At 45.6% G+C, this 129,471-nt stretch overlaps 2 protein-coding genes across 8 annotated transcripts; both read left to right on the top strand.

The window, feature by feature from the left end:
* Positions 1 to 20,708: 20,708 nt before the first annotated feature.
* RAD54B (RAD54 homolog B) lies at positions 20,709 to 94,738 on the top strand. Of its 4 annotated transcripts, none has more exons than XM_007670684.3 (15): positions 20,709 to 20,816; positions 26,123 to 26,273; positions 28,032 to 28,215; positions 63,509 to 63,694; positions 66,510 to 66,794; positions 67,920 to 68,082; positions 68,796 to 69,021; positions 73,958 to 74,165; positions 77,371 to 77,510; positions 79,685 to 79,975; positions 85,543 to 85,718; positions 86,699 to 86,960; positions 87,193 to 87,259; positions 89,679 to 89,879; positions 94,336 to 94,738. In XM_007670684.3, the coding sequence occupies exons 2-15, from the start codon at positions 26,136 to 26,138 to the stop codon at positions 94,551 to 94,553; spliced, it is 2,745 nt and encodes a 914-aa protein (XP_007668874.2). In that variant the 5' UTR covers positions 20,709 to 20,816; positions 26,123 to 26,135; the 3' UTR covers positions 94,554 to 94,738. The 4 variants fall into 4 exon arrangements, with proteins under 4 accessions (XP_007668874.2, XP_007668875.2, XP_028918137.1 ...); XM_007670685.2 differs by lacking the exon at positions 20,709 to 20,816 and adding an exon at positions 20,985 to 21,069; XM_029062304.1 differs by lacking the exons at positions 20,709 to 20,816; positions 26,123 to 26,273; positions 28,032 to 28,215 and adding an exon at positions 38,950 to 39,005.
* On the top strand, positions 38,873 to 55,654 carry LOC103170926 (fibrinogen silencer binding protein). 4 transcript variants are annotated; one of them, XM_039911807.1, is made up of 4 exons: positions 38,873 to 39,005; positions 40,133 to 40,199; positions 40,609 to 41,824; positions 54,321 to 55,654. In XM_039911807.1, exons 3-4 carry the CDS (start codon positions 41,457 to 41,459, stop codon positions 54,850 to 54,852), a joined length of 900 nt encoding a protein of 299 aa, XP_039767741.1. In that variant the 5' UTR covers positions 38,873 to 39,005; positions 40,133 to 40,199; positions 40,609 to 41,456; the 3' UTR covers positions 54,853 to 55,654. The 4 variants fall into 4 exon arrangements, with proteins under 4 accessions (XP_039767741.1, XP_039767742.1, XP_007668872.1 ...); XM_039911808.1 differs by lacking the exon at positions 40,133 to 40,199 and having other exon boundaries at positions 38,952 to 39,005; XM_007670682.3 differs by lacking the exon at positions 38,873 to 39,005 and having other exon boundaries at positions 40,027 to 40,199.
* Positions 94,739 to 129,471: the final 34,733 nt, after the last annotated feature.

Here is a 129,471-nt window from a genome sequence, read left to right as displayed (position 1 = left end):
ACTTTGGTGGGACTAGATTTTATCTTTGGTGCTCTGCGATGTCTAAAACTTGACCCAACAACACGATTCCTTTTCTCTTTTAATTCTTAAACTCACCACAGTCATAAAGAAAATTCTGTTGTCCTTGTTGTCCAGAGAACAGGAAAGAGAAAATGTTTTGGTGTCAGGCAGCAGAAGCCCCAAAGACCGAAATACTTAAGTCGACAAATGTCTAAAACCCCGGGGGTGCCAGCGCCAAAGCGGGATACATTTCTTTTGAAATCGCCTGAAGACTGGAAATTTGGATTGAGGCTGGGGAACTTTTCTCTCTTAGACCTAACCCATATTTCCCTTTGGATGCTAACAGGAGGTGCAAGTGAGATGACGTCCAGAATTATTTGATGTTTCATTGGGCCGGTGGCTGAATAGGATCGCTGAAGAGTACTAGAGAAGCAGTATTAGAGAAGCAGTGTGGCTCACTGGAAAGAGCCCGGGCTTGGGAGTCAGAGGTCGTGGGTTCTAATCCCGGCTCTGCCACTTACCAGCTGTGTGACTTTGGGCAAGTCACTTCACTTCTCTGTGCCTCAGTTACCTCATCTGAAAAATGGGGATTAAGATTGGGAGCCCCACAGGGACAACCTCATTACCTTGTACCTACCCAGCGCTTAGAACAGTGCTTGGCACATAGTAAGTGCTTAACAAATACCAAATTATTATTACTAGGCAGTAGATGAATCCATGTTTTACCCACCTATTCAACTAAAAATGCTTCTCTTCTATTACGATACATTTGAATTGTTAATGTAGAAGTTGTACAGTGGCTAGTCGGTCGTATTCGAGTGCTTACGGGGTGCAGAGCACTTTACTAAGCGCTCGGAAAGTACAGTCAAGCTCATCCTCCAGACTGAGTTCATCGTAGGCAGGGAATGTGTCCGTTGTACTCTCCCAAGTGTTTTTTCAGTGCTTTGCATGTAGTAAGTGCTCAGTAAATGTCACTGAATGAATGGATACAAGCTAACAGAGTTGGTAGACAGGTTCCCTTGCCACAATGGCAACCAAGAAAATTGAAAGGCATTTATCTTCTCATTGACTAATTGTTTGGGCTGGGCTTGTGAGGGCTTGATGAAAGTAAGGAGATGTTAGAGGAGCACAGAGTTTCCTGGGGTGGTAATAATAATAATTGTGGTATTTGTTAAGCACTTACTGTGTGCCAGGCACTGTTCTAAGTGTCGGGGTCAGTTCAAGTTAAGCAGGTTGGACACGATCCCTGTCCCACCTGGGGCTCACAGTCTCAATACCCATTTTTAATAGGCGAGGTAACCGAGGCCCAGAGAAGTGAAGTGACTGGCCCAAGATAATAATATTGATATTTGTTCAGCGCTTACTATGTGCAGAGCGCTGTTCTAAGCGCTGGGGTAGATACAGGGTAATCAGGTTGTCCCACGTGAGGCTCACAGTTAATCCCCATTTTACAGATGAGGTAACTGAGGCACCGAGAAGTGAAGTGACTTGCCCACAGTCACACAGCTGACAAGCGGCAGAGCCGGGATTCGAACCCATGACCTCTGACTCCAAAGCCCGGGCTCTTTCCACTAAGCCACGCTGCTTCTCGCAGCAGACAAGTAGCAGAGGCGGGGGAAGAACCCATGACCTTCCGACTCCCAGGCCCGGGTTCTATTCACTGTACCGTACTTCTTTTCCAATGAATGGTGATTAATCTGATTGATTTAAAAGCAGCGCTTCCACCTTCCTTCTCGGGGCAATGACACAGATGCAACCGCACACCCACACAGGTACCGAGCACGTCTTCCTTCAGTTCCCCATTTCATTTGGCCCCTGCTTCACTCCAATGATCCATCGATCGTTCTCATGAATTGTCTAAAAGTCATGTTTAAAAGTGAAATGCTGGATTGACTTCATGAATCTGCTTCCTTTCAAGGCCGCATGGTGCACCTTCTTCCATATGCTGCCCTGCAGAAATCCAGAATTGGGAAAATGAAACCAATTGCGTTTCTGTGAGAAGTAGGGAGGGAGACCAGTCGTAATGGAAACCGGAACAAAAAGATGGAGAAAACCAATAGAAGGAATGTAGAGACTTTTATTTCTTTGATTAGAAATTTTTTTTTTAATCAGAGGAAAATTTTGTTCTTAGAAAACAACTTTAAATGCCATGGTGAAAGAGTTATTAGCCAAGTCCAAGTGACCAGAACAAAGGTAAGAATTTAAAAAAATGATTTCTTATGAAGATTTTTACTATTAATAATAGCGGTATTTGTTAAGGGCTTACTATGTGTCAAGCACTCTTCGGAGCGCAAGTTAATCAGGTTGTCCCACGAAGCGCTCACAGTCTCAATCCCCATTTGACAGATTAGGTAGCTGAAGCACAGAGAAGTGAAGTGGCTTGCCCAGGTAACACAGCAGACAAGTGGTGGAGTCAGGATTAGAACCCACAGCCTTTGACTCCCAAGCCTGGGCTCTTGCCACTAGGCCGTGTTGCTTTTGGCACTGAAATATTTGCTCATTTTCGGAAGGACTCAAATTCATCATTTGATGTCGAATCTTTAGCCTATCACAGATATATTTCACTAGTTTATCAATTCAGTCAATGGTATTTAGTAACCAATTGCTTACTGTTTGTAAAGCACTGTGCCAAGTTATGGGGAGGTATATGGTAAAAATGAATAAATTAGATCTTGACCCTGACCCTCAAGGTCATTTGAAAGAGGGTCTGGGGGGTGGATGACTAACACCTGAGGAAAGATTGAAGACATAAAGTAGAAACAACATAGGAACGCACGGAATATAATAAACGAGGTACTGGCTCCCGAACGCTGTGACTGGAGAAGCCATTTTCAGCTTGTCAGCTGTGTGACTGTGGGCAAGTCACTTAACTTCTCTGTGCCTCAGTTCCCTCATCTGTAAAATGGGGATGAAAACCGTGAGCCCCACGTGGGACAACCTGATTCCCGTGTCTACCCCAGCGCTTAGAACAGTGCTCTGCACATAGTAAGCGCTTAACAAATACCAACATTATTATTATTTTCAGGCTACTTACCAGGGACTCTCACTCCACCTCACGTTCCTGCTTCACGTCTCCCAACCCCGTGGCATCCGCTCCCGGTCTTCTCTGCCGGAAAGGGAAAGGAGGGAATTAAACGGTGGTAGATCGTGCAGTCTACGACGGCCGGACCCGAAGCCTTCTCGACGATCTGTAGTCGCACCACTGCTGGACTTCCTCCTTTCCCTTTTCGGCAAGGCAGGCCAGAAGCGGAGTCCTGTAATGCCATGGGGCTGGGGAGGTGGAGCGAGTGTGGGTCCCTCATGGCATATGGCCATAGTTCGTTCAATCATTCAATAGTATTTACTGAGCTCTGACTATGTGCAGAGCACTGTACTAAGCGCTTGGAATGGACAATTGGGCAACAGATAGAGACAATCCCTGCCCAATGACGGGCTCACAGTCTAAACTGGGGAGACGGACGGCGAAGCAAAACAGACAAAACAAAAACAAGACAACATCATCAAGATAAATAGAATCAACGGGATGTACACCTCAATAACAAAATAGAAAGGGTAATGATATATACAAATGATATGTACAAATGAGTGCAGCGATGAGGGGAGGGCAAGGGGGAAAAAGCTGAGGGAGGGGAGGGAAGGGAAAGGTGGGGGGGCTCAGTCTGGGAAGGCCTTCCGGAGGAGGGGAGCTCTCAGTAGGGCTTCGAAGAGGGGAAGAGAGTTAGTTTGGCGGAGGTGAGGAGGGAGGGGATTCCAGGACGGCGGGAGGAACAGCCACGGTTGACAGCGGGATAGGTGTGAGCAGGGCACGGTGAGGAGGTGAGCGGCAGAGGAGCGGAGCGTGCAGGGTGGGCAGGACAAAGAGAGAAGGGAGGTGAGGAAGGAGGGGGCAAGGGGATGGAGAGCCTTGAAGCCAAGAGTGAGGAGTTTTTGTTTGATGCAAAGGTTAATAGGCAGCCACTGAAAGTTTTTAAGGAGGGGAGTGACATGCCCAGAGCGTTTCTGAAGGAAGATGATCCGGGCAGCGGAATGAAGAATAGACTGGAGTGGGGAGAGACAGGAGGAGGGGAGATCAGAGGGGCGGCTGACACAATAGCGTTAGTATAGTTCAGTAGCGTAGGAGGGCCGAGGTCATCTGCAGCAGCCGACCCTTCTATCCTCCAGTGAACAGGAACTCTTAGAAGACAGCCCTCCCTTTCCCTCTGCTCCTCCTCCCCTCCCCATCGCCCCTACTCTCTCCCTCTGCTCTACCCCCTTCCCTTCCCCACGGCACTTGTGCATATTTGTATATATTTTTCGTTACTCTACTTTGTTAATGATGTGTCTATATCTATGATTCTATTTATCTATTTTGATGGTTTTGATGCCTGTCTACTTGTTTTGTTTTGCTGTCTGTCTCCCCCTTTTAGACGGTGAGCCCGTTGTCGGGCAGGGCTTGTCTCTATCTGTTGCTGAATTGTACATTCCAAGCACTCAGTACAGTGCTCTGCACACAGTAAGCGCTCAGTAAATACGATTGAATGAATGAATGAATGGCGGCCTAGAGCTTTGAGAACTCTGGGCTTTATGGTTCTAAATAAGAATAAGAATAATCTTGGTATCTGTTAAGCGCTCACTATGTGCCAAGCACCGTTCTAAGCACTGGGGTGGATACAAGGTGATCAGGTTGTCCCGTGTGGGGCTCACAGTCTTCATCCCCATTTTACAGATGAGGTAACTGAGGCCCAGTGAAGTGAGTTGCCTAAGGTGACCCAGCTGACAAGTGGCGGATCCGGGATTCGAACCCATGACCTCTGACTCCCAAGCCCGGGCTCTTTCCACTGAGCCACGCCGCCCCTCCGCCGAGTGAGGTACCGGGGAAGTGATCAATCGGTCAGTGGTATTCTTTCTTGACCACTGTGTTGCAGAGCCTCTCAGGGTGGCACCTGGAGAGTTTCCAGTTCTCTACCTTGGCTACGGGAGAGAGAGTCGAGCAGGGGCCCGGCCATTCCATTCCTAGCTTGGCCAGTGGCTAGCTAGCGGAAGGCAATCTGCTACGAGTCAAAACTCCCCTGTGCTGGGCAGCAGCGGCACGGGAGAGAGTCGAGGGCGGAGACTCAAGCTTTCTGCACGGAAGGAGGCAACGGGAAACCACTTCCCAATTTTGACCAAGGAAACTCTGTGGATCCACTACCAGAACGATTGCAGATGGAGAGCGGGGCGTTCTGGGAGACATGCGTCCATGGTGTCGCTATGGGTAGGAAACGACTCGATGGCAAAAGACAAGACTGTGTGCAGAGCACTGTACTAAGCGCTAACAACCTCTCTGTGATTTTCATTTGGCAACAGTGGGGGAGAAGCAGCGTGGCTTAGTGGAAAGAGCAAAGGCTTGGGAGTCAGAGCTCGTGGGTTCTAATCCCGGCTCCGCCGCTTATCATCTTTGTGATTTGGGGCAAGTAACTTAACTTCTCTGTGCCTCAGTGACCTCATCTGTAAATGGGGATGAAGACTGTGAGCCCTACGTGGGACAACCTGATCACCTCGTATCTACCCCAGTGCTTAGAACAGTGCTTGGCACGTAGTAAGCACGTAACACTCGTTTTTCTGCACCTTCCCTCTTAAGCAGGTTGAAAGTGGAAGGTTCCCTTAAATATCGCCCGCTCTTTCAAAAGTGACCACAGACCTCTATACTCTTGTGTTAGTGACTTAACGAATCCAGTTCTCTTCAGTGCTAAAATCGCCCCTGGGTGCTTTGAGGAGTTTAGTTCTTAGGGAAGTGCATTAAGTTTTTCCGGCCCCTGGAGTGTCATGCAGTAGTCAGGTTGGGTGACAGACCGAGGTCTCCTCAGCCCTTCTCTGGGCCAAAAGAGCTGCCCCAGCTGCTTTAGGTTAAAGTTCAAAGAGTCCTAAGACCCATCGGTTTTTCCCTTTTCAGGAATGGGCAAGAATTGGTGGGTGGGGGGCCCCCTTAGACTGTTCTCCCCGATGAGACCGTAAGCCCGTCAAAGGGCAGGGACCGTCTCTATCTGTTACCGATTTGTACATTCCAAGCGCTTAGTACAGTGCTCTGCACATAGTAAGCGCTCAATAAATACTAGTGAATGAATGAATAAATTTCCTCCAACCCTCGGGCCGCTAGCCCCATCCCTTGGCTCTCGGACGAGCCCCTTCAAAGAGCGAGGTGATCATTTGGGATCCGGCCGGTCTTCCCCCTTCTCGAGACTGTCTGTGGAAAGCTCCAGGGAGTCTTAGCTCCCTCTTCCTCCCTCAGCTTCAGCACATAGTAAGCGCTCAATAAATACTATTGAATGAATGAATGAATAACAAATACCATCATTATTATTCAGGAACACCCTGCTGCACTAGATGGACTGTTTCTGAGACCACCATGGGGTGTAAGTGAGACCTAGGATGGAGTCACTCTGTTTCCTCCTCCCTGTACAGAGTCAGTAACAATAGTCAATATTGAGCGCTTACTGCGTGCAGAGCACTGTACTAAGTGCTTGGGAGAGTACTATATAACAATAAACAGACACATTCCCTGCTTCTACCTTATTGTCTTCAGTAATGCTTCGACTGTCCGTCTTCCAGAAGCAGTGTGGCTCAGTGGAAAGAGCCCGGGCTTGGGAGCCAGAAGACGTGGCTTCTAATCCCGGCTCTGCCACTTGTCTGCTGTGTGACTTCGAGCAAGCTACTTAACTTCTCTGTGCCTCAGTTACCTCATCTCTAAAATGGGGATGAAGAGTGTGAGCCCCACGTGGGGCAGCCTGATTACCTTGTAAATATCCCAGTGATTAGAACTGTGCTTGGCACATAGTAAGCGCTTAGCAAATACCATCATTATTATTCCAGGTGCCTTTGTGGGCATTTGAAAATGAGATATTTTGCAGAGCTCTGTATACGGTTTGAAGTTCCCACTGTTACAAGTTAATGCTTCTGTTCAGTATAAATGTCGAGAAAATACCGGCCTACCTCAGAGTAGGAAGTTTTATAAGCTCATAATTAAAACGCTGAAATGTTTTACTTCTAGCTTCTCACTCTCTTAATCTGACTTTTGTACATATCGTTTACTCCAAGATATCTAATTTGTCCTTTACTTTTATGGACACTTAACCCCATTTCTGCTTAGAAGCCATGGAGATGGTAAAAATTCCAGCCATATCTATCTTGGCACATAGTATTCGCTTAACAAATGCCATCATCATCATCATTATAGTGAAGAATATAACCAGTGTCATTGCTAGGTCAGATCAGTGTGGAGAGAGCACAGGCTTGGGAGCCAGAGGTCATGGGTTCGAATCCCGGCTCTGCCACCTGTCAGCTGTGTGGCCGTGGGCAAGTCACTTCACTTCTCTGGGCCTCAGTTCCCTCATCTGTCAAATGGGGATGAAGACTGTGAGCCTCATGTGGGACAACCTGATGACCCTGGATCTACCCCAGCGCTTAGAACAGTGCTCTGCACATAGTAAGCACTTAACAAATACCAACATTATTAGTATTATCAGTGGTTCTTTCTACCCAGAATCATTTTTCTGGTACCGATATCAAAAGATGATTGGAGGAATGGTATGATTCGCTGTGATGGCATTTATCGTCAACGATTATGAGCGTGTAGTCTGTGGGACCCTCACATTTCCCCCGATTTGTGGAGGTGTCCTTTGATTGAAGACAATGAATCCCTGATAGGTAGCTCTGTATCTAGTTAATGCTTCTCAAACCTCTTCCTCTGTCTCTCCCTTACCTGTCCCCGAACATGTGAAAATCCTGCCTGTACCTATTGGTACTTTTAGCTTGCACGTTTTTCTTCCATGTATTTTATCTTCTTCAGCCAATTACGCTGTGTTTTCACTTTGTGTTTTGGATAGACTAGTACTAGAGAAGCAGCATGGCTCAGTGGAAAGAGCACGGGCTTGGCAGAGGTCATGGGTTCGAATCCCAGCTCTGCCACTTGTCAGCTGTGTGACTATGGGCAAGTCACTTCGCTTCTCTGGGCCTCAGTTACCTCATCTGTAAAATGGGGATTAACTGTGAGCCTCACGTGGGACAACCTGATTACCCTTGTATCTACCCCAGTGCTTAGAACAGTGCTCTACACATAGTAAGCACTTAACAAATACCAACATTATTATTATTACTGAATTAGGGAATATGCTTCCTATAAAGCAGCGTGGCTCCGTGGAAAGAGCCTGGGCTTCGGAGTCAGAGGTCATGGGTTCGCCTCCCGGCTCTGCCACTTGTCAGCTGTGTGACTGTGGGCAAGTCACTTCACTTCTCTGTGCCTCAGTTACCTCATCTGTCAAATGGGGATTAACTGTGAGCCTCACGTGGGACAACCTGATTACCCTGTATCTACCCCAGCGCTCAGAACAGTTCTCGGCACATAGTAAGCGCTTAACAAATACCAACATGATTATTATTAAAGCATACCTGTCTGGATAGAAGGTGGCATGGCATTGGTCATGTGGACGTATGATCCAAGTGTTCTTCAGGAATGGAATCTCTGCTCTCCAGGAAAATTGACTCTCCTCCCAAATTCTACACTGCATTTATTGCAGGCTTTCAGAGGCATGTGCAATCTAAATATTTGTAGTCAGTTCAATGGTCAGCTGACATATTTTCGTTACCCTATTTATTTTGTTAATGAATTGTACATCGCCTTGATTCTATTTAGTTGCCATTGTTTTTACGAGATGTTCTTCCCCTTGACGCTGTTTAGTGCCATTGTTCTTGTCTGTCCGTCTCCCCCAATTAGACTGTAAGCCCGTCAAACGGCAGGGACTGTCTCTATCTGTTGCCGACCTGTTCATCCCAAGCGCTTAGTACAGTGCTCTGCACATAGTAAGCGCTCAATAAATACTATTGAATGAATGAATGAATGAATCCTTTTAATTTTAAATCCACATAGTCTTGGGACTTTGATTCCAATTTGATTGTGAAAGTGCTGCAGAAGGTGCCCAGCTGTAATTTTGGTGAGAAATCTCGTGTGTTGTTCAACCTCCTTTCAATTTAACGTAGTCAATTAACATAACACTTAACAAATGCCACCATTATTAAGTTACTTATCTGTGCCTCGGTTACCTCATCTGTAATAAGGAGATTAAGACTGTGAGACCGATGTGGAACATGGACTGTGCCCAACCTGGTTAGCTAAGTCAAGGCTTGTGTGTTGTTCAACCTCCTTTCCAATTTTTTTTAAATGGGGTTAATTGTTTGATTTAGAAAACTGCACGTTTTAATCAAACTGGATACTTGAAAAACAATACCGACCCAAATTAGCTTCGGATTAGATGACTTGATCCTTAAAGTGTTTGAGGTGACTGTTCCTAAAATAACCCAGATCTGTTCGTGAGCAATTCTGTTGTAATGATGGAGTTTCCTGGCAGGGATGAAGGATGAGCTTTGATCCTGAGCCTTCAGGGTCAGGAACCTAAGGGAGGAACTGAAAATAATGTAATGGCCTGTGTGTAACGTTATCACATTTCCTCAACCCTGGTAATCATATTCCCGCTGGGGCAGAAAGCATCACAACAGAATCGGCTGGTAGGGGAGAAGTGCATTGCAAAATGTACTTCTAATCTCTGTTTTTTATGGTATCCATTAAGTGTTTATTATGCGTCGCACTCTGTGTTAAGTGTTAAGGTAGGTAAGAACTAACCAGGTTGGATACAGTCCCTGTTTCACATCGGTCTCACAGTCTTAATCCACATATTACAGATGAGGTAACCGAGGCACAGATAAGTAACTTAATAATGGTGGTATTTGTTAAGTACTTACTATGTGCTAAGCACTGTTCTAAGCGCTGAGGTAGATACAAGGTCATCAGGTTGTCCCACATGGGGCTCACAGTCTTAATCCCCATTTTACAGATGAGGGAATTGAGGCACAGAGAAGTTGTGACTTGCCCAAGGTCACACAGCAGACAAGTGGCGGAGTGGGATTAGAACCCAAGACCTCTGACTCCCAAGGCTTGCCCTCATTAGCTACCAGGTCTACTGATTCCCCAAGCAGTGCACTATATATTGGGCCAACAGCAGTACCTTTGGAAAGTAAATGACATATTCATTATTTTTAGGGAATTTACAGCATCCATTTGTCTGCCTGAAGGGTTAAATGGATCTTGGACAATTCTAGATTGAGGAAGTATGGTTTACTGCTCAGAAAAGGTAAAAATTGCCCATGCATCGCATAGATATAAACAGATTTTATCTTAGCTCAGAGATGTTGAAGTTTTTTTAAAAAGACCTGTGGTAAAGCTATTTTAATCATATCTACATTTTTACATTCAGTTGCAGAGGTCCAAAACAGTTAAATTGGATTTCTTTTAAATGGACATCCTTCACCAGCTGAATTTGAAATGGAAAATGTCATGTAAAAACATTTTACTTTTACTAATAGTACAAAAAGAAACAAATTACAAGGTCTTAGACTGAATAATAATGATGGTATTTGTTAAGTGCTTACTGGGTGCCAAGCACTGTTCTAAGTGCTGGGGTAAATACAGGGTCATCAGGTTATCCCATATGGGGCTCACGGTCTCAATCCCCATTTTACAGATGAGGTAACTGAGGCACAGAGAAGCTAAGTGACTTGCCCAAAGTCACACAGCTGACAAGTAGCGGAGCTGGGATTAGAACCTACGACCGCTGACTCCCAAACCCGGGCTCTTTCCACTAAGCCATGCCAAGCTAGTATCTAAACAATGTGTATCGACTGGCTTTGAAAATGTGAATTTCAAAATAAGTGGAATTTATTGAGCACTTTCCGGGTGCAGAGCCATGTACTAAGTGCTTGGGAGAATGCAGCAGAGTTGGTAGATGTATTCCCTGCCTTCAGTGAACTTGCAATTTAGACGGAGAGGCAGGTGTTAAATTATGGAGTTTGATTCCAATTTGATTGTGAAAGTGCTGTGGAAGGTGATCACAATTTATTTATTGATCATGTATTCAAGTGCTGTGAGCTGAGGGTGTGGTGAATATCAAGTGATTGAACGGCTCAAATCCAACTGCAAGGGTGACAGAATTTTTCAGTTGGGTAATGACGTATTTAAGATCATTTTTTTAAATCATAAAGCGAAAGAATTGATTTCTAAATTCAGTTCATTTTAATGAGGAAGCAGATTAGTTTTCTCCCAAAAACTTTTCCAGTTGCCAAGGGACTAGCATCTTGCATCACACTCGGCGTCGCACTTGGACTCAGATCCTGGTGTAGAGAAAATCCCAAGAACGGTGACCTGGCTTTATTCTGCCAAAATGGCTGAATCCAAACAATTCGGGGCAAAATCCCACTATTCCCTGAAATATCAATCATTTGCACTAAAGCATAATTTCACCCGTGGACCCGTTATAGCATACACAGACCACTGAGGAAAAAAATCTTTTGTCTAGTGTGGAATACGTGAAAATTTTTTACTATGTAAGTACAAATGTTTTTTGCAAAAAATAAGTGTTCATGCTCCAGTTTGTCATTATAGCCATTTTCTTTTTGATTGTTGAAGCAATTTTTGTCTTTTATTTCTTGTCAAGTTATTTCAGTTTTTCATATCAAGTGATTGGGGTTTGATTATCTTCTCTGTGCTTGGTTACTAGGTTGCAAATGAGTCCTTTCTACATCATCAGTTCTGAAATACATGTTTGTAATTTTTTTGCATATTTGAGTTAATGATGATGATAATAATGATGGCATTTGTTAAGCGCTTACTATGTGCCAAGCACTGTTCTAAACACTAGGATGGATACAAGGTCACCAGGTTGTACCACGTGGGGCTCACAGTCTTAATCCCCATTTTCCAGATGTGGCAACTGAAGCCCAGAGAAGTGAAATGACTTGTCCAAAGTCACCCAGCTGACAAGTGGCAGAGCAGGGATTAGAACCCATAACCTCTAACTCCCAAGCCCGGGCTCTTTCCACTAAGCCGTGCTGCTTCTCAGTTTAGTTATCGATTAGTTCTTTTATTAGTCCCCCCAAATTATTGTAACACCCCCAGTATATTTTTTAAAATGTCTTGGTTATGAATACTTGTAATAATTGTGGTATTTGCTAAATGCTAACTATGTAACAAGCACTGTACTAGCGATGGGATAAAGAAGCAGCGTGGCTCAGTGGAAAGAGCCCGGGCTTGGGAGTCAGAGGTCATGGGTTCAAATCCCGGCTCCTCACCTTGTCAGCCTTCGTGGCTCGGTGGAAAGAGCATGGGCTTTGGAGTCAGAGGTCATGAGTTTGAATCCCAGCTCTGCCGCTTGTCAGCTGTGTGACTGTGGGCAAGTCACTTCACTTCTCTGTGTCTCAGTTACCTCATCTGTAAAATGGGGATTAAGACTGTGAGCCCCCCGTGGGACATCCTGATTCCCCTGGGTCTACCCCAGCGCTTAGAACAGTGCTCGGTACATAGTAAGCGCTTAACAAATACCAACATTATTATTATTATTGTCAGCCAGGCCGTTTCTCTAAGTGGTGCTCTAGTGGATAGAGCACGATCCTGGGAATGGGAGGACCTGGGTTCTGATTCCAGCTCCGCCATTTGTCTGCTGTGTGACCTTAGGCAAGTCACTTAACTTCTCTGTGCCTCAGTTACCTCACCTGTAAAATGAGGATGAAAACTGTGAGCCTCACGTGGGGCATCCTGATCACCCTGTATCCCACCCAGTGCTTAGAACAGTGCTCTGCATATAGTAAGTGCTTAACAAATAGCAACATTATTATTATTATAAAGAGAAGATAATTAGGTCCCTCATGGGATCCATAGTCTAAATAGGAGAGAGAATAGGTAACGAATCCCATTTTCGTAGATGAGGGAACAGAGGCACAGAGAAGGGAAGCAGCGTGGCTCAGTGGAAAGAGCCTGGGCTTTGGAGTCAGAGGTCATGGGTTCGACTCCCGGCTCTGCCACTTGTCAGCTGTGTGCCTGTGGGCAAGTCACTTAACTTCTCTGTGCCTCAGTTGCCTCATCTGTAAAATGGGGATTAACTGTGAGCCTCATGTGGGACGACCTGATTACCCTGTATCTCCTCCAGCGCTTAGAACAGTGCTCTGTGCGTAGTAAGCGCTTAACAAATGCCAACATTATTATTATTTATTAACTTGCCCAAGGTCACCCAGCAGGTAAGTGGAAGAGCTGGAATTCGAACCCGGGTCCTCTGACTCCCAGGCTATTGGCAGTATTATTTTGCTCACCTGTAAAATGGGGATAAATTCTGCTTTCCCTATCTTTTACACTTAGGAACATCACATGTGACAGAAACCGTCTGAGCTGATTATCTTGTATCTTGGGGAAGCAGCGTGGCTCAGTGGAAAGAGCACGGGCTTTGGAGTCAGGGCTCATGAGTTCGAATCCCAGCTCTGCCACTTGTCGGCTGTGTGACTGTGGGCAAGTCACTTAACGTCTCTGTGCCTCAGTTCCCTCATCTGCAAAATGGGGATTAAGACTGTGAGCCCCACGTGGGACAACCTGATTCCCCTATGTCTACCCCAGCGCTTAGAACAGTGCTCGGCACATAGTAAGCGCTTAACAAATACCAAAATTATTATTAATTATTATTGTATCTACCCCAGTGTTTATCGAGCCTTGGGCTCGGAATAAAAGTTTAGTGCCCCTACAGTTTTGGTGACAAGCTCTATTGCTTAAGCGCCGAGCCAGTTCAAATCCAGAAATTCGGGTTTGAAAGAAGCAAAACACGAAGTGAGTTGGGCCAGTACATTTTCCGGGATTGTCCTCGGCCCCGAGGAAGGAGGCAGCTTTGTGCCTCTCCCAGTCCTTCCCGTCTGATTCCGTCTGAGCAGGAGGAGCGAGCGAGTCTGAGGCGTCGCCTGAGGTAGTCACCCCCAACCTAGTCTGTCCCCCAAGGTGAAACATTTTCTTGTTTACAGGAGTCTACGCCGACCCTATGGCTCTGGACATTTTTTGAAATAGCATCTCGGCCCACTTTAGCAGATGTCAAAGTTACTACTTTTCTACTTTTTTAAAAATCGTATTTGTTGAGTGCTATGTGCCAGGCACTGTACTAAGCTGGGGTGGGCACAAGCTAATCGGCTCGATCACAGTCCCCGTCTCGCACAGGGCTCACAGTCTTCATCCCCATTTTACAGACGAGGTCACTGAGGCCCAGAGAAGTGAAGCGACTTGCCCGAGGTCACACAACAGACAAGTGGCGGAGCTGGAATCGGAACCCAGGTCCTCCCATTCCCAGGATCGTGCTCAATCCACTACAGCACCACTTAGAGAAACGGCCTGGCCCGGTGAAATGAACAAGGGCCTGGGAGCCAGAGGACCCGGGATCTAATTTCGGCTCTGCCACTTGCCTGCTGGGTGACTTTGGACAAGTCACTTAACTTCTCCGTGCCTCGGTTTCCTCATCAGCGAAATGGGAATTCGATACCCGGTCCCCCACCTATTTAGACTGTGAGCCCCATGGAAGAGCTGATTATCTTGTACCTACCCCAGCACTTAGTGCCTGGCTCTGTGCCTCAGTTACCTCATCTGTAAAATGGAGATTAAGACTGTGAGCCTCATGTGGGACAACCTGATGACCCTGTATCTACCCCAGCTCTTAGAACAGTGCTCTGCACATAGTAAGCGCTTAACAAATACCAACATTATTATTATTATTATTATGTAGTATGAGCTTAACAAATATTATGATTACTACGATTGTTGTTATACAGAGCCTTGCGCTTCCAGACTGAAGGGCTACGGCTTTAGCACTGAGCGGGCGGTCAGGGCTGCAAGGGCCAAATTCTGGCAGCCCTGAGGGAAGTGTGGCTTAGTAGGCAGAGCACAGACCTGGGATGCAGGTCATAAATTCTAATCCCTTCTCTGCCACTTGTCTGCTGAGTGACCTCGGGCAAGTCACTTCACTTCTCTGGGCCTCAGAGCACAGACCTGGGAATCAGGTCACGGGTTCTAATCCCTGCCCTGCCACTTATCTGCTGAGTGACCTCGGGCAAGTCACTTCACTTCGCTAGGCCTCAGAGCACAGACCTGGGAGTCCGGTCACGGGTTCTAATCCCCACCCTGCCACTTGTCTGCTGAGTGACCTCGGGCAAGTCGCTTCACTTCTCTGGGCCTCAGATAGAGCACAGACCTGGGAGTCCAGTCACGGGTTCTAATCCCTGCCCTAACACTTGTCTCCTGAGTGACCTCGGGCAAGTCGCTTCACTTCTCTGGGTCTCAGATAGAGCACAGACCTGGGAGTCAGGTCACGGGTTCTAATCCCTGCCCTAACACTTGTCTCCTGAGTGACCTCGGGCAAGTCGCTTCACTTCTCTGGGCCTCAGATAGAGCACAAGACCGGGGAGTCAGGTCATGGGTTCTAATCCCTGCCCTGCCACTTGTCTGCTGAGTGACCTTGGGCAAGTCACTACACTTCTCTGGGCCTCAATGACCTCATCTGTAAAATGTGGGGATTGGGACTGTGAGCCCCATGAAGGGACAGGGACTGTGTCCAACCTGAGTAGCTTGTAACCACCCCAGTGCTTAGTACAGTGCCTGACACTTAATACATGTTTACTAAAGACCTCAATTATGTATTGTTTTTATTTATTATTAGTATCATTACGACAGGCCAGGCTCGGCCTTGCTAATGGCGCCCAGGCCCCGCCCAGGGGTGGCAACCAAACCTCGCCCCTAGCAACCAGCCCGGCGGGGCCGGCAAGCAACTGTCGTTACGCACGCAACTGTCGCACGAGCCTCGAGCTTCTGCTTTACGGCAGCCTTGCCCCTCTCCTCCCTCCCCTGCTTTCCACTTTTGCACGTATTTTTTGAGCCCTTAATCTGTGCAAAACATTGTGTTAAACCCTTGGGAGAGTACACTCTTCATTCAGTCGTATTTATGGAGCTATTAGTGTGTGCAGAGCCCTGTACAAAGCCCTTGGAAAGGTCAACAGAGACAATCCCTACCCAACAATGGGCTCCCAGTCTAATTAATGTTGGTATTTGTTAAGTCTAGAAAGGGGAGACAACAGAACAAGTAGACGGGCATCAATAGCATCAAAATAAATAGAATTGTAGCTATAGACACGTCATTAATAAAATAAATCGAATAATAAATATGTACAAAGAGAAGCAGCGTGACTCCAGTGGAAAGAGCCCGGGCTTGGGAGTCAGAGGTCATGGGTTCAAATGCTGGCTCAGGTGCTTGTCAGCTGTGTGACTTTGGGCAAGTCACTTGACTAATGTGTGCCTCAGTTACCTCATCTGTAAAATGGGGATTAATAAGATTGTGAGCCCCACGTGGGACAACTTGATCACCTTGTATCCTCCCCAGCGCTTAGAACAGTGCTTTGAACATAACGCTTAATTGCCATCATTATTATTATTCTTATTATTGTTAAAGGGCACGGGCTTGGGAGTCAGAGGTCACGGGTCCTAATCCCACCACTTGTTAGCTGTGTGACTTTGGGCGAGTCACTTCACTTCTCTGTGCCTCAGCTACCTCATCTGTAAAATGGGGATGAAGACTGGGAGCACCACGTGGGACAACCTGATCACCGTGTATCCCTCTCCAGCACTTAGAACAGTGCTTTGCACATAGTAAGTGTTTAAATATCATTATCATTACACACAAGTGTTGTGGGGTGGGGAAGAGGGTAGAGCAGAGGAGGGAGTAGGGGATTCGATGCCTGTTCTCCCTCCTACTTAGACTGTGGATCCCATGAGGAGCCTAATTATCTTCTCTCTATCCCAGCACTAGTACAGTGTTTGTTCCATAGTGAGTGCTTAACAAATACCACAATTATTATGAGTATTAATAGCCAAGACATTTCAAAAAGAATACTGATGGGTTACAGTAATTTTGGGGGAGTAGTAAAATAACTGAGAAGCAGCATGGCTTAGTGGAAAGAGCTTAACAAAAGTGGAAGACACGTTCCCTGTCTACAGAGGGGAAGATAGACATTAATATAAATAAATTACAGCTATATACATAATAATAATGATGATGGTATTTGTTAAGCGCTTACTATGTGCCAAGCACTGTTCTAAGCGCTGGGGTAGATACAAGGTCATCAGGTTGTCCCACGTGGGGTTTAATCCCCATTTTTACAGATGAGAGAACTGAGGCAGAGGGAAGTTAAATGACGTGACCAGGGTCACACAGTGGACAGGTGGCGGAGGGGGGATTAGAACCCATGATCTGTGACTCTCAAGCCTGTGGTTTCCTCTAAGCCATGCTTCTCATAGGTGCTAGGGGGCTGAAGGAGGGGTGACTCAAGGGTGCATTTCCAAGTGCAAGGGAGACATGTATCCTTTTCCCTTCTCATTTCCTCTCCCTTCGGATCATCCCCCTTTTCCTCAGCTCCTCCTCCCCTCCCCATTGCCCCGACTCGTTCCCTTTGCTCTACCCCCCTCCTCACCCCTCAGCCCTTGTGTATATATATATATATATGTACATCTGTATAATTCTATTTATATTCATGCCATTGATTTGTATTGTTTCCTTGAATTGATGTGTGTCTCCCCTCCCTTTGCGGGCAGGGATTGTCTCTCTTTAATGCTGAACTGTACTTTCCGAGCGCTTAGTCCAGTGCTCTGCACACAGTAAGCGCTCAGTAAATGCGACTGAATGAAAGAATAAATAAATGAAGGCGTTGTCTCAGGTATGTTGGAGTCAGCATCAGCCTTAAAGCAGGGTAAAAGGCAGGAATAAACCAGAGGTAGTGGGAGTACGGAGAGAAACAGCGTGATTTAGTGGAAAGAGCCCGGGCTTGGGGGTCAGAGGTCATGGGTTCTAATTCATTCAATCGTATTTACTGAGTGCTTACTATGTGCAGAGCACTGTACTAAGCGCTTGGAATGGACAATTCGGCAACAGAGAGAGACAATCCCTGCCCAACAGGCTCAGTTTAAACGATCCCGGCTCTGCCCCTTGTCAGCTGTGTGACTTTGGGCAAATCACTTCACTTCTCTGTGCCTCAGTTGTTAAATGGGGAGTAGGACTGTGAGCCCTACGTAGTACAACCCGATGACCTTGTATCTACCCTAGTGCTTAGAACAGTCCTTGGCACATAGTAAGCGCTTAACAAATACCATCATCATCATCATCATAATGGTGGTATTTTGTTAAGCGCTTACTATGTGCCAAGCACTGTTCTAAGCCCTGGGGTAGATACAGGGTGTCCCACGTGGGGCTCACGGTCATAATCCCCACTTTACAGATGAGGTAACTGAGGCACAGAGAAGCTGAGTTGCCCAAAGTCAAACAGCTGATAAGTGGCCGGGTCGGGATTAGAACTCACCACCTCTGACTCCCAAGCCCGGGCTCTTGCCATTAAGCCTTGCTGCAAATGGAGATTAAGACTGTGAGCCCCACGTAGGACAACCGGACTACTTTGTATCTAGCCCAGCGCTTAGGAGAGTGCTTGGCACTTAGTAAGCACTTAACAATTACCATTATTATTACTATGACCATGTGCAGCAGCGTGGCTCAGCGGAAAGAGCCCGGGCTTGGGAGTCAGAGGTCATGGGTTCGAATCCCAGCTCAGCCGCTTGTCAGCTGGGTGACTGTGGGCAAGTCACTTCACTGTTCTTGGCCTCAGTGACCTCATCTGGAAAAGGGGGATGAAGACTGTGAGCCCCACGTGGGCCAACCTGATCACCTTGTATCCTCCCCAGCGCTTAGAACAGTGCTTTGCACATAGTAAGCACTTAACGAATGACATCATCATTATTATTATGTCACCTCCTCCAGTCACCTCCTCCAGGAGGCCTTTCCAAACTGAGCCCCTCCCTTTCCCTCTGCTCCCCCTTCCCCCTCCCTCTGCTCTTTCCCCTTCCCCTCCCCACAGCACTGTGAATATTCGTATATATTATTTATTACTCTATTTATTTTGTTAATAAGGTGTCTATATCAGCGTGGCTCAGTGGAAAGAGCCCAGGCTTTGGAGTCAGAGGTCATGGGTTTGAATCCCGACTCTGCCTTTTGTCAGCTGGGTGACTGTGGGCAAGTCACTTCACTTCTCTGTGCCTCAGTTACTTCATCTGGAAAATGGGGATTAAGACTGCGAGCCTCACATGGGACAACCTGATTACCCTGTATCTCCCCCGGCCCTTAGAACAGTGCTTTGCACATAGTAAGCACTTAATGAATACCAACATCATTATTGATCTATTTTGATGGTAGAGAAGCAGTAAGCGCTTAACAAATACCAACATTATTATTATTGAACTATTTTGATGGCATTGACACCTGTCTCCTTGTTTTGTTTTGCTGTCTGTCCCCCCCGTTTGGACTTTGAGCCCGTCATTGGGCAGGGATGGTCTCTCTTTGTGGCCGAACTGTACATCCCCAGCGCTTAGTACAGTGCCCTGCACACAGTTAGTGCTCAATAAATACCCTTGAATGAATGAATGAGTGAGTGAATGAATAAATGAGTGAGTGAATGAATGAATAATGTTGGTATTTGTTAAGCGCTTACTATGTGCAGAGCACTGTTCTAAGCCCAGGGGTAGATACAGGGGAATCAGGTTGTCCCATGTGGGGCTCACAGTCTTCATCCCCATTTGACAGATGAGGGAACTGAGGCCCAGAGAAGTGAAGTGACTTGCCCACAGTCACACAACTGACAAGTGGCAGAGCTGGGATTTGAACTCATGACCTCTGACTCCCAAGCCCGGGCTCTTGCCACAGAGCCATGCTGAGTGAATGAATGAGTGAATGAATGAATGAGTGAATAATGAGTGAATGAATGAATGAGTGAATAAATGACTGATAGAGGGACTGAATGAGTGTGTGAATGAATGAGTGCATGAATGAGTGTGTGAATGAATGAGTGTGTGAATGAATGAAGAGTGTGTGAATGAATGAAGAGCATGTGAATGATTGAATGAGTGCATGAATGAATGAATGAGTGAATGAATGAGTGAGTGAATGAGTGCGTTGCCACCTTGTCCATTCCAAGCGCTTAGTCCAGTGCGCTGCACATAGTTAGCGCTCAATAAATACTATTGAATGAATGAATGAGTGCGTGAATGAATGAATGCGTGAATGAATGATTGAGTGAATGAATGAATGAGTGCGTGAATGAATGAATGCGTGAATGAATGAGCGAATGAGTGCGTGAATGAATGAAATGAGTGCGCGAATGAATGAATGAGTGCGTGAATGAATGAATGCGCGAATGAATGAGCGAATGAGTGCGTGAATGAATGAAATGAGTGCGCGAATGAATGAATGAGTGAATGAGTGCGCGAATGAATGAATGAGTGCGTGAATGAATGAATGCGTGAATGAATGAGCGAATGAGTGCGTGAATGAATGAGTGCGTGATGAACGAATGAGTGAATGAATGAGTGCCCGAATGAATGAATGAGTGCGCAAATGAATGAATGAGTGCGTATATGAATGAATGAGTGAATGAGTGCGTGATGAACGAATGAGTGAATGAATGAGTGCGTGAATGAATGATTGAGTGAATGAATGAATGAGCGAATGAGTGCGTGAATGAATGAATGAGCGAATGAGTGCGTGATGAACGAATGAGTGAATGAATGAGTGCGTGAATGAATGAATGAGTGAATGAACGAGCGAGCGAATGACTGACTGACTGACTGACTGTTGGGCGGGGGCGGGGAGCAGGGCCGCGGGCGGGGCCGGGTCGCGCATGCGCCTCCGTGGCCGTAGCGGTTAGACGCGGGGGGGGGGGGGGGGAAGGAAGGAGGGAATGTCAGGGAGGCTAGTGCGCAGGCGCCCGTGGGAGCGGCCGCTGATTGGTGGTGGGGCGCGTGCCGGCGGCCGAGGCGGGAGGGTTGATTGACGTGAGGGGGGGCGGGCCGCGGCCCTGTCGGGGTGTGTGTGTGTATGTGTGTGTGTGTGTGGCCGCCCTCCTGCCCCTCCTCGCCTCCGCTCCGGGTAGGTTTCTGCCCGCAGACCCCCGAGGAGCCCGGATAGGAAGAGCCTGCCCCCTTTCCTGCCCCCTTTCCTGCCCCCTTTCCTGCCCCCTTTCCTGCCCCCTTTCCTGCCCCCTTTCCTGCCCCATGGCTGCCCGTTGGCAGCCCCACTTCCGGTGCCGCCCAGGACCAGCCCTGGGCTCCCAGCCTGCCCCTCTCCCAGGAGGCCAGACTTGGGGATCCTCCCTTGGGACACATCTATGGGATGCCATTTGGTGAAGCGCTTATACTCTGGGCAGAGCACTGTTCTAAGCGCTGGGGGAGATCCCAGGGTCATCGGGTGGACCCACGTGGGGCTCCCAGGCTTCATCCCCATTTTCCAGAGGAGGCCACTGAGGCCCAGTGAAGTGACTTGCCCACAGCCACGCCGCCGACGAGGGGCCCAGCTGGGATTCGAACCCATGACCTCCGACTCCCAGGCCCGGGCTCTTGCTGTTTCCTCTTCGACCGAGAGCCTGATTGGGGCCCGGGCTTGGATGCTGATGTGGGACCCCGGCTGGGGATTTTGACTTGGGGGCCCAGACTGGGATAGTAATGTTGGTATTTGTTAAGCGCTTACTATGTGCAGAGCACTGTTCTAAGCGCTGGGGGAGGTCCGGGGTCATCAGGTTGGCCCACCTGGGGCTCACAGTCTTCATCCCCATTTTACAGAGGAGGGAACTGAGGCCCAGAGAAGTGAAGTGACTTGCCCACAGCCACGCGGCTGACAAGTGGCAGAGCTGGGGTTCGAACCCCTGACCTCGGACTCCCAAGCCCGGGCTCCCTCCACTGAGCCACGCTGCTTCTCTTCGACCGAGAGCCTGATGGGGGCCCAGGCTTGGATCCTGACGTGGGGACCCGGCTGGAGATTTTTGACTTAAGGCCAGACTGGGATAATAATAATGATGTTGATATTTGTTAAGCGCTTACTATGTGCAGAGCACTGTTTTAAGCGCTGGGGGAGATCCAGGGTCATCAGGTTGGCCCACCTGCGGCTCACAGTCTTCATCCCCATTTTACAGAGGAGGGAACTGAGGCCCAGTGAAGTGACTTGCCCACAGTCACACAGCTGACGAGTGGCAGAGCCGGGAGTCGAACCCGTGACCACTAACTCCAAAGGCCGGGCTCTTTCCACTGAGCCAGGCTGGGGGTCTGACTGGGATCCTGATTTGGGGCGTCGACCGAGAGCCTGACTTGGGGACCGGGCTGAGGGTCTGACCGGGATCCTGACTTGGGGCCGAGGCCGGGAGTCTGATCGGGATCCTGACTTGGAGTTGAGGCCGGGGGTCTGACCGGGATCCTGATTTGGGGCGTCGACCGACAGCCTGACTTGGGGCCCAGGCTGGGGGTCTGACCGGATTCCTGATTTAAGGCCCAGATTGGGATGCTGACGGGGTCCAGGCTGTGGGTCTGACCGGGATCCTGATTTGGGGCGTCGACCGAGAGCCTGACTTGTAGTCGAGGCCGGGGGTCTGACCGGGATCCTGATTTGGGGCATCGACCAAGACCCTGACTTGGATTTGAGGCCGGGGGTCTGACCGGGATCCTGACTTGGGGCGTCGACCGACAGCCTGACTTGGAGTCGAGGTCGGGGGTCTGACCGGGATCCTGATTTGGGGCGTCGACTGAGAGCCTGATTTGGGGCCCAGGCTGGGGGTCTTACCGGGTTCCTGATTTAAGGCCCAGATTGGGATGCTGACTTGGGGTCAAGGCTGGGGGTCTGACCGGGATCCTGATTTGGGGTGTCGATCGAGAGCCTGACTTGGGGACCAGGCTGGGGGTCTGACTGGGATCCTGACTGAGATCCTGACTTGGAGCATCAGCCGAGAGCCTGACTTGGGGACCAGGCTGGGGGTCTGACCGGGATCCTGACCTGGGGCCCAGGCTTGGGGCCTGACTGGGATCCTGACTTGAGGTGTCGACCGAGAGCCTGGCTTGGAGCCCAGGCTGGGATTCTGAATTGGGGCCCAGACTGAGTATCTGATCGGTGATCCTGATTTGGGGCGTCGACCGAGAGCCTGACTTGGGGCCCTGGCTGGGGGTCTGACCGAGATCCTGACTTGAGGCCGGGGCTGGGGGTCTGACCAGGATCTTGACTGGGATTCTGACTTGGGACCCAGACTGGGATCCTGACTTGGGACCCAGACTGGGATCCTGATTTGGGGTGTCGACTGGGAGCCCGACTCGGACCCCGGCCTGGGATCCGACTAGGAGCCCTAACTGGAGCCCCTGGACGCCCTAGCTCGCCGGGGAGCATTTCCAACCGAGGCACGCAGTTCCCTCTCGGGTTTGTTGCAGGAGTGATGGAGAAGGTGTTAGAACCGAACTGTGTTCTGGGACCGCGGAGCCCCGTGTGGCTCGGGACGATCTAGTATTCATTATCCCGTCGGCTGAACCGGGCCAGAGGGCAAGCTGGATCGAGTCTGGTTGGGCTCACATAATAATAATAATAATAGTAATGATGGTACATGTTAAGCGCTTACTATGTGCCCAGCACCGTTCTAAGTGCTGCGGTAGATGCAAGATAATCAGGTTGTCCCACATGGAGCTTATGGTCTTAATCCTCATTTTACAGGTGAGGTAACTGAGGCACAGAGAAGCTAAGTGACTTGCCCAAAGTCAAACAGCTGGCAAGTGATGGAGCTGAGATTAGAACCCACAACTGCCAAGGCTGGGCTCTTTCCATTACACCATGCTGCTTCTCATGTGGTTGTGATTCCGAGGGACCACATTGGGCCCACATCATGAATCCTGCATGTGTGCAGATGTGCAGCCCTGCTATCACGGCAACCCCACTGTGATGCTTGGAGAGGGCAGGGATGTGGGCAAGGCTTAGCCAGGTTAGGTCAGTGGAAGAGGTTCATTCCTTCAATCATATTTATTGAGCGCTTAATCATTAATTATGGAATTTGTTAAGCACTTACTATGTGCCAGGCACTGTACCGGGTGCTGGGGTGGATATGAGCAAATCGGTCCCTGTCCCACATAATAATAATAATGTTGGTATTTGTTAAGCGCTTACTATGTGCCGAGCACTGTTCTAAGCGCTGGGGTAGACACAGGGGAATCAGGTTGTCCCACGTGGGGCTAACAGTCTTAATCCCCATTTTAGAGATGAGGGAACTGAGGCACCGAGAAGTTAAGTGACTTGCCCAAAGTCACACAGCTGACAAGTGGCCGAGCTGGGATTTGAACCCATGACCTCTGACTCCAAAGCCCGTGCTCTTTCCACTGAGCCACGCTGCTTTTCATGGGGCTCACAGTCCCAATCCCCATTTTGCAGATGAGGTAATTGAGGCACAGGGAGGTGCGGTGATTTGCCCAAGGTCACACAGCAGACAAGTGGCAGAGACAGGATTGGTGCTTGGATCTAAGTGCTTGAGAGAGTTCAGCTTAACAATAAACAGACTCATTCCCTGCCCACAACGAGCTTGCGGTCTAATATGAACTTTTAAAGCTCCACAACCCAGATTAGTCTCAAACATAGTTCTAAGTGCCCTCATCACATCTCACTCTCTAGATTATTAGCTTGTTATGGGCAGGGAATTTACCTGCTAATTCTGTTGTATTGTACTCTCCTAAGTGCTCAGTACAGTGCTCTGCACATCGTGAGCACTCAATAAATACCATTGATTGATTAAATAACCAAGGAAACAAGGTTACCAGTTGAACAGACAGCCGCCTATGCATATGTTTAAAACTGATTTTTCAGGATCAGCTCTGAAGATAACTTTGGATTTTTTGATGTGAAAACAATGTTTTCTCAAGTGAAAATATTTACATATCTCATTTTAAACTTCTCAAACTTCTCCCTGAGAAGTACAGACCGGTCTCCCATAATGCCCGCTTACATCCCGCATTTCGGATTGAGTGCCGTCGGGGAATTAGGTAACAGGCTTTGAGAAGGCGTGTTTAGATAGAATGCAATGTTATGTTGGACGAAATGACGCTCATTTCGGGTGCTTGCGCGTGTGACACCAGTCACCGCCTATGTGCTACAAAGCAACTTCTGTTACTGTGAATTCTTCAAGGAATCAATCCCCGTATTGTTCAACTCACTGCACTGTAAAATCTGTTCTCTGAAAACTGAAATTCACTCGTTCAGTCGTATTTACTGAGCGCTTACTGTGTGCAGAGCACTGTACTAAGCGCTTGGAAAGTACCGTTCAGCAATAAAGAGAGACAATCCCTGCCAAAAGCGGGCTCACAGTCTAGAGATGGTGGAGACAGACATCAATCTAGGTGGAATTAAAGGTATATATATATACATATATATATATGTATATGCATCCAAACAAGTAAACAGGCATTAATATAAATAAAATTATAGATATGTGCGTATACATATATGTATACAAGTGCTGTGGGGCGGTGGGTAGAGCAAAGGGAGCGATTCGGGGCAAAGGGGAGGGTAGAGGGAGCTGAGGAAAAGGGGGGCTTAGTCTGGGAAGGCTTCCTGGAGGAGATGAGCCTTCAGGAGGGCTTTGAAGGGGGGAAAGTGTGATTGGCGGATTTGAAGAGGGAGGACATTCCAGGCCAGAGGTAGGACGTGGGCCAGGGATCGACGGTGGAACGGCTGAGAAGGAGGCACAGTGAGAAGGTCAGCACCGGAGGAGAGGAGCGTGTGGGCTGGGATGCAGAAGGAGAGAAGGGAGGTGAGGTAGGAGGGGGCAAGGGGATGGAGAACTTGGAAGCCAAGAGTGAGGAGGTTTTGCTTGATATGGAGGTTGACAGGTGACTATTGGAGATGTTTTGGGGGAGAGGGGTGACGTGACTTTTCTGTAGAAAGGTAATCTGGGCAGCAGAGTGAAGTATGGACTGAATTGGGGAGAGACAGGAGGCTGGGAGGTCGGAAAGGAGGCTGATGCGGCAATCCAGTCGGACAGGATGAGTGATTGTACTTAATGGGACAGCGGTTTGGATGGAGAGGAAAGGGTGGATCTTGGCGATGTTGTGAAGGAGAAGCCGGCAGCCTTTGGTGACGAAATCCATTAGCTGAAGAAGTTGCATGTCAATAATTCACAAGGCTACAACTGAGTAGCTAATAATATATATGTCTGGATATATATCTGGCTAGCTGTAATTTCAAGTACAACTCTTTTGCATTGTACTCTCCCCAGCGCTTAAGCTTAGTCAGTGCTTTGCACACAGTAAGTGCTCAATAAATAGCACTGATTAAGTAGCAGTAGTTTTATGAGGTACTGTTATGCTTGGTTAAAAATGGGGTTCGCTCCTTGAAATTCACATGCATAATTGTCAGAAATGTCTGTATTTTTTTTTCTTTTTTAGACTTACACCGAACATGAGACGGTCTGCCGCACCAAGTCGGCTACTTGGGAACATCACCAAAAAACCAAGGTTTATAGCCCCGGGAAGTGCTAACAGAAAGAATCTGGATGAACAGACCAAAACGCCAGGAACGGAAGTTAAATTAATTGAGGTAAAAGGGAAGGGCGGGAAGCCTTCTTATTCAGAATGTTATCAAAATAAAAAATGTGATTTGAAGGGCTTGAGGGTGATTGCGGACAGTTTCGAAATCTGTCTAAAGTATTTTTCCAGCAGCTGGATTTCCCATTTGTTTAACGGATTAGATCGAATCTTTAAACCCGGTTGTCCTATAACTCCGGTTGCATTCTTGGAAAATTTGAGCTGCAGTATTTACGCACTCCAGTGCCGTGTGCGTGAGCACGGGCGTTTTTTTCCGACACCTCGGCTTGCCTTGTTCAAGCAGCCTACGAACTCGGAGTGTTTTGAGCTCAGGAGAAGAAGCCTGGAGAGGCGTCCCGCCAAAGAGCTGCTTTCTTCCCACCCCGGCCTTTCTTCCACCTTCCTTTCCTTTTTAATCTCTAACCTTTGCTCTCTGGCTGGGTGTTAATGGTGACATGAAACACTTCAGTGCTGTCTAAAACAGGGCTATACAAGGCTTGTGGATGCTCAGTGACTGTTCTGCTTTGTTACAATACAACTGGGGTACTAAACTACAGTGGATGTTTGAGGTTTACAGTTTGTCTCTATATTTCTCCTTTGCATGCTCTCAGATTCCGCTGAGAAGCATCGCGGCCTAGAGGATGGAGCACGGGCCCAGGAGTCAGAAAGATCTGGGTTCTAATCCCGAATCCGCCACTTTGCTGCGTGACCTCGGGCAAGTCCCTTCACTTCTCTGTACCTCGGTGGCCTCATTTGAAAAAATGGGGATCGAGACGGTGAGCCCCATGTGGGACACGGACTGTGTCCTACCTGATTAGCTGATATCCGCCCAAGCACTTGGTAGAATGCCCTGGCTCATAGTAAGCGCTTAACAAGTACTATCTAAAGAAAAAGAGTCAAGAGAACTTAGTAATAATAATAAATGTTGGCATTTGTTAAGCGCTTACTATGTGTGAAGCACTGTTCTAAGCGCTGGGGTGGATACAGGGTAATCAGGTTGTCCCACATGAGGCTCACAGTCTTCATCCCCATTTTACAGATGAGGTAGCTGAGGCACAGAGAAGTCAAGTGATTTGCCCAAAGTCACACAGCTGAGAGGTGGCAGAGCCAGGAACCATCAGGGCATCCTCCCCTCAGACTGCTTCATCCAGTGTAGTGTTAGTTCATCACGTTCAGTTGAGGAAGAGGATTAGGAGCTGGGCCGATTTGGAAAGGAGGATAATAATAATAATAATGATAATAATGATAGTTGTTTATTTGTTATGCGCTTTCTATGTGCCAAGCATTGTTCTAAGAGCTGGGGTAGATACAAGGTAATCAGGTTGGACTCAGTCCCGTCTGACATGAGGCTTATGCTCTTATTTCCCATTTTATAGATGAGGCAGAGAGAAGTTAAATGACTTGCCCAGGGTCACACAGCAGACAAGTGGTGGAGCTGGGAATAGAACCTACGACCTCTGATTCCCAAGCCCGTGCTGTTACCACTGGGTTGTGTGGATAGGAAATAGGGGAGGCTATCTCATCCTATTCTCTTCACTTGGAAAGAAGTCTTTTTTTCCTGATACCAGATGCAAATACTGTTTTGAAGGGGGAAAAAGATACTTGTACTTTAGGGGATGTTATTGGATGGAGCGGTGGGATGTGCTGTAACCAAACTGATATCCTAAGTAAAGTTGTTAAAGACTGGTCGTATAGTATATGATCAGTTTTCATTTATTTGTAACAGGAAATTAAAGTTCGCCTCTTTACAGAAATTTATTTTGTTCTCCAGCGTGATGCAAGTGACAGGAATGATTCTCCACATTCAGAAACCGGCTCTGCCATATGTAGTTCCAATGAAAATAGTTCGAATGAAAATTCTATACATGCCAAGGGAGCAACGAAAATGGAAAACTGCAGCGCAAAACAACAGTTTAAAACAGCTGAATTGGAAATATCGGTGACTTCTGATCCAGGTAAGACTGCCTATTTAATTTTGAGAAATTATTAAATACCAAATCTGTACTAAGCCACAAATCACTACTGTGATAGTAAAGTCATTCGACTTTCTAGGCTTTTTAAATGAATTTTTCGGTAGCAACTCTTCAAATCACCTGAATAGCATTAAAAGTTTACTGGAGTTTTAACTTTCTCTTGAGTGGTTAGGGTTTATGATTGCGCACTTTTACCAGTTTCAATTGTGTTTAAATGTTCGGTTTAGGGAAAATTGTGTTCTGACTACCTGAATGAATTACCTTGCTGTCACGATGAGTTTGACGTTTAAAGGGCCATCCCCCCTTTCCTATGACCTGGTACGCGTTTCCTTAGTTTTCGCTCCCGGTACCATCGTCTACCAAAGCCTGGAGCTGAAAAAATTACATCCTGAGCCTCTTAAAAGGCTCCTGGATGAGGTAAGCACGGTTGGCGAGGAGCGGCTTCTTGCTGCTCAAAAAACACCTTCGTTCCTTTCACGCTCCTATCCCCCCGCCAACCGCTTCGGAGTTAAATTTTGATGGAGTCCTCTTTCTCTGAAAAGTTCATTTCTGTGGATTGATGTTGCCCCTGACCTGCCTCATTAGAATGGGAATTATTTGTAATAGTTTCCTGAGGACAGCAAACAACCTGCTTTATTATCGAAAATGGAAAAAAAACACCTAAGGAAGAAGCCCAGCAACTTAAAAATCCAATGAATCGTGGTATGAAAACAATATCGATCACTTAAAAAAGTTGCAGTTCTCATCGTTGTAATTTTTCGAAGATTTGCATGTGGTCTAAAATATTTAGCTAAATTCTCAGATGGACAGACTGGCCCAAATCTCTCTGAAGTAATGCATAGCGTTCAGTTCTGTCAAAATGCAGGTTTTCAATGTACATTTTGGCTAGGATGTTTAAAAATATCGGGGAACATTCTTCCCTAACTTGAGCTCTGCGTGCTGCGTTACTGAAGAAAGTTTTTGTGCTTGTGCCCACGACGCTGGCACATTCGAGTATTCCAGTGGGCGTTTTCGGAAGAATGCGACCCCTTTATTGGAGAACTGAGGGCATTCACTTCAGGGTTTTGTAATAATATGAGGACAATTCAGTAGCGAGAAGCAGCGTGGCTTAGCGGATGGAGCACGGACCTGGGCGGCAGAAGGTCGTGGGTTCTAATTTCGGCTCCGCTGCATGTCTGCTGTGTGACTTTGGTCAAGTCACCTCACTTTTTTGGGCCTCAGTTACCTCATCTGTAAAATGGGGATTAAGACTGGGAGCCCTGTGTGGGAAAGGGACCGTGTCCAACCTGACTACCGTGTATCTACCCCAACGCTTAGCACAGTACTTGGTCCGCAGTAAGGGTTTAAGAAGAACCATAATTATTATTATTAGTGCAAATACCAGAGGTACATAGTGTTATGGGGGAAAAACCCCTGTTTTTGGTAGCCTGCAACGTCTCCTCCGCAGGCCAAGAAGTCTCTAGACTGTAAGCTCGTTGTGGGTAGGGAATGGGTCCGTTTGTTATACTGTGTTCTCCCAAACGCTTAATATACAGTAAGCACTCAATAGATAGGATTGAGTGAATGAATGAATGAAAGGGTCAGAGCCACACAATTTAAGCAAGCGCAGGCTTTATAGCTGCTCTTCCCCCAACTTCTTCAGAAGCACCAAAGAGAAGCAATGTAGCTTAATGGAAGGAGCCCGGGCTTGGTAGTCGGAGGATGTGGGTTCTATTCCCGGCTCTGCCACTTGTCAGCAGTGTGACTTTGGGCAAGTCACTTGGCACATAGGAAGCGCGTAACAAATAAACAACTATAATTATTATTATTATTATTATCATCATCCTCCTTTCCGAATCGGCCCAGATCCTAATCCTCTTCCTCAACTGAAAGTGATGAGCTAATAATACACTGGATGAAGCAGTCAGAATGGAGGACGCCCTGATCGTTCCTGGCTCTGCCATTTCTCAGCTGTGTGACTTTGGGCAAGTCACTTCATTCATTCATTCATTCATTCAATAGTATTTATTGAGCGCTTACTATGTGCAGAGCACTGTACTAAGCGCTTGGGATGAACAAGTCGGCAACAGATAGAGACAGTCCCTGCCGTTTGACGGGCTTACAGTCTAATCGGGGGAGACGGACAGACAAGAACAATGGCACTAAACAGCGTCAAGGGGAAGAACATCTCGTAAAAACAATGGCAACTAAATAGAATCAAGGCGATGTACAATTCATTAACAAAATAAATAGGGTAACGAAAATATATACTTCACTTCTCGGTGCCTCAGTTCCCTCATCTGGAAACTGGGAGTTAAGACTGCGAGCCTCACGTGGGACAACCTCATTACCCTGTGTCTACCCCAGCGCTTAGAACAGTGCTCAGCACATAGTAAGCGCTTAACAAATACCAACATTATTATTATTATTGTATCTACCCCAGGGCTTAAAACAGTGCCTGGCATATAATAAGCATTTAAAAAATAGCATAAAAAATACCAATTCATTCATTCAATCGTATTTATTGAGCGCTTACTGTGTGCAGAGCACTGTCCTAAGCGCTTGGAATGTACAATTCGGCAACAGATAGAGACGATCCCTGCCCAACAATGGGCTCAGAGTCTAAAAGGGGGAGGCAGACAACAAAACAAAGCAAGTAGTCATAATAAAAGCGTAGAAAATATGAAAATTCCTGATTAGCAGGGAATTAAATTACTGATTCTTTGAATGGTACTTACCTCCTGCTTCCCCCGTAAATTGCCAAAGGAAGGCAGGAGGAAAGATTTGGAGTAAACTATAACAAAATAGCTTAAATATTAAAATCCTCAGGGCTGTATGAGAATATGGAAATTAATTTGGGTGAATCAACAGGAGGGGGTGGGGGAAAGAGGGGCGTGGAGCCTTTCTTGCAACCCGGATACCCTTAAGACAGATTGAGCCAAGTAGAGATACCAGAAATTGGGAGAAGCAGAAGACCCTTATACGCACACATAGCAGCTAAAATAAAATGGTACTGCGAAAATTTTATTTAAAAATACTTCAACGGTTTGAACTTCACAGTAACACTCCTCCCACCTCCCCCCCTGCCTTGGCCAATAAAATATGAGAAATTCAGACTCTGCTAGATTTGCGGAATTATACAGCGTGATGGAGCAACTGAGGTGGACCGAGATCAGGAGTCTTAGTATGAGAAACTCTGGGTGGGAAATGGTTTTTTTAGTAGGATATTGAAGAGCGGAAGGGTACGGGTTAGGGAAGTGGAGAGAGTACTTTCCAAGTTGACGGAATAGTGTTAACCTTGATTTGGAGATCAGTCATAAATGGAGGATAAATCAGGCTTTTTGAAGGGAGATGAAATTGAGGTGTAATGGAGGAGGAGGACAGTTACTAGGCGGGAAGCCTTAAAACCCGTGGTCGTGAGTTTAATTGGATACGGACGGCAACAGGGAGCCGTTGAAAGCTCAAAGAAGGTGGTGTCATTCGTTCAGTCGTATTTATTGAGCACTTACTGTGTGCAGGGCACTTTACTAAGCGCTTGTGGTACGGTTGGCTCTTTGTAGAAGGTTCGATTTAAAGTATCCAAACTAAATCTTCAAAGCCCTACTGAGAGCTCACCTCCTCCAGGAGGCCTTCCCAGATTGAGCCCCCCCCTTTCCCTCTGCTCCCCCTTTCCCCTTCCCCTCAGCACTGTGCTCATTTGTATATATTATTGATTACCCTATTTATTTTGTTAATGAGGCGTACATCCCCTTGATTCTCTTTATCGTGATGATGTGGTGTTGTTTTTGTTTTGTTCCGTTTTGCTCTGCCGTCTCTCTCCCCCGATTAGACCGTGAGCCCGTCAATGGGCAGGGATGGTCTCTCTCTGTTACCGAATTGTCCATTCCAAGCGCTTAGACCAGTGCTCTGCACATAGTCAGCGCTCAATAAATACTGTTGAATGAATGAGTGAACGAAAAAACTGTAAAAGGCGTGGCTCAGTTTATTTGGATAGATAACCCTGGAAAATCAGGTCTTTACCTGTGCTTTGAAGTTCAGAGAATAACATTAGGATGGATGCCAAGAAGGGTGACTATTTTTACACCGTTCCTTCATTAATCCCGTTTCCACTTTGAAGAGAGAGTAGTGGGGTGGGTGGTCTCTAATGACACATGTCTATGCTCTCTTAAAAACTTTGGCTCTTCGGAACCAGAGAAATAGACCTTCTTTGGGCAGTTCTCTGAAACTTGTGTATTTTTAGTGGAAGTAACCTAGGAGATGTTAACTGCTGTGGTGAATATTGAAACGTACGGTCACCTCTAAGATGACAAGTACCAAAATCTTTGAGGATAAAATTTCAAAAAATCAGAGGTGGCTGAAAGAGTTTTTGAAGCTTTCCGTAAATTAGAATTAATCTCATCAGGAATTGATTTGCTTCTCTTTAATGGCTGTTTGGTTTCCTATACCATACATGGGAAGCAGCACGGCCTATTGGCAAGAGCACGGGTTCGGGAGTCAGAGGTCGTGGGTTCTAATTCCGGCTCCGCCACTTGTTGGCTGGGTGACCTGGGGCAAGACACTTTGCTTCTCTGGGCCTCAGTTACCTCATCTGCAAAATGGGGATTGGGACTGGGAGCCCCATGTAGGACAGGGACTGTATCCAACCTCATGGCCTCGTATCTACCCCAGTACTTAGAACAGTGCTTGGCACGTAGTAAGCGCTTAACAAATACTATTATTATTATTGTAACACTGTGACTTTTAAATCAGTTAATCAGCGGTATTTATTAAGAGCTTGTTACGTACAGAGTACCTTACGAAGTGTATGGAAGAGTACGATACAACAGAATTATCAGATGCTGCCTGTGATGAACTGAGAATCTAGAGAGGGTGACCGACATTAATGTGAATAAATAAATGATAACATGTCTTTTCAGGATATGTACCTATCTTATCTGCTTTTTAAATTCCGTTATGAAGTTGGAAGGGTGTTGGAATGGATTTGAATTTTTTTTCCCTTGGCAAATCTTCAGTCTGAGTGGAGTATGCAGAAGAGGAGCTCGTGGCGTGGTTCTTGGATGTCCGGGGGGCGTTGTGGAATAGGTCTGTTCTAGGGGTCAGTCAGTCGGTGGTATTTTTTGAGCGCGCTTACTGTGTGCAGAGCACTGTACTGAGCTCTTGGGAGAGTTCAGTATAGCAATAAACAGACACCTTCTCTGCCCACAGTGAGCTTGGAGTCTCCAGGGGTATCTGCACTGCTTTCATAATAATAATAATGTTGGTATTTGTTAAGCGCTTACTATGTGCAGAGCGCTGTTCTAAGCGCTGGGGTAGACACAAGGGAATCAAGTTGTCCCACGTGGGGCTCACAGTCTTAATCCCCATTTTACAAATGAGGTAACTGAGGTACGGAGAAGTTAAGTGACTTGCCCACAGTCACACAACTGACAAGAGGTGGAGCCGGGATTCGAACCCATGACCTCTGACTCCCAAGCCCGGGCTCTTTCCACCGAGCCACACTGCTTCTCTAATCTCTGCAGTCGTCTTCTCCTGAGAGAGCAGAAGGGGTGGATTTGGATCTGCTCTCTCTTTGCAGCCCTCCCTCAGCCCCACAGCACTGACGTACGTATCCGTAGCGGATTTCTTTGTATTAACGCTTGTCTCCCCCTCTACACTGTCAGCAGGGAACGTGTCTCCCCACTCTGTTAGATTTTACTCTCCCAAGCGCTCGGTTCAGGGCTCGGCACATAATAAGCGCTCAAGAAATACGATTGATTGGATATTCAAGAGAAGAGCGTGGCGTAAAGGACAGAGCCTGGGCCTGGGAGTCAGAAGGTCATGGGTTCTAATCCCGGCTCCGCCACTTGTCTGCTGTGTGACCTTGAGCCAGTTACTTCACTTCTCTGCGCCTCAGTTACCTCATCTGTAAAACGGGGATGGAGACTGTGAGCCCCACGTGGGACGGGGACTTTGTCCAACCCGATCTGCTTGTATCCACCTCAGCGCTTAGTACAGCGCCTGGCACGTAGTTAAGCACTTAACCAATACCATAATTATTATATTCAGGGATCCGATGGTTCATCCTTCTCCTGATCCCTTGGTGACAAACGCATACAGTACCACTCATCAACTCCCTATAGCCAGATCTCCAGTTTCACATTTCAAGAGGCTGGGGGAGTCTAAGTGGAGCATCGGGAAGCAGTGTGGCCTAGTGGGCGGGGAACGGGCCTGGGAGTCAGAAGGACCTGGCTGCGAATCCCAGCTCTCCCACTTACCTGCTCTGGGACCTTGGCTAAGTCACGTAACTTCTCTGTGCCTCGATCACCTCCTCTGTAAAATGGGGATGGAGACTGTGAGCTCCGTGTGGATCAGGGACTGTGTCCAACCTGATTAGTGTGTATCTGCCCCCGGCATTTAGTACAGTGCCTCGCCCATAGTAAATGCTTAACAGATACCTTGTACAAAATACTAATTTTTGAAAAGGCACTTACTTTGTTCTGTGTGAGCCCATCCCTGGGCAGAGAATGTCTCTCCCTGTTGCTGAAATGTCCATTCCAAGCGCTTAAAGGTACAGTGCTTTGCACATAGTGAGCGCTCAATAAATGCTATTGGATGAATGGAGACAAACAGTAGTTTCGGGGGCAGGTTGCTAAGCAGGGAGGGAAGCCGCAACTCTCCGTTAGTCCTCTGACAGCCACTTCTTCCTTTCCATCCGCCATTCCCGATTTCTTTCGTGGTTCAAGATTTGGGAAATGAATCCTCTCTGCGCTTTCCCACTGCCCCTTGTTGCTTTCTTCCTAGCCACGTGGCTCAGTGGCAGGAACCTAGGCTTGGGAGTCAGAGGCCGTGGGTTTTAATCCCGCCTCCACCCCTTGTCAGCTGTGTGACGTTGGGCAAGTCGCTTCACTTCTCTGGGCCTCAGTTCCCTCATCTGTAAAATGGGAATTAAGACTGTGAGCCCCACATGGGACAACCTGATTACCTCCTATCTGCCCCAGTCTTAAGTACGGTGCTTGGCACATAGTAAGCGCTTAAGAAATGCCACCACTTACTTCCCTTCAGTGGTCTAGCCATCCCAAGAACAGGATGAGCCACCATATTGTCTTCAGTGCTTTTGTAGCCTAGTAACAGAAAATAGTCTCTATTATATACTATACCGTGACATAAAAGTTACCTTCCTAACCTGCAAGAGTAAAGTTGGAAATCAGTTCTTATTAATTGTGCATTCTAAGCGCTTAGTACAGTGCTCTGCAGATAGTAAGTGCTCAATAAATACTCTTGAATGAATTAATGATTTGGAGGGCAGAACAGATTTGGGTTTTTTGCACCAGTAGGCCCACAAAATGGAATTCTTCTGCTTTCAGGTTGCTGATACAGTGAGGCCAGCAGGAGATAATCAGGTCAGATAAATCAGGATTCTTTTCCCCAGTTCCCTGGTCATCCACTCTGTTTTCATAATTGGCCTTGAAGGAAACAAACATTCTTTAAGATGCCCGGTGCCCAAATGTATTGCATTTCTCAGAGACTTTTTAAGAGATCCTTCTGCCTTGAAACATAGCTAAATTTGGAGAATTTCCTCTTTTCCAGCTTGTGAAGCATCTTCCACACCCTCCCACTATGTCCCATTTCCAGTATTTACTAAATTTTGAGAATTTCCCTTTTTTCAGCTTTTGAAGCGTCTTCCACACCCTCCCACTATGTCCCATATCCAGTATTTGCATTCACAGTGTTCTCCAGGCTTCCATTTTTTTCCATCAATTTCCATAACAATTAATGGTCTCTTGCCCACTTTTCTTTTTAGAAAATGCCCCGTAGTTTTTCAACTTGCCTTTAGCATCTCAGTGTTCGATCCCTCCCCTCCCGGAATCTTCACGTGAGGTCTCGAGTATCAAAATCCAAGAGGCCGTCCCTGATTGAGCCCTCATTTCCTCTCTTCCCACTCCCTTTTGCGTCTCCCAGCCCAACAGCACATAATTACATGTCCGTAATTTATTTATTTAGATTAATGTCACCACGTCGGGCAGTGGTGGCACGGGAGAGAGTCGAGGGCGGAGACTCAAATTTACTGCACGGAAGGAGGCGGTGGTAAACCACTGCCGTATTTTTACCAGGAAAACTCTGTGGATCCACTACCAGAACGATCGCAGATGGAGAGCGGGCCGTTCTGGGAGAGATGTGTCCGTGGCGTCGCTAAGGGTCAGAGACTCCTCGATGGCATAAGACATGACAAGATTAATGTCTGTCTCCCTCTCTAGGCTGTGAGCTCGTTCTGGGCAGGGAATATCTGCTATATTGTTGTGGTCTACTCTCCCGAGCGCTTAGTACAGTGTCCTACACACAGTAAGCTCAGTAAATATGCTCGATATCAGCTGAGAAGGACCCACAGACCATATTTTGGAAAGCCGTTGTGTAATATATGCATTACAGGCTAAGGTAAGACCGACACTCCATTTGAATTGGTTTAAGTAAGAGCTCTTTTATATATCGCCCATTTATATATTTATTCATGATTTGTTTTTTCCAGGAGTGCTTGGAATGATCAATCTAGCACTCTGCCATTTAGAAGGAAAAAGCTATCAACCTCACTAGAACTCCTTATCTAGCTAATATTTTTGAAAGATATACATTCCACTATGAAATGGCGCTCTGATACTTATCCTATGTTCATCTGAAAAAAACAGGCTCTGAGTGGGTGAGACGTCCTAGTTTATTAGATTCTCATTCCAATTTATGGTTTTTGCCACTGTGAGAATCTACTGCAAATAAATACTAAGCCTCCCTTTTCATAGAGAGAAGTAGAAATTTTACTAATGATTGAGCAAAATCATGAAACCAGATTCTTACTTTGGACCTTATCGTGTGATGTGCCTGAATGTTTCTTGACCTTCAGAGATGCCGTTTTTCAGGTTAGCAGATGCTGGGAATGGGTAGAGATAGGCTGAGAATGAATTCACTTAAATCACTCTACCTTGTTGCAGCATGGCCTAGAGGTAAGAGCACGGGCTTGGAAATCAGAGGAGGTGGGTTCTAATCCAGGCTCCGCCACTTGTCTGCTGTGTGACCTTGGCTACTTAACTTCTCTGTGTTACTTAATTTCTCTGTGCCTCAGTTACCTCACTGTAAAATGGGGATGAAGATTATGAGGGACTGTGTCCAACCCCATTACCTTGTATTTACCCCAGCTCTTAGAACACTGCTTGGCACATAGTAAGTGCTTAACAAATACCATTCTTCTTCTTCTTCTTATTATTTAAATGAATTTCATTTAGCTTCAGTCTTATAAAAGGAGTAATTTCACGATAAAGCCTTTAAAAATGATTACCAGTATGGGGTCCCTTAAGCTGTCTAGCATCATTTCTTTCCAAAGAAGGGCAAACCACACAGTGTTTTTTCTGTGTGTAAATTGTAGACTTGAGAAATGAAAGCAGTAAGAATTAATAAAATGGAATAGAGTGATTTGAAACTGCTTGGAGATCTGTAAAATTTTAATCGGTAACTATTTACATTCATAGTTTCAACTGCTTGAGTGGCCGGTCCTTCATTTTAATAGCTACTTAGCAGAAAATACCTCACTTGAAGAATTGTAAAACAGTCTGCGCATCCTTTTGTTTTCCCCCAAAGTGAAAATGTCTTTGTCTAAATTTTTACACATTTGAACATTTTTAAGCCATTATTAGATCTCTTCTTGGTTGTCTTTTAAGGGATTACAAGAAATTTAAAGCTTACAAAATCAACTTTTATAACCAGTAACTTTCAACTTGTCCTCTCTTAGAACTCCCACCCCAGTTAATTTTTGCTTATCACGGTCTGGGTTTCCAACATTCTTGAAGTTTTCCTGATGGTTGAGGCAAAACTATCAAACCGTTCGAAGAAGTTAGGAGAATCAGCTTGGCCCAGGGAACAGAGCACAGGCCTGGGAGTCAGAGGACTTGGGTTCTAATCCCAGCTCTTCTACTTCTCTGTTGTGTGACTTTGGGCAAGTCATTTTTTCAGTGGAAAGAGCCCGGGCTTTGGAATCAGAGGTCATGGGTTTGAATCCTGGCTCTGTCCCTTGTCAGCTGGGTGACTGTGGGCAAGTTACACTTCACTTCTCTGTGCCTCAGTTGCCTCATCTGTAAAATGAGGATTAAGACTGTGAGCCTCACGTGGGACAACTTGATGACCCTGTATCTACCCCAGCGCTTAGAACAGTGCCCTGCACATAGTAAGCGCTTAACAAATACCAACATTATTATTATTATTATTATTATTTAACTTCTCTGTGCCTCAGTCGCCTCACCTGTAAATGGGGATTAGGACTGTGAGCCCTGTGTGGAATGGGGACTGTGTCCAACATGATTATATTGTATTCATTCATTCGTTGAATCGTATTTGTTGAGTGTAATAAGCGCTTAGGAGAGTACAACAATGAATGGACATATTCCCTGCCCAAAGAGAGTTTAGTACAATGCCTGGCACATAGTAAGTGCTTCATTTAATCATATTTACTGAGCGCTTACTGTCTGCAAAGGAAATACCATTAAAAAAACCAACCAAAAAGAGACATTAGATGTTTTTTCTTTTGTTTGGTTTGGGTTCCCACATTTTGCCGTGTGTAGTAATTGAGATCTATCATTACTGTTTATCGGCATCCTCGAATGCTGTGTTTATATTTCAGATTCTTAAGTTTGGTATATTTACTGTTTGAAATTGTACTGTATGTTGGAAAACAAATCTCAGTTATGAAATGCAGTAACAGAGGCAACGAAACAAAAACTTCGCAGCTCCCTCGGTGGCCGCTAATTCCCGCCTCTAATAAGGATCAAGCTGGACTGGTAAATATTCCGAAACTTCACCCACATATCGGTAGCCTCTCTCTTCTCATTCATTCATTCATTCATTCATTCATTCATTCATTCATTCATTCATTCAGTCGTATTTATTGAGCGCTTACTATGTGCAGAGCACTGTACTAAACGCTTGGAATGGACAATTCGGCAACAGATCGAGACAATCCCTGCCCAATGACGGGCTCACAGTCTAAGCGAGGGAGACAGACAAAAACAAGACAACATAATCACGATAAATAGAATCAAGGGGATGCTCACCTCATTAACAAAATAAATAGGGTAATGAAAATATATACAAATGAACACAGTGCCACATCTGTCACATTGTTACCCCCAGTCCTCCTGCTTAGCTGTGCGTCACTCCCGCTTAACTAAGGGCCATGCCTTTTCCTCCGGGATTGGAAGAGAACGGGAGCTCGGCCTCCACCTACGCAGTTCCGCTTTTGGCTCGAAGGGTCGACGCGTAAGTAATTTAAGTGGAACCGGAAATGCGTTGTTGGGATATCCTCCTTTCCCAAGTCGGCGTTCTACTGAAGCTGTGAGCCCATCTTCTAGACCGAGCCCGTTGGCTAGGGATTGTCTCTAGTTGTTGCCGAATTGTACTTTCCAAGCATTGAGCACGGTACCCCGCGCAAAGTAAGCGCTCAAGAAATACGGTTGAATGAATGAGTGAACAATCCCAAATAGAAATTTGATGACGCTCTGTGTTGCGTGACAGTTTCAGTCCGTGTTTGGAATGTCCTCAACCCCCGCCACACCTTAGTTTGCCCGAAAACGGAACTGAGTGTCGCACTAATTGATCACGGCCCTGTGGTCATTAAGCTTTGCGTCTACTGTCTGTGGAACGGTTTTAACCTTGGGCAAGTCACTTCACTTCTCTGGGCCTTAGTTCCCTCAACTGTAAAATGGGGATGAAGACTGGGAGCACCACGGGGGACAACCTGATCACCTTGTTTCCCCACCCCTCCCCGTGCTTAAAACAGTGTTTGGCACATAGTAAGCGTTTAACAAAGGCCATCATCATCAATGGTGATTTGAATAGTGTGTATGTGTGTTTAGTTCCTTGAAAAGGTGAAGGCCTAGTATAATCTGGACTCACACTGGGGTCATAGGTGCCGGTCAGCGGGGGCAACGGAGCCGATGACCCCAACAACTTCTTGAGCAAGTCTCCGGCCAAATGTGAGTTTCTAGTCGGGCCTGAAAAGAGCCCTAAGCGGCGGCTTTCGGACCCGCTCTTGGAAGACTTCACCCCTCCCGGTCTCCACTCCCCTTTCGATAAAACTCCCTCACTTTTTGGCCTCCGACCCAGCGCGAAAAATTGGCCCCGATGTCTGGCTGATATTTTTAGACCCCAAGCACCGTGGTACAGCAGGACCCAAAGGGAGCGAACCCAGATTCTTAAAGGCATTAGCAACCGTAGCCATCTCCAAGTCCAAGCGCTTAGTCCAGGGCTCTTAGCAACCGTAGCCATCCTCAAGTCCAAGCTCTTAGTCCAGTGCTCTACACATAGTAAGCGCTCAGTAAATACTGTTGAATGAAAGTTGGTCTTGGCTGCTTTGCAGCCTGCCAACAATAAACCCATCCTAAGGTTAGCAGGACGGGCTTTCGGAGGCCCGAGCGGAGGGCAGAAGTCACGATTTGAGCAAGATGCCGGCATTCATCGCCCGGCGAGTGTCGTCGACCGAAAGCCTGGCTGCAGACCGTCCCCTCCGACGACACCGTAGGGAAGAAATGAGTTAGAGGAACTCGGAGCAGTGGAAAATGTAGGAGAAGCTTAGCTTTACTGCGAAGTCTTTGAGTCCGGGTGTAACCTAACTAGCTAGAGGATATGCAGTTCCTGATTGACAGCGGGACTAACATTATGCAAATATTGTGAGAGTTAAGCAGCAGCAGCAGCAGCAGCAGCTCCGGAACGGTGATCGGGGGCTCCGTGAGGGGCTACCTCTCCCCCGGCCGCGGAGATCTTGCCAGTTTTTCCTGTATCTGCCTCTCGTCATCTTTGCAAATAAATTATACATCCCCGTCGTGGCTTTCATGTCGTTATTCCAGCAAAGCTGCAGTGCAGTTTTCACGCGTGAGAGCGTCTCCTCTCCTCCCCAAACTAGGTGATTTTTAGCAGCCGGTCCCGCTGCCTTTGAGACTCGGGTGTATTAAATCCTCCCTAGAACGTTGTCTTGACAAATAGTGGGGTCTGCCCGTTCCTTCCCGTTGTCTTCGGCGTGGAGCCTTATGTAGGTCAGGCTCGGCTTAAGCAGATTTCCTGAACCTGCGTCAGCCTAAGCCGGAGGAATTTTAATAAACCCTCCCCTGTAGGCGTGGGCCTAAATGAGACCAGCCTAGTTAAACCCGAGCTTTTTCCGTCGGTGAAAAAGAGCCGAGCCGAGCCAGAGACCGCATGGTGGTTGCAGAAACCACCTACTTCGTTCGGAGCTAACAATGGTCGGAAAGGCTAGGTCTTCGAATTTTACCTTATCCGAAAAGCTGGATCTGCTAAAGCTCGTGAAGCCGTACGTGAAGATTCTCGAAGAACATACCAATAAACACTCGGTGATAGTGGAGAAGAACAAATGTTGGGACCTCATAGCGGATAACTACAACGCCGTCGGAGTCGATCGCCCTCCTCGCACGGCTCAGGGCCTGCGCACCTTGTATAAAAGGCTCAAAGAATATGCCAAGCAGGAGCTGCTGCAGCAGAGGGAGACTCAGGCAGATTATAAAAGCAGTGTTTCCGAACCGACCAGGAAAGTTGTGGAGATGATCCCCCAGCTTTCCAGTGCCTGTCTTGGAAAAAACAGTGGACCGAGGTAAGGTTCCTTTTACTTTATTCCGGAGAAATGATGGCACCTCCTACCTCTCGGGCTTGGCTCGGCCGAGCCTACGGCTGGGTGCAGCTAACGTCGCTCCAGATGAGAGGAGCGACTTGGATCTCTCTGCGGTTTGTTTTTTTTTTCAACTGCGCGGACTGGTAGCTCACCTTCGCCTTTCTTCGATTTATTGTCTTTTTTCCGGGCTCTTTTTTTTTTTTTTTTGCAGTCCTCCTTCGGCCTTCGGGAGACGAGGGTTGGGGGAATGACTGGGAAATTGTAACTTTAACCCACCCCTTTTACTACCGGTGCTATTAGGCTCCTTAAACAGCGGTGGAAAGAAATGCCTCTTTTCTTCCATTTAAGGTAATGAATATCATGCTCAATTTACCGCTTTGGGGTTTGCCGTTTTACGTCTTATGTGAAGTTCGCAGATCGGTGCAGGGGAAGAGGCTCTCTCGCCGGCAGGCATCCTTTTTTAACGTTCCCGATTCGTAAGATGTGGAAGTGGATTTTCCACCGGTGCTAAAACTTCCGAAAATTCAAAAATAAATATGTCTCAGGGGACTAGTGTGATGTCATCAATGAACTCAGCCTACTGAGCCAACAGGGAGAGATCCTTCTCCTTCTTCACCTGCGATATTCTCCCCAAACGTACCCCAGCTCCTTCCAGGTATTGCTAACGATGGGGAGATGGCAGGGGACAGGGCAGCAGGAAAAGGAAGGTTGCCGCCGAGACTGCGTAGCCCGCGAGGTAGAAGTTATTTTCCTTTTTGCAGCCCTTGCAGCATTCGTCAAGCGAGTGATTGCCTAGTTTTCGTCTAAGCTTAGATCAGGCAGCGTGCGAGCTCTCTTAATGTGGTTTCGCTTCGGTGGGGAGCGTCTGACTTGCAACATCCCTGCAAGCAAGAACGCAAACACGGTTTGCTTCTTTAGCGTCAGAGAGGGCCCCGGTCATGTTTAGTTAAACCGGGTTTTGGAGGCCCAGGTAGTTAAATCGGGATCAGAGGGATGTTAACCTACCGAGAAATCGAAATTTGAACCTAGGCCCTGGAGGGAGAAGTCGACTTAATATTTGGCACTGCTGGGTTAATTTTCCTCTGAATTCCCTCTACCCTCCTATTAAAGGCATATCCTCCCAATAAAGCTTCACAGCACTCCTCCCCCACTGAGTCAGGTAGTAATTCTAAACCCCAAATGCGTCGCCTGCCAGGTAAATGCCATTAAAGGTAGCTCTTTTTAAGGAGGCAGAAGAAAACCAAACTGACTTACCCCCAAATTAATAGACCTTTTCTAGGGAGCAGAGGGAAAATAAGAAGCCCGGCTTTATATTCATTAAATATTGTTGATGGTGGCCGATAGGGCAGCCAAGTTTTCCGGGAAAAGCTGGGTCGTGGGGCACCCTTTGGTCCAGTTCATTAAAATGAACAGCCCGAGAACAAACATCTAAATCCTAACCAGCCAGATATTCTAAAAATAGCACCCTCGGTGAAGAGAAATGTGTAGAAGCCTTAAAACTTGTTTGTTACCGGAGAATGTTTTCTGCTTAAAGCCACGAAGAAATGGTGCTTTTGAAATTCAGGTCCCGAATTAACGGGTATACTTTGATTATTACCCTTTTCACAGTGGAAACAAATGGTAATTAGCGATCTGGATTTCAAATGTTTCATTCAGGCAGAACGCTGTTTATTTTGGACAAGAGATGACAGTGACTGTGTGATGGTCGGATCTTTACTATTAACCCATTCACCGCTGGGCAGTGAAATCTGCTTTCTGTCAAATAGCATTTTGGGGAGCCATTACTGTTTGAAGGAAAAGGAGTGAATTTATTTACATTTCTAAACTGAATGTTTCAAATGGAAACATTTCCTCCTTTCTATCGTCATTATGTGTGAAATGTGCTATTTAAAATGCATGCTTGGACAGAATTTATTTTGTTATTGTAGGATGTACAATTCAGATTTTTGAAAACTAATCCAAGCGGTGCTGTTCCCATCTAATTTCTTTCTCTTCTGTCATTCTCTGTCTACTTTTTCCTCTTGTTTTAATTTTTTTTAATTTAAGTCTTTTGGATAGTCTTGATTTGGCCATGTAAATTTTATCCTATTTTCTGAATTTGGATGTTGATTTTATATAATTTACATGTTAACTATAATCATTGATTTCCCTTAATACCCCACAGAAAAGAACTCCAATTAAAATTTTTGCAACTTCCAAAAAATGTTCCCTTATCAAGTGCCATCTTGCTTTTCATTGTAACGCAAGTAGCATGTTTGCAGATATTTCTAAGCCTGATCTTGTCACTCCATGAAATTTACCCTATTTTTTATACGTCTGTCATCTTATTTCTAGTCCCCAAACCAAGTGGCATTTATCAATCAGTCGTATTTATTGAGCGCTAGCTGTGTGCAGAACTCTAAGCTCTTGGGAGAGTTCAGTATGACAGTATGACACATTCCCTGGCCCCAATGAGTATTTGGTTTTTTATCTCCTCAAGTAGAGGTAGAATTTATAACTTTGCAGCACCAAAATCCGAGTGCCTTTAATTATGTAAATCTACCCTGTTCTTGCCCCTTAGATACCGCTCTTTAGAACATTTCTGTTTTCATCCATTTTTAAAAGTGTGATGACTAAAGTGGAGCATTTTATATAATTCAAGATTGAAATGCATTATTAATTTATTTGGGATTTGGATGCTTTTATTTAATGTGCCCAGAGACCCACGAAACACAAGGAGATCAGCAAGTAGAAACTATCCGGGTTAAGTGAAAGGGGAAAAAATTACTGGCAACTTCTTGGTGGGAGTCAATGGTGGATATCCAAATCAGGAGGAGGAGAAAGGTCTCTACTTAATCTAGCAAGCAATTAATGATATTTACTGAGTGCTTACTTTGTGCAGCACTAAGCGCTTGGTAGAGTCCAACACAACAGGGTCTCTAACTTTGCAGTGGGACTTTTGGTTGGTCTGAAGGGTAAAGTGGCTAGAATCCGGGGATTTCCAAATGTATCTCTCCCTTCTTTTCTCCTTTTTCTTCTACCCTCTTCATGTGTCAGTGGGTTTGTCTGGATGTTCCACTTTGGGTTTTTCCTCCGTTTGCTCAGACCCTCATAATGGTAACCGCTCAGGGCCACCCAAGGCAGTTTCACCTCTTCCCCGGACCAGCAGCTGAAGTGTAATGGCACATTTCAGCTCTCCTCAACTTCCTTTACTGTTCTTATCACCCCTTCTCCAGGAGTTTAGACTTCCTAACTCACCTCTCCCCCCGACCTGCCTTTCAGAATCTACCCTAATCCATCCTTTTTTCCCCTCCTTTTTTAAAAGTAGGGCAGGGGGGACCTTCGGATTGGGGGTCCCCAGGCTCTCGAGACCATCAAGACTCTGGCCGGTGGTGGGGTATATGGTTTAGTTAGAGGCAGCTTCCCCGGACTTCTCTATTAGGTAGTGGGACCCACCCATTCACCAAAATGTCTTTTTTGGGCCCTCTGAGGGATATAGGAAACGAAAGTCGTACAGCTTTCTCAAAAGCAACCAGTTAGTAGTTTTCATTGAGCCCATTCTGGTGCTTATATTGCATTAAGTGCTTGAGTAAAAGTAAAAGTAAAGGTAGAAGTAAAACCTCATTACTCCGCAGTTTCTGTGTGACTAATATAAGGGCTCTCCATCATTCTCCGTATATTGAGTTGGAAGTTTCCCAGAGGATTCCTTCAGACTGGTTACTGATGTCGATCACATTTTTAGAGCTGCTCTGAATGGTGTTATTTAAACATTCGATAAAGCGCCAAGGTCTATTAATAGTAGCTTGACCTGCGAAAGTGGGGAAGTAAACTTTCTGCTCTATTCTACATTGGTCTGGCAGTTATTACTGTTTTAGTTTTAGTTTTAGTCTCTCCCCCGCCACCCCCCACCCTTTTATGGTGTTTGTTAATCGCTTACTATGTGTCAGGCACTGTACTAAGCACTGGGGTAGATAGAAGCTGATCAGGTTGCTCACAGTTCATGACTCACATGGAGTTCACAGTTTTAATCCCCATTTTTCAGATGTGGTAACTGAGGCGGAGAGAAGCTAAGTGACTCACCCAAGGTCACACAGAGCAGACAAGCGGTGGAGCAGGGAGTAATAATAATAACAATGTTGGTATTTGTTAAGCGCTTACTATGTGCAGAGCACTGTTCTAAGCACTGGGATAGACACAGGGGAATCAGGTTGTCCCCCGTGGGGCTCACAGTCTTAATCCCCATTTTACAGATGAGGTAACTGAGGACCAGAGAAGTTAAGTGACTTGCTCACAGTCACACAGCTAACAAGTGGCAGAGCCGGGATGCGAACCTATGACCTCTGACTCCAAAGCCTGTGCTCTTTCCACTGAGCCATGCTGAAAACCCAGCTCTCAGGACTCTCGGGCCAGTGCTCTGGCCACTAGGCCACACTGCTTCACTGCTTGAAATAGAGGTGGAGAAACAAGAGCGACCAAGAAGAGCCTCAAAAATGATCCTACAGAAATGGAAAATAGGTCCTGTAAAAATGATGAAAGGATTGGGGCTAACGTGGAGAAAAGGACGGCTTATGTAACTTAATAATTGTCGTCAAGATATGTGGGTGTGTATGGCACACCTACATATCAAAATGCATATGTATATATATGTATACATGCATGTATGTGTATGTATATATAAAAATGTGTATATATATATGTATACATATATGTATATAAATGTGTGTATATATCTATATTCATATCTATATATATTTTTCACGATGTCTTGTGGGTTAACTTGGTCTTCTTGGGATCATATCCTAAGTATCTATGGGCAGCTTTTCCTAGAATATGTTAATTGAAAACTAGAATGATACCTTCATGGTGCCCTGAAAACCTCTGGAACCAGCCTCTCGGAAAGACAATAGGCAGTCTAATGGGAGAAAGAAAAAAAATGCTCACGGGTCTCCAAGTAGGTGCCTGATTGAAATGGGCAACTTAGAACAGGCCAATGGCTAAGGTGTCCAAACTAAAGCCAAAGCCCTTGAGAGACAGTGACATCACTGGGAATTGAATCGAGGCCAGCTAAGGTTTGGGTCAGGGCGTTGGAGGCAGGGGAGGGTACAAAAAGTTATTTGAGTAGGCAGTTAAGCGCTTTTAGTAGGAGGTCCCGGTGTAGAGGGAAATCCTAGGCTGAAGAGAGAGCCACCTTACGGTGTTTCACGGATGGATACTTCCCTCTGAATCTAAACTCTAGCTCAGGGAAAAATATGTACTAGGGAGAGTTTTGCATCTGGAGACGTGATCTGATGCTCTTTTGATCCTGGATTATCTCAATTTAGAGTTGTTTTTCTGATTTTACTTGAATAAATATGGCCCGTCACCTTTCTGCTATAAAATGGAAAGGCCGGCCGCTTGGCGTTTTAGCCACTCTATTCAAAGTGGGCCAGTACCGAGTGGGGGATTAGGATTCAGAAAAACTCTTTCTGAGCACAGCCATCTGCCCAGTTAGGCAGGGCCAGAAAGCAGGAACCTGACTGCTTCTGAACTAGTCTGTTCACTGTAAATCATGGGATCTAAATCTAAATCGCTCAGTGCTCTCGTTGGGAAATGTTCTTCAAGGGCTGTGGAAACGGAGAAGCCGGGGAACAGTTTGAATTGAAGGAAATTCCTGATGGTGGCAGACAGTAAAGCTCCATAGTCCAGTGGAAAGCGGGGTGGCCTCATGGATAGAGCAGGGGCCTGGGAGTCATAGGACCTGAGTTGGGATCCCGGCTCTGCCTCGTACCTGCTGAGTGACTTTGGGCAAGTCACTTTTCCGTGCCTCCTTCCCCTCATCTGCAAAATGGGGATTCAATAACTGTTTGCCTTCCTACTTAGACTGTGAGTTCTGTGTGGGACCTGTTTATCTTGTATCTACCCCGGTTTTAGTACAGTGCTGGGCACGTGGTAAGTGCTTACCAAATACCACGAGAACCGTTGTTGTTATTAGTGCGGACGAACCCTTTGGAGCATCTGAATGAAAGGACCCCTGGAATTCAGCCACAAGTGGTAGTTTTTCACAGAGGAATACAAGGAAGAGAATTCCTTATTTGGTTGGATATAAGGAAGAGTATCTTGTCTGTGAAAATGCCACGGGAGCAGGTGGTGGGGCTTTTTTGAATCTTTTTTTGAATGTTTTTCATCTTTGGAAAGTATTAATAAAAGAATAGACAGCCCTCTCTCCAGGTTAGCTTGATTGATCATTCCTCTGCTTGGATGGTGAAGGGTAGGATTCAGGGTCCCTTCTAGCTCTCTGAATATTACCAACTTTCCATACTAGCCATGTTAATTATCCAGTAGTTTCAATGCCTCACTTTAACTCTTAGCAGAGCTGTTAATATGGAATACAGCTGATTGATTTGAGCTTCACCCGCTTTTCTTTCCTCTGCTGTGGTGCCATTTGACAGTCACATAATAATAATGGTATTTGTTAAGCGCTTTTACTATGTGCCAAGCACGGTTCTAAGCGCTGGGGTAGATGCAAAGGCATCAGGTTGTCCCATGGGGAGCTCAGAGTCTTAATCCCCATTTTACAGATGAGGTAACTGAGGCACAGAGAAGTTAAGTGGCTTGCCCAAAGTCACACAGCAGACAAGTGGCGGAGCCGGGATTGGAACCCACGTCCTCTGACTCCCAAGCCCGTGCTTTTTGCACTGTGCCACGCTGCTACTCTAAAATGGTATTTGTTAAGTAAGTACTTACTATGTGCCAGACACTGTATTAAGCACTGGGGTGGATACAAGCGAATCACGTTGGACACGGTCCTTGTCCCTTGTGACTGACAGAAAGGATTGGTAGATAGGAGCCCGGTAATTCAAATGGAATAATTATCCTCTGAATTCCAAAGTGTTGGTTATGATTTCACTGTGATTCCTTATTCATTCATTCATATTTGAGCACTTACTGTGTGCAGAGCACTCTACTAAGCACTTGAGAGAGTGCAATACAACAATAAACAGATGTATTCCCTGCTCACAACAAGCTTAAAGTCTAGAGGCGAAGACAGACATTAATATAAATAAGTAAATTGCAGATATGTACGTAAGTGCTGTGGGGCTGGGGAGGGGATGAATAAAGGGAGTAAGTCAGGGTGACACCGAGGGCAGTGGGAAAAGAGGAAATGAGGGCTTAGTCAGGGAAGGCCTCTCGGAGGAGACGTGCCTTCCGTAAGGCTTTAAAGGAGGGGAAAGTAATTGTCGGATTTGAGGAGGGAGGGCGTTCCAGGCCAGAGGCAGGACGTGGGCGAGAGGTCGGCAGTGAGTTAGATGAGATCGAGGCACAGTGAGAAGGTTAACATTAGAGGAGCGAAGTGTGTGGGCTGGATTGGAATAGGAGAGTAGCAAGGTGAGGTAGCCAATGGTGAGTAGTTTTTGTTTGATGCGGAGGTGGATGGGCAAACACCGGAGTTCTTGAGGAGTGGGGAAACATGGCCTGAATGTTTTTCTAGAAAAAAGTGATCCAGGCAGCAGAGTGAAGTGTGGACTGTGGAGAGACAAGAGGCTGGGAGGTCAGCAAGGAGGCTGATACGGTAATCAAGGTGGGAAAGGATAAGCGACTGTCTTGACGTGGAAACAGTTTGAATGGAGAGAAAAGGGCACGTTTTAGCGATGTTGTGAAGGTGGAACCTACAGCACGTAATGATGGGTTGAATATGTGGGTTGAATGAGAGAGGTGATGGAGGAAAATGCCAGAGTAACGGGCCTGTGAGACAGGAAGGGTGGTGGTGCCGTCTACAGTGATGGCAAAGTCAGGGGGAGGAAAGGATTTGGGAGGGAAGAGAAGGAGCTCTGTTTTGAACATGTTAAGCTTGAGGAGACGGGAGAACGTCCAAGTAGAGATGGCTTGAAGACAGGAGGAAATGCGAGACTGCAGAGAGGGAGAGAGATCAGGGCTGGAGATGGAGATTTGGGTGTCGTCTGCATTGAGGTGGTAGTTGAAGCCAGGAGATGAGGTAGTTTCACTTTGAGTGAATGTGTTACATGGAATATTTTTAAAATTTGCTAAAGCATCTCATGCATTCTTTCTCCTTTGCGTCTCTTATAAATGCTTAACGTCTGTTATAGTTCCGACACTACTGATCAATCCAGTCCTTCAGTCGGTGGTATTTATCGAGCACTTACTGTGTGCAGAGCACTGTACCAGTAAACCCAACTAGTAACTTGAATAGTTAATGAAGATTGTATTAGGGAGCATTTGTGGCCTAGCGGAAAGAGCATGGGCTTGGGAGCTGGAGTACCTCTGTTCTAATCCCAGCTCCGCCACTTACCTGCTGTGTGACCTCAGGCAAATCACTTCTGTGCCTCGTTTTTCTCATCTGTAAAATGGGGATTCATTTTCTGGCCTCTCTCCTACTTGGACTGTGGGCTCCGTATGGGACAGGGACTGTGTCTGATCCGATTGGCTTAGTACCCCAGCACTTGGGATAGTGCTTGTAACATAGTAGTGCATAACAAATATTATTAGTAGCAGTAGTAGTAATAAAATCCATATAGAATTCAATGAAAGAGCAGTACGTTATTTGTGTTCCAATCTGTGAAATATTCCCATCTTTAAACTACTCTCATCCATTAAGTGAAGATTAGTTGAAAAGACCTTTTTCTTTACCTGTGTTGGATGAAAGCGAGGTCAAAAAATCGCTTGCCACGAGGAAAAATTTCAAACACTTGCATTTTCAGAAGCTGAAAAAAGCCAATTCTTAGGATCTCACAGTTTGATAAACCTGACCCAGCTAAATCTGAGTGAAATATCCCAAAACAAATGGTCATTTCCCTTTAATCATATTAATTGATTATAATAATTATGGTATTTAAGCGCTTACTATGTGCCAGGCACTGTATTAAGCGCCGGATGGATACAAGCAAGTCATGTTGGACACAATCCCTGTTCCATGTAGGGCTCACAGGCTCCATCCCCATTTTATAAATGAGGTAACTGAGGCCCAGAGAAGAGGAGTGACTTACCTAAGGTCACACAGCGGACGAGTGGCAGAGCCGCCATTAGAACTCTGAGACCCGGGCCCGTGCTCTACCCACCTCGCCATTGGTCTTTGTGCCAAAGCACTGTGCTAAGCCTTGGGGGTAGATATATCAAGTTGATAAAGATTGCCAGCATCCTCGGCACTCTGCAGCATGTATGAGCCCCGTGTTGGGGTGTGACTTGCTCCTGCTCGGCACCCCGAGTTGTGGGTTGGTTTTGAGACGAATTTTACTTATCTGTGACAGAGAGGATTTAAGAAGATGTGGGGAGACTTGGAGTTTGGGTTTATTTGCGGGTAGGAGGTAACTCTGTGGATGGAGGGTTATGGACATTCGAAGGTCATCTCTACCAACTGACCAGTAAACCATGTTGAATAACCCCTCTAGGTCCCAAGATTATCATGAGTGTATCTAAAAATATACACCAAGACAGCATATGCAGGGGCCTGTCAATGTCTCCCAAGTGGTTCCAAGCAAGCTACTTAGGGCAGGGACCGTCTTCAATATATTTTTTGCAGGTTCCCAAGTGTGTAGGATAGTGCTGTGCACAAAGTGGGTGCTGAACTGCAGGTATAAATAGCAATGAACTGCCTTAAAAGTTTGCCGCTAGGGAAGAGAGGGAGTATGCGACAGATCTAGGGGAAGCAGCATGGCGTAGCGGATGAGCAGGGGCCTAGGAGTCAGAAGGTCCTGGGTTCTATTCCTGGCTCTGCCACTTGTCTGCTCTGTGATCTTGGGCAAGTCACGTCACTTCTCTGTGCCTCAGTTACCTCATCTGTAAAATGGGGATGGAGACTGTGAGCCCCACGTGGGACAGGGACTGTGTCCAACCCGATTTGCTTGTACCCACCCTAGGGCTTAGTACAGTGCCTGGCACATAGTAAGCGCTTAACAAATACCATTATTATTATTATTATTATTAGTCTCCTTGGAAACCATAGCTTATTAACAAATATTGCACACTCTCTAATAGCTTCCTTATGATGTGCATTATAAGTACAAAGTCATGACTTCTGTAGTTTTCTCATTATTTGATTTATTTTCATGATATTTGTTAAGCACTATATGTCAAGCACCTTTCTAAGCATTGAGGGAGATACGAGTTAATCAGGTTGGACACAATCCCCGACTCACATGAATCTAAGTCTAAGTAGTATGAATCCCCATTTTAAAGTTGAGAAAACGGAGGCACAGAGAAGTTAAGTGACTCGTCCAAGGTCACACAACTGGCAGCAGGGATTAGAACCCGGGTCCTCTGACACCCAGGCCTGTGCCCTTTCCACTAGCTCCACGGTTTCCCATGCCAAAACGTGCTAAGATAAGAAGAGTGAGAAATGATGACTCTGTTAGGTACATTTTTTTTTAGCACTTCAATCGAATCATAGATCTGAACCAAATCAAAGAGTCCTTTAGGGAGGCGAATCGCGAAACCGTTCCCGGGATCAGGGCTCTTTAAAGAATCTAAGGATGGAAGTTTCACATCCTCACTTGGCAGACCATTCTAGTGTTTTCACAACCCTAGAAGTCAGGAAGTTTTTCCTTCATTGCAACCCAAATTGTCCTTGCTTGATTTAAGGCAAATTGCTCTTGATTGGATATGAGGAATGACTCCTTAGCATTTCCCCTGATGAAAATCACTTACATACAGGAAAATCATTCTTACCTTCTCACGGCTAAACAGTCCCCTTGCCTCCTTCATGAAATCCATTTTCCATACCCCTGAAGACTATCAGCTCCATGTGGGCAGGGATCATGTCTACCAACTCTTTTATGGTGCCTTTCCCCCTTTTCACACAATAAGTGTTCAGTGAATCCTAAGGATTGATTGATTGACACCTTTAAATTTATTTTGGAATAACTCTTCAGTACACCTTTACCATTTTTCTATGTGTTTTTTGAAGGGTAGCAATTAAAATATGATTTTGGGTTAGGTGACTTCAAATTTCTAGGGGGAAGCATTACTTCTTTAATAAGTAATCTCACTTAAAGATTACTGAACGATTCCAAATCTTATTCTGGATGATTAATTCAGTGCTATGCTGCTGTGTCTAGTAATGGTACGCCACTGCTGATTTATGTACAGCATCCAGCCAACTATGACTTCCAAATCCTCCTGCTATATTGGCGTCTAGCCTGTCTTTCTCATCTCCCGTTTCTTTCCTGAAGTGCTCTCTACCCTGTGCTTGTTACTGCTGAATTTTGTCTAGTTAGTATAGGGCCGTTTTTCCCGGTGGAGATCGCCTGTCCGCTGACAGTAATAATAATAATAATGTTGGTATTTGTTAAGCGCTTACTATGTGCAGAGCACTGTTCTAAGCGCTGGGGTAGATCCAGGGTAATCAGGTTGTCCCAAGTGAGGCTCACAGTCTTAATCCCCATTTTATAGATGAGGTAACTGAGGCGCAGTGAAGTGACTTGCCCACAGTCACACAGCTGACCAGTGGCAGAGCCGGAATTCGAACTCATGACCTCTGACTCCCAAGCTCGGGCTCTTTCCACTGAGCCACACTGCTTCTCTCCCATACCCACTTGGTTTCATCCATAATTTTGATTAACATCTCCTCGATTCTGATGGCCGGGATGTACGTGAGCTCGCTGTGGGCAGGGAACGTATCTGCTCGCTGTTGTACTATACTCTCCCCATTGCTTAGTACAGTGTTCTGCCTAGCATGCAGGAAGTGCTCAATAAGTACTACAGATCGACTGATTAACGGCTCCCAGGACTAATTCCTCTGGGGCCTGATTCATCATAACATCTCAAAATTGACCTAAAGCCTTGATGACTTCCCTCTGGTTGTCTCCCTTAAGCCAGCAATACCTTCATCCATCAGTAGCGCGGACGAGGACAGTGTCCTACCGGATCACATTCGTCTGCTGCATGACCTTGGGCAAGTCACTTCACTTCTCCGCGCCTCGGTTTCCTCAACTGTAAAATGGGGATCGAGACTGTGAGCCCCACGCGGGACGTGGACTGTGTCCAACCCGATTAGCTTGTGTCCACCCCAGCGCTTAATACGGTTCATAGTAAGCGCTTAACAAATACCATAGTAATAATCACTTGTATCCACCCAATTCTTGCCACATAGCAAGTGCTTAACAAATACCATCACTATCATCATCATTATTATTACTGTCATTATTATTCCCTAACATGGACGTCACGTGGCACAGAATTAAAAGCCTTCTTGGAGTCACACTTTCTCACAGAGGGAGATGAAATTAATCTGGAATGATTCGCTCTTCCCCAAGCCACTTCTATTACTTCTCAGTATTTTATACTAACGTGGGTGGTTGCACTTTGTTTTCAATCTATTCCCAGCTAGTGTTATTCTTCTAAATGTTTTTTTTTTAAAATCCGTGATTTTCTCAGGTGCGGTATCTTGTCAGTGAATTAACAGGCGCCTATAACGAGCATTTGCAAAGCAACGTGCCAAACTAAATGTGTGTATGTCTGATTTTTTTCAATCGATCTACATTTTAAAACATATTTCCGTGTGCTTTAGTGCCAACCTGGATAAGGATGGATATGCTGGGCCCAGTCCACCGCAGGTAATGTTGGATCACCCTCCTGTCGCTGTGGCAGTTACGATGGAATTGGAGCAAGAGGAAGATATTAAACCACCTCCTCCAATGATCATAGATTTGCAGCAGAGCGAAGTGTTAGAACAAAGAGAAGAGCATGAATCGGTCCAGGTCATGGAGCGATCTCCTTCCCCTTCCCTTTCCTCTGTTGACATGAGAATGACACTGTCGCCATCCTCTCTCCCGAGAAGAGATGATTTTTTAAGGCATGAGAGTGGCGAACGCTTTAGGCCTGCGTTAGGGTACGATCCGCAGACCCTGCAGATGTTAAAGGAGGAGCATCAGGTCATTTTAGAAAATCAAAGAAAATTTGGACTCTACGTCCAGGAAAAGAGGGATGGTTTGAAAAGAAGGCAGCGGCTCGAAGAAGAGTTACTAAAAGCAAAAATCAAAGTGGAGAAGCTGAAGGCCGTCCGTCTACGACGTGATCTTCCTGACTACAACATCCTCTAGACAGCTGGACCTAGCCGAAAATTGGGGGATCTTAGATCTTAAGAATGTTTTCGTCCTAGTAAGTTTGTATACGAGTGTTTGGCTGGATCCAAAATAGGCCTAATGTTCGGGAAATCCTATAGATCACCTTACGTTTCTCCTCTATTTGTGTTTTTCGGGAATAGCACCAGTCCATGACTTTTCGATTTCCTCCTAAGAATTTGAAAATTCTTAGTAGCTGGCCCCTTGAAGAGCACCGTAAGGGTGTTTTGTTGGTTTTTTTTAACATCTAATTCAAGTGAAAGAAAATATCAGAAACAACTTCCTCAGGCTTTGAACCTTCCCAACAGATATATTTAAGAAGGACTTTGAAAAAGGGGAAGTACTAGCTTGAAACTTTCAGCTGTTGTTAGGGGTTGTGATCATGACAATTTCAGCAAGAGTTTTAAATTGATAATATTATTTAATCTGGTGCTAAATGCCTGGAAAGAGAGGTTGATTCTGTGTTAGTCTCTTTCCGAGGAAGAGCTCTGGCGATTCTTTTGAATTCTCTTTATGAAGTGATTTGTTGACAGATTAAACCATAAGGATCTCCTTCCTTGTAAGATTATACAAAGTTGTGACTGCGGGGAATTCTATCAGATTTTTTATTCAGCAAAAGACGATAAGAAATCTTCACGTAGCTATTTCAGCATAGTCTTAGGCTCAGTGTTATGACACAAAAAATACATGCTTTATTGTAATTTAAGTATTTTTTACCAGAAGAATATCCACCCAAAATAAAATGTAAAAATAAATCATATCTGGTACTCTATATCAAAAATGTGTTTCCTGGAATTTTATTCTTTTCAAGGTTTCTTTGGTAAATTTTGCCAATTGGATGTTGGCAAAATGCAGGCGAAGGAAAAAAATCTGTAATGTACTTTGTAATTTCCTCGAAGTCCTACTGAATTTAAGGTCCCCGGGGGCCGGGAATGTGTCTACCAGCTCTGTTTTATTGTACTCTCCTAAGCGCTTAGAATAGTGCTCTGCACATGGTAAGCACTCCCCAAATGCTATTGATTTAATAAAGGAAACAAAGACGGTTACCAGTCGAACAGACTCTGGACAAAGATTTAATTCTAAAATTGTACAGTAATTTGAGGATTTAAATGGTTTTGGGGGTTCATATCAGCCTTTTAATTCACAATTATTAGCTTCCACGTTATTATTGATTTGACTGAATGGTCCTTGTTTGCAAGGATCGTGTTTACCGACTGTGTTTCCCAAGCACTTTGTACGGTGATCTACACCCGGTAGGTGTTCAATAAATACCATCGATTGATTGATCCACAAGATTTCTAGTTATTGTGTTTCAATGAAAACTCTGATTTGGGAGAATGTAAATACTTGCTGCCTTCAGTGTGTTGATTGCCTAGGTTGCTGGTGTCTAAGCCATAGAAGGCTTCAGAAAATGAAAAATCAGGGAAGCAGTGTGGCCTTGTGGATAGAGCAATGGCCTGGGAGCCAGAGGATCTGGGTTCTAATCCCAGCTCCACCGCTTGCAATCACTTAACTTCCCTGTGCCTCGGTTTCTTCAACTGAAAAATAGAGGTTCAATACCCCTTCTCTCTCCTACTTAGACTATGAGCCCCATGTGGGACAGGGACTGTATTTGGCATGGTAAACTTGAATCTGTTGGAACAGCACTTAGAACAATCCTTGACACATAGTAAGCGCTTAATCAGTACCATAAAAAGCACCCTATTAACTATTATTGTTAAGTAGGTGTTGGAGGATTTAAATGGGTCCCAAATGACAGTTTTTTCTTTTTACATTACTGTTCGTTAATATCGAAAGTCAAACTCACAAAGTACGGCTAAATACAAATTTGATTAGGTGACCGTTCATTTGAGCTATCAAATAACGAGGTTTGGGAATTTAATGCTCTCTGTCCCAAATTATTCTCCTCTACCTAGGGCCAGTCTTCCAGCCTGGTGATGAGAGAATTGGGAATTGGGTAGCCACGAATTCTTGGACCTGAATCGTACATGATTTTAAAAAGTTAGCTCCATCTGGCCCACTGTCAAAGTGCTGCAACTGGCTTAGGAATTGGCATTGAGGGATATGGGACCGTGGAAGTGTGGAAGCTACAGCGGGGACAGGGAGAGAGAAGCTGGGAGGGCCAGAACCTGATCCCCAGCACTTAGTACAGTGCCTGGCACATAGTAAGCGCTTAACAAATACCATAATTATTATCGGAGTCGTCAGGTTAACCAGGGGAAACAGGATTACAGATTCAGTCCCTAGAGGACGTTAGTGAGAGAGAGGGACAGTGGCAAGAACGTTTCAATCAGTGGTATTTATTGAGAGCTTGCACTGTACTGAACGTTTGGGAAAGGGCAATACAACAGAGCTGGTAGTATTACATATTCAGTCGTATTTATTGAGCGCTTACTATATGCCAGGTACTGTACTAAGCGCGGAAGCATCGTACTGACCACTGGAAGTATATGAAGCCTCTTTTTCAACGGGAGTATTTTGACACTGATTAACCTGACATACAGGGAATGCATTTAGAAAATTTAAGGATACCCTATATGCTCCTGGTGTCGATCAATCCATCAGTGGTATTTACCGAGCACTAACTATGTCGGGTGCGCTCTATTAAGCACTTGGGAGAGTACAATACAATAATTAGCAGGCAATTTCCTGGCCCATATTGAGCTTCCAGTTCTGGATGAAAATTCTGGGAAGGGCTTGTTGAGCCTTGCCGTCGGTAGAGGTTTTCAAAATCTGGCACATAGCAAGAGCTTAACAAATACCATTAAACCCCCCCCCCCACCCGCTCCCCAGCAACAACAACAGAATATAACGGAGACACTGGGTATATGTGTTGGCGAAATACGAAAACCCACCAAACATGAATTACATTCTCCTTCATCTGTGACAAACTTAAGTTAGGATCGGGCAATCCCGCCCGCCATTTTCCTTCTGTTTGCCCTTCTCCTCCCTCCCTAACCTCTTTCAGGATTGTACGAGGGGCTGCTTCCCGTCATTATCTCTGGAGGAATTTGGCAGTCACGCAGAGGGTAGGGAGAAGTAAACCGGATGCCCTAAGGGTTAAGCTTTCAAATCACATCTCCGCGGAAGCAATAAGAGATTCTATACCTTTTGCACGAATGGTAACCTTTTCTCGGAATTTGTGGGCATTATCCTCTGGAGCAAACCCACTGGTTTTCTGGATGTTGCAGGTGTTTTAGATGGAGTTTGAATCTAAACAGGGAATTTTTCATCTGTGTAGAAAAATCACAATCAATGGCCTTTATTGAGCATTTACTGTTCTCAGAGCACTGTACTAAACACTTGGGAGCGTACAATGCAATAGAGTTGATAGACTGTGCCCGCAGGGAGCTTACAGTCTAGCTTCCCCTTGTCCTCTGTTTATTTGAATGGGTGCCAGTTTTTCAGTTTTAATGGGGGCGGTGGGAAGGGGATCAGGATTCTGGAAGGGGCAGGGATAGGATTCAAAGAACTAACGGGACACAAAGCCCCCAGTTTGGTCTTTTAAGCCCCACCCAGACCTGGGATGCCGGAGGCGAGGATCGATTCCATGCCTCTCGTGTCAGTGGCATCTCTGGTACCCTAGTCTGGGGTGAAGGAACATTTGTGACCGGCCCTCCTGTTTTAAAGTGAAACCGTTTCTTGTAACGGTGAGGGAAAGATTAATTTCTACCACCTGCAGATTACGAACGGCGCTCCTGTTTAAAGTGAAACGGTTTTTTACAGTGGTGAGAGAAAAATTAACTTCTCCAACCCACAGATTGCGAACGGCCCTCCTGTCGAATGTGAAACGGTTTCTTATAACGGTGAGAGAAAAATTAATTTCTCCAACCCACAAATTGTGACTTTGAAAGTGGATTTTAGCGGCAAGGCCAGGGGATAGCATTTATATTTTTAGCAAGGAACTCCAGTGGAAATGGAAGCGATGCCACTGACTTGAATGTAGTAAAGTATGTATGATTTTATTTAATTGGTGAATTAAACCCAAGACCAGAGCTGAGAGGACTGATAATTGGAGTCTTTTCAGTTCTAACAATGATTGCTAGATTTCTTCAACTATGTGAATCCCTTAGATTGCATTTTTTGTTGGGCGAAAAATCAACTTAGTGTAATTTTGCTTTTTGAATGATTTACTACTCGACTGTTTCCTTAATGACTCTCGTGTCACTTGTGTGAAAATGCTGAAAATACGAATCATCTTCCGTGTGCCTTCTTCCGGAGTAGTCTCATGAATTTTAAACGGCTGTGTTTTAAATAATTTAGGCAGAGTGGATCGGAATAAATTGTGGCGAATACTTACTGTGACGGATGCATGGAGCTGCTCGAAAATGTCTTGCTAATACATTTTTTCTACCCTAAAATATAAAGGAAATATAGTGACTGACCTGTTTACTTTGTGTGTTATCAAAGTTATGAAAATACATTGGTAAATATTGGTGAAGAATGAAAGACAAATTCACTAAGATGATTGTGTTAAAATAAATGTTTATATAGAAGATTTACATTTATGTATTTGTTTTATTTAAACCACCGAGTCTGTTTATTTCTCAAATAAACCCATCAAGCACTCTGTTTTCGGAAAAAACGATTGCAGATTCTTGGGAGAAACCGTGGAAATTTAGAACGCCTCACCCTAACCGGAGTACGTTATGAATGTCTATGGGCAATTATGGAAAACTATGCTTTAGTAAATATGACCGATTAAGCACAGACTGTTAAATTTCAAAATTCACTTGTCCTGTACACACATCAAGAGCCTTGTCAGTTCTTTTGAGATCAGAGACTGCTGGGAGATAGCAGCAGTAGAGATGAGCCTGGCTGGTGACGGTCAAGAAAGGGGTGATTCTCTTATAGCAGGGACTTCCAATAGACCGGCTCACCAAGAGCAAAATAAAAACCTGCCAGGCGCTGCGAACGGTAACTTCATTACCGTAGCAAACGTGGCCCCATCGGCCTTTGGAGCCAACCTGCACACTTGGCTGGAATCTCAGAACTTCACACGTGAAGAACGGCATCTATTATAGTCAAGCGCCTTAAGGTACAAATCCATCCAACTGCAATATAGATTCTATAGTAAACCCACAAAATAACGGAAAGACACTGCCGTCCAGTACCGGGAATGCAAACCAACTGCTTGGTATCTCAAACCAAGATCGTAGATCTGAGGAATTGTCTGTCAGGTTCCTGCAACGATGTTAGGAAATAGTTAATAAATGAATATTTTCGCCGTTTGAATAGATTCGACATTTCATATTTGAAATTTGATTTACTAGATCACCTCATACCTGCAGATTTCCAGAATTACCGATATGATATTGTTTTTCCCTTTGATGGGACCTAATACGTTTCATGTTTCTCGTGGTAATGTGCGTGAGGTGCTAAAGAGAATAAGTAGTAATAAAATATGATTTCTATTATGCCGCTCGGTCTTCATCCTGAAGAAATGTTCATCTGTTTTTTGTATATATATATAAAAAAAAGTGGTAAGCTCGAAGTGATTTCGTGTATTTGCAAATGAGATCAAAATCAGAAGTGTGGTCATTTAAATACGTATTCAAATAATATTGATGTGTAGCGTGGCCTGGTATTTATCTCTGAAATATTCTATAATATTTTGAAAGCATTTCAAACACCCTGCCCAGCTGCGAAAAGTCAGACTGAGAAATTTCCGTGATTAGGTCCTGTGTGTATCACTACAGTTGATGCTTCATAGAGGAAGGGCATTAAGAGCTAAAAATTTCCGAAAAGTTAAATGATTATTTAGATTATGCTAAAACATGGATTTAATGTTTTGGGGCACTCAAAGAAAATGCACTAAACCAGAAAGGAATTCTAATTAGGACATTAATCTACTAAAATGAGCTAATTAACTGTAAATAATAAGCTGGCCCTTTTAGTCTTTTCAGTTGGCTGGAATTTTATTTAGACGGAGTGATTTACAAATACCATTTATTGCGTAGAAGTACCTCTGTGTGTTAAGAGGAAGGAACTTCTCGAAGTCTGCCACTGATATATCGTGTGCTTCCCCTTTTCTTTGGAAAATGCAGAAACAATAGCTTAATTCAAAATTAGGTAAATTCAAGACTTTGTATGTGTGTTCCTGACTTGTGGGTTCATTAAAGATTTTAATTCGTTTGTCCAGCTCTAAGTCTGTTATTCAGGAATTAGGTACATTGTAGGATAACAAATTCTTCCTTTGACATTTCACATCTTTTTCTGTAAATCATCAGGAGAAAGGATTTAGCCATATTTCAGTGGTTCTTCAGCAAATTGCTCTCCTCCCGTCTTTCTTTAATGCCTCAATTCAGATATCCAGATTTCTTGGGACTATGGCTTCTGTGACGTTGTTTGTTCTCAGCAAGAGGACCACTCCTTCCTTTCATTTCTTACTCAAAATGAATTCATGTTGACCTTCCTACTTTGAAAGCTTGCCAATCTGTTGCTTCCAGAACTCTCTAATCCTCTGACCGCACCACTGTTTACAGTTTCGGTCCTTTTGTGGTGGTGTAAGACAGTGGAAAGAGAAGGGAAATAAAGGCACCATCAAGAAGTTGAGTTTTGGTGGGTTTCCCCAGTTCTACCTATCATTACCTCCGTCGAATGAAGTTAGTGTGTTTTGGGAAGCAGTTGCGTGAAGAATTTGCCAAATGCAGGTGAATTATTGTAGATTTTAAAACCTTCACCCAGCTTCAATCCTGCCTTCTCTCTGACCATCTTCTTGCAGCCGCATCCACAGTGTATGAGAATGGCGCAGCCCGAGCGTCGTCGTCTTGGGTCCCCTCTCCCCGGTAGAGGGTACAGATGCCTCACCCGTAGTATTCATTGTTCGATGCTCTCTATCTGTGCTTCCTTCCGTTAGCCTGGAGAATCACATTTCATCTCGAACTATGTGGTCTCCTTATCGGACTGCGTTAGACACCGTTCACTAACAGTAAAAAAAAATCACATTAGAAAATATCAGTTATCTTAAATTGTATTTTTTCTATTCATGTAAGCTCAGTGGTTATAGTGAAAACTTGTAGGAGTGATGTAGGATAATAGTAATATAGGTAGGGTACTTGTTAAGCACCTATATGTCAAACGCTGTTCTAATCACTGGGGCAAATACAAGTTCATCACATTGGATACAGTCCTTGTCCCTCATGGGGCTCCACAGTCTAAGTAGGAGGGAGAAAAGGTATTGAATACCCATTTTGCAGATGAGGAAACCGAGGCCCAAGAAGCTAAAGGACTCGCCCAAGGTCACACAGCAGGCAATTGGCGGAGCCGGAATTAGAACCCAGGTCCTCTAACTCGCAGCCCCGTGTTTTTTCCGCTAGGCCATGCTGCTTCTCATTGAATCATTCCAGGTTGCACACCTTTCCTGCTAATTTTGGGGATAGGCTAATGAATGGCAAATCGTAGAAGAGTAATATGAAAAGCAGGCTTCTTGGTATGAATGGATTGAAAAGGGCAGCATGGTAGGGCAAGATCAGTATTCAGTCATTCATATTTGAGGTTTACTGTGTGGAGAACACTGTACCAAACACTTGGAGAGAGCACATACATCTCAGGGAGCATACGTTCTAACGGGGTAGATGGGCAGCGAAGCAATTTACAGATAGAAGGAAAGAGAAGGAGGATATGTACGTGAGTTAGCGCTGAAGTAATGGGATACGTAAGATAAGTACAGAAGTACTGTGGGAGGGTTGTGAGGTCACATGTTAGAAGGGGCCGCAGAAGCAGGATATAACGGGGAGAATAGAAATTTATTAGGGATGGCGTCTTGGAGGAGATAGAACTTGAGGAGGGTTCTGAAGATGTTTTTGGTATTTTAAAGGTGGAGAGAGTTCCAGGTGAAGGGAGCGGTGTGGCCGTGGGGGCGGTGAGGGAGAGAAGAGAATGAGACTCAGTGAGATGTTTAGGTTGGGAGGAGCAGAGTGCAAGCCGGATTTTAGTGGGAAAAGTGTCAGTAAGGAGGAAAGAGAATTGGTTATTTTAAGGCCAGTGGTTCATTCATTCATCCACTCAATTGTATTCCTTTTGTATTCCTTGAGAGCTTACTGTGTGCCAAGCACTGTACTAAATGCTTGGGAAAGTACAGTATAACAACAGACAGACATATTCCTGACCACAATGAGCTCATAGTCTAGAGGGGGAGACGGACATGAATATAAGTAAATTAAATAAATAAATTACAGGTATATACAGATATACACGTATGTGCTGTGGCGATGGCAGGGAAGGTGAATGAAGGAGCAAGTCAGGGCGGCACAGAAGGGAGTGGGAGAAGGGGAGAGGGGGGTTTAGTCAGGGAAAGCTTCTTGGAGGAGATATGCCATCAATATGGCTTTGAAGTAAGGGAGAGCAATTATCTGTCAATGATTAGATGTGTGATGCAGAGAGTGGGGTAAGTTGATGATTTGTGAGGAGTGGAGAGATGTGGGCAGGATGTTTTAGAAGAATCATCTGGGCAGCAGAGTGACGTATAGTGATACAAAGTATTTTGCTGTATAAATATTACCCAGACTTCTTTCACATCAATTACACCATTCTGATTTTATTTAGTGTTTACCTCTGGTGTACAATTACTCTTTAGATGCTCAGCGCTGCATCATATTACTCATTTGGCCTCTTGTCATTCCTGTACAACTAGGTGCAACGGAAACAAGTAAAACTAAAGAAGAAGACAAGGATCCGGGCAGTCTAACAAAGTATTTCAGTGTCATCTGGTGTAAGGCTTCGAAGAAAAAGCACAAAAAGTGGGAAGGTGATGCTGTTCTAATTGTGAAGGGAAGGTCAGTGACCTTGAAGGATATGGAAGGCAAAGACATTGGAAAAGGTATTATTGCACTGCACTAGGAAGATATTGGTATCTGTAGTTTAGCCTCAAATTAGTGATCCTCATATGAGTATAAAAAAGCAGTACAGTTTTCCACAGGCCCAAATTTTTAAATGATTTAAGATGGTTCTTACTTCCAAACTGAGACTTGGTTGGCAAAATTAAGGCTTTCACATGCAGATTGAGAGTGATGGCCTGGTAACCTATGGTAGGTAGAATGCAGTCTGTTTCCATGTGATATCAAGGGTGCAAATCCTTGGTTGGTGGTTCTCCTCAAGAACCTCTGGGGTTGCCCAGAAACTCCTTTCCGTCGGCTTTAAAGCACTCAATCGGCTCGCCCCTTCCTATTTTACCTTCCAGATTTCCTTCTAAAACCCAGCACGTAGACTTGGTTCCTCTAATGCCAAACTAGTCACTTGTACCTAGATCTCGCCTGTCTCGCTGCCGACCCCTACTTGCCCATGCCCTCCCTCTGGCCTGGAGCGCCCTTCCCCTCCACATCTGGCAGGTCATCACTCTCCCCACCTTCAAAGGCTTATTAAAATCATGTCTCCTCCATGAGGCCTTCCATTCATCCAGTCGCTTTTGTTGAGCGCTTACTGTGTGCACAGCACTGTACTAAGCAGTTGGGAGAGTACAATATAAACAGACACATTCCCAGCCCACAGTGAGGGGAGAAGGACATTAACGTAAATAAATAAATTAGAGATATGTACCTAAGTGCTTTAATGGAGGGGGAATGAATAAAGGGAGCAAGTCAGGGGTCTAAAGAAGGGAGTGGGAGAAGAGGAAAGGAGGGCTTAATCAGGGAAGGCCTCTTGGAGGAGATGGGCCTTCAATAAGGCATCGAAGGCAGAGAGAGTAATTGTCCCCCCCCCCCCCACCTAAGCTCTCATCTCCCCTACTTCCTCTTCCTTCCGCATCACCTATACTCTTGGTTCTGGATCCCTGATAGTCACCCCATCCTCTCCCCCACAGCACTTATGTACCTATCCCTAATTTCTAATAATGTCTGCCTCCCCCGAACACGTCTACTTACTGTTGTATCATGCTCTCCCGCGTGCTCGGTACGGTGCTCTGCGTTGATTGATGGATGGACAGGATTTGAGCTATTTGTGGGAAGTTCAGAATTTTATTTGAATGGCATTTCTCTTATATATAAAATATTACCTGTTAGTAGAAGCATTATAGTGAAATCACATTTTTGAGTGGAAAATCCTTCCACTTGAAGTTAAATAAAATTATATTGTGCTGTAAAAGGATCAAGAAATCGTGATGAAGTCCAACCTACATTGAAATTATTCTTTTGTCGTTTAACACTGCTTTTCCAACATATGCATTGCCTATAAATTGATGGAATATTATTCATCATCAATAGTATTTATTGAGTGCTTTCTGTCCGCTAAGTTTGGGAGCAAAGTAGGGAGTGAAAGATGTGGTCATATCACCACATATTCTGTAGTGGATGTGGTTGATCACCTTTTATTAGAAACCAGCTTTGTCTTTTTAGATTTAAGGCTCTCCTGCTTTTCATCCAGCTTCTCCTGTCTTGCTTAAGGTGGTGGGAAAAGAGGTTGAAATTTTTGCCCCATATGGTTTTTGGTTTATTCGCTTATATTTATCTGTGGAATCCAAGAACTATTCATTCATTCGATCAGATTTATTGAGTGCTTACTGCGTGCAGAGCACTGTACTAAGCACTTGGGAGAGTACAGTATAACAGCAGACACATTCCCTCCCCTCAACGAGTGTACGATCTAGAGGAGACAGACATTAATACGAATAAATAAATCATGGATATGTACATAAGTGCTGTGGGGCTGGGAGGTGAGGCTGAATAAAGGGAACAAATCAGGACAGTTCAGGAGGGAAAAGAGGAAAGGAGGGCTTAGTCAGGAAAACCTTTTCGAGGAGATGTGCTTTCAGTAAAGCTTCGAAGGGGGAGAGTGTAATTGTCTGTCGGATATGGGGAGTGAGGGCGTTCCAGGCCAGTGGTAGGGAGAGGGCCAGAGGTTGGCGACAAGATAGACGAGATTGAAGCATAGAGAGAAGTCTAGAATTAGTGGAATCATCCAACTTCTCCTGTCTCTCTTGATGGTGGGAAAAGTTGTTGAAATGATTGCCCCTTAAGATTTTTGATTTATCTGGATTACATTTACCTGTGGAATTCAAAAATCCTATTTCTAACAGTGATTGGCAACTGAGAAACTGCACAGCTTAGTGGCTAAAGCATGGGCCTGGGAGTCAGAAGACCTGGGTTCAAATCCTTGTTTTGCCACTCGCCCGCTGTGTGACCTTTGCCTAGTCCCAACTTCTTCGTTCCTCAGTTACCTCACCTGTTAAATGGGGATTAACATTGTGAGCCTCAAGTAGAACGTGGACTGTGTCCAACCTGAATAGCTTGTATCTACCCCAGCGCTTAATACGGTGCCTGGAACAGAGTAAGTGCTTAACAGATAAAATAAATAAATAAAACAACAACAACAATGAAACAATAAATTAAACAATAAAACAACAACAGCTGAAGTTTTCTGGTCAGGGGGAAGAATTGTGACTGGTAGAGATGGCAGCGTCTTTGAGGTATGGAAAAGAAGTTTCCCAATTATTAGCTTTAAAGACTTGTTTATTTTGGTATGCTTTGACCTTTAGAGATCGATCAGCTTGAAAAGTATTTATTGATGAATTTCTTAACGTGTGTTTTCATTCTGTACGATTCAAAACTGATATTGGCAAGGTAGATGCCTGTTGAATTTGTCACGGATTAACTCTTCCCACTACAGAACATGGGTAAATTGAACATTTTTTTTTTTTTAAGGTGCTGGATATAAATTCAAAGACCTGGAAAACCTTGATGAGGGTCAAACGCTGATGATTGGTGCTAAAGAAATAGAAGTTCTGGGTGTAATTACCTCAGACGACTTTAGCAGCGGCAAATGTTTTCAGTCAGCTCTAGCGGGTCCCTCTGTTGTGACTGCGTCTTCACAGTGTGTTCTGAAACCATTCTGTAGCCCAACCAGAAATATCTCCGAAACCAACACCAAGCAAAATATACTGAAAGATTCCCAAATGGTCAAACCTCGCCATGATCCTAATGCTCCAAGTAAGAATTGGAAAGAACTCACTGCATACCTAAATTTCTTTCAATGTTAATTTTTTCTATGGTATTTGTTAAACGCTTACTATGTGTCAGGCACTGTTATAAATGCTGAGGTAGGTACCAGTTTGTCAAGTTGGACACAGTCCCTCTGCCACATGGGGCACACAGTCGAAGTTGCAAGGAGGATTTAATCCCCATTTTAATCCCTGAGACACAGGAAAGTTAAGTGACTTGCCCGAGGTCATTCACAGCAAGCAGTTGGCCGAGCTGGAATTAGAACCCAAGTCTTCTGACTCCCAGGCCTGTGCTTTTTCCATTAAAACATCAAGGTTCTTTCTGAGCCTACTAAGACTTTAAAGGCTTTCCCAATTAACCCATCTAAAACTTACAACTTTAATTTTTCTGAAAAACCGTAAGACGCAGGAGACAGTGCAATATTGAATATTGAGCCTCAACTGATCAATTATTGCTGAAAAAATGGCCAGTTTATACTTTTATCACCATTATTGCCACCCGAGCAACTGTTACATTTCACAGGATTAGATTGTAAGAGGAGGGTCTGGACATTAGCTTTTAATACAGATTTTCAAGTCCAGAGGTAAAATGTGTTTGTGTTTTTGCAGGGGTTCTTTTTCTATTTTTTATGGGGGAATGGCATTCCTTACACGTTCTTTACTCTTCCATTTCATGTGAGGTCTGACTGGCTGAGAGCAAGATTCCTGGAATGTCAGTAGAGCCATGATGAAAAAGGTGCTGTAAAGGGACTCTGAAATTGAGCCCTTGGCTACTGCCAGGAATCATTCGCTCATTCAGTCATATTTATTGAGGGCTTACTGTGTGCAAAGCACTGTACTAAGCACTTGGAACCTTAGAGCCCTTTGGGTTTGGCCTTTTGAAAGTCCTCCCCGTTCCTTGATTAATAGGGCTCTTTTATGGAGAGTTTTAAGCACATCCGTAAATACGTCTCCTACTACCCACATACCCAAATTTGACATTTTTTGAGAAAAACGATGGCTAAGAATTGGAGTGGCAAATAGTCTTTCCTTAAAAGTAGCAGACGCTCAATATAATGGGTGGCCAGTTAGGCAATACGACAAATTTTGTTTCTCTCTTCATCTTCCCGATAAGACGCCTTCGTCATGCCACGGCCAGCCAAGAATCACCAGTGGATGTTCAATAGGTCTGGCTTACCCCTGGTGGATGTTGTTGTGGATCCCTACCTCGTAAACCATCTCCGGCCTCACCAAAAAGAAGGCATTCTGTTCCTTTTCGAATGTGTGATGGGAATGAGGTAAGGATGATCAGTTCTGCTCATTGTAGTTCCGCTCATTTTATCTTGCGGCCAGTTTTCCTTGTCGCTATGTGGTCATAAGAACAAACAAGCCAAATCGGCTCTAAAACAGTCTCAAGGCGTCGTCTTGGATTCCAGTCTGCCACAGTATTGCAGATCAATCATTCGATGCTATTTATTGAACAGTTACTTGTGTGCAGGGCACTGTACTTCGCGCTTGAGACAGTGCAGTAAAACAAAGTTGGTATACATGTTTCGGATGAAAGGGTTTTGGACTGAAGGAAAAATGGGGAGAGATCTGGGTTGGTGTTTACGACTGTCTCTCTTCAGCCCTGGGAGAGTCGAGAGCTGAAATTTGCAAAAAACTACTAAGCTATCGGTGAAAGAAAATACAAAACTAATAACTTAAGCTGACAATAAAGTCAGAATTCATTTCTGATTTCTATATACGCCCCCCCCTCCCATCCCCTCCGTAAACCAAAGTTTCTAATTTTTGACTGCGATAATCCAGAGATTGACCTGCAGTGAATGTGGTGCTTAGACCAGAGACAAAGCGGATGTTATTATTTAATAGACTGAGAAACTAGAACAGATATTTGAAGAGATAAACTTTGCATTTTAAAACAGGTCCCGAAGATCTGGTCTCCGTCGATCAGTGACTGTTTTAACATTTTTATCTTAATATGTGTAAAGAAGTTAATTCTTTCTTACAGAGTGAATGGCAGATTTGGAGCTATTCTAGCTGATGAAATGGGTTTAGGGAAAACACTACAGTGTATTTCTCTCATCTGGACTCTCCTACGTCAGGGACCCTACGGAGGGAAACCCATAATAAAGCAGACGCTCGTCGTCACCCCCGGCAGCTTGGTAAATAATTGGAAGAAAGAATTTCAAAAGTGGTTAGGAACCGAAAGGATCAAGGTTTTTAGTGTTGACCAGGTAAGATATTTATTATAATCTAGCCTGACACACACTTTAAAAAGAATTAGGTCTTTTGCATTGTATTCCACCTGGAAAATCTGCAGCATCTTCCCTGCTCAAGTAGCAATCAATCATTGACTCTCCCTATTCATGCTCAGAAAAAGGAAGCATGAAAATCTTTCAATAAAAGAAGCGTTTGATGATATCTAGCTTTTGCAAATACTAAAATTCATAATCGCTTGTGCTTAGCATCTTGGGGATGTTCTCTTATGTGTGTTAGGCCAGTGAGTTTAGAATGAAAGCCGTCACTTCAATCAGTGGTATCGATTGAGCGCAAACTGTGTGCAGAGCACTGTACTGAGCGATTGGGAGGGTACAATTCATTCATTCAATAGTATTTATTGAGCGTTTACTATGTGCAGAGCACTATACTAAGAGCTTGGAATGTACAATTCGGCAACAGATAGAGACAATCCCAACAGTAGAACAGAGTTGATTAACAGGTTGCCTGCCCACACCGTGCTTACAGTCTAGAGGGGGAACTTCAGAGGATATCTATTGATTACTTCAACCCTCCTCTTCCCATAGCCTTTGCATTCTTATCTGCATTTCTGCCTCCTTCCTGTAATTTATTTTGGAGTCTGTCATCCTTGCTAGATTGTAAATTCCTGGAAGGCGGGGACCTTGTCGACTAATTCTGTTGTTTTCCCAAATGTTTACCGCCTTCTGCACACACTCAAAAAATACGATGGATTGAGTTTACCTTTTTTTATACTTACCTTTCTTCAAGTGCTTATTACAGTCCTATGCTCCCAGTAAGTATTTATCGTTAAAGCTCCCCCTTTTTTAAGTACTTGAGCCAATGCTTACTTTCATGGATATTCAATTAGTTAGGTAAAGTGATGAATATTTTGCTGTCTGCAGGTGTGTTACAGTCTATAAATTATTGAGCCCAATCCCTTCAGGGCATATATAATTTCTTCCTGGTAAATTTAGCCCTTCGAAAGGAGTATCAACTCTTTCAGACCCTTAGGGAATTATATACCACAGGACTGATCTTTCTCTCAGCAAACAGTCTTGCTTTAAGTTCTTGAATGTAAGCAAGACCAGGGTTCACTGTGATGTCAACTCCTTGCAGACCTTTCTGGAGCTACAGAGGGACTTTTCATGAGCTCTGTTGGTGATTTATGCAAAGCCTGAATCCTGGCGGGGTTTATTGTTCCGCTAATGTGATTAATAAACTCTCCCAGATTTTCCTGGGCTCATGCGGGGATTTTTTTAGACTGCTGTTTTGATTTTCTGGCAGTCCCAAGGGAAGCTTTGATTCCTAGAGAACTAACATTTTTGACCATCAGGCACCTCCCGATTACCAAACAAGAGAAGCAGCGTGGCTCAGTTGGAAAGAGCACGGGCTTGGGAGTCAGAGGTCACGGGTTCGAATCCCCGCTCTGCCACTTGTCAGCTGTGGGACTGTGAGCAAGTCACTTAACTTCTCTGTGCCTCAGTTACCTCATCTGTAAAATGGGGATTAAGACTGTAAGCCTCACATGGGACAACCTGATTACCCTGTATCTACCCCAGTGCTTAGAACAGTGCTCTGCACATAGTAAGCGCTTAACAAATACCAACATTATTATTATTATGAGGGAAAAATAGGGAATAAATAAATACATAGGAAAGCAGCATGGCCTAATAATAATAATGATGGTTTTTGCTAAGCGCTTACTATGTGCCAAGCACTGTTCTAAACGCTGGGATAGACGCAAGGTAATCAGGTTGTCCCACGTGGGGCTCACAGTCTTAATCCCCGTTTTACAGTTGAGGTCACTGAGACACTGAGAAGTCAAGTGACTTGCCCAAAGTCAGCCAGCAGACGAGTGGCGGAGACGGGATTAGAACCCATGACCTCTGATTCCCAAGCCCGGGCTCTTTCCACTGAACCACGCTGCTTCTCCATAAAAATGGATAAAGCCTAGGAGCCAGAGGACCTGGGTTCTAACACTGGCTCCACCCCTTGCCTGCTGTGTGACCTTGGGCAAGTCCTTTAACTTCTCTGTGCCTCAGTTTCCTCAACCGCAAAATGGGGATTCAAAACCTGTTCTCCCTCCTATTTAGACTGAGCACCCTATGTGGGACAGGGACTTAGAACAGTGCTTGACACATAGTAAGAACTTAAGAAATATATATAAAAAAAAGATTTTAGTATTTACCGCTTATCCCATCGGAGGTGCAACTGTTCTAAATGAAAATCACTCAGTGGCCAAAATAAAATTCAGGGTTTTGAAAGATCAGAAAGGCAGTGCGGTAAAGTAGTAGCTAACTAACTTAGGCCTTGCAGTTTGGGGACTGTTCTGTGGAACGGTCTAGCCAGGCCCGGGAGGAAGATACATCTTGCAGAGGTGGACACCTTCATTGGTCACTACCGCCTCAACCCGCTGATAAGAGAATGGCGGCTGGCCAGATCTCAGCACCAGTGGGGAAAGGGATAGATGAGACAGCAAGCAGATCCTCAGGCGTAGGGGTTTAAAAGTTACCTCAACTTGATAGGATGTTATTCTCTCCATCGGTTGAGCCTTCCCAAATGGTATCTGTGGTGCAAGCCAAGGAAAATGCTTTACAGTAATCCAGATTGTGGCTAGAAAAATATGACTCTGGCGAGGTCCACATCCATCGGGAAGATGATCCATCAGGAAGGTGCAGTTTTCTAAGGAAATTCCAGACTTTTTTACATTCTGGAGAGAGGGAAAATTCCCCGGAAAAAAAGCATCTGATACTTTTAAAAATGAGCAAAATATCCAGATCTCACATTTCAATCCATCCATCGATCAGTGGTATTTACTGAGCACCTACTATGTGCACAGCAGTATACTGAGTGCCTGGGAGTACAGTAGAACAGAATTAGCAAGCACGCTCCCTACCCGTAACGAGCTTATAGTCTAGAGGGGGAAACAGACCTTAATATGAATAAGTAGAATGAATAAATAGAAGCAGCATGGTATAGTAGATAGAGCGTGGGCCTGGGAGTCAGAAGGACCTGGGTTCTAATCCTGGCTCTACCGCTTGTCTGTTGTGTGACCTTGGGCGAGTCATTTAGCTTCTCTGGGCCTCATCATTTTTCATCTGTAAAATGGGGATTGAGACTGTGAGCCCCATGTAGGATAGGGACTGTGTCCAACCCCATTTGCTTGTATCCACCTCAGTGCTTGCTACAGTGCCTGGCACACAGTAAGCGCTTAACAAATACCATATTTATTATTAGTATGATATATTATACTTAGTATTATCATAATATATAATTTAAGGATGTGTACATAAGCGCTTTGAGGTTGGGGGTGGGGCAAACAGCCAATGCCCAAGGGTCACACGTCTGAATCCATAGAGAGCGAGCCAGGGAAAAGAGGGCTTAATCGGGGAAGACCTCTTGGAGGAGATGTGACCTTTGAAGGTGAGGAGAGTGGTGGTCTGGTGAATATGGAGTGGGAGGGAGTTCCAGGTCAGGAGGAGGACGCGGGATAGGGTCAGCGGTGATATATAGACGTGATTGAGATACAGTGAGTGAGCTGGCACTAGAAGAGCGAAGTGTGAAATCAGTGGGACGAGCTGAATGAGTGCTTAAAGCTGACAGTGAGAGGATTCTGTTTGATCTTCTGTTGGCGGTGGATGGGAAGAGTGGGAAGCCCACTCTTGGGGACTGGGGAGACGCGGATTGAAAGTTTTTCTTGAAAAACGATTCGTGCCGCAGAAGGGTGTGGGGGGAGACGGGAGGCCGGGAAATCAGCGAGGGGGCAGATGCGGTAGTCAAGACGGGATAGGATAAGCGCTTCGATGAACAGGGTAGCAGTTCGGATGGTGAGGAATGGGTGGATTTTAGCAGTGTTGTGAAGGTAGAATCTTCAGGATTTGGTGGCAGATTGAATATATGGGTGAATGAGAGAGTTGAGTCAAAGATAATGCCAAGGTTAGGGGCTTATGAGTTAGGGAGGGTAGTGATATTGTCTACAGTGACAGGAAAAGCAGAGGAAGGACAGGGTTTGGGAGGGAATATTAGGAGTTCAGTTTTTTACACGTATAGTTCGAGGTGTCGGCGGGACATCCAAGTAGACATGTCCCGACGGAAGGCGGAAATGCGAGATTGCAAGGCAGGAGAGAGAGGCTGGAGATGGAGATTTGACAATCGTCTGCATAGAGATGGTTAGTTGAAGTCATGGGAGTGAATGAGTTCCCCGAGGGAGGTGGGTGTAGATGGAGAATAGAAGGGGACCCAGACCTGAGTCTTGAGGGACCCCCACTGTCAGAGGGGGAGCGGCAGGAGAGGAACCGGCCAGAGAAACTGAGAAGGAGTTGTCAGAAAGATAGGCAGAGATCCAAGAGAGGACAGCATCAGTGAAGCCAAGTTTGAAGAAAGTTTCAAGGAGAAGGGGGTGGTCGACAATGTCAGAGGCAGCTCGGAGGTCTAGGAGAATTAAGATAGAGTAGAGGCCATCAGATTTGGCGAGAAGAAGGTCATTGGATACCTTGGAGAGGGCAGGTTTTGTAGAGTGAAGGGGACGGAAGTCAGATTGTAGGGGATCTAGGAGAGAATTGGCGGAGGGGAAGTGGAGGCGGTGGCCGTAAGCAACTCTCTCGGGAAGTTTGGGGAGAAATGGTTAGAGGGAGATGGGGTGATAGTTGGAGGGAGCCTTGGGGTCAAGGGAGGGATTTTTAGGATGGAGAGACATAAGCATGTTTGAAAACAGTTGGGAAGAACCCACTGGAAAGTGAAGAGTTGAAGATGACAGTCAAGGAGGGATGAAGGGAGAGGGTGAGTGGTTTTTAAAAGCTGTGAAGGGATGGGTCAGAGGCACAGTCGGAGGGGGTAGATTTAGAGAGGAGGCCAGAGATCTCATCTTGTTGCACCTTTGTAACTCAAAAGACAGTCATTGAATGTATTCATTGAACTTTTGTTTTTTTTCAGGAGCACAAAGTGGAAGAGTTCATCAAATCCCCATTTTATTCAGTACTTATCATAAGTTACGAGATGCTGCTCCGCTCCCTGGATCAGATTAAAAATATAGACTTCAGTCTTCTCATCTGTGACGAAGGGCATCGTTTGAAGAACAATTCCATTAAGACGACTACAGCACTTATTAGCCTCTCCTGTGACAGAAGAATAATTCTTACTGGTCAGTGTTTTGCGAACGCAGAATCTTTTGGCCCATCGGGAACTTGTTTGCCCTCAAGGGTCCATTTAGCACACTGAAATAATAGGTGATATCTTTGTTGGAAAGTGACTTCTGACACCAGCTCTGGTATACATCCTTTCTCTTTTCCTCTTGGTAACCCAGAGTGGGAGAGGAGAAGGGATAAGAAAGGCTAGAGAGAGAAAGGTCACCCAAAACTCCGGTTTACTCAGTCAGTGGTATTCGTTGAGCACTTTCTGTGGGTGGACCTCTGTACTGCCTCAGTACAACTGGGTTTTTCCCCTCTATTACAATCTCTTAATTGCTTTATGTAGGAGCTCCGGAAGTGCTATTTATTAGTGGTAATAAGGCTTAGGCTTTTGACCTGTAAACCCCCACTCTGAAAGTGCAGAATGGGATGGGGGCATTAATTCAGTGACGCCACCCCCAGGAATGGCTTAGCGAAGCTCTGGTGAGTTTGATTTTAGGGATCCGAACTATCCAGGCGTCTCCTAGATTGGAGTCGTGAACCATCCTGGACTGTGTACAGATCAACTGCGGTGGGTCTCCTAGCTCTGTTTTGGCCTAGTTCCATATCCCTGGGGAACATGTCTACCAACTCTGTTGTATCGTACTCTCCCAAGTGCTTAGTACAGTGCTCTGCACGCAGTAAGTGCTCAGTAAATGCCAGTGATCGATTGATATTGGGGTTTCCGAAGCCATTGGCAGCATCACCTGAGAGCAGTCTTGCCTATGAGACTGTGGAATCCTTTCTGATGGACTCTCATTTCTTGCTCGCTCAGGGTAAATATGGCTAGCGTCTCCCTGCTCTTTGGTGGTGGTAAAGCAATAACAAGGGAGCTCAATGACTGGTTCTATTTTGGGCAGTTCATCCCAGGAGGATTGGAAAGGCTAGGTCACGTTCGGGGAGATAAAATGTGATTCTTTCATTCATTCAGTAGTATTTATTGAGTGCTTACTATGTGCAGACAACTGTACTAAGTGCTTGGAATGTACAGATCGGCAACAGATAAGAGACAGTCCCTGCCCTTTGACGGGCTTACAGTCTAATCGGGGGAGACGGGCAGACAAGAACAATGGCAATAAATAGAGTCAAGGGGAAGAGCATCTCATAAAAACAATGGCAAATAAATAGAATCAGGATGATGTACATCTCATTAAACAAAATAAAATAAATAGGGTGATGAAGATATACACAGTTGATTCTTGGGAGGTGACTTCCTCATCTGAGTCTCCCAGTTGCTCAACTAAAGACTGCTTCCACCTGAAAGGGTGGGATCATTTGCAAGGATTTCAGAGGTTGGGTTCCTGTAGTGGGTTTGGAAGCAGAACCAGTTGCACATTGCTCCAGAAATGTTGGGTTTTTTTTGTTTTTCTACAGAACTACCAGCACACTGCTCCAAAAGTGCTGGTTTTTTCTATTTCATTCATTCATTCGATTGTATTTATTGAGCACTTACAGTGTGCAAAGCACTCTACTAAGCACTTGGGAGAGTACAGTATACCAGCAGACACATTCCTGCCCACAGTGGGCTCACAGTCTAGAAGGGGAGACAGACATTAATATAAATAAATAAACAGATAAATAAATATATGACAGATATGTACATATGTGCTGAGGGGATGGGAGGGGGATGAATGAAGGGGCAAGTAAGAGTGGCTCACAGGGGAGTGGGAGAAGAGGGGAGGAGGGCTTAATCAAGGAAGGCTTCTTGGCAACGGCGGCCTTCCCTCCCCCACCACAATGGGTCCCCTCTCCTGGCATGCTCTGCGTGCGCCAGGCATGGAAGAAAAGCTGCTCCTGCCCTTACTTGGACTCCTCTATCCCCATCGAGATTTCGAGCCAATTTTTTGTGTCTTTTTATTGTTTAATTTTTATTTTATATTACTTGTTAAAGTCATAGTAATAATTATGGTATTTGTTAAGTGCTTACTATTTTCCAGGCACTGTGGTGGATACAAACAAATTGGGTTGGACACAGTCCCTGTCCCGCACAGGCCTCCCAATCTTAACCCCCATTTTACAGATGAGGTAACGGGGGCCCAGAGAAGTGAAGTGACTTGCCCAAGGCCACAGAGTAGACAAGTGGAGGAGCCGAGATTAGAACCCATGACCTTCTGACTCCCGGGCCCGCGTTCTATCCACTACGCCATGCGTTTACTGTGTGCAACTCACTGCAGTAAGCGTCGGGGTAGATACAAGATAATCAGGTTGGACACGGTCACTGTCCCTCACAGTGCTCACAGTCCAAGTAGGAGGGAGTAAGATTTAATTTCCAGTTGACAGATGAGGAAACCGAGGCCCAGAGAAGGGAAATGACTTGCCTGGGGTCATGCAGCTGACAAGTGGCGGAGTCGGGATCTGAACCCCTGCTCTTTCCACTGGGCCATGCTGCTTGTGTTGTGTTTTAATGTTTCATCATTCCTGGTGTGTCAGTCTCCATTCGTCTCTCTCCACTTAAATTCTTACATTCATTCATTCATTCAGTAGTATTTATTGAGCGCTTACTATGTGCAGAGCACTGTACTAAGCGCATGGAATATACAATTCGGCAACAGATAGAGACAATCCCTGCCCAATGACGGGTTTACAGTCTAATCGATTGTGAGCCCTCCAGGAAACAGGATGGTATCTAATTCCCAACTATATATTCTCTCCCAGTGCTTAATAAAATGTTCTGTGTCCAATAAGTGCCTAACAAATACAATTATTACTAATAATTGGGAGTCTCCTGTGAGACAGTGACTGTGTCCAACCCGATTTGCTTGTATCCATCCCAGTGCTTAGTACAATGTCTGGCACACAGTAAGCGCTTAACGAACACCACGATTGTTATTCTCTAGTCTGTGAGCTCATTGTGGACAGGGAATGGCACTGTTTATTGTTGTATTGTACTTTCCCAAGCGCTTAGACAGCGCTCTGTACATAGTAAGCACTCAGGAACTACGAATGAATAATCATGGCATTTGTTGAACGCTTACAGGTGCCAACAATTATGTGGGATAGATATAAAATAATCAGGTCGGGACACAGTCCCCTTCCCACATGGGGATTGCAGTTTAAGTGGCAAGAAGATTCCTGCCTAAAAGAAGTTCATTGCACTTTCAGAAAGTTGGTCAAAATTTAGAAAGCATGCCAATAGGGAAACACAAATTTAACATTTTCCATCTTTTTGTTTCTTCACAGGCACACCAGTACAAAACGATCTGCAAGAATTTTATGCATTGATCGAGTTTGTGAATCCTGGAATATTAGGTTCTTTGTCAACGTATCGAAAAATATATGAGGAGCCCATTATCCGATCCCGAGAACCATCTGCCACTCGGGTATGGTTTCCTATAATATATCAGTAGTCTTGTTGACCCTGAGTAACTTGGAATATCACATGTAATCAGCAGAGGGAAATTTACTAGAAAAGGCATGTTTCTCAAAAAGCACGATATTTGAAATCATTCATAAGTGTGGATTCTTAGATATTATTGAATTCAGCTGGAAAAATAAGATTGAAGTTTTGGAACCAATTTTACAAATTTCACCTAACGTTCTAAAACGTGGAGGAATAATGTGAAAAAAGTCCCTTTACTAGTTCCAGTCCTAAAATGGACATTTTGACGTTAAATTTTTTCAATCAAAATCTGATTTGGATTTTCCTTTCGCCTTAAATATTGTTTGGTTTAAGATGTTTATTATAGCCATAATCAACTAATCGAGCATCTTCTGTGTGCAGAGCACTAAAGTGTTCGAGAGAGGAATTAGTTGGCACGATCCCTACCCTCAAGGAATTTACAATCTAGCCGGGGAGACTGACACTAAAATAATTAAGGATGGGAGGAAGTAATAGGGCTCCAGGGGGTTCTAAGTATTTCATTGCATGATAAGGTAGGGGAATAATAATGACAATGATCTAATAAGAAATGATATTTAAATTTATACTGTGTACAAAGAACCGTACTAAACATTTGATAGATGCAGGATAATCAGATTGGACATAATCTCTGATCCACAGTGGGCTCACATTCTAAGGGTAAGGGAGAAAAAGTATCCCTAGCACCATTTTACAGATGAGGAAACTGAGGCATTGAGAAGATGAATGATTTGCCCCTAGTCACACAACAGGCAAGCTGGGGAGCTGGAGGCAGAACCCAGAAATTAATTGAAGGCCTTCTGGAGGAGATGTGATTTCAGAAGAGGCAGAATGATGGGAAGAGTTGTGGTCCATTGGACATGAAGTGGGAAGGAGTTCCAGGCATGAACAAAAGTTCGGCAGCAGGAGAGGTGGGAATGAGGCTCGGTGAGTCAGTGAGCTGAAGAGGAACGAAGAGTGCAAGCTGAGCGTAGTGGGAGAAGAGAGCGGATAAGTAAAAGGGGCCAGAATTGATGGAGTGTCTTCAAGCCAACCGTTGGGAATTTCCACTTGATGTGGACAGGAATGGGCAACCGTTGGAGATTTTTGAGCATTGGGGAGCTGTGGGCGGAATAGTATTTTAGAAAAATAAGAAGCAGCGTGGCTTAGTGGCAAGAGCATGGGCTTGGGAGTCAGAGGTCGTGGGTTCTAATCCTGACTCCGCCACTTGTCAGCTGTGTGACTTTGGGCAAATCACTTAATTTCTTTGTGCCTCAGTTACCTCATCTGTAAAATGGGGATGAAGACTGTGAGCCCCATGTGGGACAACCTGATTTCCTCGTTCCTACCCCAGTGCTTAGAACAGTGCTTGGCACATAGTAAGCGCTTAACAAATACCAAAAAAAAAAAAATGAGCAGGGCAGCCGAGTGGAGGATGGACTGGAGCGGGGAGACCCTGGAGACGAAGGCATCAGCGAGAAGGGTGAAGCAGTAGTCCAGCCAGGATGTGCCAAATGCCTAGACCGGTGTGGTGGCCGTTTGGATAAAGAGGGAGAAGCAGATCCTGGAAATGTTGTTGAGGAAAAAAATGACAGGATTTGGCAACGGTAGGTCATGACAGTTTACAATGATAGAGTTTAATACATTTCAACTTTGAGAAATCAATGCTGTCTACTGAATGATCTGTAATGATTCTGGAAGAGCCATTAGTTTCGTATGTCAGGAATGATCTGCAGGATTGGTTGAAGGATCATTAGCTTGATGAATAGGGCTGGCTCCAAAGATATTGATCTGATTTCTCTGTTCCGTTTGTGTGAGGCCGACGATATACACTGTTCCGGTTTAACATGCCGAAGCCTAGGTATTGGACAATTAATTTGTGGATTCTTAATTTACGTGGTCCCGGATGACATAAACAGCTAACCAAACCATCATTCATAAATCTGTGGCTTCCGGTAACTTAATGATTAAATTACACGAGTAAAGAGATTAGGGTTAAAGAGATAATAATCTATTGCTATTTTCCTCACCTCCCCCATCAGAAAGAATACGGCCAATTCAAGGAACGGATAGGTGACCTGGTAATCTAACGATATATTTGCTAATTTTTTCAACTCTATGAAAAGTGGACTATTGATTTTTTTTTTCCTTTTAAAGGAAGAAAAGGAGTTAGGAGAAAAAAGAGCAGCTGAACTCACACGCCTCACTGGACTGTTTATCCTTAGGAGAACTCAAGAGGTCATAAATAAATACCTTCCTCCTAAAATAGAGAGCGTGGTCTTTTGCCGTCCAGCCGCGCTACAGATTGAACTTTATCGGAAACTGCTGAATTCCAGAGCTATTAGTTTCTGCCTTCAAGGAATGTTGGAAAATAGTCCTCATTTAGTATGTATAGGAGCACTTAAAAAGCTCTGTAATCACCCCTGCCTTCTGTTCAAAGCTATAAAGGTACGTACGCCTTGTCTCGGAGCACTCTGAGAAACCGCCACACAGCTGGGACGAGTTTTGAAACAAAGATGGCCGGATGGAAGCCATCCTGATGTGGGCCGGAATGGGAATTGTCAGGCCAGAAGGCACTGCGTGCCTGTTCTTTAAGTGCTTCTGCTCCACACTTGTTGAGGGGCGATCCAGGGTCCAGTCTTGGTGGTGCCCAAAATCTGTAATTTATTTATTTTCATTAATGTCTGTCTCCCTCTCTTGATTGTAATCTCGCTGTGGGCAGGGAATGTGCATACCAACTAGAAGCCGTGTGGCCTAGCGGGTAGGGTACAGACCTGGGAGTCAGAAGGCTCTGGATTCTAATCTTGGCTCCACCACTTGTCTGCTGTGTGACCTCGGGCAAGTTGCTTCGCTTCTCTGGGCCTCATCTGTAAAATGGGGATTAAGGCCGTGAGCCCCACGTGGGACAGGGACTGTGTCTGACCCGATTTGCTTATATGTGCCCCAGCGCTTAGTACAGTGTCTGTCACATAGGAAGGGCGTAACAAATACCACAATTACTATTATTATTATTACTCTTCCAAATGCGTAGCACAGTAAACTCTCAGTAAATACTCCTGATTGATTGACTGGTCGTACCAATCCTAGATTGAGCCCCCCTAGGTAGCTTCCAAATATTCGCCGTGGAACCAGCAGCAGTGGGAGCGATTGAGTTTTCAGTAACCGAAGACCTAACCTTCACTCTTCGGCTTGTAAACTAGGCCAAACAGGCCCCTCCTGCCATAGCTCACATCGGCTTCTCTTGCCTTCGGAGAAACAATTTTGGCCTAATGGTTGTGGGCAGTGCTCGGATCTACCACCGTGAGCCCCCTGTGGGATATCCTGATTATCTTGTATCTCCCCCAGCGCTTAGAACAGTGCTCGGCACGTAATAAGTGTTTAACAAATGCCATCATCATTATTATTATTATACTAACTCTGCTGTATTGCACTCTCCCAAGTGCTTCGTACAGTGCTCTGCACATAGAAAGCGCTCAATAAATACCATTGAGTAATAATGGAAAGAGCTCAGGACTGGAAGTTAGGAGGCCTGGGTTCTAACCGTGACTCCACCACTTGCCTGTCATGAGACCTTGGGCTAGACAGGTACCTTCCCTCAACCTCAGTTTCTTTTTTTCTTTTTTTTTTGTATTTGTTAAGCACTTACTATGTGCCAAGCACTGTTCTAAGCGCTGGGGAAGATACAAGGTCATCAAGTTGTCCCACGTGGGGCTCACAGTCTTCATGCCCGTTTTACAGATGAGATAACTGAGGCCCAGAGAAAGGAAGTGACTTGCCCAACGTCACACAGCAGAGAAGTGGCGGAGCCGGGATTAGAACCCACGTCCTCTGACTCCCAAGCCCGGGCTCTTTCCACGGAGCCACGTTGCTTCTCATCATCTTTAAAGTGGGGGTTAAATACCCCTTAGACTGTGGGACCGGGGATTTAGTCTGATATGATTATATTATATTTACCCCAGTGCTTGGCACATATTGAGTGCTTAACAAGTCCCGCTATTATTATTACTCTTCATTCAATCAATCGTATTTATTATTATGTGCTCACTTGTGCAGAGCTCTGTACTAAGCGCTTGAGAAAGTACAATAGAATAATATAGTGACATTCCCTGCCTACTGTTGTTATTGGACCATTTCAATCAATTAATCAATGGTATTTTTTGAGCACTTACTATGTGCCGAGCACTGTACTAAGCACTTGGGAGAGTACAGTACAGTGTAATTGGGCAGCCACATTCCCTACCCATAACGAGCTTCCAGTCTAGAGGGGATGATAGGCATCAATTCACGTTTATAAATAGCCTTTGTAAATAAATATTTCAGTGCCTCAGCAGGTGGAATGGATTATATTTGAATATCAGCGATTGAAAATAAGAAATTTAGGAGAAGTGAACACCAGAAGTATGAGGGGCGCTGGGTTTGATTATTGGGCTCACAATGGAGTACGGGTCAGGGGATCCCACTGGATCCAGGATCAAGCTGACGTCCCAAGGCGTCCTCAAGCCTGGATAGAACTGTCTAAATCCGTGTCCCCTTCTCCCACCACTCCTGAAGCACCGAAGTCACAATTTGGAGGACAGGTTTGATCAAATGTGGGCCCCGACCACCTGAAGAACATTTTGACATTCAGACCTTTAGCCCGTTGATTGCGTTTCGCCGAATGCCGGAATGGTAAACTTCTTCAGAAAGCTGAATGCTAGAGATTTTAAGTTTATGCTGGAGTGGGAGTTAGCTTTTTAGTGTATTTTATATCTGGAAAACAAATTATCGGATAAAATGAGATCATTGTTGTGAAAACATTTTGAAAAAAATAAGAGCAGTATGACAAACAAGAAGGTATTTAGTTGACAAAGATTCGAGCGATTTCTAAAGCATCCTTTTGAAGTAACAGACTCTGAACACAATCATAAACAAAAATTAAACCCGTTGGGCTCAATGCCCAGAGAAAATAGAAGCTGAAAAAATATTCCAAAAAAGGAAGATTTTTAAGATGGTCAAAAATATCGCATCTAGTTAGAAGACCCTTCCCATGGCCTTGGAGACCGTCACAGAATGGTCACTCAATCAATCGCTCAATCTACCAGTGGTATTTACTGAGCGCTTACTACGTGCAGGGTACTGTAATGATAATGGTATTTGGTAAGCGCTTACTATGTGCCCCGAGCTGTTCTAAGCGCTGGGGTAGATGCCAGACTATCAGGTTGTCCCACATGGGGCTCCCAGTCTCAATCCCCATTTCACAGATGAGGGAACTGAAGCCCAGGAAGTCAAGTGACTTCCCCAAACTCACAGAGCTGACAAGTGGCGGAACGGGGAATCGAACCCATGACCTCTGACTTCCAAGCCCAGGGTCTTTCCACTAAGCCACGCTGCCCACTAAGCTCTTAGGAGAGCTCTTAGGAAGTAGAAGTCGTGAGTTCTAATCCATGGGAAGTAGCGTGGCTCGGTGGAAAGAGCCCAGGCTTGGGAGTCAGAGGTCATGAGTTTGAATCCCGGCTCTGCCACTTGTCAGCTGTGTGACTGTGGGCAAGTCACTTCACTTCTCTGGTCCTCAGTTACTTCATCTGTAAAATGGGGATTAAGACTGTGAGCCTCATGGGGGACAATCTGATGACCCTGTCTGCCCCAGCGCTTAGAACAGTGCTCTGCACATAGTAAGCGCTTAACAAATGCCAAATACCAACGTTATTAATCCCCGCTCTGCCGCTTGTCTGCTGTGTGACCCTAGGCAAGTCACTTCATTTCTCTGTGCCTCAGTTACTTCCTCTGTAAAAATGGGGATTAAAAAATGTGAGCCCCACGTGGGACCATCTGATTAACTTGTATCTATCCCAGGGCTTAGAACAATGCTCAGCACATAGGAAGCGCTTAACAAATACCATAATTATTATTAATTATTATTACCACACGACAATGTAACAGACACATTCCCTGGGTCATTCAGTTGTATTCATTGAGCGCTTATTGTGTACAAAGCACCTTGGAAGTGTACAGTATAACAATAGACACATTCCCTGCCCACAGTGAGCTTACAGTCTAGCCGTCCTCCGACTTGGGGAAAACAGTCCCCCCAATCATCCCTCTTATACTACCAAGATTGAGACGTTTCTGAGGGCGTCGCTCACTCCGCTTTGTTACACTGTTGCATTGGACGCTCCCAAGCACCTATCCCAGTGCTCTGCACAGAGTAAGCGCTTCATAAATACGACTGACTGACTTTGTAACATCTGGCACCCAAAGCTTTACTAGGTCGTTGTACCAAGAAAACTGCCTACGGAGCGACCGAGAGATCTAGTCTAGCCGCGGTGTGGTCCTTCATACTTCACTGTGTCTGCACAACTGTGTCAGACGGACTCTCTGGACCCGTCAGATGGCCAGCTCGCACTAGAACAAATTCATTCGTTCATTCAGTCGTATTTGGCGAGCGCTTACTGTGTGCAGAGCACTTGGGAGAGGAAAATACAACAAAGACAGACACGATCCCTGCCCACAGTGAGCTTACGGTATAGAGGAGGGGGGCGGACATCGGTACAAATTAATAAATGACAGATATGTACGCAAGTGCTGTGGGGCTGGGAGGGGGGAAGAAGAAAGGGAGCAAGTCAGGGCGACACAGAAAGGAGTGGGAGAAGAGGAAAGGGGTCTTAGGCGGGTTGCGTCTTGGAGGAGTTGGGCCTTCAATAAGGTTTTGGAGCGGGGGAGAGTAACACTGAGAGAGTAAAAACCTGCTTCTTCGGGTGGGACTAGAAAAGCAACAGTCAATCGGTCAGTTGTATTTATTGAGCCCATACTGTGTGCAGAGCACTCTACTAAGTGCTTGGGAGAGTATAATGTAACAATAAACAGACACATTCCCTGCCCACTGTGAGTTTACAGTCTAGAGGGGGAGACAGACAGATAGCATTGACCTTTTCCATCAGCGATGGGCCCAGCATTGTTCCACTGGGAAGGAGGGCTGCCCTTTGGAAGGTTAAGTTGGCCCAACTGGTGCTCAGGCACTGGGCATCTGATCTCAAGAAGAGGCCATGCTGCCTGAAAAGTGGAGATTAGGATGGAATGGCAGAAGACGGGGGAAGGGGAAATAATAATAGTAATAATGTTGGTATTTGTTAAGCGCTTACTATGTGCAGAGCACTGTTCTAAGCGCTGGGGGAGATACAGGGTAATCAGGTTGTCCCACGTGAGGCTCACAGTCTTAATCCCCATTTTACAGATGAGGGAACTGAGGCACAGAGAAGTTAAGTGGCTTGCCCACAGTCACACAGCTGACGAGTGCCAGAGCCAGGATTTGAACCCATGACCTCTGACCCCCAAGTCCGGGCTCTTTCCAGTGAGCCACGCTGCTTCTCCAAGAAGAGTAGTTTTTATAGAAGCAGTATGGCTTAGTGGAAAGAGCTCAGGCCTGGGAATCAGATGAACTGGATTCTAATCCCGGCACTGCTGCTTGTCTGCTGCACGACCTCCGGCAAGTCGCTTGACTTCTTGGGACAACCTAATTCCCTTCTATCTACCCCAGCGCTTAGAACAGTGCTTGGCACATAGTAAGCGCTTAGAGAAGCAGCGTGGCTCAGTGGAAAGAGCCCGGGCTTGGGCGTGCTCTGCACATAGTAAGCATTCAATAAATACTATTGAATGAACTTCTTTGTGCTTCACTTCCCTAATTTGCAAAGTGGGGATTCAGTGTCTGTTCTCCCTCCTGCTTAGACTTTGAACCTCATGTGGGACCCGATGATCTTGTATCCAGCTTAGTGCTTAGAACAGTACTTGGCACATAGCACTTAACAAATACCATTATCATTATTACTTGAATTTTTGTCTTGTTTCTCCTTTTGGAGAGTAGAATGAAGCAGTGGGAAATGCTAGATTCATTCATCTATGAGCAGGTAATGAGGTTTTCCTGGCCACCATTGGTCTTGTCGGTATTTTTGAGGTATCACTCTAGAATACATGCCCAGTGCATTTTTCACCTCTGTTCAATTTGTGTTTCTAAAAGCAATGTTGAAACTTTCTTTAACTAGGAAAAAGAATGCAACTCCACTCATGATGGATTTGAAGAGACCAATCTTTATGAGGGTTTGATAGATGTTTTTCCACCAGATTACAGCCCAGTCACGTTTCCTGAGGTGGATTCGGGAAAACTTCGGGTGTTGATCAAGCTGCTAGCAGTTATCCGTGAACTTAGTCCTTCTGAGAAGTAAGAATTCCTTTTTGGGTCAATCAGTTGTCCCTTTTCGAAACTCGAGAAGCATTCAGGTTTTTCCTTTCCTTCAAATACTTATGTGACCACTCCCCCTTCTCCCCATCCCTATTTCGTGTCTTTCTAACCCTGCAGCCACCATTTGCAATTTTCTTTCCACACTCGTTGGTTTTTTGGTTACTGCTTAGGTTTTTGTCTGAAGCTCAGCCTCTGCCAGCCTTGCCTGAAGTTGTGGGCAGGGATCGTCTCTCTTCATTGCTCTATTGTACTTTCCCAAGCGCTTAGTACATTTCTCCGCACACAGTAAGCGCCCAATAAATAAAATTGACTGACCTATCCTCCATCAAAATTCTGCTTTTCCCCTCCATGGCTACTTCGTAGGCCCATAACAAGAGAAGGCTACCAGCCTCTGATATATCTAGATAAGACTGAATCGAGGTTAATCACTGATGAGTGGGATGGCTTGACTTCTTTTGAATTTTCTTTAATAGAGATAAATAATACGGACCCATCTCAATGCTCTGGTGAGGAATACTATTTTGAAATTGTTATGGTTCTTAAATCAAGTTTGCAGGTTCATTCATTCAATTGTATTTATTGAGCACTTACTGTTTGCAGAGCATACAGGTTCCTAGTACAGTGCTCTGCACACAGTAGAAACTTAATAAATACGTTTGATTCCCTTGCTAAATCTGAAATCTGAGCCTTTTATAAAAATGGGTTTTTTCCACTTATGCTAGAAACGTTCTTCATTTGCACAATCATTAAAAGTGTTTGACTTGAGTTTTTAGAATATGTAGTGAATTCATTTAAAGTGGGAGGTAAGATGTGTTTTTGTGGTAAAAGCACCACGTCGTTGTTACCTTTTGAGTAAATGGGGAATAAAATTGCCATTTCAGATTCAGAAAATTGATATCATTTTGCCTTTTTTTAAAGTAAAATAATGACAGTGAAGAACTCCTCTTTCTCACCGACAGGGTTGTGCTGGTATCTAATTACACCCAAACGTTGACGATCTTACAAGAGATTTGCAAGCGTTATGGATATGCTCACACAAGACTGGATGGTCAAACTCCCATCTCCCAGAGGCAGCACATCATCGACGGGTTCAATAGTAAACATTCCCCAGACTTTGTCTTTTTACTAAGCTCAAAGGCTGGCGGTGTGGGACTGAACCTGGTCGGAGGATCTCATTTAATTCTCTATGACATCGATTGGAATCCAGCCACCGATATCCAGGTAGGAATAACGAACCGCATCTCTCCCACCCCGGTCAGGACAAGACAGGACACGTGTGTTAAATTAAATCAACAGTGCCTCTGCCTCTGAATTTAACCGGGGGAAGGAGGGAAGAGAGACTTAGTATAACACCATCAGGGCGGGGGATAGCGTGATACACCCCAGTCGATCAATCGATGGATCGATCAATCCTAGTTGTCTGCAAAATCTTTTCCCTATTTTCTTTCACTAGGCGATGGCCAGAGTGTGGCGAGATGGTCAGAAACGCCCCGTGCACATCTATAGACTCCTAACTACCGGTATTTACAGCTTTACTAAATAAAAGGCCTTTGGCTCAGTCTCTGAAAGCTCGCGGGTCTATTCAACTATATTTGTAAGCTAGTTAATACTGTTTTTACTCACTAAGTGCTTCTACTCTATCATTTGCCTCTTCCTCCAATTTCTGAGTCAGAAATAAGATTTGTTTTTGACTCCGTACTGAAATAGCACCGGGAAAGGAGGGGAGATTACAGTAATCCATTTAGGGCCTTCTGTATGCGGCATTTGGGAGAGAGCAAATGTAATGAGATCAATCGGTGGTGTTTGCTGAGTGCAGAGCACTGTATTAAGCACTTGCGAGAGTGCATTAAAAGAGAGTTGGTAGACACAATCCCTGCCTTGGAGAAGTTTGCAGTCTAGTTGGGGAGGTAGACATTAAAATAAGTTACAGGTAGGTGAAACAGGAGAGGGAGGGTAAGGATATGTACCTTAAATGCTGTGGGGCTGGGGGTGCGGTGAATATTAAAGTGTTTAGGAGGTACAGACCCTCTCACTGTACCTTGATTTTGTCCATCTCGCCGCTGACCTCTTACCCACGTCATCCCTCTGGTCTGGAATACCCTCCCTCCTCATATCTGACAGGCAATAACTCTCCCCACCCTTCAAAGCCTTACTGAAGGCAAATCTCCTCCAAGAGGCCTTCCCTGACTAAGCCCTCCTTTCCTCGTCTCCCACTCCCCTCTGCGTTGCCTTGACTTTCTCCCTTCCCGGCCCCACTGCACCTATGTACGTATCTGTCATTTATTTATTTATATTAATGTCTCTCTCCCCCTCTAGACTGTAAACTCACTGTGGGCAGGGAATGTGTCTGTTTAGTGTTATAGCGTACTCTCCCAAGAGCCTAGTACAGTGCTCAGCACACAGTAAGTGCTCAATAAGTACGATTGAATGAGTGAACGGGTGACCTCAAAGAGAGGGTGAATAGCTGGGGAAAAAAGGACTTAGGGTAGGCTTTTGGGAGGAGATATGACTTTAGTAAGGCTTTTAAGATGGGGAGAGTGGCAGAGTTTGGATATGAAGGGGAAGAGAATACCAGGCCAGAGGGAGGAGGTGAGCAGGCGGTCAGGAGCGAGAGAGGGATGAGACGGAGGTAGAGAGAGTTGGCGATAGAGGAGCAAAATGTGTGACGCTTAAGGGCTGAGATGTGGTAGGAAATCAGTAAAGAAGAGTAGAGCCAGTTGAGTAGCATGGCTTAGTAGATAGAACAGGGCCTGAGAGTCAGAGGACCTGGGTTCTAATCCCGGCTCTGCTACTTGTCTGCTGTATGACCTTGGGCAAATCACTTCACTTCTCTAGGCCTCAGTTACCTCATCTGTCTAATGAGGATGAAGACTTTGGGACAGGGACTGTGTCCAACCATATTTGCTTGTATCCACCCCAGCGCTTAGTACAGTGGCTGGCACATAGTAAGCACTTGTGTTTGGGTTACCAAACACCACAGTTATTAATTAAATACAAAACTTAAGAAGTTTGTTCGGTATGGACACGGGCAGGCAACTATTGGAGGTTTGAATAGTGGGGAGGTGTGGGTAGAATGATTTTTTTTGGAAAAATGATCCAGGCAGCAGAGTGAAGTATGGGCTGCAGAGAGACAAGAAGGAGAGAGTTCAGTGAGGAGGCTGATAGAGTAACTGAGGTGTGGGATATGATAAATGCTGGGACCAGCATGAGAACGATTTGGTTGAAGTGGAAGGCACGGATTCTAGAGATGTTGTGAAAGTAATGCCCAAATTACAGGCTTGTAAAACAGGGAGGATGGTGGGGTTGTCTAAAGTGAGGGGAAAGTCAGAGGGAGGACGGTGATGAGTTCCGTTTTGGACGGGTTAAGATTGAGGCGTTGGCGGGTCTTCCAAGCAGAGATGTTGTGAAAGCAAGAGGAAATGCGAGACTGCTGAGCCTGTGCCTGTGTACTTTTCTCTTCCTCTCTCCTTCTCGTATTGCTGTATTGAATTCCCTGAGTAATAGCCTCTCCACTGTTTTAGGGTTCAAAAATTCTGAAATAAGTGGGCAGTTACATGAATAAATATGGTATAGCTGTACCTTCCCTCCAGACTAGGGAGAGAAGGAAAGTTCAAACCAAATAAATGAAAAAACTCGAGGTGGAACAGGTCTTGTTACCTTGTGGCCAGCGTGGCTGCGTGACGCTTTATAGGCGAACAACAGGGGTCATTGAGGTTGTCAGTGAGACTAACCTTGGCCCCTCCCACATGCATCCACCCAGAACAGAGAGCGGCACAGTGGAAAAGAAAGTTTCCAGAGAAAAGCCACCATTTCCTTTAGTCATGGAAGGAATGCTCAGTGTCCCTTTTTACAACTCCGTTGTTAAACCGGACCTTTAAAAAAAAATGTAAAATCAATATAGTGGTCTGAAAGACATAATGTAATCTCTTTTCCATCCAGGGACCATAGAAGAAAAGATTTATCAGAGGCAGATCAGTAAGCAGAGCCTTTCTGGTACAGTCGTAGACCTGACTAAGGCTTCTGAACACATCCATTTCTCGGTGGAGGAACTGAAGAATGTGTTCACGCTCCATGAAGATTCCAACTGTGTCACCCATGATCTGCTGGACTGTGATTGTGTGGAAAGAGAAGTTCGGCAAGGTTGGTTTCCCTCTGAGCCCTGACGCTGTCACGCAGTTAATTTGCCGAATCTTCTCTTGTCATATGGTGTCGAGTCATCCCCACTCTGCCACTTGTCAGCTGTGTGACTGTGGGCAAGTCACTTAACTTCTCTGTGCCTCAGTTACCTCATCTATAAAATGGGGATTAAAATTGTGCGCCTCACATGGGACAACCTGATGACCCTGTATCTCCCCCAGCGCTTAGAACAGTGCTCTGCACATAGTAAGCGCTTAACAAATACCAACATTATTATTATTATTATTATCTCTGACCCATACGGACACCATGGACACATCTCTCCGAGATACACCCCACCTCCCCCTGCGATCGTTCTGGTAGTGTAGCTGTAGTTTTCTCGGTGAAAATACAGAAGTGGTTTTTCATCGCCGCCTCCTGCGCCGTCAACTTGAGTCTCTGCCCTCGACTCTCTCCCGTGCCGCTGCTGCCCAGCGTCGGGGAGTCTTTACTTGTAGCAGATTTCCTTCCACTCGCTAGCCACTGGCCGAGCTAGGACTGGATTGGCGAGGTCTCTGCTTGACTCTCCCTCCCGTAGATGAGATTGGTAGAGTACTGGAAACTCTCCAGGTGCAACCCTGAGAGGATGTTGCAGAATCTAGATGTAGATAATCTGACCAAATGTGAAAGTGTTCAGAGTCTTTGATTCTTTCACACTTTCTTTCCTAGTTCTCTCAGATCTCGGAGCTCTATGAGCTGTTAGAATTGAAGTTGAGAAAATGCTCATCCTTTAACCTTCGGGATTGATCTATGTGTAATTTTTTTTATTTCTCTGACTCAGTCTGGGGAAAAATACTTTAAATCCTACTTTTTCCCTATAGAGAAGCATTCGTGCATAAGGAATAAATAATCCTAATCTATATCCCTGCATAATGTCAGGAATCCCAGCTAAATTGCTGAGAAGCAGCGTGGCCTTGTGGAGAGAGCGCGATCCCAGGAGTCAGAGGACCTCGGTTCTGATCCTCACACTGCCACTTGTCTGCTGTGTGGACTTTGGGCAAGTCACTTAACATCTCTGTGCCTCAGTTCCCTCATACGTAAAATGGGGATTAAGACTGTGAGCTCCACATGGGATAGGAACTGTTTCCAACCCGATTATGTTGTGTTTACCCCAGCGCTGAGTACAGTGCCTGACACAAAGTAAACGCTAAACAAATACCTTTTTTTAAAAAAAATTGGGTTGTAGTTTCTGAGGCAGGCCACACTTGTCCATGAATTACGACGATGCCGATAAAGATGGGGTGTTAAGCCTCAGGGCTGAGAGAAGACTTGCACCGCGACCAGACCAAAGATTAGGCTGCATAACCATTCTGCAGCAATTTAGGCCTTGTATTGTATTGTAGCTTTATCCACCAGCTAGGTCTCTTCTTCAGGGAAACCCAGGCCCGCCTTGGCCTGACCCCATCTTGAGGGAAAGCGTCCCACTAAGAAGCAGTGTGGCTTAGTGGATAGAGCACGAAGTCAGAAGGTCCTGGGTTCTAATCCCGGCTCCTCCACACGTCTGCTGTGTGACCTTGGGCAAGTCGCTTCTCTTCTCTGGGCCTCAGTTCCCTCATCTGTCAAATGGGGATGAAGAGTGTGAGCCCCAAATGGGACAGGGACTGTATCAACCCGATTATCTTGCATCTACCCAAGTGCTTAGAGCAGGGCTTGGCACATAGTAAGCGCTTATCGAGTACCATAATTTTAAGACGAGCCATGATTTGGGGAGAACCCTAGGAGGATTTAGAGGCCCTGAATCATTTCCCCAGAGCCCAATTTTTTACAGGAGCGTTATAAAGTGTGAGCTCCCTGTGGGCAGAGAAGGCGTCTATCAACTCTGTTGTATTGTACTCTCCCAAGTGCTTAGTACAGTGTTCTGCACTCAGCAAGCACTCAATAAATGCCATCGACTGATTGAGAGACCTGGAGCCATGTGGCAAGCAGACCTTTTAAACAGCATCCTAGGGTGGCACCCAATACCATTCTGGTTTTCTTTCTCTCAATAATAATAATAATAATGTTGGTATTTGTTAAGTACCTACTATGTGCAGAGCACTGTTCTAAGTGCTGGGGTAGATACAGGGTCATCAGGTTGTCCCACGTGAGGCTCACAGTTAATCCCCATGTTACAGATGAGGTAACTGAGGCACAGAGCAGTTAAGTGACTTGCCCACAGTGACCCAGCTGACAGGTGGCGGAGCCGGGATTAGAACCCGTGACCTCTGACTCCCAAGCCCGGGCTCTTTCCACTGAGCCATGCTGCGTCTCAATCACACCTACCTTCTGGGCCAAGTAATGGGGAGAAGAATGGTGGTCCAAGAAGTACTGCTCTGTCTGAAGTAGATAGGGAAAGCCCTAACCTTGAGTGATTTAAAGGGCTTTGTACTTGTACCTCGTCTTCCTCCTCCTGCCTTTATGCTTTCTCAAGGTTAACAGGAGCCAAGCGTTATGGATCCTTAGTATGGCAGTATAGTCAAGGCCCCTGCTCACACTGTAGGCAGGGAACGCTGCTACCTTGGAGCATTACTGGGTGCTCAGCGCTGTACTAAGCATTAGGGAGAGTGTGAGAGCCACTTCCAACCCTTCTGCTCCCCTCCCTTTCATTTGGATCACTCCAGTGACTCCCAGTTGCCTTTTGTCAATGAACACCTAGCCATGGGCTTCCTGGTTCTCCGTTAGTTGCCTCTACCAGACTCTTATTATTCATTAACCTTTTGTCCTCTTCTACTTGGGTCCTCCTCTCCTTTCTCTTCCATTGGATTGCAAACTCCTTGTACGTTCTCCAAATGACCAGTACACTGTTTTGCCGCCCTTTACTACTACTACTATTAATTAATTCTGTCGTACTCTCTCGCCCTCAGTACAGTGCTCTGCATACAGTAGGCACTCAATAAATACCATTGATCGATTAACGGGGACAATTCCCTTTCCCCACATAGTGATGGATACAGGATACAGGATACGGGAGCAGCGTGGCTCAGTGGAAAGAGCCTGGGCTTCGGAGTCAGAGGTCATGAGTTCGACTCCCTCCTCTGCCACTTGTCAGCTGTGTGACTGTGGGCAGGTCACTTCGCTTCTCTGTGCCTCAGTTACCTCATCTGTAAAATGGGGATTAACTGTGAGCCCCACATGGGACAACCTGATTACCCTGTATCTACCCCAGCGCTTAGAACAGTGCTCTGCACATAATAAGCGCTTAACAAATACCGACATTATTATTATTATTATTATTCCCTTCTTTCTTTCGCAGATCTTTTAGGAGGCTCCCTCTTCTCAACAGCTCACGGATTCCCCCACCCTTCTAAGGGCTCTTATTTTTGAAAAGCCCTACACTGAAATGCCAGAGGGTAGAGGTTAGCTTGCTCACCGCGCTTGTGTACCGAGCCAATGGGTAATTCCATTCTGAATAGCATTGTGAAGCGTTAAAAGGCAGTTGTAAAACTTAGAGTAGTTCCGCCAGTGAAGGCAGATGTGTTCCTAAACGAGCTTATTTGGTGGGAGCTCAGCCGACGTCCGCCTCGTGAATCTTTCCGTGCAGGAAATACTGATGCGGACGTCAGGTACCGTAACTTATTTAAGGAGTCACGGACCGATTGGGAGTCCAGTAGAAGTTGGGTTGTGTGCCCAGAGCCAGGTCAAAACTAGAGGGGGACTCGGCAGAGACAGTCACACCCATTCCCTGTTGGAGGGCAGATCCTCCTTGGTATTTGTGAATTTTTAATATATAATGTTCCTATCAATGGTATTCATTGAGGGCTTACTATGTGCAGAGCACTGTACTAAGCACTTGGGAGAGTAGAGTTCAGCCGAATTAGTCACGTTCCCTGCCCATAATGAGCTCACAGTGAAACAGGCTGAGAGATCAGTTTTTGCAGAGACCATTGTGTAAGTATTTAAGAGGGGAGTATTACACTGGAGTAGTGGAGTTTTATTTTCTAATATATTCATATAATAATAATAATAATGATGATGGTATTAAGTGCTTACTTTGTGACAAGCACTGTTCTAAGGGCTGGGGTGGATACAAGGTAATCAGGTCCCACATGGGGCTCATGGTCTCAATCCCCATTTTACAGATGAGGTCACTGGGCAAAGGGAAGTGAAGCGACTTGGCCGAGGTCACAGAGCAGACAAGTGGCGGAGGCGGGATTAGAACCCACGACCTCTGACTCCCAAGCCCGACCTTTTGCCACTAGGCCATGCTGCTTCTCGATATGTAACACACATTATCAATGACTTATTAAGTCATATTAATGTCTGTCTCCCCCTCTAGGCTGTAAGCTCATTATGGGCAGGGAACGTGTCTACTAATTCTGTTATATTGTACTCTCCCAAACGCTTAGTACAGTGCTCTGTACATAGTAAGTGCTCAATAGATTACCACTGTTTGATTGATTAATTGATTGACTCACTTGCTCTGAATCTTTACTTATTTCAGCTGATTCCTTGGGAAAAGTTTCCACCTATAGAAGTTGTCAGCTTGGCCCACATTCCCAGCAGCCCAACTCCAAGAAACCTCTTTCCATGTCGCAGCTGAAACAATGGAAACATTTTTCTGGGGAAGATCAGGATCTCACAGATCCCTTCTTAAAAAGAGTGCAAGACAACGTTTCTTTCATTTTTCAGAATGTAACCAACCAAGGTACTACTCTTTAATGTAAGAAAGTATTTTATATACCATTGAGACCCATTCTCTATGGATTGACAGCGGGACTCAGCGTATCATTTAGTTCCATGGAAATATAATTAGTTGTAGGGAAGACTTGAGGGGAGAGTTTAAATAAGAATAATGTATTATCGCACTTTGTGAAGATCTTATTTTAATAAAGTATTCGGCTGTTCGTACTGTCATACTTAATGGATTACTGGGAAGAAAAATTCTATTGCAAAAGTTTTAAATTGTGAGGGAAGTTGTCTACTGTTCTGAAAATGAGATTTATAGAATCAACAGTTTAAATAGATTGAATAATTACGAGGAAGAGATACTTAAGCATTCTTCAAAGCATCAGTTGATTCCAGAAATCAGGCCCTTTGGTCAGGAGATTAAGGTCAATATTTCTCATTACCGTAGAAGTGTGGATTATTCATCAAACGTAAATATGCTTTGCCGTCGGCCATTACGTATTTCATTCAATTCATTCATTCATTCACTTGTATTTATTGAACTCTTACTGTGTGCAGAGCACTGAGCTAAGCACTTGGAAAGTACAATTAGGCAACAGATAGAGACAATCCCTACCCAACAATGGGCTCACAGTCTAGAAGGGGGGAGACAGACAACAAAACAAAACAAGTAGAAAGGCATCAATAGCATCAAAATAGATAAATCGAATTTTGTGAATATCGTCGTTCTATTAAAAGGGTGCCTAATAATGATCGATACAACCCACCAATGAATAGAGAAATACCAACGTGAGGGAGAAGGTGGGTTAACTAACCAAGTATCTCTAAGAATCAGTGTAAAGATCAATTCTGTTCTCTACGGACAAGGTACTTGTTAAAAAAAATATTATTTTGCAGTTGGGAAAGCTGGTGTAAACCATCTTACTTCTGACCTCTGCTATTTAATCTGGTAAATTCTGGAATGTACCCTCTAATAATGGTTACTGATGGTATTACATTCATGTGTTGGCAGTTGGGGAACTAACTATACGTAAGTTATGGGGTATGGTGGAATGTAGGTAAATAACCCCAGTCTTTGGGGAATTTATTGAACATTATATCCACTTGATTATTTTAACAGACTATCTCTAACAATCACCTTTTGGCCTGTTCAGATTCTTTTCACATTTAAATGCAGAGCATCATGTCTACTTTTTTCCATTTTCGTGAACCGAGTGTGTTTGCTCAAACAGTCCGAACAAAAGAACCTCAGTAATAGCGAGCAAAAAAATCTTATTATTAATAACAGGCCCAATTCCGTACCAAAAGCATGGAATTCCCGCCAGGGCCTGAACTGTGCTGGGCACCATATTAAGCCCGTGATATCGATTCCATTCTCGACCCCTGGAATCATACATCTTATATCAGTAAGGTGATCAAGGTGAGTTGGGACCCCTCTTCTCCTCAGCTTTAAAAAGCTTTAATCTACGTGACCACATTAAGTGGAATTCGGTGACATGCGTGATGGAAGAATTGCAGATTTGCACCTTCCCTTGTTTGTGGGAAAATATCAAAGTGACACGGGTCCCACGTCTAGAATCGAGTCGACATACGCCGCCAGCCAGCACAGACTAGTAGACGTCATCCTTGCCCTCAAGGAGCTAGCAGCCAGTCGTGTTCAATACAGGGCACGCTTTTTCCTAGTTGAAGCAAAACCTCACATTTTAGAGTTTTTGCCTTGATCGGTCATCAGTGTATTTTTAAATCCAGCATGGTCTTGTACAATATTGTGGTACCCTGTCTTGTTTACAGGACAGTTTGTCTTTCACGTAAGAATCCCGGGGTTTTCCGTTTGTTTTAATGATACTTGGTAAGTGCTTTCTGTGTGCTAAGCACTCTACTAAGCACTAGAGTAGATAGAGCACTAGGGAGAAGCGGCGTGGCTTAGTGGAAAGAGTACGGGCTTGGGAGTCAGAGGTTGTGGGTTCTAATCCCGGCTCCGCACTTGACAGCTATGAGACTTTGAGTAAGTCACTTAACTTCTCTGTGCCTCGGTTCCCTCATCTGTAAAATGGAGATTGAGACTGTGAACCCCATATGAGACAACCTGATTACCTTCTATCTACCCCAGTGCTTAGAACAGTGAATGGCACATAGTAAGCATTTAACAGATACCATCATCATTATTATTATTAAACAAAATAAATTGGACACAGCCCCTGTCCCACATGGGGCCCAGTTGAGCCCTGATGCAGAGGAGCAATGCGTCTACCTTCATGTCAAACTGGAGCTCTAGGAACTTAGTTTGGAAAAATCATTACCTGCCGAGGTTAGTCTTTATGATACGTTGGGACTAGCACATCTCCTCCGAGAGATTTTCCTTGACTAAGCCCTCATTTCCTCTTCTCCCACTCCCTTCTGCCTCACTCTTGCCCCAAGATTGCACCTTTTAGTCATCCCACCCTCAGCCCCACGGCATTTACATACATATCCTTAATTTAATTTTTAATATTAATGTCTGTCTCACCAGTCTAGGCTGGAAGCTCACTGAGGGCAGGAAATGTGTCCACCCACTCTGTTATATTGTACTCTCCCAAACGTTTAGTACGGTGCTCTGTACACAGGAAGTGCTCAATAAATACAACGGATTGATCGACTGGAAACAGCATAGGCACTTAAGCAGAGTGGCTCAGTGGAAAGAGCCCGGGCTTGGGAGACAGAGGTCATGGGTTCGAATCCCCGCTCGGCCACTTGTCAGCTGTGTGACTGTGGGCAAGTCACTTCACTTCTCTGGGCCTCAGTGACCTCATCTGTAAAATGGGGATGAAGACTGTGAGCCTCACGTGGGACAACCTGATTACCCTGTATCTCCCCCAGCGCTTAGAACGGTGCTCTGCACATAGTAAGGGCTTAACAAATATGAACATTATTATTATTATTATTATTATTATTATTATTAAGCGTTACGCTAGATGATATATGGACACATTAAAAGATCATAACCTTTTGGTACAAAAAATGAAAAGAAGTCTATTCCAGCAAGACAAAAAAACAATCACCATTATATTGTAGGACATCAGGATGTTACCAGGTGAGAACGATAGATGCCTAGAAAAGAGATAGCATTTGTTGCACATGAGCCAGCCGCAGAGTATTTATAGAGCACTTATTATGTGCAGACCACTGTACTAAGCGCTTGGGAGAGTGCAATACAGCAGAATTACTGGACATCATGGTGAGGAAACACATTCGCCTGGTAAGACTGTGCTCTCATCTCTCAGGAGTAAAGTCTAGCTGGGGTGGGGGTTGTGAGGGGGGTAGGGGGAGGGTGTGTGTGTGTGTGTGAGAGAGAGAGAGAGAGAGATCGATCCTTTTAACTTGAAGACGCCACTGGAGGTGAGATTCACCTATCGGAGTCACAGTCATTCAAACACCACTATTGTGAGTATTGTTTGTAGTGTCTGGTGACGTTTCATTTTCATTCATTCATTCAACTGTACTTATTGAGCACTTACCGTGTGCAGAGCACTGTACTAAGCACTTGGGAAAGTGCAGTGCAACAATAAACTGCCATTCCCTGCCCACCGCTTTTCTGTAGGTTCTGCTCAGAGGGAGCCTCTCCTTTCCTTGACTGCAACAGTTTGTCTCCCAGGTTTTGACTGAGAAGTAGATGTGGGCTTTACAGTCGGGAACTGCTATTTTCAAATCTTTAATCCTGCTCATTAGTAGTTGCCTACTGCTTATGCCTCCCTCTACACAGAAGTATTTTATTAAAATTACCGCTTTGGGTTTCCTTACCGCGGCTGGCCTCAGTGAAGAGAAATCAATTATATGGAGAAGTAAAGTGACTTGCCTAAGGTCACACAGCAGGCAAGTGATGGAGCCGGGATTAGAACCCATGACCTGACTCCCAGGCCCGTGCTGTGTCCACTACGCCATGCTGCTTCCCGTAATAGTGAGCTTCCCATATAGTAAGTGCTTAACAAATGCCATCATTATTATGATCTCTTTTTATATTCTATTGCTCCTACCAGTGATTTTAGTGTCTGTTTCTCCAGCTAGATTGTAAATTTCTTAGAAGGCAGGAATCATGTCTTTTAGCTCTACGTTACTAACCACTCAGTGCTCTGCACAGAGTAAGTGCTCAAATACATTGATTAGTGTTGGTCTCTTTCTGTCCCACTAATAGTAAATTGGGATTATTACTAATAGTAATAGGGAAGCGGCGTGGCTCAGTGGAAAAGAGCCCGGGCTTGGGAGTCAGAGGTCATGTGTTAGAATCCCAGCTCTGACACTTGTCAGCTGTGTGACTGTGGGCAAGTCACTTCACTTCTCTGGGCCTCAGTTATCTCATCTGTAAAATGGGGAATAAGATTGTGAGCCTCACGTGGGACAACCTGATGACCCTGTATTTACCTCGGAGCTTAGAACAATGCTCTGTACATAGTAAGCGCTTATATATTTTTTAAAAAAAGTTGATCCCTGGTCTAAATTTGCCCTGGGAAAATCCAGGCAAACCCGATTTTTCCACAGGAAAATTCTCTTGCCCCATGCAGAGAGGGCCAATGAAAGTGTTAACCTATCACCTAGATTGCTAAAAGGAGAGGGATTAATTTCACTTCCAGATCTGCTCCCCAGGTAAATTCCATAATGAGAAATATCTTACATCACAGATATCACAAACACTGTTGAAATGGTCACAGAGAAATCAGGAACGATTAGGCCCCTCATAGAGTGCTGCTTAGAGACTATTTCCCAGTTCAATCCAAAGCCAGGATTGTGTGATCTCCTGAGGTCAGCCTTTCTGCTGTTAGTATTTGAATCACAACAAGGTTTGGTTTATTCCTTATGAGCCTCAGAAGAGAAAAACCTTTTCGATTTTCCTTTAGATATTTGCTGTGCTTGAAAAATATCTGATTAAATATCTGATTAAAGGGATGAAAATCTGTGAAATATTCTACCTGAAGTATTTTTGTCTATAAAATGAGCCATCAGGTTCTGCCAGTCGGTCTGATGTTTCAATATTTTCCCATTTACTGGGAACTGACTTCATTCCAAAGAGGGAGGAGGGAATGTAGAAATGGCTCCTGAAGCCAGTGACTGTCACAATGTCCTCTGAGACAAACAAAATTCTCAGATGCACAATTTCCTTAATAGGTCGATACAAAAGAACTTAGAGTTAATCGTATCTTCAAACATAGAAATGAGGGTTGGGGGTATTAACTAGAAGGCAAAAACTCACTGTAATTCTATATTGTTTTGATATTTTCTGCCACTTCATTAGCCGAAAGGCCGAACTTAAAACACAAACGAATTTTATAGTAAACCACACACGGGACACTGGAACCCAGCTCCAGGACTGCTGTGGTAAGAATGGTCATTTGAGAGATTTTTCTTTCGCTTCGGGAGGATCCAGAGCCTTTAAGCAACTACTGTTTGAAGGCTGACGTGCTTGATTTATGCACCCAGTGTACTGGATCAAATTTAGGGGTCCTGCCTTGCCATTTTGATGGTGGTCACAGTGATCCTGGGGTGTAAGCACGTTGTGGTCAGGGAATGTGTCTGCCAACTCTACAGAAGTAGCATGGAATAGTGGATAGAGCGCAGGTCTGGGAGTCAGAAGATCACGTGTTCTAATCTCTGCCACTTGTCTGCTGTGTGACTTTGGGCCAGTCACTTCTCTGTGCCTCAGTTAGCTCATCTGTAAAATGGGGATTAAGACTGGAAGCTCCAAGTGGGTCAACCTGATTGCTTCGTATCTACTCCGGCGCTTAGAACAGTGCTTTGCACACAGTGAGCTCTCAAATACCATTGATGATGGGCCGGTGGGCTTCCTCTTCTTCTTTCCCATAATGTCCCCACTTTTCTCCCCGTTAGTCCCAGCTGAGGCCATCCCGGGGAACCCTGTTTCCCGAAAGCGTCTGGTGCGGGAAGCTGAATGCTGGCCAGCTTCGTTCTAAGTCTTCAACTCGGAGTACCTGCTGCCATGGCACGGGGGCAAGGGGATGGAGAACAGCAACACTGGCATCTTCTAGGGCTTCTCCAAAGAAGGGAGAAACGAAAGAAGGTTCCGATAATGCATTGGAGAAGCAAGAGAAATCTTCCTTTGGGTTTGTGGATAGCTGAAGCTTCGGCCTATCTGGGTCTGTTTCTCCACGCTTACTTCATTTCTTCTCAATCTGTCCTTTCCCCTCATTTTTTCTCTGCTTTCTGCCGTTACCCCTTCCACTCTTCCTCGTGCTGATCTTCTGTCATTTCTGACTTGCGTCCCTGCCCCACTTGACAGTCCAGAAAACATGATTACTTGAGCGTCATCCCACTAGATTGTAATAACAATCAGTATTTGTTAAGCACTTACTGCGTGTCAAGCACTAAATGCTGACGTACATATAGACATTCATTCAATTGTATTTTTTGAGCGCTTGCTGTGTGCAGAACACTGTACTAAGCACTTGGAATGGACAATTTGGCAACAGATAGAGACAATCCCTGCCCAACAATGGGCTCACAGTCTGACTTATCGGGTCAGAGGGAGTCCGTGCCCCACAGGGAGCTTACCATCTAATTAAGAGGGGGAACATGTATTAAATCCCCTTTTTACAGAGGAGGAAACGGAGGCACAGATAAGGTAAGTGACTTACAGTAAGCGCTCAATAAATGCAATTGATTGATTGACTTGTCCAAAGTCATGTAGCAGATCTATAGAAGAGCCCAAGTCCTCTAATTCCCAGACCTATGGTCTATCCACTAGGCAATCAATCAACTGTATTAGAGAAGCAGTGTGGCTTAGTGGAAAGAGCCCGGGCTTGGGAGTCAGAGGCCATGAGTTTGAATCCCAGCTCTGCCACTTGTCAGCTGTGTGACTGTAGGCAAGTCACTTCACTTCTCTGTGCCTCAGTTACCTCATCTGTAAAATGGGGATTAATTGTGAGCCTCACATGGGACAACCTGATGACCCTGTATCTACCCCAGCGCTTAGAACAGTGCTCTGCACAGAGTAAGCGCTTAGCAAATACCAACATTATTAATTGTACTCATTGAGCACTTACTGTGTGCAGAACACTGTACTAAGCTCTTGGGAGAGTACAGTGCAACATCATTAGCAGACACATTCCTTGCCCATAATGAGCTTACAGTCTAGCGGGGGAGATAGATATTAATATAAATAAATAATTTATAGTTGGGTACATAAGAGTTTTGGGCCCGAGGAAGGAATGATTAAAGAGAGCAAGCATGAGGGCGGCACAGAAGGGAGTAATGTAAGTGCTTAGAACAGTGCTTGGCACATAGTAAGCGCTTAACAAGTACCATAATTATTATTATTAACTTTTCTGTGCCTTAATTCCCTCATTTGCAAATGGGGATTCAAAACTTACTCTCCCTCCGACTTGGACTAGAACCCCTTGAGGGACCTCCAAGATCCTGCATCTATCCCAGTGCTTAGTAATTATTTTTATTATGATGATGATGATGATGATTTCAAATCTGTAACTTAAAAACTCCGACCACAAACAAACCGTGGCCAAATTTAGACCATGAGCCCCAAGTGGGACAGGGTCTGTGCCCCACCTGTTTAAGCTGTATATATCCTAGTGCTTAGAACGGTGCTTGACACACAGTAAGCACGGTAAGCGCTCAGGTACCATTGAGAAAATGGATTTGGATCATATTCAGTGGGATCACTGGCTCACTGAAGATGGCAGACTACTTTATGGAGCTTAATGGAATTAGACATTTTAAAGATGAGTCAGGAATTCCTTGGCTGGGCCCGTAAGTGTCCCCACCCCATTCACTGTTGTGATCGCGTGTTCCGGTTTGAAGACTGATTTATCAGAAGGTCTTGCCTTATGCCGTCCCAGAGAGACAAGGGCAGAGGGATAGACAGCAGCAACACTGGCATCTTCTAGAGCTGTGGCAAAGAAGGGCGAAGCAAAAGAAGGTTCCGATATTGCAGTGGAGAGGCAAGAGAACCGACCCATAGTGAAGCCATGGGCACATCTCTCCCAGAACGCCCCACCTCCACCTGTACTCGTCCCAGTGGTACATCTATAGATGAGAGCTCACCTCCAAGAGGCCTTCCCAGACTGAGCTTCCCCTTTTCCCTCTGCTCCCTCTCTGCCTCCCCCCTTCACCTCCCCTCAGCTAAGCCCCCTTTCCCTCTGCTCCTCCCCTCTCCTCTCCCCTCCCCTCATCAATGTGCTCATTTGGATATATTTTTATGACCCTATTTATTTTGTTAATGAGGTGTCCATTCCCTTGATTCTATTTATCGTGATTAAGTTGTCTTGTTTTCGTCCGTCCGTCTCCCCCGATTAGACCGTGAGCCCGTCACTGGGCAGTGATGGTCTCTATCTGTTGCCGAATTGTCCATTCCAGGCGCTTAGTCCGGTGCTCTGCACATAGTAAGTGCTCAATAAATACCACTGAAGGAATGAATGAATCCATAGAGTTTTCTGGGTCAGAGTTCGGAAGCGGTTGACCATCGCCTCCTTCCGCGCGGTCGACTTGAGCCTCCGCCCTCGATCCCGTCCCACGCCGCTGCTGCCCGGCACGGGGGCATTTTGGCTTGGAGCAGACGGCCTGCCACTCGCTGGCCACGGCCCAAGCTGGGAATGGAATGGGTGGGCCTCTGCTTGACTCTCCCTCCTGTAGCCGAGACTGGTAGAGGCCTGGAAAGTCTCCAGGTGTCATCCTGAGAGGGGTTATTCGAAAATAAGCCCCAAAAAGCCAGAGGGAGTGACAGCAGAGGGCAGCAGGACACCATCGAATAGCATCTCCTCCTGCGAGACAGGCCCCTGCCAGGAGCTGATGCTGCCACCGGGAAAGCTTGTTTGGAAAAACCACTCAGCGCATCGAAATGTCTGACAGGATTATCATGATTCTTGATGCTAATAATGACAGGCGCGGTAACGATAAAGAGTTCTTTAGCATTTTCTGTTTTCCAAATGATTTGTGATCATTTCTCATTAGATCATTAGAGAAGCAGCGTGGCCCAGTGGAAAGAGCCTGGGCTTCGCTGTCAGAGGTCATGGGTTCGACTCCCGGCCCTGCCCCTTGTCAGCTGTGTGACTGTGGGCGAGTCACTTCACTTCTCTGGGCCTCAGTTCCCTCATCTGTAAAATGGGGATTAACTGTGAGCCTCACGTGGGACGACCTGATTACCCTGGATCTCCCCCAGCGCTTAGAACAGTGCTCGGCACATAGTAAGGGCTCAACAAATACCAACATTATCATTATATAGAGAAGCAGCATGGCTCAGTGGAAAGAGCAGGGGCTTGGGAGTCAGAGGTCATGGGTTTGAATCCCGGATCTGTCACTTGTCAGCTGTGTGACTGTGGGCAAGTCACTTCACTTCTCTGGGCCTCATTTCCCTCATCTGGAAAATGGGGATTAACTGTGAGCCTCATGTGGGACGACCTGATTACCCTGGATCTACCCCAGCGCTTAGAACAGTGCTCTGCACATAGTAAGCGCTTAACAAATACCAACATTATTATTACCCCAGCGCTTAGAACAGTGCTCTGCACATAGTAAGCGCTTAACAAATGCCAACATTATTATTATTATTATTGTTTCTCTCAAGGCGTCGGGATGAATCGAGGGGAATGCCTCCGGACTGGGAGAGGAGAAAGGACCGGATTCTCCTTCCAGTCACCAAGCGGAACTTTGAACTTGATCACACTTTCAGTCATGACTTTGGATTTGGTAAATTAAGGAAATTGAGTGATAGAAAGGATGGAGGATCTAGTATATTACTTTGAAGTCCTATAAGAAAATACCCCAAAACAAATAACCGTGATTGCGCGGGTCAGATTTCTCTTTTCCTGTGTAGCAGAGACATGATTGTGCGATGATTTTAGGGTTCGGTAACCTTCTGACAGTAATGTAATAATAATAATAATAATAATAATAATAATGTTGGTATTTGTTAAGCGCTTACTATGTGCAGAGCACTGTTCTAAGCGCTGGGGTAGACACAGGGGAATCAGGTTGTCCCACGTGGGGCTCACAGTCTTAAGCCCCATTTTACAGATGAGGGAACTGAGGCACAGAGAAGTTAAGTGACTTGCCCACGGTCACACAGCTGACAAGTGGCAGAGCTGGGATTCGAACTCATGAGCCCTGACTCCAAAGCCCGTGCTCTTTCCACTGCGCCACGCTGCTTCTCGTGATATATGTATATGATGATATGTATGTATATGATATGATGATATGATATGTATATGATGATATATGTATATGATATATGTATATGATATATGATTCTTATGTATATAAGTGAGCTTTGTGTCAGAAGGAAAGTCGAGCATATTCCCTCAGGGATCGTATCTCAAATCCAGACAGGGAACCTAGAGCCACGGAAGGGACAGTCTCCACAAAGTAGGGTCACTATAGCCACTTCCTGAGATTTTTGTAGTTCTGATTCCTTATCTTCCTCCTTTCTCCTTTTCCTCTATCTCCTCTCTCTTGTTTCCCAAAAACTGCCAATCCAAATTGATCGACTGATTGACTGAATCTAAAACTCAAAGGAGCCCTGGAGGGATACAGCAAAGAATCTCTAAGTTGCACTACTAGACTGCTGAGAAGGGAGCAATTAAAAAAATTTTGATATCGAAAAAAGCATTTTTCCCAATACTAGTCCCGGGGCCACATTTTTTTTTTTTAAAGGTATCTGTTAAGTGCTTACTAGGTTCCGGGCACTGTTCTAAGTGCTGGGGTGGACACAAGTTAATCAGGTTTGATACAGTCCATGTCTCGCATGGGACTCGCAGTATTAATCCCCATTTTCCAGATGAGGTAACTGAGACGCAGAGAAATGAAGTGACTGGCACAAGGTCATGCAGCAGACAAGTGGCAGAACTGAGATTAGAACCCAGGTCCTCCCGAGCCCGTGCTCTATCCACTAGGCCATCCTGCTTCACGTGACTGCATCCAGCTTCCCAGCAGGCGGAGAGACGACCGTCTCTGGAACGGGAGGCTTTTGGGAGATGCAGGCCCTGGGAGCTGGGGAGTGGTTGAGTGTCCACGTGATGCTTTTTGCTCCTTGCACGGTCACCGCTCCCAGGTTCTCCGCCAAACATCTCCCGATCTCCTCCTCTGAAGCGGCTTGGGAGAAACTGCTCCGAGAGTTCGTCTGTAAATGGCGGATTAAGAATGGGAGCCCCATGTGGGGCAGGGGCTGTATCCAACCTGATTAACTTGTATCTACCCCAGCTCTTAATGCTCGGAACATAGTAAGCGCTTAACAGATATCATAATTATTATCGTTATTAGCTAGGGATTGAAGCCGGGCTACCTGTTAGCTGGTTCAGTGTTAGGTTTCCTGATAGTGGGAAGCTCTTAACTTCTCCAGGAGCGTGTGGGATTTATTTCGTGTTTTTTTTTCTAATGGTATTTGTTAAGTGCTAATAATAATAATAATAATGATGTCGGTATTTGTTAAGCGCTTACTACGTGCCGAGCACTGTTCTAAGCGCTGGGGTCTTTTACTGTGTGTCAGTCACTGTACTAAATCTTTGGGTAGATACAAGCTAATTAGGTTGGAAACACTCTTTCTCCCACACGGGACTCACAGTCTTCATCCCCATTTTACAGGTGAGGGAACTGAGGCAGAGAGATGTTAAGTGAGTTGCCCAGGGTCACACAGCAGACAAAGCGGCGGAGCCGGGATTAGAACCTTGGTCCTCCGAGTCCCAAGCCCTGGCTCCTTCAACTAGGCCGCCCTGCTTCGCAGCGTGGTTGACGCGGGCTGGAGGATGAGGAGATGGGGATGCTGAACCGAGTTGTCCCCGTAGCCGGCAGGATACAGTCTCTGGGAATGGTAGGCAGGCGGCGAAGACCCTGAGACTGACCGGGACGACCGAAGCACGTAGTCAAGCGAGACCTGTGGCCCTCAGCAGCGGGCGGGGGCTGCCGATCTGACCCACGTCACCGTTTTTTCTTTTTTTATGGTATTTGTTAAGTGCTTGCTATGTGCCAGCAGCTGGGTAGCAGCGTGGCTCAGTGGCAAGAGCCCGGGCTTGAGAGTCAGAGGACGAGGGTTCTAATCCCAGCTCTGCCACTTGTCTGCTGGGTGACTTTGGCTGAATCACTTCACTTCTCTGGGCCTCAGTTCCCTCATCTGGAAAATGGGGTTTAAGACTGTGAGCCCCACGTGGGACAACCTGATTACCTTAGTGGCTCAGTGGAAAGAGCCCGGGCTTGGGAGTGAGGGGTCATGGGTTCGAATCCCAGGTCCGCCACTTGTCAGCTGGGTGACTTTAGGCAAGTCACTTCACTTCTCTGTGCCTCAGTTCCCTCATCAGTAAAATGGGGATTAAGACTGAGCCCCACGTGGGACAACCTGATTACCTTGTTTTTCCTCCCCTCCAACCCCCAGTGCTTAGAACAGTGCTTGGCACATAGTAGGCGCTTAACAAATACCAGTATTATTATTATTATTATTCTCTGTGCCTCAGTTCCCTCATCTGTAAAATGAGGATTAAGACTGTGAGCCCCACCTGGGTCAACCTGATTGCCTTGTATCCCCCCAGCGCTTAGAACAGTGCTCTGCACATAGTAAGTGCTTAACAAGTACCATCATCATTATTATTATCACCCCAGTGCTTAGAACAGTGCATGGCACGTAGTAAATGCTTAACAAATACCATTATCATTATTATTATTATAATTACATAACACTGGGGTAGATATGAGCTAATCAGGTTGAACACAGTCCCTGTCCCACATGCCGCTCCCAGTCTTAATCCCCATTTTACAGATGGGGGAACTGAAGCATAGAGAAGTAAAGGGACTTGCCCAAGGTCACACAGCAGTCAAATGGCAGAGCTGGGATTAGAACCCAGGTCCTTCTGGCTCCCAGGCCCGGGCTCTATCCACTAGACCACGCCGCTTCCAGGGCTGCTCCCCTTCTCTATTCCTGGACTCCCCAGCCCCGGGATGCCACAGGAGAGTTCCAGGCCTTCTCTCCACGGTAACTCATAAACTCCTTGAGGTTAGTGATGATGTCTCCTAATCGTATTGCACTGTAATGATAATGATGATCCTAATAATAATGATAGCTGTGGTATTAAGTGCTCACTACATGCCAGGCACTGTAATAATAATAATAATAATGATGTTGGTATTTGTTAAGCGCTTACTACGTGCAGAGCACTGTTCTAAGCGCTGGGGTAGATACAGGGGAATGAGGTTGTCCCACGTGAGGCTCCCAGTCTTCATCCCCATTTTCCAGAGGAGGGAACCGAGGCACAGAGAAGTGAAGTGACTTGCCCACAGTCACACAGCTGACAAGGGGCAGAGTCGGGATAAATAATAATAATATTGGTTGTGATCAAACTGGCTAGGGAAGTGTATCTGTAAGTGATCATCATGGCCTAATGAGTAGAGCTCAGGCATGGGAGCCAGAAGGACCTGGGTTCTAACCCCACCTACACTACTTGCCTCCTGTGAGACCTTGGGCGAGTCACGTCACTTCTCTGTGCCTCAGTTATCTCATCTATAAATGGAGATTACGACACTGCGCTCTTTGGACTGTGTCCAACCTGATTACTTTACATCTACCCCAGTGCTTAGAACAGTGCTTGACACATAGGCACTTAACAAATAAGCCCGTCAATGGACAGGGACTGTCTCTATTTGTTGCCGAATTGTACATTCCAAGCGCTTAGTACAGTGCTCTGCACATAGTAAGCGCTCAATAAATACTGTTGAATGAATGAATAATAATAATGATATTTGTTAAGAGCTTACTATGTGCCAAGCACTGTTCTAAGCTCTGGGGGAGATATGAGGTAATCTTAATTACCTCACATTCTTAATCCCCCTTTTTCAGATGAGGTAACTGAGGCACGGAGAAGTGAAGTGACTTGTCCAGAGTCACACACCTGACAGATGGCAGAGCCAGGATCAGAACCCACAACCTCTGACTCCCAAGCCCGGGCTCTTTCCACTAAGTCATGCTGCTTCTCTACTAAGCTTTCCTGTCTCATGGGGAGCTCACAATCTTAATCCCCATTTTCTAGTTGAGGTAACTGAGGCCCAGAGAAGTGGAGCGACTTGCCCAAGGTCACACAGCAGACAAGTGATAGATCCGGAATTAGAACCCAGGTCCTTCTGACTCTCAGACCCATGATCTGTCCACTAGGCCATGCTGCTTCTCATAACTCTCTCAAGCACATAAGACCGTGCTCTGCGCACGGTAAGCGCTTTAATAAACACCCCTGATTGACCTGGAATACCTAGATGCAGTCAGAGGGCGATTTTGACTATTGAGAAGTAAAGGAAATGGTTTCTTTCCTGTCCCTACAGATGCCCAAGACATTGAATCTCCACTGCCTGGGATCTGCTCCCAAGTATCCTCAACTGGGATCAGTAAATTAAAATAATGTTGGTATTTGTTAAGCACTTACTATGTGCAGAGCACTGTTCTAAGCGCTGGGGTAGGTCCAGGGTAATCAGGTTGCCCCACGTGAGGCTCACAGTTAATGCCCATTTTCCAGATGAGGGAAATGAGGCCCAGAGAAGTGAAGTGACTTGCCCACAGTCACACAGCTGACTAGTGGCAGAGCCGGGATTCGAACCCGTGACCTCTGACTCCCAAGCCCGGGCTCTTTCCGCTGAGCCACGCTAAAGTACTTGCTGAGTGCCTTCTGGTTGCCAATGCACTTTACTAAGTGCTCGGGATGTACAACAAAAGAGAGAGAGCCACAGTCCCTTCCCTCAGCTTTGGAACCTAATTCTTGAAAGCTTTGAGTCCTTTCCCTGTAATGTCCGGGTCCGGCAGCTTGAAATACCTGTGGCTTGACCAGGGCCTTGGATTTGCCCACCTCTTTCTTCAATGATTGACCAGATGGAGCCAGTGCCTGTTCCAGACTTCCTGAATCGACCTCTGGGGAATGCCAGGAAAACCGGGACTGGCGCCAGGGCTTTCTTCCTTATTCTTTTTAACTTTCCCTTCCCAAATCCTCTCTTTGGCGGACTCCTTATACACTCTAACTCCCTGAGAGTTCCAACGGATCTGGCTTCGCAGCGTTGTTTTCCACTCGTTGACACCAGTTTCCCAATCATCCATAGGAAGGAGAAAATCTAGATAATTGTTCCTCAAAATTCAGGTCACAAAAAGTCAGGTCAGAAGGAACTCCCTCTTTATGGAGGTAATTCCGGCAGGATGGGCCTTTTGCTTTGGATGAGGAGACACTGTGGCATTATTGTCTTACCTTCATTACACGTTATTTTATTACTGGCATTAGCTGCAATCCTGGTTGAATTTGAAGGACAAAAAAGTGCTCAGCCAAGTAAAATAAATGTTCTGTAATCCCATAAAAATATATGGACTTTTCCATGTGTCAATTTGAATTCTAACAGCTTTAAATTTCAGGGGGTGGTCTCAGGGGGTGGGTTTTAGAGTATATGGGGAAGCAGTGTGTCCTAGTGGTAAGAACATGGGCAGGGGAATCAGAGGACCGGGTTCTAATCCTGGATCAACCACTTGCCTGCTTGTGACCCTTGGTAAGTCGCTGTAACTTCTCTGTGTCTCAGTTTTCTCATCTGTAAATGGGGATTAAATGCTACTCTCTCCTATTTAGACTGAATCCCATGTGGGACAGGTACTGTGTCCAACCTGATTTTCTTGTATCTACCCCAGCGCTTAGTACAGAGCGTGGCACATGGTAAATTCTTTTCTGGACCCCCTCCAATCTGGCTTCTGTCCCCTCCACTCTACCGAGACTGCTCTCTCAAAGGTCACCCATGACTTCCTTCTTGCCAAATCTAATGGCTCCTACTCTATCCTAATCCTCCTCGACCTCTCAGCTGCCTTTGACACTGTAGACCATCCCCTTCTCCTCCACACTTAATCTCACCTCGGCTTCACGGACTCTGACCTCTCCCGGTTCTCCTCTTATCTCTCTGGCCTTTCATTCTCAGTCTCCTTCGTGGGCTGTTCCTCTCCCTCCCCTCCACTAAGTGTAGGGGTTCCTCAAGGGTCAGTTCTCGGCCCTCTTCTGTTCTCCATCTTCCACTCACTCCCTCGGTGAGCTCATTCGCTCCCACGGCTTCAACTATCATCTCTCCGCAGATGACTCCCGGATCTACATCCCCTCCCCCTCCCTCCAGGCTCGTATCATCTCCTCCTGCCTCCAGGACATCTCCACCTGGATGTCTGCCCGCCACCTAAAATTCAACATGTCCAAAACTGAGCTCCTCATCTTCCCTCCCAAGCCCTGTCCTCTCCCTGACTTCCCTGTCACCGTGAACGGCACCACCATCCTTCCCGTCTCTCAAGCCCGCAACCTTGGTGTCGTCCTTGACTCGGCTCTCTCGTTCACCCCACACATCCGAGCCGTCACCGACACCTGCCGGTCTCACCTTCACAATATCGCCAAGATCCGCCCTTTCTTCTCCATCCAAATGGCTATCGTGCTGGTACAAGCTCTCATAATATCCCGACTGGATTATTGTGTCAGCCTCCTCTCGGATCTCTCTTCCTCCTGTCTCTCCCCACTCCAGTCTATTCCACTTCATTCCACTGCCCGGATCATCTTCCTACAGAAACGCTCTGGGCCTGTCACTCCGCTCCTCAAAAACCTCCAGTGGTTGCCTATCCACCTCCGCACGAAACAAAAACTCCACACGCTTGGCTTCAAAGCTCTCCATCGCCTTGCCCCCTCCTACCTCTCCTCCGTTCTCTCTTCCTACTGCCCACCCCGTACGCTCCACTCCTCTGCCGCTCACCTCCTCACTGTCCCTGGTTGATTAGAAGGATACTCAATCAATGACATCTATTGAGCACTTACAGTGTGCAGAACACTGTACTAAGTGCTTGGGAGAGTACAACGTAACAGGGTTGGTAGACATGTTCCCTGCCCACAGTGAGATTACAGTCAGCAGGGGGAAACAGACATGAATATAAATAAATTACAGATATGTACGTAAGTGCTGTAGGGCTCAGGGTGGGGTGAATATCAAGTGCCTCAAGGGTTGAGATCCAAATGCACAGATGATACAGAAGAGAGAGGGAGTTGGAGAAAAGGGGACTTAATTGGCGAAGGCCTCTTGAAAAAGATATGACCTTAATGAGGCTTTGAAGGTGGGAAGAGTGGTGGACTGGTTGTATATGGGGGGAGCGGAAGTTCCGGGCCAGAGAGTGAAAGTGGGAAAGGGGTTTGTAGAGAGGCAGACCAGATCATGGCACAGCGAGCAAAGCTGGCCCTTCTCTGGGCCTCAGTTCCCTCATCTGTAAAGTGGGAATTAAGGCTGTGAGCCCCCTGTGGCTCTCAGACTGTGTCCAATCTGTTTAGCATGTATCTATGCTATCGCTTAGTACAGTGCCTGGCACATAGTAAGTGCTTAATGGATACCATTTTTTTTAAAGGAGAGAAGCCTGTGGGCTGTAGTAAGAAATCAGTGAGGTACGGTAGGAGGGGGTGAGCCGATCGAGGGCTCTAAAGCCAACGGTAAGGAGTTCCTGTTTGTTGCGGAAGTGGAGGAAGACAGACCCGCCAACATCCTTTTCCTCTTCTCGCACCTCGAACCTGTGCTTAGCTTTAAGGACTGGAGAATCGCCTGCTGCCAGAGACCCCTTGCTTATAGGTTGTCAGAGAAGCAGCAGCCCACTTGGAAAGGAGCAGGGCTTTTCTTCTTTGTGGGAGGGCAGGATGGTCTGCCCTCTGTGCGTTTGGCTCACACGGCTGGGTCCCGGGCCTGGACTCCGGCATTCTCTGGGATATGAACAGGGAGAGGGAGAGGAGGAAAGAGGGCCAGATCAGGGTGGAATGCACCAAAGGTCTTAAGTACGGTAAAATCTTTTAGGCAGAGAACCCTTCAAGGTGCCCCGTTCATGCAAAAAGTTTTGTTTCCAACCACCGGAATGTACGTGTGCCAAAGATGTAACTTTTTTTGGTATCTGTTAAGCGCTTACTTTATTGATTCAATAGTATTTACTGAGCGCTTACTATATGCAGAGCACTGTACTAAGTGCTTGGAATGTACAATTCGGCAACAGACAGAGACAATCCCTGCCCGATGACGGGCTCACGGTCTAATCGGGGGAGACAGACGGACAAAAAACAAGACAACTTAATCACGATAAATAGAATCAAAGGGATGTACACCTTATTAACAAAATAAACTTTATGCCAGACACTGTAATAAGCACTGGGATAAGTAAAAGGTAAGTTGGAAACAGTCCACGTCCCACATTGGGCTCACAGTCTTAAGCTCCATTTTACAGATGAGGCAACTGAGACACAGAGAAGTGAAGTGACTTGCTCAAGGTCACACTCCAGACAAATGGTGGAGCCGGGATTAGAACTCATGTCCTTCTGACTGCCAGGCCCATGCTCTATCCACTAGGCCATGCTCCTTCTCTATGTTAAGCAGCATACAACGGATAAGTTTTTTTTTCCTTTTGTTTTCCCTCTCCCCTCCATCTTAGCAAGAGTGTGAGCTTTAAGGGGAAGAGGGCAAAGCAGAACAGAGCAAGGAGAAAGTGGTTTACCAAAGTTTTCAAAGGTTTCCCACTTCCCTCCCACTGTCTCCCATTCCGTGAGTGAGCCGATAAAAATGTCTGCCCCCTACCCCGGCTCCCAGTGGACAGTCAGTCTGCAGACGCTGCGGTTGTTTCCCAGCTACCAAAATGGATTTCACCACAAAGCCCTGGTAAACTTTGTTTACTGAGGGCAGACGCTAAAGAACCACAAAGTTGGGCTGAGAAAGCCCGGTGAGAAGCAAGATGAAGGCTGTGAAACCTGCAGCCTCATGCACTGAGACCTACTGAAGTTATCAATTTTCAGGGCTAAGGACATGGGGACCCATTTACCAAAACCCACTGATCCTGCCTAACTACTCTGTCACGGATATTGGTACACCTTTTTTTATCGTGGGGAAAAAGGGGCCTACTCGAACTTTGGAAAAATCTAATTGCTTAGGATGGAAAGTGTGACCTGTATACACAGAAAAGGCCCTCCTGGATCCTGCCTCTGGTCTGGAATGTCCTCCCTCTTCATATCTGCCGGATGATCACTTTTCCCACCTTCCGAAACCTTATTAAAAGCACATCTCCTCCGGGAGTTTTTCCCCAGTTAAGCCCTCATTTCTTCTTCTCCCACTCCTTTCTCAGTTCCCCTTGCGCTTGCATTCACACCCGTTTTTCACCCCTCTCTCACCCCTACAGTATTTATCCCTCAGTCAATTGTATTTACTGAGCGCTTACTGTGTGCAGAGCACTGGGAGAGTACAATATAATAACAGAGTTGGTAGACACATTCCCGGCCCACAACAAGCTTACAGTATACATACCCATAATTTATGTATTTATATTAACGTCTGTCTCGCCCCCAGATTAGACGTTCACTGTGAGTAGGGAACGTGTCTACCAACTCTGTTATATCGTACTCTCCTCGGCGGTTAGTAGAGTGCTCTGCACGCGGTAAGCGCTCATTAGATACGATCGATTAATTGGAAGTCAAGACGCAATCCCCCAAGGTTGCACTTCAGCAGACGTACCCACACATATTGGGGTGAGTTTGCAAAAGAGGTGGCCAGGGCTCTTCTCTGCTGTGGGTCCAAAGAACCCACATCCCGTCGTGAGAAGGAGGGACTTTTTATGGTATTTGTTAAGCATTTACTACGTGTCAGGCACTGTCTAAACGCTGGGGTAGATGCCAGCTAATCAGCTTGGCCACGGTCCTTATCCCACGTGGGGCTCACAATCTAAGCATCGAGTCGCCATTTTTCAGTTGAGAAAACTGAGGTACAGAGAAGTTAAGTGACTTGTCCGAGGTCACGCAGTAGGTAAGTGGCGGAGGCATGATTAGAATACAGGTCCTCTGACTCCTAGGCCTCTGCTTTTACAGTAGGCCCCACTGCTTCCCTAACTTGTGTAAGTCCCATGGAGGCACTGCTAGGAACAAGATTCAACCCCCTCCTTTTGGAGGAAAGATGAAAGTATTATCTCAGTCGTCTGATTTTGCCTGAACCTGGATATGTTTTTGAAGTTTATATCCTTTGGTTCAGCTTGCTTGGTCTCGATAAGTGAACAGAGTCGTACTTCTGACCTTCCCTCCCAGATCGTCTATCATCAGTCAATCACCGGTGTTTATTATTCCTCTCTCCAAACCCTGTCCTCCACTGGAGTTTTCCATCACTGTAGGCAGCACCACCGTCCTTCTTGTCTCTCAAGCCCCTACCCTTGGTGTTATCCTCGACTCGTCTCTCAACCCACATAGTCAATCTATCACTAAATCCTGTCGCTTCAACTTTCCCAAAATAGCTAACATCCGTCTTTTCTTCTCCATCCAAACATTTACCGCATTAATCTAAGCACTTACTCTATCCCGCTTTGATTACCGTGTCAGGGTCCTTGTTGACCTCCCCGCCTCCTGTCTCTCCCCACTGCCGGCCGTGCTTCGCTCTGCTGCCCAGATAATTTTTCTACAAAAATGTTCAGTCTGTGTTTCCTCACTCCCCAAGTACCTCCAGGGCTTACCCATCCACCGCTGCATCAAAAGAACAACTCCTTGCCATCAGCTTTACAGCCCTCAATCACTTTGCCCCCCTCCTACGTCACCTCGATACTCATCCCAGCCCACACACTTCACTCCTCTAATGCCAACTTACTCACTGTACCTCGATCCAGTCTTCCTCTCGCCCACATCCTTCCTCTGTCCTGGAACGCCCTCCTTTTCCGTATCTGACAGACAATTACTTTCCCTACTTTCAAAGCCTTATTGAAGGCACGTTTTCTCCAAAAGACCTTCCCTGACTAAGCCCTCCTTACTTCTTTGCCCACTCCCTTCTGCATCACCCTGACTTGCTCCCCTTACTCATCTCCCCAGCACCACAGAACTTACGTATATTGCCATAATTTAGTTATCTGTATTAAGGTAGGTCTCCCCCTCTATTAAGCTCACTGTGAACAGGAAATGTCTCTGCTATATTGATGTGTTGTACTCTCCAAATGCTTAGTTCAGTGCTTTGCACACAGTAAGCATTCAGTCTAGAGGGGGAGACAGACATTAATATGAATAAATGAATGACAGATATGTACTTAGGTCCTGTGGGGTTGGGAGGGGGGATAATAATAATGTTGGTATTTGTTAAGCGCTTACTACGTGCAGAGCACTGTTCTAAGCTTGGGGTAAAGGGTAATCAGGTTGTCCCACATGAGGCTCACAGTCTTAATCCCCATTTTCCAGATGAGATAACTGAGGCACAGAGAAGTTAAGTGACTTGCCCACGGTCACACAGCTGACAAGTTGAGGAGCCGGGATTCGAACCCATGACCTATGACTCCAAGCCCGGGCTCCTTCCACTGAGCCACGCTGCTTCTCTAGGATTAATAAAGGGGGCAAGTCAGGGCAACACAGAAGGGAGTGGGGAAAAAGGGCTTAGCTGATCATATAGACAAGTGCAGGGTTGACACAGAGGAGAGGGTGGGTAGCTAAAATGAGGGTTTAATCAGGGAAGGCCTCTTGGAGGAGATGTCATTTTAGGAGGGTTTTTTTTTAAGATATTTGTTAAACACTTACTGGGTGCCAGGCACTGTACTAAGCGTTGGGGTAGATGTAAGATAATTGGGCTGGACACAGTCCCTGTCCCCCCTGGGGCTCACAGTCTTCCTCTCCATTTGGCAGATGAGGTACCTGAGGTCCAGAGAAGTGAAGTGACTTGCCCAAGGTCACCCAGCAGACAAATGGAGAAGCTGGGATTCGAACCCAGGTCCTTCTGACTCCCAGGCCCGTGCTCTTCCCACTAGGCCGTGCTGGATTTGAAGGCGGGGAGTGAGGTGGTCTGTCAGTTATCAAGCGGGAGGAAGTCCCAGGCCAGAGGGAGGATGTGGGCAAGGGGTCGGTGGCAGGTTTAGAGAGTAAATTAGAGTTAGAGGAACAAATCCGGCAGATTGAGTTGTAGTAGGAGAACGACGAGGGAAGGTAAGAAGTAGAGAGCTGATTGAGTGCCTTAGAGCTGATGGTAAGGAGTTTTTATTTGCTGTGGAGGTGGACTAGACTGCGAACTCGCTGTGGGCAGGGATCGTCTCTCTTTATTGCTGTATTGTACTTTCCCAAGAGCTCCGTATAATGCTCTGCACACAGTGAGCACTCAATAATACCACTGAATGAATAAATGTGCCAATTCGATCAATCAGTGGTATTTACCGAGCAGTTACCGTGAGCAGAGCACCGAACTAATAACGGACACTCCTTGCCCACAAAGAGCTTACTTGACGGGGCGACCGACAGTAAAATAAGTTTCGGACATATAGAAGGAAGATGAATGGATTTCTTAGGTCTGTTCTACATTATACATCAATATCAAAGAGGAAAATATCAAATGTACTATCGCAGTATTTATTTAATTCTGATGAATTTTAATAACAGGATGCAAATCTTTTGGGTCCAAAGGAGGTTGTTGAGGAGCAGGGAAATTATGGACTGAATGGTTTGACTATAGTCATAGACATGTCAAGGAGAGGACAGGGTTTGGGTAGGAAGATGAGGAGTTTCCTTTTGGACATTTTGAATTTGAGGGGTTGGCGGGACATCTAAGGAGAGATGTCCTGAAGGAAGAGGAAATGTGAGAGGGCAGAAAAGGAGAAAATTCAGGGCTGGAGAGGTAGATCTGTATAGAGATGATATTTGAAGCCCTGGAATCGATCGAGTGGGTGTGGATGGAGGATAGAAGGGGATCCGGAACCGAGCCTTGAGGGAGCCCCCGCGACTAGGATGTGGAATTGACAACACAGCCATCCTTCCAGCTTCTTAAGCCCACGTCATGGGATTTAGACGTGATTACTCTTTCAACTCTCATATTTCAGAGAAGTACCAAATTCCGAGGCTTTTTTTCTCCACAGTGTCTTCAGAATGCACCCTTCCTCTCCACTCAAACTACCCCCACGCTGATCCCATCATTTGTTCCATCCCAATTCTACTATTACTTCAACCTCCTTGCTGACTTCCCTGCCTCCCCTCTCCCATCTGCTGCGAAGCTCGTTTCCCAAAATGTCAGACTGCCGGACTCCCCACTCCTCAAATGCCTCTAATGGTTCCCCATTCCTCTCTGTATCAAGCTTATCCTCTAGACTGTAAGCTCGTGGTGGACCTGGAACGTGTTTTCCAAGTCTATTTATTATATCTTACTCTCCCAAATGTTCAGTACGATGCTTTGCATACAGTAATTGTTCGAGTGATCAAGCAGAAACTTCTGGCTTGCAGGCACTCAACCAGCTCTACCCCTGAGATTTATCCTCCACTGTATTTTAGCTCCCCTATCAGGATGGCACCTGGAGAGTTTCCAGTTCTCTACCAATCTCGGCTACGGGAGAGAGCATCATGCAGAGGCCTGTCCATTCCGTTCCTTGCTTGGGCAGTGGCTAGCGAGCGGAAGGCCATCTGCGACGAGTCAAAACTCACCCGTGCTGGGCAGCAGCGGCACGGGAGAGAGTCGAGGGCGGAGACTCGAGGTCACTGTGCGGATGGAGGCGACGGTCAACCGCTGCCGTAGTTTTACCGAGAAATCTCTACGGATCCACTACCAGGACGATTGGAGATGGAGGTGGGGCGTTCTGGGAGAGACGCGTACATGGAGTCGCTATGGGTCGGAGACGACGCAACAGCGTAAGAAAAGGTATCCTGGTTTGCACACTTTATTGCTTTCATGCCAACATGCTCACCATGCCTCTCTTTTTTTTAAGTGCTATTTGTCAAGTGCTTATTATTCTCTCAATGGCATTTATTGAGCGCTTACTGTGTGCAGAGCACCATACTAAGCGCTTGAAAGAGTACAAGAGAATCAGCAGATATGTTCCCTGACCATAATGAGCTTACAGTCTAGAGTCTTATTATATGCCAGACACTGTAGTAAGCACTGGGATAGATGTAAGATAATCCCCCGATTAGACTGTAAGCCCGTCAAACGGCAGGGACTGTCTCTATCTGTTGCCGACTTGTTCATCCCAAGCGCTTAGTACAGTGCTCTGCACATAGTAAGCGCTCAATAAATACTATTGAATGAATGAATGAACTTTGGACATAGTCCCTGTCTCACATGGGGTGCCCAATCTTGACCCCCATATTACAGATGAGATAACTGGGGGACAGAGAAGTCAAGTGACTTGCCTAAGATCACACAGCAGACAAGAGGCACCAGACCTGGGATTGGAACCAGATCCTCTGACTCCAAAGCTCCCGCTGCCTTCTGCATCACCCTGACTGGCTCCTTTTATTCATCCCCCCACCCAACCCCACAGCACTTATGTCCCTATCTGTAATTTACTTATTTATTTATATTAATATCTGTCTCCCCTTCTAGACTGTAAACTCACTGTGAGCAGGGAATGTGTCTATTCTTATATCGTACTCTCCCAAGCACTGAGTACAGAGCTTTGCACACGGTAAGTGCTCTGTAAATATGACTGAATGAATGAAACTGTTATCTCCACTAGACCACACTGCTTCTTGCCGCTGACTCACCTCTCTTGCCCCGATGTCTTGCTCACACTCTCTCTTCTGCCTCAAATTCCCTTCTCCTTTCCCATCTGAAGGATCACTGCTCCCCTCACCTTCAAGGTCCTTCTGAGATCACATCTTCTCCGGAAGGTTTTTCCTGATTAATCTTGATTCTATTTATTTATTGCTATCGTTCTTGTCTGTCCATCTCCCCCGATTAGACTGTAAGCCCATCAAAGGGCAGGGACTGTCTCTATCTGTTACCGATTTGTACATTCCAAGCGCTTAGTACAGTGCTCTGCACATAGTAAGCGCTCAATAAATACTATTGAATCTTTCCACTCTACCTTCCCCCACCTCACCACTTCCTCATCACCAAGCACTTGAGTACTTACACTCATGGAAGTAATTGCCCTTATGGAGTATTTACACTTATGCAAGTAGGGAAACAGCAGGGCCTCGTGGATAGAGCCCGGGCGTGGGGAGTCACTTTGGGTTCCGATCCCTCCTCCCCCACTTGTCGGCTGTGTGACTCTGAGACAGTCACTTCACTTCTCTGTGCCTCAGTTCCCTCATCTGGAAAATGGGGATTAAGATTGGGAGCCCCATGTGGAACAGCTACTGTGTCCAACTCAATTACCTTGTATCTACCCCAGCATTTAGTACGGTGCCTGGAAAATAGTAAGCACTTAATAATTACCACTATTACTATCATTAAGATGATGATGATGATGTCCATATCTTTACCCTATTTCTACTTGGAATTTCCTTTCATGAATCTCCCTCCACCAAGCTGGAAACTTCTCAGGGGCAGGCATCATGACTACTCTGAGCCCCTTATGGGACAGGGACCGTGTCCAACCCGATTTCCTTGTACCCACCCCAACGCTTAGTGTACTTAGTGCCTGGCACATAGTAAACACTTAATAAATACCACAATTATTATTATCTCCCCAGCACTAAGAACAGTGCTCTACTTAGAGCCAGTGCTTAATCAATGCTACTGATAGGATAGAGAAGCAGCATGGTTTAATGGAAAGAGCCCGGGTTTGGGAGTCAGAGGTTGGGGGTTCTAATCCCGCCTCTGCCACTTGTCAGCTGTGTGACTCTGGGCGAGTCACTTCACTTCTCTGTGCCTCAGTTACCTCATCTGTAAAAGGGGGATTAAGACTGTGAGCCCCACATGGGGCAACCTGATTACCTCGTATCGTCCCCAGCGCTTAGAAGAGTGCTTGGCACATAGTAAGTGCTTAACAAATGTCATTATTATTATTATTATGAAGGCAGTAGAAACAAAGGTCGAGAAGGATTAGGACAGATTAGAGTCCTTCACATTTGGTTATGAGAAATCACTGAGACTTTGGGGAGGCTGATCTCAGTGGAGTGAGGATGTGAAAACCTAATGGAGTCTGTCAAGAGGAGAGTTAGAGGAATAGAGTAATAATAATCATATCTGTCGAATCCTTACTGTGTGCCAAGCACGGTACTAAGCACTGGGGTAGATACAAGATAATCAGGTCCCATGTAGGACTCACAGTCTAAGTCGGAAGGAGAAGAGGTATTGAGTCCCCATTGTGCACATGAGGGAACTGAAGCACAGAGAAGTTAAGCAATTTGCCCGAGTTCACATAGCAGACAAATGACAAATCTGGGATTAGAACCCAGGTCCTCTGTGTCCCAGGCCTGAGATCTTTTGACTAGGCCAATGGAGGTGAATTCAATCTTTATAAGGAGTTTGGACCAGAAGGAGATGTGTAAAAGGCTGTTGGAGACTGTAGCATACAGAGAGGGTTTTTTTCGCTCGGGGGAGACTTGAGTGTGTTTGAAGGGTGAAGGGAAGGAACCGTCCAAGAAAAGCTGAAGAGAGCGATGAGTGATGGGAGATGGGTGGGAACAAGTGTTTCAGAGAGGAAAGGGAATGGGGTCAGAAGCATAGATAGGTAGGGGGGTAGAGTTAAAAAGCAGGGTGAAGATCTCTCAAAAGACAGCTGGGAAGGAGGAGAGGCAGAGGAGGAGGCGGATAGTAGAGAGGTGAGGGAGCAACAGAGGGAATTTTAAATTGACTTTCAGGGCAAATTTGATGTTGTGGATAAAACCCATAGAAACATAGAAACAAACAAGCTCTGGCAAACGCCACCGCAGCCCCAGATCTCTGCGGTCCTTTCGGCTCTAGCCACGCGCTCTGCCTACTGATGGGCTTATTCGGTTCCATCTCGGGGTTTCACCTGACTTCTTTCAGAACTGCAAGTGCTTCAGCAATCAGATTGGCTAGGATTCATTCCCTGCGAGGGCAGCCAGAGCTCTGGGGCAACTGTTGCTGTGTTTGTTGCAAGATGATGCTCTCCTCTTGTCTCGGCTGAAAGCCGTGGAGAACGCACATTCAAGGCCATGACGTAGTCACAGAGATGAATTTGGACTCTATAGAGCCCTCAGTCACTAATCAACTAGGAGGTTTGTGTGGTTCTGGGGGTAAAATGTAATAAAATAATAATATTAATGATGATAATGATGATAATAATAAAATACTAACAGGATTTAAGCACTTGCTAGGTGCTAAACGCTACAGGAAGCACTCGGGTAGATACAAGATAGTCAGGGTGGACACAGCCCCAGTTTCATAGGGTGCTCACAGGAGGGAGAACAGGTATGGAATTTCCATTTTACATCTGAGGAAACTGAGGCACAGAAAAATTAAGTGACTTGCCCAAGGTCACACAGCAGGCAGGTAGCAGAGGAGGGATTAGAACCCAGATCCTCTGACTCCAGGTCCACGCTCCTTCCCAAAGGCCAGGTTACTGCCCATTATTGGCTCTGGAGTGGAGTATAGACCTCGGCCTTTTCTTATGGATTTGGGTAGACAGGACAGGGAAACCCTCGGCAGCAAAAACAGCAACAACATCAACAACAGCAAAATGAACAGACCCACTCTCCTAGCCTCTTTTCCTCTTCCCCCGGTCAGATTTAGCACTTAGTTGGGGGGATCTCAATAAAGCTGTAATTTGTTTTCGCCCCTCTTAATTTTTTTAAGGTATCTGCTGTCATTTATTACGCGTCAAACAGTATTCTGAATGAATTAGGTTGGACACAGTCCGTGTACCACGTGGCACTTACATTCTAAGTAAAGGGAGAACAGGAGAAGTGAAGCACAGAGAGGTTGAGTGAGTTGTCCAGGGTCACCCAGGAGGCAGTCGGCATAATCAGGATGAGAAACCGGTTCCTCTGATTCACAGGGCCGAGCTCTTTCCACTAGGTCATACACTTGTGTGGTTCTACCTTCACCATCAGACCGTGAGCTCCTTGAAGGCTGAGGGTGCGATCCACCACATCGAGGATATGTGGCAAAGCATCGATTGGTCGGTTGATTGATTTTCTTGAGCGGAGGTCCAGGACAGTGAAAAGGTCCCATGGAAAGCAAATATGCCTTCATTTCCTTGACTGTAACAATAAAATAATAATAATTATGGTATTTTTCAAGTGCTTACTATGGGTGAAGCAGTGTTCTAAGCACTGGGGTAGCTAAAAAGTAATCAGGTGGGACTCCTGTCCCACAAGGAGTTCATAGTCTTAATTCCATTTTACAGATGAGGTAACTGAGGCAAAGAGAAGCGAAGTGATTTGCCCAAGGTCACACAGCAGACAAGTAGTGGAACTGGGATTAGAACCCACATCCTCTGACTCCCAAGCCCCGGCTCTTGCCACCAGGCCATGCTACCTCGGATTGTAATTTGTTTAAACACCAACCCACTTTACTGCCTTCGCTTCTCTCAGGATATCTTAGGCCATACTTCACATTAACATCTTCACTAAAAAAGTACTCTGGCAAGACTCTTCATGCTAATCAATCCACCAGGCAATCATATTTTAGAGTTTATTCTGAGCTTGGAATCAATCATATTTATTGAGCACTCACTGTGTTCAGAGCACTGTACTAAACGCTTGTGAGATTAAAATATGACCGTCGACATATTCCCTGCCCACAAGGCACTTACGGTCTAGAAGGAGAAACAGACATTAATATGAGTAAATAAACTACAGCTATATACCTAAGTGCTGTGGGGCAGAGGGAGGGGTGAATGAAGATAACAAATCCAAGTACAAGGGTGACGCAGAAGGGAGTGGGAGAAGAGGAAATGAGGCCTTAGTCAGGAAAGACTTCGTGGGAGCTTTGAAGGTGGGGAGAGTGATCCTCTGTCAGGTATGAAGGGGAGGGTGTTCCAGGCCAGAGGCAGGATGGGAAGCAGCGTGGTTCAGTGGAAAGAGCACGGGCTCGGGAGTCAGAGATCATGGATTCGAATCCCGGATCTGCCACTTGTCATCTGTGTGACTGTGGGCAAGTCACTTCATTTCTCTGTGCCTCAGTTACCTCATCTGTAAAACGGGGATTAAGACTGTGAGCCTCACATGGGAGGTATCTACTCCAGCACTTAAAACAGTGCTCTGCACATAGTAAGCGCTTAACAAATGCCAACATCATTATTATGTGGACAAGGGCTCGGTAGTAAGGTGGTGGAGCTTGAAGTACACTGATTAGGTTGGCATTAAAGGAGAAAAATGTGCGGGCTAGACTGTAGTAGGAAATTAAAGAGGCAAGTTAGGAGGGGGCAAGGTGATTGAGTGCTTTAAAGCCAATGGGAAGGAATTTCTGTTAGATGCAGAGATGGATGGACAATCACTGAAGGTTCTTGAGGAAAGGGGAAACGTGGATTGAAGGGTTTTTGTACAAAAAATAATCTGGGCAGCAGAAGTCGGGAGAGATGGGAGGCAAGGTGATCAGCAAGGAGACTGATGCGGTAATCAAGGTGGAATGGGATACATGTTTGGATTAAAGTGATAGCAGTGGGATGGAGAGGAAAGGGTGTATTTTAGAGGTGTCGTGAATGCTGAACCGACAGTATTTGGTGGCAGCTGAATATGTAGGTTTGCATGAGAGAAATGAGTCGAGGATAACGCCAAGGTGACGGGTCTGTGAGACAGGGAGGATGGTGGTGCCGTCTACAGTGATGGGAAAGTCACTGTGATGGGAACGTGATGGGAATGTGAAAGTGATGGGAGGACAGGGTTTGGGCAGGAAGATGAGGAGTTCTAATTTGGCCATATTAAGTTAGGGGTGTTGGCAAGACATCAAAGTAGAGATGTCCCGAAGGCAGAAGGAAATACGAGACAGCAGAGGAGAAAAAAATCAGTGCTGGAGATGTAGATTTGGCAATCATCTGCATAGAGATGGGAGCAAGTGAGTTCTCTAAGGGAGCTGGTGTCGATGGAAAATAGGAGACTCAGAATTGAGCTGTGAGGGACTCCCACAGTTAGTGAATGGGAGGCAGAGGAGAAGCCCCAGAAGGAGACTGAGAATGAACTCCCAAAGACCTAGGAAGAGAACCAGGAGAGGACGGTGTCTGTGAAGCCCAAGATTGGATAATATTTCCGGGAAGAGGGTGTGGTCGACGGTTTCGAAGGCAGCTGAGAGGTCGAGGAGGATTAGAATGGAGTACAGCCTCTTGGATTGGGCGAGACGGTGGCCATCGGTGACCTTAGAGTTCATTGGAAGAGTACAGTAGAGTTAGTAGACCCGATTGCTTCCCTCAAGGAGCTTGCTATCTAGTAGGGGAGAGAGATGCTAAATTAAATTTCAGGTAAAGATAAGGAAGGGAGTCTAAAGGTATGAACACAACCGCTATGGGAGTGAGGTTTGAGTACCCAAGCACTTACGTGACGTGAAAAGTTTGAAGTGCCAGTTGAGGGGGAAATCGGGTGTGGAGATGAGAGATTAATCAGGGAAGGCTTTCTGGAGGAAGTGTAATTTCAGGGGGCGCCTTGAAGCTGGGGAGAACAGTGGTTGGCCGGATGCGCAGGGGTGGGGGCTCCAGGCAAGGGAAGGTGGGAGAAGAGGTGAGTGGTAAGGTGAACAGCATCAGCTTCCTCCCAGATTTCTCTGCTTTCTACCTCTCCAGTCTCTTTCATCCTGCTGGCCAGATTATCTTCCTCAAATGTTGCTCACCAACCACATCTCTCCCCTCAAAAATCTCCGATGGCTACCCATTTCCCTCTGTACTAAACAGAAACGCCACACAACTGGTTTCAAATCTTTCCTCCATCAGCCCATTCATCCATCCATCCACCCAGCCAGCCCTTTATGGGCTCTCTCCATACATATCTGCTCTTCAGTCAATTAATCGATCAATCATATTCACTCCCCTCCTGAAAAATCTCCAGTGGTTGCCTATCAACCTTCGCATGAAGCAAAAACTCCTCCCTATTGGCTTCAAAGCTCTCCATCACCTTGTTCCCTCCTACTTCACCTCCCTTCTCTCCGACTACAGTCCAGCCCACACACTCCGCTGCTCCTCTGCCGCTAACCTCCTCGTGGTCCCTAATTCACGCCTGTCCCGCTGTCGACCCCTGGCCTACATCCTACTGCTGACCTGGAATGCCCTCCCTCCTCGCCTCCACCAAACTAACTCTCTTCCCCTCTTCAAAGCCCTCCTGAGAGCTCACCTCCTCCAAGAGGCCTTCCCAGACTGAGCCCTCCCTTTCCCTCTGCTCCTCCTCCCCTCCCCATCACCCCTACTCCTTCCCTCTGCTCTACCTCCTTCCCCTCCCCACAGCACTTGTGCATATTATTACTCTATTTTATTAATGATGTGTATATATCTGTGATTCTATTTATCTATTTTGATGGTATTAAAGCCTGTCTACTTGTTTTGTTTTGTTGTCTGTCTCTCCCTCCTAGACTGTGAGCCCATCTTTGGGTAGATTGTCTCTATCTGTTGCCGAGTTGTACTTTCCGAGCACTTAGTACAGTGCTCTGCACACAGAGCATTCAATAAATAAATAAATACGATTGAATGAATGAATGAATATTTATTGAGCACTTACTGTGTCTAGAGCAGTATACTAAGCACTTGGGAGAGTACAGTATAGCAGTGTTACTAGACATGTTCCCTGCCCACAGTGAGGTTAAATTCTAGGAGGGAGACAGATATTAATATAAAACATTCGGCGTGAAGCAGCAGGAGAGATAATTACAGTGGGTAGTCATGGCAGGTTGCCAGAAAGACAGTACAAAAAGTAAAAAACCAGAGCTCTGGAATCAGAGTAAGGGCATGAGGCTAATGCAACAGGCAACCAACTCAAAGAATCTGGGACTCTTCCTGAAAAGTAATGATTTCTCTTACTGTTATATCGTACTCCCCCAGAGCTTACTACGGTGCTCTGCATACGGTAAAACGAATGACAGATGATTTGCTTCCTCTGTGACTCATTTTCAACCACATCCTACTCTTACACCTGTTACCCCACTTGCGCTTTTCATTCCTCGCTAGCTATTCTTCTCACTGTGCCTCATTCTCACTTCCTCTGCCTTTGACCTCGTCTACATTCTCTTCCCTTGACCTGGAATCGACCCCCTTCGGCACTTTCAAATAAGCCAGACCACATCTTTCCGGGGCTTCAGAGCTCTTCTGAATCAATCACTGACAGGTACTTATTGGATGCTTACTGGGTTCAGGATATTGTACTAAGTGCTTGGGAGAGTAATAATAATAACAATTATAATGATAATAATTATGGTATTTTTAATCGCTTACTGGATGCCAAGCACAGTACTAAACCCTGGGGTGGATATAAGCAAATCGGGTTGGACACAGTCTCTGTCCCCCATGAGGTTCACAGTCTCAACCCCCATTTTACAGAAGAGGTAACTGAGGCACAGAGAAGTAGGTAACTTGCCCAAGGTGACACAGCAGATAAGTGGCGGAGCCGGGAGTAGAACCCTTGCCCTTCTGACTCCCAGGCCCGGGCTCTATCCTCTACACCATGCTGCTTCTCAATCCAACAGAACTGGTAAACATGTTCTCTGCCCACAAGGAGTTTAATAATGTTGGTATTTTTTAAGCGCTTACTATGTGCAGAGCACTGTTCTAAGAGCTGGGGTACATACAGGGTCATCAGGTTGTCCCACATGAGGCTCACAGTCTTAATCCCCATTTTCCAGATGAGGTAACTGAGGCCCAGAGAAGTGAAGTGACTTGCCACGGTCCACACAGCTGACAAGTGCAGAGGCAGGATTCGAACCCATGACCTCTGACTCCCAAGCCCGGGTTCTTTCCACTGAGCCAAGGGGAAATTCTGAAATCCCTACTCCTCCAGGCAGCATTCTCTGACCAACCTCCATCACCCCAAATCATATCATCTCAACCACCAGCTTGGCACTCACGTAAACAGCCCCGGATCCACTCGAATTTACGCCACCCTCTTCCTACGCTCTTGTTATTTTCTGTTGTATCTTTATTTTTCCTCCTACTCCCGCTGATCGTAAAGATTCACGTTTGTCCCAGGCTGAGTCAATTAGTCTTCTTCCTGAATGACAGGCCAGCAGAGGTCTGCCCCGTCTTGGTACTAGACTTATTAAAAATCGACAACAAGTAGACAGAAATCATGCGGCCTGAAGCAGCAGCGGAGATAATTACATTGGGTAGTCATGGCAGGGTGCCAGACAGTAGAAAATGTCAAAAACCAGAGCTCTGGAGTCGGAGTAAGGACATGAGGAAAATGTAACATGCAACCGGCTCAAAGAATCTGGGCCTCCTCCTGAAAATAATGATTACTCTTCCTGTTATATCGTACTCTCCCCAACGCTTAGTACGGTGCTCTGCGTACAGTAAAGCACTCGATAAAAACGACTGACCGACTGATCTGCTTCCTGTATGACTCATTTTCAGCCACATCCTCCTCGTGCATCACCCCTGGTCTAATGAAAACGGATTTAGGAAGTGATGCATGCTGCTCTTGTTTTTAGTTGTGAGATGTTAGCAGTTCACAATCTCGTTAGTTAGGAGTCAGACCATCACTCCTGGCACCTTCAAAGCCTCGTTAAAATCACATCTCTCAGAGACCTTTCCTGACTAAGCCCTCATTTCCTCTACTCCCTCTCCCTTCTGCGACATCTTTACGCACCTTTGGCCTTTAAGCACTTGTATTCACCTCACTCTCAGCCCAACAGCAGTTATGTACGTATCGGCAATTTTTAATGTATTTTTAATAGCTGCCTCCCCCTCCAGAATATCAGCTCCTGTTGGGCACAGAATGTGTCTTCTAACTCTTACTCTGTACTCTTCCAAGTGCTTAGTATGGGCTCGGTACACAGAAGTGCTCAGTAAATGCCATTAATTGACTGATCGATCAATCGGCAGTTTGGATAGCGGGGAAAGAGAGGATTTTAGTGATGTGAAGGTTGGACCGACTGGATTTGGTGGCTTGAATATGTGGGTTGATTGAGATAGATGAGTCGAGGATAATGCTAAGGTTACGTCCTTATTCATTCATTTATTCAATCATATTTATTGAGCACTTACTGTGTGCAGAGCACTGTACTAAGCATTCAGGAGAGTACAGCGTAACACTAAATACACACATTCCCTGCCCACAGTGAGCTTACAATCTAGAGGGGGAGGCAGACAGTAATAAAAATTTAAAAATTACAGAGATGTACATAAGTGCTGTGGGGCTAGAGGTGGGGGATGAATAAAGCAAGCAAGTCAGGATGATGCAGAAGAGAAAGGGAGAAGAGGAAATGAGGGCTTAGTCAGGGAAGACAGGGAGACGGGGGGATGGAGGTGCTGGAAATGTGATGGGAAAATCAGGGGAAGGACAGGGATTGAGTCACAGAAGCAGATCTCTTTGAAGTGAAGATTCCATCTTGTTTCTCTGATTTTGTTTCCCCGATACTCATTTCTCATCTTTTTTTGGTCCAGGACTCTGCAGGCATTTGCGGTCTCTTAGAAATATGCATTTGCTAGTCCAACAGATCTAGCTATAAACGCAAACCACCAAAGTGGTTAAAAAATCAGATATTGCGCGGGGGTGGGGGGAGGTGTGTGCAAATACGGGCAATTCTACCAGTGACAACTTGTTCGAAAACGTGAGCACTTGGATCTGTGACCTTTGGACATTTGATATTTGGCCCACTCCTAATCCCCCAGCAGTACAATATAACACAGTTGGTAGGCATGTTTCCTGCCCCCAAGAGGTTTACAGTCCTAACGGCAAACTTACATATCAACCTTACCCTTAGTGTCCTCCCACATTAGACAGACCACAACTCTCCTCACAAAGCCATCCTAAATCCCACCTCCTCCAAACAAACTTTCCTCGATTAATCCCCACAATCAGCCTCTCTAGCACAGATGAATCAATTTATACCCATCCCCTACACTCCATCATTCAAAGGTAGTTACTGAACGCTTACTATGTGCAGACCACTGTACTAAGCACTCGGTTGGTAATTGCCTAGTACGGGACACTGCACCAAGTGGAAACTCAAAAAAGTATTAATAAAAATAATAATAATAACTGTGGTATTTGTTAAGCGCTTACTATGTACCAGGCACTGTTCTAAGCACTGAGGTAGATACAAGATAATTAGGTTGGACACAGTCCCTATCCCATAAAGGGCTTGCAATCTTAATCCTCATTTTACAAATGAGGGAACTGAGGCATAGAGAAGTGAAGTGACTTGCCCAAAGTCACAC

This window comes from Ornithorhynchus anatinus, chromosome 4, assembly GCF_004115215.2.
Source record: "Ornithorhynchus anatinus isolate Pmale09 chromosome 4, mOrnAna1.pri.v4, whole genome shotgun sequence".
Taxonomy (NCBI): Eukaryota; Metazoa; Chordata; class Mammalia; order Monotremata; family Ornithorhynchidae; genus Ornithorhynchus; species Ornithorhynchus anatinus.
Note: the sequence above shows the minus strand (reverse complement) of the source record. Positions and strands in the feature narration are given on the sequence as shown.

Coding starts and splice junctions, on each gene's coding strand:
- RAD54B (XM_007670684.3), top strand. CDS start 26,136: ATGAGACGGTCTGCCGCACCAAGTCGGCTACTTGGGAACATCACCAAA. Junction 26,274..28,031: donor CGGAAGTTAAATTAATTGAG/GTAAAAGGGAAG, acceptor TTTGTTCTCCAG/CGTGATGCAAGTGACAGGAA. Junction 68,083..68,795: donor GAATGTGTGATGGGAATGAG/GTAAGGATGATC, acceptor TCTTTCTTACAG/AGTGAATGGCAGATTTGGAG.
- LOC103170926 (XM_039911807.1), top strand. CDS start 41,457: ATGGTCGGAAAGGCTAGGTCTTCGAATTTTACCTTATCCGAAAAGCTG. Junction 41,825..54,320: donor GGAAAAAACAGTGGACCGAG/GTAAGGTTCCTT, acceptor CGTGTGCTTTAG/TGCCAACCTGGATAAGGATG.